The sequence below is a fragment of the Phaseolus vulgaris genome, chromosome 6 (genome assembly GCF_051622355.1).
Source record: "Phaseolus vulgaris cultivar YP4 chromosome 6, ASM5162235v1, whole genome shotgun sequence".
NCBI classification, from domain to species: Eukaryota; Viridiplantae; Streptophyta; class Magnoliopsida; order Fabales; family Fabaceae; genus Phaseolus; species Phaseolus vulgaris.
This window is the reverse complement of record NC_143503.1, coordinates 5,675,996-5,820,174: the sequence shown is the minus strand read 5'-3', so window position 1 is coordinate 5,820,174 and position 144,179 is coordinate 5,675,996. Positions and strand designations below refer to the sequence as shown.

General features: G+C 39.5%; 2 protein-coding genes across 2 annotated transcripts; one reads left to right on the top strand and one right to left on the bottom strand.

Annotated features, from left to right (window-relative positions):
• The first annotated feature begins 74,260 nt into the window (after window positions 1–74,260).
• Window positions 74,261–75,139, top strand: LOC137833005 (acylamino-acid-releasing enzyme-like). The gene is made up of 4 exons (XM_090303794.1): window positions 74,261–74,288; window positions 74,360–74,435; window positions 74,519–74,743; window positions 74,865–75,139. Exons 1-4 carry the CDS (start codon window positions 74,261–74,263, stop codon window positions 74,935–74,937), a joined length of 402 nt encoding a protein of 133 aa, XP_090159920.1. The 3' UTR covers window positions 74,938–75,139.
• A 3,787-nt stretch (window positions 75,140–78,926) lies between these two features.
• LOC150026284 (protein ALTERED SEED GERMINATION 2-like) lies at window positions 78,927–136,656 on the bottom strand. Its single transcript, XM_090303793.1, has 7 exons — window positions 136,591–136,656; window positions 136,406–136,474; window positions 135,936–136,067; window positions 80,257–80,334; window positions 79,974–80,102; window positions 79,169–79,284; window positions 78,927–79,086 (listed from the first exon to the last, which is right to left on the bottom strand). The coding sequence occupies exons 1-7, from the start codon at window positions 136,654–136,656 to the stop codon at window positions 78,927–78,929; spliced, it is 750 nt and encodes a 249-aa protein (XP_090159919.1).
• Between the last annotated feature and the right edge of the window lie 7,523 nt (window positions 136,657–144,179).

Genomic DNA, 144,179 nt, shown 5'->3' with positions numbered 1-144,179 from the left:
TGTGGTAACAAAGCTCTTTTCGTAAGGGATTTTTTCTATCGATTGCTTGAATGATGGATGCACATAGAAAAGTGACTTCTATGAATTGAGAAAATTGATGTTTGTTGAAAAAACATGAAGAACTTGTTATTTATGAATAATAAGATATACTTATCTTTGGTTCGTAAAATTTGGATTCCATGTATGATGAAAAATTAAATTGTAAACATCGATGAATGTGTGGTTTTATTAGGCATTTTATTTTATGAATGACAATATATACAATCTTATTGTTCACAAGACAGATGCTTGAACCTTGTGGGAGAAGCTTACATCTCTATATGCATTTAAATCAGAGAGAGAAAAAATGTACTTATTAAATATTTATGTAGAGTTGAAGTACAAGAGGGAACTCCCCTTACATATTAATTGGGTACTTTTCAAGGCATGTCATGCCTATATCTCAAAGACCAACTTCTCTAGTTGACATCCTGCAATTCATGATTCAAAATGCTATTTGAGAAGAGAGACAAACTATAACAAAACAATTAAGAGCTATGGAAGAACTCCAAGCTCAATGAATTCAGTAGGTAATCTCTATGTTTGCTACCCAAATTCAGATTTCCTTTACAAATTTGCTTCTTCAACTAAACATACCATCAACCCCTCCTTCCAGTGATAATCAACCACCACCTCCATAACAATGATGATCTTATTTTATGAATCCTTTTTGTTGATGTAAAAAAAGGGGAGAATATATGTTTTCAAAGATTTTTTAAAGAGTCTTGCTTTAGTCCTTGTGTTTCAATTCTTCAAGTTTGTTCATTTGATTATCTATAAATCTATGTATTGTGCTTAACCTATACACAAAACACATATGCATTCAATAAATGTTTCGTTATGCATATCTTTGATACATGTTATTTGTTTATGTGCTTATAGTTTTTTTCATAACATAAAAAAAAGGAGATAGTTGAGACCCTAAACAGTCTAACCCTATAAACCTTACTAGACGACTTGGTACTTGTAGACCATCTATGTGTTTTGATGATAACAAACACTCTAAGTGTTTTATCTTTTTCTTAACTTTTCTTCCTCAACCCTTTTAGTCATGATCATTGCCAGTGGCGCAATATGAACTCCTTCATATGGTCCTTTATCATAAAGTAACCTAGTAAATAATCTTATATTTTAGCACTTAAAAGATTTTATATTCTTTTGAATACAACATATAATTGTGTGTGGAGCATTAGATTGAGATTAAATCTCAATTCCTTAGTGATCAAGTCCAAAAGAAGACTTTGGATTTACAGTTTGTATCCACAAATGATTAACTTGCTAATATTTTACAAAAGCCTTTAGTGAAGAAAGGTTTATTCTTTTAAGAATATTGTTAGGTATGGCTTTTATTGAAGAATGATTAATCAATTGTGTATAACATTAGGCACATGCATACCATGCATCCAATGCATGTATTTTTACATACCATGCATTAGACAATTGCATTCTTTCATGCCTTGCATCAAATGGTCTAAGACATGTCATTGTGCATTAAAATATTTTAAAAAGAATTTAAAGAAAAATGATTTATTGAGTTGCATTTTACCCCAAATGTATCTTTCCATCTTAACAACAAAAAAGTTACCATTTTTACCTCTTCATATATACCCATATATAGTAAAAAAAAACATAAAGCCCTGTACTGGACCAGAACTCGTAACACTCAGAGCTTGCCGCTAGGACCTCGGCATTTCTCTCAGGCAGGTCAGCTCGGCATATAGGCCCCACTTGTATGTCATGACTGGGCTCCAGGTATGCGTATATATTAACTCTCATTCATGTATATAGTATAATCCTTCACGTATAGAATTTATTACTAAAGTAAAGAAACATGATAGGCTCAGGGGTGCTCTTAAGCGAGTCAAGGTCTATGATAAGTAAAGTGTTAACTGTAAGGCCCGAGCCCAGTGGCGCTAAGGCAACCCAAGTTAAGTTACATGCATGGCACGTAATAGCGTATGAATGGGTATGTGTTAGTGTAAACGCATGAATGCATGATTATTGTACTGAGCGAGTCTTTGTGTCAAGGCCGCAATACTAACCCAATCCGTTTAATGGGCCTGAAACGCACAATAAAATTGTTATGTGCTAATAACCAGTGGCATGCACTTAAAGATAAAGATATATATGGTTGCTCATGTGATTGTTATAACTACATATAGATATGTTTGTTAATATCACGTTACATATTTTCTGTTGCTTGGTTGTTATGCGTACATGTCTGTTTCACATGAAATACATGTTGATAATTGTTGTTAACCCTAAAAAAGTCAAGGATGTGCACGTATAACATAAAGATAAGCCTGCAGTTTCGCACATGAGGATCATTGGTTTCTGTGGCAGGTGATTTTCTGTTAGAGGTATAAGATTATGTGTTTATCTTCAGTTAATATTTGTTTGTCTCAAGTGCAATGGGTACAAGGTACGCTATAAAAGGGGCTTAAGGTCCTAGGTGAAGGTACGCAATTCTGAATACACTTTTTGAATACCGGAACTAGTTGTTTCTTATTCTTTGATAAGCCCTTACTGACTTGAGCGTCAGAGTGCAAACGGTCGTAAGGGCGTCCTTCGTCTCTATAGGTAAAACATCCAACAACCAAGGGAAGTGCGGATTCCAGAGGAGACAGGCAGAGCTTGAACCAAGTCATCAGAGTCAACCTTCGATCAAGTCAACCGACAAGAACAAGCCCAATGGGAAAAAAAGACGCATTTGAAGATAAAGAGTGTGTGTTAGCATTTGATGATAAGGAGTGTTTGAGGTAGATATGAGTTTGATGATGAAACTAAACTAGAGAATCTTGTGACATCTGAGTAGCTACGATTCATGGAAGAAGACAAACTTAAAGGATTGAACAAGTTGTTGTAATCTTTGCAAATTTGGAGCTCATTTGCTCAACCTCTATAATCTTTGGAAGTTGCCTTTGCTTCTCAAGAATTTGAAGCCTAACCAGTTACCCAAGCCACACCTCAATAAACACCTTCTTCATAGCCATGATGTGCCTTCTAACCTTTTTTGTGTTGTAAAAAAGGGGGAGTAAATATATTCTAAAAAACTTTAATGTTGTTCATTATCTTATTTTTACATTCAACATCATATATAGAATGAGATTTGTCTTGTTTAAAGTTGTGCATAATCACTTATATTAATATTTAGTGTTTTATATGTTCTTTATCGTTCGTGTTAAACTTTTGTCATCATAAGAAAAGAAAAGATTGTTGAGATCCTAGACGGTCTAACCTCGAGTAGCCTATTCAAGAGAGTTTTGATGATAACAAACACTAGATGAAGCTAGTCTTATATATGTTATATTGACATGAACTTTCTAATGAGTTCATCATATCATTTGTACATCAGATTGTTTGAAGAATATCATATCGTTTAAAGGACATCATATGAAGTACATTAGATCGTTTGAAGTCTAATAATAGTTATGGTTAAATCGTATCACGTAATCAAAGTCGTAACCACAAATGTTTTGAAAGATGAAATGAAAAACATCTTCAGTAACAAAGAAATTATATATTAGGATTTATTGTTATAAGTTTTATATAGAAAGTTTATATCTTACAACGTTCATATTAGATCATTAGAAAGGAAACAAAACAAACTCAATACATTATTAATATGCAGTCCAATTCTATCTTTTTATTTATTTATTTTAATTGTTTCTTTACAAAGAGAAGTCAAAAGCTCGAACTTAGCCAACATTTCCTTATCAAGTTTTTAGTCAGCACTCATCAAGGAATGTTGTACCGCCCTGGTAGTCGGAAGTGATGACGTGGCACCAAGCTACAGTGTAGGCGTGTTGACAAGGCGCCAGGTTGACAGAAGGGGAGGAAGTCGGGGGCTCGTGAAGTCGCCAGTTGTTAAGTTGGCGTGTTCCGATCTTCAGCATACCAGGCGATCGCCCAGTAGAAGGTGAAGTCGCCAGATGTGAACTCAGGCGACCAAGCGATTGGAGATCGCCAGAGCAAGCACATCGCCAGGGATGAAAGTGGTGCAGATTATGAAGGCGGCCGACGAGACCACAGGGAAGGTGTACGAGGGCACCCTAACTCACCAGTTCCAGTAGAGATCGCGCTCCCAAGTTAGCTATGCACTGGGCAGTGCCATGCATAAATAACTTAGCCAAAAAGAGAGTCAGAAGCAGCGCCCAAGTCAAGGAGGCTCCAGATGATGGCACGTGTACGACTGGATGCGAGCCACATGTTCAGGTCTGTAACTGCCAGGAGAGAGAAAGTGACCAGGTATATAAGAGTTCTCAACGAACTTTCTGAGGTACGCACGTTCAGATTACACTCTTTACGCTTGCGAGTTCTAGAGCTTACTGTGAGAGAGAACATTGCACGGTTCCTTGAGTTTTCTTGAGTGTTCTTGCTCTTAGTATTTGGTGGTTCGGTCACTGACTTGGGCGTTGGAGTGCGATCGGCCGCAGCGGCGCCGCTCTGTTCTTTTGCAGGTTCTTGAGGTGGATCTCGAAGAAGGACGGAGGTTCGAAGCGGTGCACGAGTCGATCCTTTGACGAGGCAGGTTCCAACGTTCTGGTCAACAGGCAGGATCATCAGGCGCCCACCGTGGGGCTGTGTAAAACCTGTTCCCATCCACAGCGTGAGTTCTTGGAGGTTTTCGTGATTTTCTGTGTGGTTGTGTGCTGGTGCAACCGTAGTTTGCTGTTCGCTTGAGATTTGTTCGGTGTTTTCGCATTTTCCACCGTTCGTTTGGATTTTTGTTCGGTGAAGTGAAGCTTTCTGCTGTCTACGTGCGATCTGTTCGGTGGAGTTTGAGTTCTTTCGCTCGTTTGGTTATCTGTGGGAGAAGCGGTGGTTTCTGGTGGAGTTGCAGGTTTCTTTGAAGGTTCGCGGTGTTCTCGAGTTTTTGCAGAGTGACGCGCAGTTTTCCCGATTGATCGCTGAATCGATCGTAGCTGAAGTAGGTGTTGTTCGCTGCATTCTGTGAGTCGCTAAGTTTCATGAGAAAAATGAGAAGTAATCGTTCAAGTCTGGTTGCGCCCGTCGCTGCTGAAGGCGCCGCCGCCATGACCATGGCGCAGATGGCGGAGATGATGCGTTCGTTGCAGGCAACTGTGGAAGCCTCGCGCATAGAACAGGCGAGAATGCATGAGGACCTTGTTGCCTCTCGCGCCAGGAATGAGGAGCTTAGCAAGGTGACTGAGGAGCTGCGTCAAGCTCTTCAGGAGCAGCAAGGGCGTTCTTCTGCTGAAGAGGTTGCTCCGTCGTCGCCACCTCGTGTTTTTCCTATGCCTTTTGTTCAGGCGATTACTGACACGCCTATTCCTGCGAGTGTGGTTCCTGTTAAGGCTGTTTTCACCGGCGTGGAGGATCCTGAGGCTCATCTCACCACGTTCCATACGCAGATGATGCTGTCAGGGGGATCAGACGCCGTGTATTGCAAGATGTTCGTGAGCACGCTCCAGGGAACGGCGCTGGAATGGTTTGTGAGCCTGCCTAACGGTCACATAACCAGTTTTCAACAGTTCTCGAAGATTTTCGTCGAGCAGTACATTGTGAATAAGGCACCGCCCAGGGTGTCTTATGATTTGTTTGATATAAGGCAATATCAGGGAGAGTCCCTCAGAGACTACCTGAATCGCTTTGGGGCGCAGATGGTCAGATCGCCGGCCAAAGATGAAGAAATGCTGGTCTATGCATTCAAGAAGGGCGTGTTGCCGGGACCATTCTGCGAGGCGTTGATCAGGGCGCACCCCGCCACGTTTGCTGAGGTTAGGCGACTTGCGGTGGCCCACATCGCCAACGAGAGCGAAGTCGCCGAGAAGAGAGGAAGCGTGGCTCCCGCTAGGCCACGCGCCCAGACGAGGATCCAGCCACAGAGGGTGCTGGAGACAGCGGCGGCCAGGAGGGATCAGAGGACTCGCCATCCTTATGATCCAAGAAAGAACAAGGGTAGGGGCCAAGGACGCCAGCAACCAGCACGCCGGGAATACAATCGCCCGCCTAAGCACAAGTTTGTCATGGGATTGGCGGATCTGATCGCCATTCCCAACATATCCGCTAGGTTGAAGGCGCCATAAAAGGTGGGCGACAAGGTGCTGGGACCAAAGCCAGACGCTTGGTGTGAGTTTCATCAGGGTTTTGGCCATACGGTGGACTCGTGTTTAGCATTAGGATACCAGCTCGACGATCTGGTAAAGAGCGGGTTCCTAAATGATTATTTGCTGGACAGAAGGACGGGGGGCGCGACGAGCTCCCAACCAGCAGGTGCTGAAGCTCAGCAGCACGAGATGCCCACGCACGAAGAAATCCACACCATCGCAGGGGGTTTCTCAGGCGGTGGATGCACCGCATCACAGAGGAAGAAGTACGCAAGGTCTGTGATGACGGTGGATATGTTTGAAGACCACTCGCCAGAAGTGGATATTACATTCACTAAGCAAGATCTCCGGGATGTTGTGCCTCATGACAACGATCCCATAGTAATTTCGTTGATAACAGCAGGAAGAAAGGTCCACAGGGTGCTGGTGGACCAGGGAAGCTCGACAGATGTGATGTTCTGGCCGACTTTCACGCAGTTGGAGCTGCCCCTTGACCAGCTAAGGCCCTATGGAGGGTGTTTGTATGGGTTCGCTGGTGACCAAGTGGAGGTCAGGGGGTACATAGAGTTAAGGACAACGTTTACAGACGTGGCGGGTTCAAGAACGGAAAAAATCAAGTATCTGGTTGTAAACGCTCCTTCAGCGTACAACATCCTGTTGGGAAGACCCACACTCAACAGGATAGGTGCCATACCATCAACCCGGCACATGAAGGTGAAGTTGCCGTCCATGGAGGGGGTGGTCATCACCATCAAATCCGATCAGAAGGAAGCAAAGAAGTGCTATGAGAATAGCCTGAAAAACAAGAGATCGGTGAGTTACGTAACAACCACCCCGCCTCCTGATGTGAAGCCCAGATTGACAGTAACAGAAGAGATCGCCGGAAGGGACGGGGAGATGGTGGACGCGGAGCTGGGGGAGGGGAATGCTGGTTTGGAGGAGGAAGAGGCAAGGAATCGCCCTGAGGAAGCGAGAGAACTTGGTAAGACCTGTTTGCATGGTCCGCTTCGGACATGCCCGGGATCGATCCCGACTTCCTGTGCCATCATCTGGCGATGGACAACTTGGTAAGACCAGTGCGGCAAAGAAGAAGAAAGTTCAATGAAGAGAGGAGGCAGGCGATCAGGGATGAAACACAGAAACTCCTCGCTGCAGGCCACATCAGGGAAGTTCAGTATCCTGAATGGTTGGCAAATGTCGTGCTGGTGAAGAAGAGTAACGGGAAATGGCGCATGTGCGTCGATTTCACTGACCTGAACAAGGCTTGCCCAAAGGATTCGTATCCTTTACCAAGCATAGACGCCCTGGTGGATAGTGCTGCAGGGTGTAAGCTGTTGAGCTTCCTGGATGCCTTCTCGGGGTATAATCAGATTAAGATGCATCCCATGGATGAAGAGAAGACAACCTTCATGACGGAGAGATCGTGCTACTGCTACAAGGTGATGCCGTTTGGGCTGAAGAACGCGGGGGCCACGTACCAGAGGCTGATGGATCGAGTACTTGCACCGATGCTGGGAAGGAACGTGCAAGCGTACGTCGATGACATGGTCGTGACCTCGCCGGAAAAAAGCAAGCACGTTGCAGACTTGGAAGAATTGTTCACGACGATCGCCAAGTTCAGATTAAAGCTTAATCCAGAGAAATGCATTTTCGGCGTGGAGGCTGGAAAGTTTTTGGGTTTCCTCTTGACTGAAAGAGGCATAGAGGCCAACCCTGATAAGTGTGCCGCCATCTTGGCGATGAGGAGCCCAGCTACGGTGAAGGAGGTTCAACAGCTAACAGGTCGGATGGCAGCCCTGTCTCGCTTTGTGTCAGCTAGCGGAGAAAAGGGCCATCCCTATTTTCAGTGCCTGAGGCGCAATAACAAGTTTGCGTGGACGAAGGAGTGCGAGGAAGCCTTCGTCAAGCTGACGGAATATCTGGCGAGCCCGCCGGTCTTATGCAAACCGCTGGTGGGAACCCCTCTCAGGTTGTATTTTGCTGTAACTGAGAGGGCGGTGAGTGCGGTGCTCGCCCAGGATCAAGATCAGGCTCAAAAGCCTGTTTATTTTGTGAGCAAGGTGTTGCAGGGCCCCGAAACGAGATATCAGGCCCTGGAAAAGGCTGCGCTGGCTGTGGTATTTTCGGCGAGGAGGTAGCGCCACTATTTCCATAGCTTCACCATTCTGGTGATGACTGACCTGCCCATCCAGAAGGTCTTGAAGAAGCCTGACGTTGCAGGAAGGATGGTGAAATGGGCAGTAGAATTGTCAGAGTTTGATATTAAATATGAGCCTTGAGGCCCGATCAAGGGGCAAATCTTTGCAGATTTCGTGGTTGAGCTCTAATCTGAGGCGACGCGAGTTGAAGGGGACGACTTCCGTTGGGTACTCTCGGTGGATGGATCGTCGAACCAGCAGGGCAGCGGTGCTGGAGTCATTTTGGAAGGACCCAACGGCGTGCTGATTGAACAATCTTTGAGATTTGCCTTCAAAGCCAGTAACAATCAAGCAGAATATGAGGCGCTGATCGCCGGGATTTTGCTGGCCAAGGAGATGGGAGCCAGGGTGTTAATGGCTAAGAGTGACTCGCTGCTAGTCACAGGGCAAGTAACAGGCGAGTTCCAGGCTAAAGATCCACAAATGGCGGCCTATTTGGAGTATGTGCAGGAATTGAAGAGTTCCTTTGCCTCCTTTGAAGTAGTACATGTGCCCAGGGAGCAGAATGCCCGAGCTGACTTGCTAGCTAAGCTCGCCAGCTCAGGCAAGGGGGGTAGGCAGAGGACGGTGATTCAAGAAACTCTGAAGACGCCGAGAGCATTTATGGCAGATCACCTGGTTCTTCAGATAAGCAAGTCGACGGAGAAAGCAGCGAGAAGTCATAAGTCCCTGACGCAAGAGACTTTGAGATCGCCGAGAATTAGAGCATGTCGAGGAGAGAAGGTGAACATGATGCAGGTCTGCGCGATCCATGAGCCAGACACCTGGATAACACAGTACAAGCGATGCCTGGCAGATGGCCTTCTCCCACTGGATCCGACAGAGGCTAGGAAGGTAAAGAAAAATTCTAGCAAGTACACATTGATTGATGGCGATCTGTACAGGTTTGGGTTCACTCACCCACTCCTGGAATGCGTACATGGCGAGAAGTGCACGAGAATCATGGCAGAGCTCCACGAAGGTATATGCGGAAGCCACGTCGGGGGTCGAGCTCTGGCCGCAAGAACTCTCCGTGCAGGGTATTACTGGCCATCGATGAGAGAAGACTGCAAGAAGTATGCCCAATGTTGCAAACAATGCCAACAGCACGCCGATTGGCACAAGGCGCCTCCCGAAGAGTTGAAGTCGATCTACAGCCCTTGGCCGTTTCATACTTGGGGAATCGACATCTTGGGACCTTTCCTGCTGGCGATCAGGCAGATGAAGTACTTGGTGGTGGCGATTGAGTATTTCACCAAGTGGATCGAAGCAGAGCCAGTGGCCCAGATCACCGCACACAAGATCGAAGGTTTCGTGTGGAAGAATATTGTGTGCCAGTTTGGAGTGCCCAAGCGCCTGGTGTCAGACAATGGGACTCAGTTTGCAAGCCACTTGTTGAAGAAGCTGTGCGAAGGGGTGGGAATTCAACAAGTGTTTGCATCCGTCGAGCACCCTCAGACGAATGGCCAGGTGGAGTCAGCTAATCGGGTGTTGCTGAGAGGTTTGAAGAGAAGGCTAGAGAAAGCCAAAGGAAGCTGGGCTGAGGAGGTACCCCGTATAGTCTGGGCGTACCACACCACCGAGCAGTCAGGAACCCATGAGACCCCATTCAGCTTGGTCTATGGGTGTGATGCAATGATTCCAGTAGAGATCCAGGAGAGCTCGCCGAGATTCCAGAACTTTGTAGAGGAAGACTCGAATGAAGAGAGAAGGCTGAACCTGGATCTACTGGATGAGGTCAGGGAAGAGGCGAGATTGAAGGCTGAAGCAGTGAAGAGAAGGGTCGAACGAAGATACAACTCGAAGGTGATGCCAAGACAGTTTAGAGAAGGCGACCTGGTGATGAGGAAAGCCCACCAGTACGAGATGGAGAATAAACTGTCGCCCAAGTGGACAGGGCCGTTCAGAATAACCGAGGCGCTCGGGAACGGCGCCTACCGCTTAGAGACATTGGAAGGAGGGGCGATTCCTCGCACTTGGAACGCCACGCACCTGAAGTTGTATTACAGTTAAGAAGCCTTGTAAGTAAAGACAAACGCGAAGTTATATTACAATGTCTCTGTTAAAACAGTTTGAAGGGGGCACTCTTTTTTCCCTAAGGAGGGTTTTTAATGAGGCCACCCAATAAAGAGAAGTTTTCGAAGTACAAGTTGTTTTAGATTGCGTGCCTGTTGTTTTCAAAAAGTTTTGAAGAAAGACCTTGTCACTTGTATGTGGCTTAAGGCAAGTTAAAGATATGTTGCATGCTTTCTAAAAAGTTTTAAGTCCTCATCGTCTTTCGGCGATCGGAGGCACCAGTTAAAAGTTTTAAGCCCTCATCGTCTTTCGGCGATCGGAGGCACCAGTTAAAAGTTTTAAGTCCTCATCGTCTTTCGGTGATCGGAGGCACCAGTTGAAAGTTTTAAGTCCTCATCGTCTTTCGGCGATCGGAGGCACCAGTTGAAAGTTTTAAGTCCTCATCGTCTTTCGGCGATCGGAGGCACCAGTTGAAAGTTTTAAGTCCTCATCGTCTTTCGGCGATTGGAGGCACAAGTTAAAAGTCCTCATCGTCTTTCGGCGATCGGAGGCACCAGCTAAAAGACCTCAACGCCCTCGCGCGTCCTGAGGCGAGTTAAAGACCTCCTCGCAGTCGAGCGAGTGCAGGCGAGGAAGAGCAAAAAGTCCTCAGTGTTTCTGGGGGCGAGGAGATGTAACCCCTGGGGCAATGTAGAGGCACCAGTGAAAAGTCCTCAGTGTTTTTGGGGGCGAGAAGATGTAACCCCCGGGGCAATGTAGAGGCAAGTAAAAGACCTTCTCGCCTATGAGCGAGTTCAACCAAGATAAAATCCTTCTCGTCTCGAACGAGTTCAGGTACGGTGTTAAGGGTGGACGAAGTTTGGAAGGTGGCTAAGGTAGGTTCGAAGAGAACGCCTAGCCACCCGGTCTTTTATTCTGAAGTTCAGGAGGGTAGAGAAGGATCCGAAAGGCGCCTCTACCCCCAGATAAAAGAACAATGGCCAAGGCATGAAGCCAGAAAGAAGCTGATATCTCCAAGAGTCTTTGGCGACCAGGGAAAGTTCAAGCAGCGGCGAGAAAGTTAAAGACCCGTGCTAATGGAGCAGATCGAGTGAAGAAATGTTTTAAGCCAGTGGTTGAGTTGAAGTTCGTTGCTTGAAGAGGGATTTTACGTTAAGGTTGATTGCCTTAAGATTACGAGCTGTGAAAGTGATTATTATTGCTTGAAGTTGAAATGGTTCGAAACAGTTAAGTGCAAGATCGGGCCTACAAAATTACTAAGTTATTTTTTCTGAAGTAAAATTGCGCAAGGAAAGTTGAAGCAGGCAAAGAAATTGCAGAAAGGAATACAAAGGCAATTTCATTAAAGTAAATAACAGTTCAAAGCACATGTACAGAAAAAGAAGAAAGTTCATTACAACTGCATACAAAGAAAAAAGCATAAAGGTGATGGATGAGGGGAAATTGATCAGTCTTCGACGGGAACCACCTTCCCATCCACCACCTCGTTGTTTAAAGACACCATGCTGAGATCCAGATCGGGGAACAAGCATGCAAACTGTTCCCGTGCAGCAGCGAATCCAGCAGCCAGAATCTGGGCAGAACTCATTTTAAGATCTTCAATCTGCTTCTGGAGTCCTTCAGTTTGTTCCTTCAGCCCCTTATTCTGCTGCTCCAGCTCTTCGATTTGTTTCTTGAGTTTTTCGTTGATCTCTTGAGCTTGGAGAAGGTCTTCAGCAACCTTCTTGGATTCCGCTTGCACTTGGCCCAGTTCAGCAGTGATTTTCCCTTTCTCTTTGTTGGCCTCGGCAAGCTCAGCAATGGCGTCGTCCCTCGCCTTCTCCACCTTACCCAGGAAGATCTCCCGATCAGCAGACCTCTGCTCCAGTTTTTTTACCTTGGCGGCGTCAGTTTTTATCGAAGCTTCCAAGTCAGCCACCTTAACGCGATAAGGCACAATTTTGCTCTCTAGTTCGATCTTTTCTTGAGCCAGTTGTTGTACCTTATGGCGGAGTTCAGTGGCCTCCTTGCGCGCCAATCGGAGCTCGGTGCTCATCGCATCTTCTACTCGGGAGTGTTCAATCTCCGCGAGCGTCAGATTGAAGGACAACTTCTCCACCTCAACCTTCATGGTGCTGTTCTCAGTTTTAAGGTTGAAGAGGTCGTCCTGGAGCTTCCTGGTGGAGCTCTGCACCGCTCTAGTTATGATGGCGGGGATGTCTTCTGCTATCGTCTTCAGCTTAGCAGATAAAGGCTCCCACATCCTCGTGACCTCAAGAGGGAGGTTTGCAGCTTGGAGAGGCGCTGGGTGGGCCTGTTGTTGGTTTTCGTCGCCACCTTCTTTAGTTGGTTCTTCAGTAGGTGCTTCTGCTCGTGGTGGCGACGTCGGGGACTCGGTGATCAGAATCGGAGAGGTGTGGGCAACCTCATCCCCGATTGGAGCAACATCTGCGGCTGAGGCGTTGGAAGGAGGTCCCCCTCCAGCTGATACATATGGCGTGGAGGCGCTTGGGGGGTCCTCCAAGAAATTGTCTTCAGCGGCCTCAACCGCGGGTGGTCCAGTTGCCAATGGAATGGCTTAGACTGGGGAAGCGGGAGCTGGTGGAGATGGCATTGTTGGAGGTGGAGCAGGCGTGGATGGCGGTGTTGAGGTTGGAAGAGGGGGTGGGGCAGGTGGTGAAGAAGGTGCCACCCTCTTTCTCTTTGTAACGAGGCCATCTTCGGTGACCTCGTCATCTTCTTCCTCCTCCTCGTGGACTACCTGGGGAGCTTTCCTCTTGGGCCTTTTAAGGACAAGTTTCTTTCGTTGAGTGGCGGGTTGGACGTCGGAGGGAGCTGGGCCCTTAGGTGGCGATCGGCCCTGTGTGGCGGCGATCTCCACCACGGAATTTGGCACTGTTTGAGAGCCCGTTGCCAACCCATGGAGTCGGGCGAGCGTCCTCAATTCAGCAAGCTTGTCCTGACCCAACATGTTATCTGCATAAGAGCAAAAATGCATGGGTTAGTTCAGAGAGAAGATAAATGCATAAGGCAGTATGCAACAGCAAAGCAGACAAATAGTGCAGAAATATAAAACCAAAGTCTTGCGCACAACGCACAAGACGCCCAGAAACAGTTAACAGAAGCAAGTATTAAAACAAGAAGCTCGAATGTTCTAACCTATTCGAATTTCGAGTTGGTCCTCAAAGAATTCGAAGCAGATCAGGGTGGTGGTGAGGAAGGTGATGTTGGCATCCGCCACACTCTTCCAAAAGAAGCAGAGATCCCTGTCCAGTGCACCCATGCTATCAGGACTTCTGGGTCTCCTGAAGCAGCTCTTGGACTCTTTGCTCCCCTTGTTTACCCAGTACAAGGGGAAGCCGTCGAGTAGGGAAGTGTCCTTGTCGTTGGGGCGCACTTGGACGAACTTTCCCTTCCAGTCTTTATAGGACTGCTGGAAGATGGAGAGGATCGACCTCCTAGCAATCCCATTTAAGCTAACCCACAGGCGGTCTCCTAGGTGCTTGGCTTCAAAAAGGAACAAGAATACGTCTACGGATGCTGGCAACCCCAGATGGTCGCACATCACTTGGAATGCTCGCACAAACGCCCAGCTGTTGGGGTGGAGCTGGGCGGCGGCAATGTTGAGCTCGATGAGGAGCTCCCTCTCGAAACGTGTAAAGGGAAACCTTAGTTTCACCTTCTTGAATAGCGTTGTGTAGACGAAGCAGAAGGGCCCGTCATTGCTCGCCTTATCGTCGGCACCAACGGGCAGATCGGGGGGGCAAGGTAGCACTGTCATCTTCTCATCGTGCTCCTTGTGGAATGATTGATGAAGTTCATCCCCCTTCTTCAACTGCAAAACTGCCCCCGCAGTGTTCACAGAAGATGTTTCCCTCAGCAGGGTCGAGTTGGCCCAGGGATACAATTTTTTGAAGTCTGGTGTGGGGACGGAGGCTCCTCCGGTGACTGGCGGAGTAGCCTGGACCAGGTTGGGGCAGGAAGGTGCAGGCCTCTCAGCCTGGGAAGATGAAGCACTGCGTGCTCGCGGTGGGTTGAGTGCTTGAGAAGAAGGGTTTCGCGATGAAGGAGGAGGATTCGGGGTGATCTTGGTGCGAGTCATGATGGAAGCTGCAAAGGAAGAAGAAAAGGAAAAAATGATCAGGGGTCACAGAGGCTGACTCGATCATGGAAGAAAGGTGAAAAACGAACGAACGTAGGTTCGTTGCAACGATTGACGAAGCCCTAAGTTACGTAGAAGGAGAAATGGCAAAAGCAACCCACAACGTATGCACCAGGCAGTTACAGGATGATGCGAATCGGTTAAAATGCAGGGAAAACCAGCAGAAGAAGAAAAGGAAGTACCTTTTTATGATCAGAAAGGCGATGAAGAATGTTGGTGATTCAGAGAGTTGAAGAACGTCGAGAGCTTTTTCGCAGAAGAAGGTTAGAGCGTTTGTGAATACGAAGAAAAGTGATGGAACAGTGTGGAGTGAAAATGAGTTTAAGGGTTTTTCGAAATGGGTTTGGGAAGCGCAAACGGTAACTGAAGGTAACCGTTGATGAAGCCACGTGTCGAGCGATGGGTGAGGGGTTTGGTGGAGCGTCAGAGGAGCAGAAAGTACAACCGCTTGGAATTCTGCGTCAGTGCCACGTAGGTCGGTGTTGACGTGACTCTTTCAGTCTTTTCGCTGGACAAGTCTTCGCTTAAGACTGGGGGGCTTGTGTAGCGCCCTGGTAGTCGGAAGTGATGACGTGGCACCAAGCTAGAGTGTAGGCGTGTTGACAAGGCGCCAGGTTGACAGAAGGGGAGGAAGTCGGGTGCTCGTGAAGTCGCCAGTTGTTAAGTTGGGGTGTTCCGATCTTCAGCATACCAGGCGATCGCCCAGTAGAAGGTGAAGACGCCAGATGTGAACTCAGGCGACCAAGCGATTGGAGATCGCCAGAGCAAGCACATCGCCAGGGATGAAAATGGTGTAGATTATGAAGGCGGCCGGCGAGACCACAGGGAAGGTGTACGAGGGCACCCTAACTCGCCAGTTCCAGTAGAGATCGCGCTCCCAAGTTAGCTATGCACTGGGCAGTGCCATGCATAAATAACTTAGCAAAAAAGAGAGTCAGAAGCAGCGCCCAAGTCAAGGAGGCTCCAGATGATGGCACGTGTACGACTGGATGCGAGCCACGTGTCCAGGTCTGTAACTGCCAGGAGAGAGAAAGTGACCAGGTATATAAGAGTTCTCAACGAACTTTCTGAGGTACGCACGTTCAGATTACACTCTTTACGCTTGCGAGTTCTAGAGCTTACTGTGAGAGAGAACATTGCACGGTTCCTTGAGTTTTCTTGAGTGTTCTTGCTCTTAGTATTTGGTGGTTCGGTCACTAACTTGGGCGTTGGAGTGCGATCGGCCGCAGCGGCGCCGCTCTGTTCTTTTGCAGGTTCTTGAGGTGGATCTCGAAGAAGGACGGAGGTTCGAAGCGGTGCACGAGTCGATCCTTTGACGAGGCAGGTTCCAACGTTCTGGTCAACAGGCAGGATCAAATGTAGTTGACAATGTTGATTAAAGAAGATCATATCATTGTTGATCAAGAGTGATCAAGTGCTTTGAAGAATTCATTTTATGCTTTGAAGAATCCAAATCCTCTATGTTTGATGCAAGGCTGAGTTGTTGCTGTGTTTTGGGAGGGATCTAGGTAGTTTTATTTGTAATCCACTCCTTTGTTGAGTCTAAAGCTAATGTGTTTTAAATCCTTTTTGAAATAAAGTGTTTTTCAAACTAAGTTGTTCTTGCTGGTTGACTCCCTTCGCCGGTTGACTCTAACAGCTGCTTCGGCCCTTCGATCTTTCTTGAGAATCGTGCCTTCTTGATCAAGAAACCTCTCACTTGCAAAGACAAAGAAGCGCCCTAGTGGCCGTTTGCACTCTAACGCTCAAGTCAGAATTAGGGCAAAGAAACACCAAGTGTGTATGTTAGCTTCAATCTTAGAAACTGCGTACCTTACTAGGGTTTTGGCACCCTTTATATAGGCTGAAACTAGGGTTTACGTTTGCATCGTTTCCCTTGACTAGGGTTCCTTGGAGAATGTCCTTGCACCGCTATTCATAGAATCTTAGCCTATCTGGCACATGAACTTCCCTTAATTGGAGTGCAACGAATGACAGAGTGGTTGCTTGGGTACCAACTTGTGCACCTAATCTCTAGCGCCATCTGCTTCGTGGGTGCCTTAAGTATTCACGTGCCATGCATGCAACTTTCCCTGGAAACCCTAACCCCAATGGGCCTTAACGCCTCTTAGGATTATCCACACGTGTTGCGCCTCCATGCGTCATACACACCACGTGCATGGATCCCTCGTGACTTAGGCTTCCAACATATCTCTTGTCTTTAATTGTTATCTTAACAAAACTCTAGGGCCCCCCTTACGTGACCCTCTATAACGTCCTGACGACCGATTCCGATCTTCTTCCCCTACTGGTGGGGTTCAATATCGATCTCCAACATTGGGGCTTAGGATATAAATATCAAAGACTAACCAATTCCATTACCAAGCATCGGTGTGTGATATCTGAGGTCAACCTCTGAGTCGAGGGTCGAGGACTGGTCGGGACATAAGTGAAAAACAATCTATTGTTTTGTCGAATCAACCAGTTGTTTTACTCTTAGGAGTTTTTGAAAAGGTTGAAAACTTTTTAAGTTTGGTTGACTTAACTGCCAAACCAAACAATCGGTTGTTTCATGATTTCAACCGATTGTTTCTTTGAAAATCCTAACAGAATTATGTTTTGATGGTTGAATGTGCTTTAAATGATTTCCAACTGAATACGCTCCTTCATTAAATGCTTTGACCAATCTTTGGAAAATATAAATAGTTTGTTTATGTTTTCAAACAAGGAAGAGAGACAGATTTGAGTTTTTTTAGTTGTGTAAGAGTTGATTCAAGATTTGAACATTCACATCAAATCTTTGGGTTCTCTAAGAGAGTGGAATAGGATTGCATTTGTATTGATTTCAGATTGTTCTGTAAACAAGTGTAATCTCTTCTCAACCTTCTGTATTTCTGGTGTTGTGTTGCCAAAGAGTGTTGTGTGCTCTTGAGGTGGTCAATATCAATACTCTTGGTGTGTGTATTGCCAAAGTGAATGTGTTTCTTGAAGGGTTCAAGGTCACTACTTTGGTGGATTGTGTGTTGTAACCCAATGGTTTTCTGGGGACTGGATGTAGCTCTTGGTTTAAGAGTGAACCAGTATAAGCTGTGGGTGTATCTTTCTTTTACCCTTAAACATATTTAAATTATGTTTTTACTTTTACTGGTATAAACAACCGATTGTTTCGCAGAAACAACCGATTGTTTTTCTGCTGCTTTGCTGTTTTATTGTTCTAGTTCTTGGCTAACCTGGTTTCTTTTCGGGATTCATATAAAGATTTTTGTTAATTTTTTAAAAGTTTTCAAAAACCTCTCTTAAACAATTCACCCCCGTCTCGTTTAAGGACATACATTCTAACAATTGGCATCAAGAGCTTGGTACTTGAAAAATATTCAAGTTTGATCCTAAATTTTTTTTTCTATGGCTGGAAAACTACCTTTTGAGGAGGGTGCTTCAATTAACAAACCACCCTTGTTTTGTGGTTTGAATTATAAGTATTGGGAAGCTAGAAAGAAAATCTTTGTTGAATCCATTGATCAAGGAATTTGGGATGCAATTGAAAATGGCCCTTTCATTCCTAAGATTAAAAAGGGTGGATCTTTTATTAAAAAACCTTGGTCCCAATGGACTAATGAAAAAAGTGAAAAGGCCAAGTTTGATTGCATTGCCAAGAATATCATAACCTCTGCTTTGGATTCTAAAGATTTTTTCAGGATCTCAGAATGTGAATCTGCTAAGGAAATGTGGGATACACTTAAAGCAACTCATGAGAGTATCACTGAAATAAAGAAAGCAAAGACAAAAAGTCAAGCAAGAAGAAAAAGGAGACAAAATAAAAAAGGTATGAATCTGTGTTTTATGGCCAAAAAGGAGGATGATTCAAGCAGTGAAAGAGTGTAAGTTCTCCTGCTTCTTTAAATGTTGAAAACTATAGTCAATTACATTAAGCCTTTAAAGAAACTCGTGAAGAAGCTAACCGATTGGCTCTCTTGAATAACAGGTTGAAGAGAATGAACAACTGGCTTGAAAACAGAGTTAAATTATTGGAAGAAGAGTTGGAAAATTAAAAAACAAATTTTGAAAATCTTTAAATTCTTTACAAAAACTCTTCTTGCAAGTGTGACTCTCTTGTTTGTGAAAATTGTGAAAATCTTGAAAATAAAGTTCATTATCTTGTAAGAACTGTGGATAAACTTTCAAAGGGTAAATCCAACTTTGAGAATGTCTTGGCATCTCAAAATTGTGTTTTTGGAAAAGCAGGATTAGGTTTTAATCCACAGAACAAACAAGATAAGTTTTCAAAGTCATTTTCAAAACTGCCAGAAAAACAACCGATTGTTAAATCGAAAGAACCGGTTGTTACATGCTTCTACTACATGAAAAGTGACCATTCAGTCAGATTCTGTAAAATTAGGTAATATTTTGTTCCTAAAGGCATTATGAGATGGATTCCTAAAGATTACGGAGTTCCCAGTGATGAATGTAAATCAAAAGGACCCACTTTTATAAGGGGACCAAATCTTTGTACTTGAAATTGTCTTTTGTAGGAAAAATTGATGGAAAGCATGCAACAGTGGTATCTGGACAGTGGCTGCTCAAAACACATGACAGGAGATAAATCTAAGTTTGTGAGCATCATCTTCAAACAAGAAAGCCATGTAACATATGGAGACAACAGCAAAGGAAGAATTCTTGGAAGAGGCTCTATAGGAGACAAGAGTATCTTACTTATTCATGATGTCTTGTATGTGAAGGGACTAAAACACAACTTGCTTAGCATTAGCCAATTGTGTGACAAAGGCTATCAAGTCATCTTCAAGACAAACTCTTGTGAAATCTGCCTTCCCAACTCAAAAGAGGTTATGTTGATTGGTAAGAGAATCAACAATGTCTATCTCTTGGATATTTCTTCTCCTTGTTCTATTGGTTGTCTTCTTTCTAAGCATGATGAATCTTGGTTATGGCATAGAAGAATTGCTCACATTCACATAAATCACTTAAACAAATTAATCTCAAAAGATCTTGTGATTGGGTTGCCCAAGCTTAAGTTTGAGAAGGACCACATATGTGAAGCATGTCAAAAGGGGAAACAAGTTAAAAGTTCCTTCAAACTTAAAAATGTTGTTTCATCTTCAAAACCCCTTGAGCTGCTCCACATGGATTTGTTTGGCCCTTCAAGAACTATGAGTCTTAGTGGTAACTATTATGCTCTTGTTATTGTGGATGATTTTTCTAGGTACACATGGACACTCTTCTTGGAATCAAAGAGTGATGCTTTCTCAGCTTTCTCGACTTTCAAGAGCCTTACAAAACACAAGAAACTGCAATATTGGTTCAATAAGAAGTGATCATGGAGGGGAATTCCAAAATGAGAAATTCAGCAAATTTTGTGAGAAAACTGGGATCTTGCACATTTTTTCTGCACCAAGAACCCCTCAACAGAATGAGGTAGTGGAAAGAAAGAACAAATCTCTAGAGGAATTAACAAGAACCATGCTAAATGAGTCCTCCCTACCCAAGTACTTTTGGGCTGATGCTGTTAGCACCTCTTGTTATGTGATGAATAGAGTGCTAATAAGGCCAATTTTAAAGAAAACATCCTACGAACTCTTCAATGGAAGGAACCTAAGAGTGTTTGGATGTAGCTGTTTTGTTCTGATAATGGGAAAGAAAATCTGGGAAAGTTTGATGAAAAAGCGGACAAAGGCATTTTCATTGGTTATCCATCAAACAATCATGTTTATAAAGTCTACAACAAGAGGCTCATGATTGTAGAAGAATCTGTTCTTGTGGTATTTGATGAAGTTGATCATAAAGTCTTGATTCCCTCACAGATCAGCACTGAAGAGGATGAACAGAACATCATTATGCAAAAACTGGATTGTTGTCCAGAAAAACAACTGATTGATTCATTGAAACAACCGGTTGAAATTCTGCAGCAGGATGAGTTTCCTAAGGAATGGAGAATACCAAGGGATCTTTCAGTGGAGAACATCATTGGGCAGATAAAAGAGGGTGTTTCCACATGTAGCTCTATCTCAAACTTCTGCAGGCACACTGATTTTGTCTCTCAAGTTGAACCAAAGTCTATTGAAGAAGCTCTTAAAGATGAAAAATGGGTGGATGCAATGCATGAAGAGCTGAATCAGTTTGCTAGAAATGATGTATGGTTTCTTGTCCCCAAGTCAGATGAGATGAACATCATTGGATCTAAATGAGTATTCAAAAACAAGCTAGATGAAGTTGGAGTTACTACTAGAAACAAGGCAAGGCTAGTTGCCAAAGGCTACAATCAAGAGGAAGGAATTGACTATGGTGAAACCTTTGCCCCTGTTGCAAGGTTGGAAGCTGTGAGGTTGCTGTTGGCCTTTGCTTGTATGAGTGGATTCAAACTCTTTCAAATGGATGTGAAGAATGCTTTTCTCAATGGTGTTATCAATGAAGAAGTGTATGTTGAGCAACCACCGGGTTTTGAGGATCATCAACATCCCAATCATGTTTTTAAGTTGAAAAAGGCTTTGTATGGGCTGAAACAAGCTCCAAGGAAGTGGTATGAGAGGCTTAGCAACTTCCTTTTATCTCATGGTTATGAAAGAGAAATGATAGAAAAAACTCTTTTCATCAAGAAAGCAAATTCTGAAATTATTTTGGTCCAAATCTATGTTGATGACATCACTTTTGGTGCTACCAAAGATAGTTTGAGTGAGGAGTTTGTTGCTACAATGCAAGGTGAGTTTGAAATGTCCATGATGGGAGAGCTTTCCTTCTTTCTTGGGTTGCAGGTTAAACAATCAAAGGATGGAATCTTCTTATGTCAATCAAAGTATTGCAAAGATATCCTCAAGAAATTTGAGATAGAGAGTTGCAAGGAAGCTAGCACACCTATGTCTTCAAGCTGTTATATAGATGCAAATGCTGCTGAAAAAGGGGTAGATCAAACAAAATACAGAGGCTTAATTGGTTCTTTGATCTATCTCACATCAAATAGACCGGATATCATGTTTGTTGTATGTCTTTGTGCAAGATATCAAGCAAATCCAAAGGAATCTCACTTCAAGGCTGCCAAAAGGATTCTCAAATATCTCAAAGGAACTACCTGGTCTATGGTATCCTTCTTACTCACCTATACATTTAATTGGATATTCAGATTATGACTTTGCAGGGTGTAAGCTGGACCGAAAAAAGCACAAGTGGCACTTGTTATCTTCTTGGATCAAGTATCATTTCTTGGCATAGTAAGAAACAAGCTTGTGTAGCTCTTTCCACTACAAAAGCTAAATACATTGTTGTTGGGAGCAGCTGTGCACAAATTCTTTGGCTTAAACAGCAGCTTGCAGATTTTGGATTGAAGATTAACAAGGTTCCTTTGCTTTGTGACAACACAAGTGCTATAAATCTCACCAAAAATCAGATTCAGCACTCAAGAACAAAGCATATTGAGATTCGTCATCACTTCATAAGAGATCATGTGAACAATGGAGATTGTGAGATGAAGTTCATTGAAACAAAACTACAGCTTGTTGATATATTCACAAAACATTTGCCAAAAGATAGGTTTTTCTTCTTAAGAAATGAGTTAGGCATTCTTGACTCTTAAAATCTCTCTTAAAATGCTTTCTATGCATATAGTCTATTTGTGAAGACAAATAGGGGGAGAATAATTGGTTGTGTTGCTCTACAAACTGTTTCAAACTGTTAAAACTCTTTAATTTATGTTTTTAAGGTTGATTTTTGCTTTTGCTGATAGAAACAACCGATTAAATCAAGGAAACAACTGGTTGTTTGTTTGATATAGTATTGGTTTTTGGCTGGTTTGTCTGCTCTAAGGTTTATGCAGAAAACTAGTTAATGTGTTATTCTAACCTGCTGTTAAAGATGCTCTGGTTTGCATAAGTTTTGCTCTGCAGGTGCTGCTTCAGATTCAAACAATGACCAACACAAGCAACCAGGGATTTGTCTTCATCAAATAGGGGGAGATTGTTGATCAAGAGTGATCAAGTGCTTTGAAGAATTCATTTTATGCTTTGAAGAATCCAAATCCTCTGTGTTTGATGCAAGCTGAGTTGCTGCTGTGTTTTGGGAGGGATCTAGATAGTTTTATTTGTAACCCACTCCTTTGTTGAATCTAAAGCTAATGTGTTTTAAATCCTTTTTGAAATAAAGTGTTTTTCAAACTAAGTGAAAAACAATCTATTGTTTTGTCAAATCAACTGGTTGTTTTACTCTTAGGATTTTTTGAAAAGGTTGAAAACTGTTTAAGTTTGGTTGACTTAACTGCCAAACCAAACAATCGGTTGTTTCGTGATTTAAATCGATTGTTTCTTTGAAAATCCTAACAGAATTTTGTTTTGATGGTTGAATGTGCTTTAAATGATTTCCAACTGAATACGCTCCTTCATTAAATGCTTTGACCAATCTTTGGAAAATATAAATAGTTTATTTATGTTTTCAAACAAGGAAGAGAAACAGATTTGAGTTTTTCAGTTGTGTAAGAGTTGATTCAAGATTTGAACATTCACATCAAAGCTTTGGGTTTTCTAAGAGAGTGGAATAGGATTGCATTTGTATTGATTTCAAATTGTTATCTAAACAAGTGTAATTGACAAGGAGTGTTGTGTGCTCTTGAGGTGGTAAAGATCAATACTCTTGGTGTGTGCATTGCAAAAGTGAGTGTGTTTCTTGAAGGGTTCAAGGTCACTACTTTGGTGGATTGTGTGTTGTAATCTGGTTTGATTACTTAGTGGATTACCTAGTGGTTTTCTGGGGACTGGATGTAGCTCTTGGTTTAAGAGTGAACCAGTATAAACTGTTGGTGTATCTTTCTCTTACCCTTAAACTCATTTAAATTTTGTTTTTACTTTTACTGGTATAAACAACCGATTGTTTCGTAGAAACAACCGATTGTTTTTCTACTGCTTTTGTTGTTTTATTGTTCTAGTTCTTGGCTAACGTAATTTATGTTCTGGATTCATATAAAGATTTTTGTTAATTTTTGAAAAGTTTTCAAAAACCTCTTTTAAACAATTCACCCCCGCTCTCGTTTAATACCATACATTATAACAATCATAACAAATGTGATGAAGAAACAATCATCTTTAAATTCGTATATAAAGGAATCAAGTTGAAGAAGAATAACACAATAAAAATATACACAAGTGCCACACAACAACTCAATGAGCTTAAATTTTCCTCTCTCTAAGAGTTTCTTGTTACTTATTTTAAGGTCTTAGTGATGGAGTTCTCTTTCTCCTTCTTTAAGTTCTTCGGTTGTAGATGATTGACATTGATGGAGAAGACTTAGCAGCGAAAGATTTCATTAAAAATGGGTAAGAATATGAATGGGTTTGGGTTTGGAGAATGGTACTAGGAAGGAGGTTAGGCCAACCTTCTAGCTTTTTCTAAGGCTTCTACACTTAGAGAGTGAGAGAAAAAGAAAAGTGAGACTTGAGATAAATTCTAAAAACCATTTAGGTAGAAATTCATTACTCAATTCAAGTGTTATTTTTACAATAGAAAAGCTCTTTATTTATAGAGCCAAAAGTGACTAATAAAACTTAAAAACTCTCCAAGAGTGATATGTGACACCTAAATACTCTCAATTCAAAAGTTGACATGTGGCAATTCATGCACCTCAAAGCTCTCCATTTAGGATGTGACAAGTTGCATCAGGAAGAGGAGAAGGCAAGTAGGAGGCGTCTCTTTGCTCCATGTGGAAAAGGACTAGTCAATTTGGGAAAAGGAAGAAAAAGGCTCCATGTGGCGCCTATGTGGTTCCAATTAGACTTCCTTTCAAGCTCTTCTATTCTAAACTAAAAATTGGCTTAAATACAAGGCCCAAAAAGTTTAATACAAAATTTTAAATACTGAATTAGAAAATTCCTAATTACTCTATACAAATTTACAAGACTTCAGAAAGGGAATCTTTTAGAAAAGAATCTTTTATTCAACACTTCTCCTCTTCTGAGTCTAATGATTTAGGTGGCTGGGATGGTCTTCCATCACTTAGTCTTAAAGGAGACTAAGTAGTGATAAATAGTAGTGGTTTGGGTACTCATTGTAACTAGCAATGATTTGGGTACTCGTTTGTAATCAGTGGTGGAGAATTATAGGAGCGGGGGTTCCCCAAATTTTTAGAATTTTGTGTGTGTATCTATCTATCTATCTATCTATATATATATATAATGCATATGTAAGTTGATTTTAATAAATATTAAAACATAAAAGTAAATATAATAAATAATAAAAGATTTGATGAAATGCATAGGAGAAGAAAATTAAGATATGTTTTTTTATATTCTCCCCCTCACTTTTTTAGTTCATTCCTTTTTAAATAGTGGAACACAAACTCATTGTTTCTACTCATTTTCACCTATTTTGTTCCATTTATGAAGAGAGAAAAAGAAGTCAAACATAAACTTGTTGTTTATACTCATTCCTCATCTGTTTTGTTCCATTTTTGAAGAAAAAAAGGATAACTCTCTATTGCCCCACTTCACAGTGAAATTTTAGTTTCATAATATATTAATATTTCTAATACATGAACTTTTACTATTTCTCTTACAATTTTTTTTGCATCTACAGGGAATGTTTGAAATATAAGAATTTGAATAGCTATATCTTGTCTTCTATTTCAAGTTCTTACACTCTAACCAATTTAAGTTTAGGGTTTATGGAAGATGAATTTATTGCCAACAATATGATTATTTACATTAAAAAATATTACGAAATAGAACAAAGATGAATAAAAGAGAACAAAGATGAACAAAAGAGAAAAAGGAAGGTAAAGGATATGAGAATGAATATCTCTTTTTTCTTGTTGTTCAAATCAAAACAAATGGTCTGAATATATACAAGTAGTACACTCATTATAGGTTTAACTAAAGAGAGAAAGAATCAATAATTAAATACTAGAATCATAACACACAAAGAAAAAATAAAGGTTATTCACCTCTATAAAGAGAAACAACTGATAATTAGAAAAGATACCCAATTATTCTCCTCTATAAAGAGAAACAACTGATAATTAGAAAAGACACCCAATTAATATTAGGATCCTTCTATAACTCTGGTATTTGTATCCTTTAATACCCCGCCACAAGCTGGGGAACAAATATTGATGAGACCCAGCTTGGAACAAATATTCTTAAAAGATTGAGGACTTAAAGCTTTGGTATAAATTGTTGAAGATGGTTGCTGCCCCTTCAAGATTGTGTTTGATGAAGACTTGTATGTAGTGTTTGATGAAGACATTTATGTACTTTCCATGTATTTGTGCTTTGCTTTAAGTATGTCTTAGTTAGTGCTTAGAGGTTGTCTAAGAGTAGCTTTTTGCTGAGTAACTCACCTCATAACCACTGGCCATGTGATAAGAACAAGCATAAGTTTTCTAAAACTGTTTTCACATGTTTTACACAAAAACACGTTTACTGCATAAAAATAAATCTGTTCTTTTCTAAATAAACAGATTCATTTTCTTCACTGATGCCTTGGCTAAAGTCTTGTAAAAATTAGATTTTGTGCATCAGGTATTTTGACTAAGTCCTCTTCTTTTCAAAACGACTGAGTTTCAAATAGTTAAACTTTCTCTGTTTTCGTTTTGAAAAATAAATCTGTTCATCTGTAAATGAATAGATTCTTTTTGCCTCTGGTGCCATGTCATGCTTAAACGTTTTTCAATTTTATCTCAGCACCAGAATGGTTGACTAAGTCTCCTCACTTAACAGATTCTCTAACTGCTTTTGAAAATAAATCAGTTTATTTTATTTTCAATCTGTTCATTTTATAACAGCTTTAACTGTTTTTCAAAATTCTGTTATAAGCTGGCTTTCTATAAAATGCAAACTTGTTTTCTGAGTTTTATAACGATTCAAACAGTTCATACATTTGCAAAAAACAAGTTTTGACAGCAGAGAGTTAAGTGTTTTCAAGGATTAGCATTTGTTCTTCAAAGATTTCAAAAATCACAAAGTGCTTGTTCTTGGTTTGGTTCCAAAAGCTTGGTGTGAGGTGCAGCTACTGTTCTAGCAATCTTGCCTACTGGTTTAAGGCTGATCTTTGTTACCTCAATCAGGTGTAGTCGTTTCACTTCTTATTACTTGTAATAGTTTGGTTGATCCCTCTTCTTGATAGGTGTTCTTGGAGAGTGGATGTGTGTGTGTGAGTGCTGAAATAGGTTTTTTCAGTAAGAGTACCTAAGTTCTTGTAGGTTTCAAGAACAGTGGGAAGTGTACTTGATTGTACAGTGTGTTAGTGAATTCCACCTGTTGTTGGTGAAGACTGGATGTAGCTCAGGTTGAGTGAACCAGTATAATTGCTTGTGTTCATTCTCTCTCTCTCTCTGCAATTTCGTTTCTGCATAATTGATAAAACAACAAAGAAATAAATCTGTTCAATTGAAAATAAATCTGTTCTTTCTGGGCACTGTGCATACTGTTCTTGATTTCTGAAAAAGGTGTTTGAATCTGATAAGAACATATATAATTTGCTAAAAACCACTGGAACAGATTGACTGTGACAGGCTGCTCAAGAAACTGTAAATGCTATTAATTGAACCTAAACAAATTACTTAAAGTTGAAGCTTGCTGTTCTGTGATTCATTGTTCTTAATTTCTGGAAAATTGCTTGACATCAAGAAGAACACTCATAGTCTGTTAAAAGCCACTGGAACAGCTTGTTTGCAAAGGTCACTCAATTAATTAGCATGCTATCAATTGAACCTTAATCACGTGCTTGAAATTGAGGCTTGCTGTTTTGTGTTCCACTGTTTTTCAAATCTGATATTTGTGTGTGTGCTGCTGTAAATTCTCACTGCATAGTCTTGTGATTAACCTTGCTGTATTAAAAGCATTTCAAACAGAAAAACAGTGCTGAAATAAATCTGTTCATTTTCACATAAATCGATTTATTTTCTGTAAAACTGGGTTAAACACTGTTTCTGCGAAGAAGTTTTAAAAGGTCAATTCACCCCCCCTCTTGAACTTTGGCACTATTAAACCCAACATAAATATCATCCAGTTGCTCTGTAGTGGAAATGGGAAGCAAATGGATGAGACCCTTCTTTAATTTTTCCCGGACCACGTGACAATCTATATCTTTATGTTTTGTACAATCGTGAAATACTGGTTTTGTTGCAATGTATCTTGCTGAGTCATTGTCACAGTTTAAAAGAGATGGTTGCTCAAAAGGAACTTTGAAATCTTGAAGAAGATAAGTTAGCCATTGAATTTCACATGTAACAGTGGTCATTGCCCTGTATTCAACTTCACAAGAACTCTTTGATATTGTTCCTTGCTTCTTTGATTTCCAAGATATGAGAGAATTCCCAAGATACACACTAAAATCAGTCACTGATTGTCTTGAATCACTACAAGTGCCCCAATCACTATCACAAAATGATTTGAGATGAACAGAGGTAGTGGAAGAGAAAAATAGACCAAGACTTGGAGCCCCTTTGATATATCTGAGAATTCTAATCTCTGCATTATAGTGAGAAATTGTAGGTTTAGCAAGAAACTCATAAAGTTGTTGCACAGAAAACGTTATGTCAGGTCGGGTATTAGTGAGATACATAAGTCTTCCAATCAATCTTCTGTAGGCTTGAATATCTGTGAAAGGAACACTTCTAGTAGAAGAGAATTTCTCATGATTATCAATAGGAGTGGGTGCAGGTTTGCAGGCTAAAAGACCTGCATCTGTTAATAATTCCAATGCATATATACCAATAATGTTGTAAAATATCCTTTAGAAGAATTAATGAACAAGGAATGATCATTCATAGATTGAGTATATCCCATAGAAAGCAAAAATGATGACAATTTGGCAAACCATTATCTGTTGGCTTGCTTAAGGCCATATAAAGCCCTTTTTAGTTTACAAACTTTTCCTGGTGGAATAGAAGTCGATCCAGGAGGAGCAACCATGTATACATCTTCTTTCAAATCTCCATGTAAAAAAGCATTGTTTATGTCTAATTTTTTCTATTCCCAATTATAAATAGAAGCTAAAGAAAGAAGCAACCTTATGGTGGTCATCTTTGCTACTGGAGAGAAAGTATCAAGGTAGTCAATGCCTTCTATTTATGTATATCCCTTTGCCACTAACTTTGCTTTATACCTTTCAATTGTCCCATCAGCCTTATATTTTATTTTGAATACCCATTTGCAACCTATGGCAACTTTGTTCTTAGGCAGAATAGCAGTCTCCCAAGTTTGATTTGACTCTAAAGCAGATATCTCACATTGTATAGCTTTTCTCCAACAGTCATGTTTCATACCTTCAGAATAAGTGTTTGGCTCAACATGTGAAGAAAAAGACATAACAAAAGATTTGTAAGAAGGCGATAAATTGCTATAAGACAAAACAAAATTCAAAGGATATTTAACTCTTGAAGATGTACTGGAAACATTAAGATTACAATGATAATCCTTTAAATACTCAGGTGGTCTTTTTATTCTTGTGCTCATTCGGACAGATGGATCTGATTCAGAACTTTGTTCTATATCATGATTTTCATTGAGGTTTTGGTCTATATGGGAACCATCTACTTTTGAAATCTCAATTTGTGACTCACAATTATTATCACTGCTATTTTCAACATTATCACAAGGTGCAAGAATGACTTGTGATGGCTGACTTAAGACATATTGATCTTCAGCAAACAAAATTTGATCATCAATGTCAGGACTGTTAGTTTCATTGCTAGTATCTTGAACCCTTTGGTATGGAAAAAGATGTTCATAAAAGACAACATCCCTAGACACAAAAATTTCTCTTGATTGAATATTCAACAAAATATATCCTTTTGTCACCCTTGGAAAACCAATAAAATCTGCATCAGTTTTGAAAAGCATTTCATGAGGAGAAGAATAGTTTAAAACAGGTGTAGGAAGCATGTTTATAATATGCGCAGCATGTATCACAGAATTTGACCAATAAATTTTGGGTAAATAAGATTGTATCATAAGAACTCTTGCTACATCTATTAAATGACCATGTTTCATTTCAACTATACTATTTTGTTGTGGAGTATTGACACATGATGTTTGATGTATTATTCCTTTACTGACAAAAAAATTAGTCATGAAAAATTCAGTTCCATTATCACTTCTTATTATTTTTATTGTTGTCTCAAACTGTGTTTGAACAAAATTAACAAAATTTTCCAAAACCTTAACAACTTCATATTTTTGTTTCAAAAGAAAAATCCTTGTGTACCTCGAATAGTGAGCAAAATCATGAAGGTTCTGATTTTTAAATTTGAAATGACTGCAAATTTTTGAAGTATATCCTCTTCCATAGCTTCCTCTTCTATTTCCACCACCCATGCCATTGTTTTTATAACCTCCTTTGCTAGTAACAATGATTGCCTTGGATTGATCACCAAAAACTTGCCTTTCTTGTTGTGTAATGAGAGAGTAAACTCTATTCAAGGATGAATTATTTGATGAACTAACATGGTAAGGTGAACAAAGATCTTGTGAGGGATCAACAACTTCACCCATAGATAAATGTAGCAACCATAGCTCTAATCAGAGCTCTGATACCATATTACGAAATAGAAAAAGATGAATAAAAGAGAACAAAGATGAACAAAATAGTAAAAGGAAGGTAAAGGATATGAGAATGAATATCTCTTTTTTTTCTTGTTATTCAAATCAAAACAAATGGTTTGAATATATACAAGTAGTACACTCATTATAGGTTTAACTAAAGAGGGAAAGAATCAATAATTAAATACTAGAATCATAACACACAAAGACAAAATAAAGATTATTCACCTCTATAAAGAGAAACAACTGATAATTAGAAAAGATACCCAATTATTATCCTCTATAAAGAGAAACAACTGATAATTAGAAAAGACACCCAATTAATATTAGGATCATTCTATAACTCTGGTATCCATATCCTTTAATAAAAAAGAAGTACCTGGAAATTTTAGTTATGATTCAATTATTGATGAGTTCAAGAATTTAAAGGAACAAAGGACAATCCTTTAAATGTATGAATTTTGTAATGGTTGTAATTTTGTTGTATTAGTGACAACGATAATATATATAAATTTTGAGTATATTATTTATGTCCAACAAAATTATTTGTCAAGATCTGCCATTGTTTGTAATAATTGATTTAATTATTGGAACATCTTAAGAAGTTATCTTAAGGGAGAACAAGATGCAACCCGTATATATGGGTGAACCAATATAAATTTATTGTGTGTTGTTGGTTGTGTTCATGTACTAGATGATCTAGTCTAGTTGCTTGTGAAAAAGAGTTTAGAGTTCCACTGAGCTCCTTTTTAGAGTTAGATGTTCCAACAAGGCAATCATCTCACTTAGACTAAGAGGTATGGAGAAGGGTAAGTCCTATGAAGCAACCAAATGAAATTCTAAAATATCAACATCATCTAGGAAAACCTCGATTTGTCGGAGACTACAACAAGATCATGTTCAATGTAGGAGTAGATGAAGTTGAGTTTGGTGGAAAGATGGAGAACCTTGGAGTTTGATCAGGATAGACATCCAAAGCATGTGGAAAAGATGTGGAGGAATCATATATATAGGCAACGAAAATCCCATTAACTTTGTTGCAAGCCAACTCTACAAAATTCACATAAGCTTAAAATTGTTTATAGCCTTTGTACCTTGTTCAATGATTGGATAAATTTTTTCATTCATCAATTTAAATTTTTTTATAAGATTTATACTCACTCAACCTCTTGTCTTGAACTAAGCATCTTAATTCTAACAAAACATAGTAGGTGGTGAAGACGAACATGCATTGTTATATATTTATTTATTTATGTGGTTGGTGTGGTGAAGTGCATGTATGGTATGCTTATTATAGTGATGATGAGATTCATCTATTGGTATGACATACATTGTGTGACATACTATATATGACATGTTGCTCTTTGTAAGTGTGGCTTTTTAAGTGTGTGTTTCACTTTATGAGTGTGTGGTTTAGGATATCTGATATGGTATAGACCCTAAAGGATTATAGTATTAAGAACATAACTCATTAAGGAAAGGACATATTATATGTTTCACTGATTATCTAATTATATATATAAGATATTAAGTAGTGAGAATCTAAATGAGGTTCATGTATCATTGCTTTTGATAACATATGAAAATAGTAACTCTAACGTAATAAATTGAGATTGATTTCTACCACCAATGTGTCAGGTGTTAATTTCTAGTAAGACATACTTAATACGAGTCTTTCGAAAGACTTTGAATGTGACAAATTACTTTATCTCATTTAGAGGTGACGATTAATTTATATTTATTGGTTAAATTAATCTAGCTTTTAAATTAATGATATCTTTTTAAATTAATCTATTATATATATAATATGTTATAATTGTATTGAATAATAGATGATATTTATTGCAAATAGTAATGAATAAGCTAGATGTTTTTATTTCCTCTTTTCTATAAATATTCTTTTAAATACGTAATTTTTTATTGCATGTATGTTTTATATTACAGTATATAGTATAAGTTAGAATATGTTAAGAATTTTTATACATAAATACGTGTGTGTATGAGTACCCTATCTTAAAAATATAGATTCTTAATTTTCCTAATAAGTAAAACAAGTTAATAATGTAAAGTAAATAAGTTAATAATAACGTCGGCTTTAATCAAAATTAATTTTCTTTATGAAAAAAACATAAATATTATTTCGGAAACAAAGTAATTAATTAACTATATCTTTCTTAGTTAAATTAGAACTCGCAAATAATCCATGAATAACTTAGAATAATTAATTGTTTGATAGAAAAATTCGAGACTCGTATAATTTTTCATGAAATAAATAATTGAATTGATTTTAGAAACTACTCGGATGTTATAAATAACATAATCAATTGTCTATTGAGTTATGAAAACAAAGCTTTGAAAAAGAACTAATAGATTAAACGTTTTAGAATATCATCACTAATTAAAACAAAAGCTTTCCAAAAAAAAATAATAGATAGATAAAAAATTATTTACTGTATAAGTAACGTTTTTATGAGTTAGTATAAACAAAAAATTTCGTACTACTATTTACTCTCATGTCATTGGTCATTTGACTTGTTTACACCTTTATCATATAAATAGACGCGTCTATTTTTTTTTCTAACAGGTCTCTGCTTTCACACGGGCAAAGATTTTTTTAGCCTCTCACCATAAATATAACCATTTAATCATGAAATTTGTTTTTATTATATAATGGATAAACTATTACATATTAACAGTAAGCAATGATTGAGAATTAATCCAATTCAAAAAGATTGGAGAGGATCCACGGGTGACGTACAATGGATATTGATTGCAGTTGTTGAATGGTAGGCCTATCAAATAGCAAGAATTGAAGAAAAGAAAGGTTAATATATATTGAGATAAATTTGACTTTTGAACTATGTCTATTGTTTTCTCATTTCATTAATGATTCATAATATATCTTCTTTTTCGTAATTTAGTGAAATAATATTTATGCTATAGAGTGAAATGTCATTTCAAAAAACATAGGGTATTTTCACCCATTAAATAACACTTTCTCTACTTTTATTTTTTATTTGGTGTATTTTAATTTTTTTTTGTACATTTAAATTTGCAAGATGTTTTTAAATGTAATTCAAATGTAAACCGCCTCACAATTTTAAATAGTTTAGAAATAATTATTGTGTTACATTTTACAATAAAAAAATAATTTTATATATTCATTTATATCTAATTTTATAAAAGGTACTATTTTTGTCAAGATGGAACAAGGTGGTTTACGAAGTGGTGATTGAATGACTTTCTGGTGTACAACGATTCATAGTGTTGATAGGTTATAAGAAGAGGATAGAGTTTCACGTGCATAAGATTCTTTGATGTTAAAGTCAACAAGAGTATAAAATATTGTTAAGTACAGATAATATAGTAAAATAGTGAGTATGAAAAAGATATTACTTACTCCCTAAGGTGAGATGGTCTATTTATAGGTCTTTGTTAATCTGGATTGTTAATGTCGTATTGAATAGCTTTTATGGGACATAAATATGTTTTATTATAATATCTCGTTATCAAGTCATATATTTATAAATTACGTTTAAATGATGGGTTATTGACATGAATGCATTTGACTTGTGGTTATGTGCAAATCAAGATAATTATAGAGAAAAAACTTTGCTTAGGACAATTAATGTGGATACTAGATATCTTGTATAGTTTATGGAGATTATGTTGGGAAGCAAATAGGGCCCTTTGAGAACTCGTCCACCAATCATTATATTCCATTATGGGCCACGCCCAAATGTCGATTTGGGTCAGGACAACTCACATCCTCCTAACCTTGAACTGAAGAGGCAAGAAGACTCATCGAAACGTGCTTAAGAAGTGGAGAGTTGCACAAATGCCAATTTGGACCAGAATGAGTCATAACCTCCAGCTTTGAACCGACTCACGTCTTCAAACTGACTAGGATTAGGACGATTCAAATACTAAAATTGGTAGATGATATCACAAGAGTGAATGAAAATCTACCTAAATTAATTCTCTAACATTTCAGGCAATTAGAAATCAAATAATAATACTAAGTAATATAAAGAGAAGTAATATAAAGAGTATATAATAGATTGATATACTTCTTTTAGTTGGAAGCCTGCACATTTGAATATTAGTGGCAAGTATATATGTTTGAATATTAGTGGAGTGAGTATATGCATAACTTCCCTAAGTTTGAAATTGATAATTTATATTTAAGTAGGCGAGCAATTTTATCTCCTTAATTTTTTATGATTTATACATTTTTTTATTTATGTTTAGATTTATGTAAAATCAAACTTTCATGATTGAATATTTTTTACAAAATTTATGTTAGACAAGTATTGAGAGTTTAAACCTAAAAAATAAAAATTAAATAAAGATAAGCAGACAAACAAAAGAACATTTTTTAATGCGTAGCTCCCATAAAGACAATAAAGATGAATGGTTGAATTCTAAAAATTCAATTAGATTAATCTTCCTTTGCATTCAAAGTGGTAATAAAATCTTATGATATTGATGCACCTTATTACCATTACGTTTTTTTTTTCTTGAGTTCACCTATTTTGGAGGTGATCTTGTGATCGAACTTTAACCATGCGTGAATGTATACTTTTCTGAAACAACAAACTCAGATCTTTATTTCGATGTGTTTAAATGTAACAACTTTTTGTTTCAAGTACCAAATTAATGAGTAATTATTTATGAATATGTATGAATGATGATTGAAGAACCATAAATCCTAAAATCACATAATTTAGGGGATTGTTTTTTATTTCTAAGACACACCTTAAAAATGTGACATTTGGAGAGGATGGATACATCAACAAATTAATACGTTTTCATTTATAGTTGTTTGGACTTCCTTTTTTAGCACTTTGTATCATCATATAACATATTTGGGAGTTGATGTCTTTGATTCTCCTTTCTTTCTTTCGGCAACTTGGTATGTCATATTTACCATCATGTCTTCTTCTAGTATTTTTTTTCTTACTACTCTCATGGTTGGAACCCCCTTATAGAGATAGAAATTGCTAACATTGGAAATGAATCTTCCTTTGAGAGTGGTTCTAATTCTTTCTCCATTGAGAGGGATTTTATGGAGGTTTTAGACCCTCATCCTACCTTTAGTAACATGTTATCGTAAAGGTACCTCTAATGGTGGAGTTTAACCCCTCGCTGACCTCATAACCCATATTTAAAGTGGGTGGAAGAGAAAAACTTATATACCAAAGGATACTATTCAAGAGAGGTTTAGTATGTTTTCTAAAAGGAAACAAAGAAAATATGTTCCACCATATCTTAAGGAATTCATTCGAAGATTTTTTAAAGGCTTTCAACATTTCCCATGACCAAAGAGCTTCTAATATCCATGAGTGTTTTGCTATAAGTAGGATATACAAGAAACATGTAGCCAAACGAAAAGATGTCACTTGTGGATATGATTAATTGTTTAAAGAGTTGAACATTTATTTTTCTTTATTTGCTTTTTGAAAGTAGGATGTTAACCACCACAAATGTAGCTCGAAGTCAACTTCACCCTAGCAACTAGCCTTTCTTATAAACTTTTTCAAACTTGCGTACTCGTCCCAACCATAAACAAATTCTTATAGATAAGGATACACCATACACACACCTCAAGTTTTAAATGCATATTATGTTGTCATACTTGATAAGTGCTAGATTTCAGTAATATTTCATATTAAAATATAGACACTTATGGATATTAATTGATAAAATAACTATAAAATAATCCCTAATTTATGAATTTAAACATTGCTACATATTGTGTGATTTTAATTTGAATAAGAACGATTTATTTTCAAATTTGTGTTAATTTTAGTTATAGATAAGAATGGAGATGAAATGGCAAAAGGAGAATCTACAAAGCTAAAAAGGGAAAGTTGAAATGTATTAACACTCACCCAAGCTCACCCAAACTAACACAAGCATGAAGCTCTCAAAGGATCTCTCCCAAGCGAGCTCAATCTCACCCAAACGAGCTCAATCTCACCCAAACGAGCTCAATCTCGCCAAGGCGAGATCACTCCAGTGATGTTGGGCCTTTTTTCGTGCAACTTGCCCTAGCGAAAAGTCACTTAGGAGAAGCCCAACTAGGTTAAATATGAGGCATGAGGCACAACTCTAGACATCCAGTTGGGATAATAAAAGGTGTTAGAAACCTTAAAGGAGATAATCATTAAAGAGAAACATCCTGGATCTTCTTTTCTTGCTCTCCATGCTTGTAATAGCCAACATGAGTGACTAATTCTACCCTTTGGGGATTGAGAGTAATATGTTCAAACTCTTATGTATTGAGGTGATATCTAAATATAATATTTTGTTCTTGATTGATGATTGGTATTGTCATTTTATTTGTAATGCTTGTTTCTATGATCTAGATCCTTAGATTTGATTGGAAAGTACTTATAAGTTTCTGACCCAAATGATAATGCTTAACATATTTGAATGCTAGGAATAAATTTGAAATGTTAGTTTCTATCAATGTCTAATCGTAATGATAAGAAGCTTTTATAAATATGTGAGGAATCAATATTTAGGAGTCTTTCTTAATAATTTTGTATGCGAGGAATCGTTATAAATGACTTACAGGCATCAACATCAATCAAAGGATAGAATATTACTATGCTTTTCAAAATACAAAAGAGTAAGAAGGATGAACCCCAATCCCAATTTTCTCAATTGAATAAACTAACTCTTTACTTTATTTTTATTTAAATTTCATGCAAATTATTGTCAATATCAAATCAAATCAAATTATTGTACATATTCTTATACTTTGTGAATGTTACTATTAAGATTTTAAACAACTGTTCGTTGTGGGTTCGATATCCATCCTTAGGGATAAATTATTACTTCCGACTCAGTACACTTGTCGTAAAAGAGTCATCAATACCTTGGCAAAGACTTTCTCTATATGTTGAGAATGGTTTTTTACAATAGCCAATTTGATAACAATGTCATTAACATAAACTTTCATTGTGCTACTAATGAGATCTTTGAAAACATTGTCCACTAAGCACTTACATGTTCCCTTTGCATTCTTAGGGCCAAGGGGCAATTGACTATATCTGTCATGAAAGTAGTCTTGTTTGTGTCTTCCAAGAACATTATCATTTGATTGTACCCAAAATAAGCATGTAAGAAACTTAGCACCTTATATTTTGAGGTGTTTTCGACTAAAAAGATCAATATTAGAAAAATGATATTTATGTTTTTCACACACCTTATTAAGGTCAATGGAGTTTTATTAAGGTCAATGGAGTTTGTGCATATTTTCTACTTGTCATTGGATTTTCTCACCATGAATGTGTTGGTGATCCATGTGGTATAGGTGACTTTTGTAATAAAATTTACTTGTTTTATTACAATCAAGTTGTGCCACTTGGGCTATTACTCTTTTTAGTATATATAGTTAAGCTCTGACTATCAATTATAATACCAAAGATCTAGCAACAAGAAGAGGGGCTCTTATGGGTTATGGATTAAAAGTGAAACAATTAAGAATCTAATTACCATTTAAACAAAGGGTGATTGTAATTACAAACATAACTTTTGATGAAACTAAAGGAGTTCAAGTAAGTCTAAAGTGGGAGCTCAGTGGGTGGAGATATAAAACCATATCATCTAGATTCTAAAGCAACCATATGATAAATTGTCCAATTAAATTGAAAAATATTCTCATGGACACGTCTACATTTACACCAGTTAGAGTCTGGACACGAGATTATCCAAACACATAAACTAATGATAATTTGAAGGTCTGTTAGAGTCAATGAACTTTTGTGAGACATGGGCTTGCTGATGTGGTTACTTTTTCTTTTGGCGTGGTGGAAGACCTTGAAACTTTTTCAAAACCATGCACATATCTTAAAGTCTAAAAAAGTGGATTGTGGTTATGCATGAGGAATTGCAGTCCCTTCTTAAGAATGAAAATTGGAATTTGGTGGAGCTAACTAAAGGCATAAGACTTGTAGGATGTAAGTGGGTCTACAAGAGGAAGATTGGACACTCTAGCTTTGAAGTATTTGATTTTGAAGTAAGAAGCTCTAAAGCCTTTGAGTTTAATGTTGAATGTGACTAAAGGATATACTCATAAAGAAGAAGTACTCTAAAGATATATTTTCAACTTTAGTCAAACACACGTCCATTAAAGTTTTGCTTCTACTCGTGGCATCCATAGATATGGAGTTAGAGTATCTTTATATGTTACACCTTATGTTCTAAAGACATTGAGGCATATATTGTAATACCTTAACCTGAAGGTTTCAAAAAACCAAGGTAGAAGAATTAGATCTACAAATTACGAAGATCTTTATATCATTTAAAGCAATTTTCAAGGCAGTGATATAAAAGATTCAATGAGTTAAGTGTCTTTCATATGTATAACAAAATTCTTTATGATGCTTAAGTGTAGCACAAGAAAGTGTAGCATGGTTCTCAAGTTTATGTCTTGTTGTAAGTAGAATAGATGCTTATAAGTGGAGATTCAGAAATTCAAGTCATTATTAGATAATGAATTTGAGAAGAAAAACCTAGGAACTACTATAAAATTTTCGGCATAGAGATCAAGTGGGATCTTACTCAGAAGATGTTTTTTCTAGGTCAATAAGAGTACATCTAGAAGGTCTTAAATTGTTCTGGCCTGAGTGATGCCAAGCCAATCACTACTTTTTTGTCATTGTTCATTCGTACATTTCTAACCAATACTAATATTTCAAAATCCTTAAAGGAATACATGGCTTGTGTTCCTCATGCTAGTGTGGTGAGGAGTATAATGTATATTATGTTATGCACTAGACTAAACATTTCCCAAGCAGCCAGTCTGATGAGTACGCACATGGTTAATCCTAATAAGGAGCATTAGCTGTTGATGAAACATGTTCTTGGATACCTTGAGGGTGTGTTTGATGCGTGCTTCATCTACAAGGGTAACACAATGTATTCTTATTTGATAATATTGTTGTCTATCATGAAAGTAATAAATGGTTATTTTTGTAAAGACAAGGAATTTGGATAAAAGTCTCACAACTAATATGAAATTTCAATAAATAATAAGACTATTATATTTTGTTATGGTCTCAATGCAATTTTTTAGTGTAAGATCAAGTTCATCAAGAATAAATCAAACACGTTAATGTTAGATATCACTTTCTTCACATAGAAAAATGCATTTAAGTGTAGAAAATTGAAAGAAAGGAGAATTCAACATATATGTTCACCAAGTCTTTTTGTAAAAGTAAATTGATGTATTGTTTGGATTCACTTAATGTTGATTGTTGTTGGTAATCATCTAATAACATTGTTCTAGAAGAAGACTTAATTCAAGGTGTAGATTTGTTGGTTTATGCCTTATTTATTTCTAGTCTATTACGATTTTTTTTTAATAATATATAGTCTCAAGTGTCTAATAATTGATGTGTCTTATGGACATGATATAATAAAGTTTGTACACTCATAGTTATTATTGGATGATTGTTCTATTATAATTAATTAGATTCTTTTCCTATATATAATTAAGCATTATCTAGTTTAGCCATAAGATAGAGTGCTAAGTGGTTATATAATTTATTCTTTCTTATTTAAATGTGTTTTTCAAAATTCAGTGTAATTAATGTATTTTGTTCTTATATATAAAAAATAATTTATTACAAATATCATTATTTCTTCATACATTATGCTATTATATATACTTTTATACAGTCAGTATTTTATTTACTAGATGATATAATATTCATCGTATATTTTATGTGAACCTTTTAATCTCATAACTCAATGAAGATCTTTTTCATGAATATTTAGTTTCTACTAAATAAAATCTATACTAATATGGATATATAATTAATGAAATATCATCCTCCCTTCTAAATTTTCCTAAGCGTAAATGTTTGTTAGGTTAAATACAATTTTTTGTTTCGTTTTATTTTAGTTTAAATAAACACGTAAAGTCTTCTATTTTTCGAAAATCCCGCAATTTTAGTTTAATCCTTAAATTTTATATATGTTTCTATTTTTATTTATTTTGGTTTAATATTCAATCTTAAATTTGACATATTCATTTAAGAAACTATTAATTTAATTAATTAAAATATAAAATACAGTACTTCGAATTATTTTTATTTTATTTATTTATTTAAATATAAAATACTTATTTTATTGATTATTTAAAACATATTAAAAAATTTATTTATTCAAATAAAATAAATTAAAATAAACTATAATTAGAATATTAATAGACAAATATTAAGCATAAATAAAATACCGAAACTACTATCACAGAAATAGAAATCTTAATATATTTTTTATTTAATTATAAAACCTAATATTTTGATACACTATTCAAATCTTATTTATTATCTATAAATCTTAGATTGTTGTAAGATAAAAGCAAATTCTGACAAGAAGTTCAAGAAATATCCTTTTAACTATTCTTTATTAATAATATAGATATTAGCTATTCTTTATTAATAATATAGATATTAACTATTTGTACTATAACGTCTATGAACCTATAAATACAATCTGAAGTAGTTTTTCACTTACTTAATATTTTTATTTAAATTATATTTATATTTTCTTAAATTTTAATTCACTTCCACGAAAGTCATCTTGAAGTAGATCTCTACAACTTTTATTGTTAAAGTTAGACAATTCTTCAAACAAAAGATTAACTCATTTCTTCAATCTAGATTCTCCATCTCAAACTCGTTAAGAATAATCCTTATAAGAGAATAATTGGAAAACCCAATTTTTTTTTATAAATAAAAGACTTTCACTTTCGGATGCTAAGAAGTAAGAGCACGTGATGTGGTGTGGACTTTTTGGCAACTCATATTGTTGTTTTGTTAGAACACTCTTTTGTCCTTGTCAAATTAGAAACACGATTTTGACGTCACTTTTGACTTCCAACTTGCCGTTTCATATTTTTCTTCTACAACTAATTCTTGTTTCTTATTTGTCTATAGCTTTCAATCACTTAATGCGTATGATAAATTGTCTAAGATACCCACACATTTTAACTATTTTGTTGTGGTAGAAAAGGTATTGTTTGAATAAGTTTAAGTATAAGTTGATTTGAGTAATGTTAACATAAAATGCTTGTAAATAAATACATTAAAGTAATTTAATTTAATTTATAATGCACTTAGTTTTGCCAAGTTGAATGGACATAGGCGTGGAGTAAGAATTGATTGGGTAACCACAAAGTCAAGCCCTCATTATCATAACCATTATTTGGGTTGAATAGTTTAACTGGTGTGAGTTGTTAAAATAAAAGATAAAGATGATCAATGATCCGGTGTTAGGTTTCAAAATATTTCGGAATTTTATAGAAGCAAATATAGTCTTTTATCTTAGATATATTTTTAAAATTATTAAAACTTAAATTTAAAATAAAAAATACATTAATATAAAACAGTTCATTAATAATGATTAATAATCAGTTATTTAAAAATTTGAGTGGCGTTATAAATAAGCTATTTATAATGACAGTTTCAGAACCGTCATTATAAAATTACTTTAACGACAGTTCTAAAATAGTTGTTGTTCTATCAAATAACAATTATTTTTTTTAGAAAAAAGTTTTTACTATTATATTTTTACTCTAATCTAATCCTGCATAAAATATCAAATTTCCAGAACAATAATTCATGTAATATCATACTTTAAATATATAAAAGTGTACAAAAAGTTCTTTGTATTTGCATTTCTTCCTTCACTCAACATGTTATATCCAGAAAGCACAGAAATAATAAGATTTCATATTAGAACACACATAAGATTATGTAATGTAATATATGAGTAATAAATAAATTTGTGAATGTAATGTAATCATAATGGTTTGATAAATCTCTAATTTATACTAGAAACATCATGTAAAATTTCGGAATTTTCTGATAAGTGTAAATATGATAACTAAAACCTCAAAAAACCTAAAAAATACCCAAATAATACTTAAAAATAATAGTAAATGATGGACTTTTTGAATTTTGGTGGGGTCAATCCCCTTCAGTGGGAACTAGATTCATTACCTTGTTTCGAACAACTTTCATTTTTTACGCGTCTACATCTGACTTCTCTATCAAAAGTTATAATCGTTTGAAGTTTTGTCATGCTAATTTTTTGTAACTCCAAATCTATCACTCTTCTCTTCAATCTGAGGACTCCTCCATCAAATATACACTAAATCAAGATCCCACAAAAAAATTAGGATCAAAAATCAATTTCTACCTATTTTTAATGAATTTTACAATATTGCCTTATCTTTGTTCCTCCATCTTGTATCTCAAGATACATTTTGTGTTTATTACATTACATTTATCAATGCAAATATTATCTAATTCAAAACCCTCTAAATCAATATTGTCGAAGATCGAACACCCCCGGACCCAAAACCAACCAACACGTTGTATTCACAAATTTATTAAAAACAGTAAAAAGTATTAAAACCCTAACTTGGTGGAAAAAAGTTGTGCGGATAAGCGGTGGTAAGACGGAACAAAACTGGCAGCAGCTTTCTCCTTCGGTGGTATGTAGGTATGTAGGAGGAAGGGAGGCAGGTGGCACAACCTTAGGGTTGGCCACGTAGTGCGTGTTAGAATATATGGCCTTAAACAAGAGGGGGGGGTGAATTGTTTTTAAAGGATTTTCGCAAGCTTTGAATGTATAATGAAATGAATTACAGAGAAAGAAATCAAGGAAACAAAGAACCAAAACTGTTTTAAGATGATATCAGAAAAACAATCGGTTGTTTCTTCGAAACAATCGGTTGTTTATACCAGTCAGAACATAAACAGCTTAAAAACAGAATTTAAATAGTTAAGGGTAAGAGATAAGCACACAAGCAATTTATACTGGTTCACTCTTACACCAAGAGCTGCATCCAGTCCCCAAAAACCACTGGGTATTCCACTATGCAATCAAAACTAGATTACAAACACCACACACCAAAGTAGTAACCTTAAACCCCTCAAGAAACACACTACCTTTGGCAAACCACACCAAGAGTGTTGATCTTGAACCCCTCAAGAACACACAACACTCCTTGGCAACACAAATACAGAAATACAGTAATCAAGGAAGAAGGGAATAGAATACATTTGGGTATTACAAAGCTTAAAGTTCATAATACAACCCAATCCTATTCCACACACTTAAGAATGATCCAAAGCTCTTTGAAATCTTAGAAAAACTGTTTTGATAAACTCTTTCTCTTTTTTCAAGATTAGGAGCGTAAAACCACCTTTATATAGACCCACCAAGTGATCAAAAACATTTAATAAAGGAGCCAAGTGAGTTAGGATCATTTAAAACATATTAAAACCACTTAATAGAATTTTGTTAAGGTTTTCAAGAAAACAATCGGTTGTTTTGTCGAAACAATTGATTGTTTTGGTTTGACAGCAAAGTCAACCAAGTTTTTCAAAACCTTTTAAAAAACTGCCAAGGTAAAACAACCTGTTGAAATTTTGACAGCTTTTTAGAAAAACACATCTTTTCAAAAGGTTAAAGATTCAAATGAACTTCGATAAACTTAAGGAGTGAATTAACAAGTTTCAAACAACTAGACAACACACACACCTAGCAGCAAGGTCTTCAAGCTTTCCTTTTGGATTTGGAGACATCAAAGCATCTTGTTCAAAAATCTCCCCCTATTTGATGAAGACAAATCCCTGGTTTGTTTGTGTTGTTGTTTTCAAACTTGAAAGGTCCTGCAAAACAGAATTTGTACATATACAAAGCAAGTATACCAGCAGGATACCAAGGCACACAAAACCAATTTTCTGCATAAGCCTTTAAGCAGAAAAACCAGTCAAATAACCATAGAAACCAGTACCAAAATTAGACTTGTGTGCAGCAAAACTATGGTGAATAAGAGCATGACAGCAACAGAATTTAAACCATGATAAAACAAGATAACACCATAGTGTAGCAGCAGCAATACAACACATAAAACCACACCATTCTCCCCCTATTTGTCTTCACAAATAGAATGAAAGAAGGGATACAAACAACAGAATTTTCAGCATTGAAAACCAGCATATAGCAGCAACATAATGAACTATAAAACACTAGCAGCACCATTGCAGCAACAAATCTTTGATACCATATCAGAATTGCAGCAAAATCTATGGTGTATCAGAGCTATGACAGCAGCAGAATCATAATACCATAGACCCCAGAAATTTCAGCAAGGAGACCACAGTTTCTCCCCCAATCTTTTCTTCATCCAGCAGCACCCAACAATGGAGTACTTCAAAATGTTCATCTTCAAGTTGGTCAAATGATTGCTCAAGAGTTGGATTTGGTATACACATTCTCTCTTCTGTTAAGAGCAAACCTTCCAGATAATCCAAAGATACATTCACAAATATTCATCAACCCCATGACCACCAATGTGGTTGCCATTCATAAAAAGCTTTGAATTTCAAGAAAACAAAGAATATATCTCTTTATGATCTAATTCAGAGGCACAAAGAATGCATATTTGACTCATAATGGGTTATGATAGAAAAGAAACAGGTGTAATCATGCATAAGAATTCATAACAGCTTTATTCAAATGTGCCAGAGGTAAAACAATCGGTTGTTTCGTGAAAACAATCAGTTGTTTCGTGAAAACAATCAGTTGTTTTTCTGAGACAGCAAGAAAATGTTATTTTTCAAAGCAAATCATCTTTTAAAGTGATGGGAAATGCATAATGAAATACATTCATACCTTTGCATTACCTCAACATGTTTAGAATTTCATTTGGTCTTATGAAGCCAAAAACATAGGATGAACATGTACAACTTACTTTACATATCTCATGAATTTTGACTTGTCAAGAATATGAGTAAGGTGTATGCTCCTGAGCTATAAGCATCACTTTGATTAGTCTTCAACATAGCACCTGTACTTGAAAGGTCTCTCTTTGAAGTTTCTCTTTAGATCAACACTATGCATGTGCCAAGGATGTCTCTTGACATTTAAAGAACCCTGCAAGACATATGCAAATGAAAAGTATAGGTACAAGAATTGACACTGCTCTTGATGTTCTTCCTTTTAGCAGACATTCTTCAAGCCCTTGTATTGATCCTCTTTGATGAAGGAGGTGTGGGATCCATGAAGGCAAAGAGAAAAACCAGAAAACAGAATGAGACTTTTGACCAACTGCATATGAGTTTATTTATTCACAGAAAACAGTTCCAATCCTTGACATTTAGTGGCTTTCAGTCTTCAAGAAAGAGAGTCTGGTCCAAGACTACATAGTGGCACGTCACTCAGTGGCAGATTTCACATGAAAGCACATGAAGACTTTGACTAGTCATAAAGGTTCTTAATTTTCCAAGAATTTGTGAAATATATTCCATTTATGATAAAAGTAACACCCTTCTGAACGAAATCAGACCCATGATAAATGCATTTTTACCCATAACTGCTAAGGGAAAGAATCTGCAACAGATAGAATGCAAAAACAAATGAATTCAATTTAATGCAGTGCTGTCAGAGGGAAACAATCGGTTGTTTCGTGAAAACAGTCGGTTGTTTTTTTGTCACAACAATTTAAGCATTTCACAGATTCAAAATTGACAGGTAAAGATAATTCAGAAGGATAGGTTTCATATTCACATTACATAGATGAAAGATAAAGACATTAATCAATATTTTTCATACTCCAGAATTAAAGAAAAATTCAAGAGAAGAAAATAAAAACAAGGAAAGTCTTATCCTTTTGACAATGTAGTTCTTTCACTAAGTCATTGTCCATGATCAAGAAATTTCACTTGGCTTCAAAGAGAACAAGGCTTTGCAAAAAACAGTAATTGGAAGTCCAGAAAGAATCTTTTCCCTTTAGTAGTCATTCTTCAAGTCCAAAAATGATTCTTGGTTGCCAAGGATACCTACAAGAAAAGATTAAGAAGCAAGATTTGGTCCCTTATAAATTTGGGTCCAATGATGTTAGTATGAACCTTTGGAACCTTAGAAACCTTAGGAACCCATATCAAAATACCTTTAGGAACAGAAAACCTTCTTACTCTGCAGAATCTAATAGTGTGGCCCCTTTTCATGCAGTAATGACAAATTTCAACCGGTTGTTTCGATAAAACAACAGGTTGTTTTTCAAAGAAACATGAAAAGGGCTTTGAAACAAATTTGTTCTTGCTGTTTGGATTAAACCCCAACCCAGCCTTGCCAAAAACACATTTTTGAGAAGCAAAAACAGTTTTAAGATTGGATTGGCCTTTGGAAAACTTGTCCATGGTTTTTAAAAGATAGTGAACCTTCTTTTGAAGAGATTCACAATTTTCACAAAAAGTTGAATTAACACACTCACAAGAAGAGTTTTGGTAAATCATTTCCAAATTTTCAAAATCAGTTTTTGAATTGTTCAACTCTTCTTCCAAGATCTTGACTCTATTTTCCAATGAGTTGTTCAAATCTTTCAACCGTTTATTTAAAAGGGCCAACCTATTAGCTTCCTCATGAGTTTCATTAAAGGCATCAAGAAGTTGACTATAATTCTCAAATTTAATAGAAGTGCTTGAACATACACTGCTTGTGTCACTTTCTTGTCTTGTCATTAGACATAAATTTGTTTCTTCTTCATCACTTGAAGAGGAGCTTGATGAGTCATCATTGTAGGCTCTTCTTGTTTTTCCTCTCTTTGTTGGGACATTCAGTTTTAATATGACCCTGTTCACCACATCCAAAGCATGTATATTTGTTAGTGTTAAACTCAGTAGGTTTCTTGCTATCATACTTGTTGGATGAGTCACTTTTGTTGTTTTTCTTCTTTAGGAACTTGCTGAATTTCTTAAACAGCAAGCTAAATGTTTCCTCTTCACTCTCAACACTTGAGTCTTGACAATTTTTGTTTCCAGCACCTTGACTTGATCTAGATTCTTCTTTTGTCATAAGACAAACCTCCTTTCTGGATTCTGAAGAGAAAGATTTAGCAGAAGATTCTTCTTTGTCCATCAAGGCACTCCTTGGATTCTTGTGATACTCTTCAAGGGTATTGCACATTTCTTTGGCAGAACTACATTCTGAAACCTTGAGCAATTCATTAGAATCAAGTGCAGATACAATGATAATCATAGCTACACAATCAAGATGTTCTCTTTCAGAAGAAACATCTTCAGATATAGGCATGAGATAGCTATTTGTAATAACATTCCAAATTTTTCTATCTATAGATTCAACAAAGAATTTGATTCTAATCTTCCATAATTGATAATTCAGTCCACAAAACAGATGTGGCCTGTTAATTGAGGCACCCTCCCCAAAACGTAGTTTTTCAGCCATAGAAAATAGATTTTTAAGATCAAACTTGAATATCTTTCAAGAACCAACCTCTTGATGCCAATTGTTAGAATATATGGCCTTAAACAAGAGGGAGGGTGAATTGGTTTTAAAGGATTTTCGCAAACTTTGAATGTATAATGAAATTCAATGCTGAATTATAGAGAAAGAAATCAAGGAAACAAAGAACCAAAGCTGTTTTAAGATGATATCAGAAAAACAATCGGTTGTTTATACTAGTTAGAACATAAACAACTTAAAAACAGAATTTAAATAGTTAAGGGTAAGAGATAAGCACACAAGCAATTTATATTGGTCCACTGTTACACCAAGAGCTACATCCAGTCCCCAGAAACCACTGGGTACTCCACTATGCAATAAAAACCAGATTACAAACACCACACACCAAAGTAGTGACCTTAAACCCCTCAAGAAACACACTACCTTTGGCAAATCACACCAAGAATGTTGATCTTGAACCCCTCAAGAACACGCAACACTCCTTGGCAACACAAATACAAAAATACAGTAATAAAGGAAGAAGGGAATAGAATACACCTAGGTATTACAAAGCTTAAAGTTCATAATACAACCCAATCCTATTCCACACACTTAAGAATGATCCAAAGCTCTTTGAAATCTTAGAAAAACTGTTTTGATAAACTCTTTCTCTTTTTTCAAGATTAGGAGCGTAAAACCACCTTTATATAGACCCACCAAGTGGTCAAAAGCATTTAATAAAGGAGACAAGTTAGTTAGGATAATTTAAAACATATTAAAACCACTTAACATAATTCTGTTAAGGTTTTCAAGAAAACAATCGGTTGTTTTGTCGAAACAATTGATTGTTTTGGTTTGACAGCAAAGTCAACCAAGTTTTTCAAAACCTTTTAAAAAACTGCCAAGGTAAAACAACCTGTTGAAATTTTGACAGCTTTTTAGAAAACACATCTTTTCAAAAGGTTAAAGATTCAAATGAACTTCGATCAACTTAAGGAGTGAATTAACTAGTTTCAAACAACTAGACAACACACACACCCAGCAACAAGGTCTTCAAACTTTCCTTTTGGATTTGGAGACATCAAAGCATCTTGTTCAACAGTGCGAGCGTAAGGGGGGTGACGGGTTTGAGGGCGGTTGGCAAAGCAGCGCCTAGTGCGGCGCAGGGGCGGTAGGTTTAAAGGCGGGTGGTAGGGTCGGACGTGCAATGAAGGTGATGTGAGAGTGAGGAAGGTGAAGGGAGTGAGACCCTAGTTGGCCTCATTATGGTGCACACTGTATAGAAATCCTTAAGATGCTTAAATGGGTCTTCACCTACAAGGCCTTGAAATTTAGGCAACAAGTGTATCAAACCAGATTTAAGCTCACATTGCATATCTACATCTGTTGAATAAACATAGTTTGGATGGAAACATCTAGAACAATTTTTGAGGGTTCATTTGTCCATAGTTTCAGAATTAAGATTTACAACAGTGATTGATGATGAACTAGAAGACTTTGTATCACTAGACATATCTTTAAACAAAAGTATGAATGTGATGAATTTGACTTAGTTATGAACCAATGAAATCCCTAATATGAATGGACACTAACAGATAAAAAACTATGCAGATAAAAAAGAACTAACGAATCACCAAATTTAAATTGAAGTCCCCAACAACATCACCAAATTTGATAGTTGTTATTTAGCAGTCAAATTAAAAAGATTACAGTGTAGTTCGTCTAACTCAATGATAAACTACCTAACGTTAGGGAGATAATAGTATAAAAGTGGTCATATTACCCCAAGTAATCTTCTAACGAATCCAATAGTAAGCCCGGTGAATAAAATTCAAAATCTATCTACATGCAATGAAAATTAGCAATAACAGTAAAGGAAAGGGGGTTGTGATTGTTAAGGATGTAAAAGAGATTAAATAAATAAATAAAAATCGGCTGATATCTAACTGTCTAATGCAATGATAGACTACCTAATGCCAATGAGATGATAGTATAGAAGTGGTCAAATGACCCCAAGTCATCTTCCAACGAATCCAATTGTGAGTCTAGTGAACATAATTCAAAATCTAACTCTAAGCAATGAAAATTAGCAATAATAGTAGAGGAAAGGGGGTTGTGATTGTTAAGTAGGAAAATATAAAAGAAGATTAAAACAACAAATAAAAAGTAGTTGATTCCAAGTTCTTCTATCATTGAATTCTTCACATGTTCTTTAAAAATTAGTCATTTCTCAATCCTCAAAACAGAGTTAAACTCGATTGAACATGCGTTAATCTGATTCAACTCAAGCTCACCAATAAAGCATGTGTCTATTGATTTAATCAGTACCCACTTTGTTCCATATGTATACTCCATGGGAATGCTTATATCCTCTTTCTTGAATCATGCGCCAAAAAAAAATTAGAACAATGCGAATTAACTAAGAAACCAAAGTTTAAGATAAGGAAGACTCTCAATCATGTGTTCAATTACAAGCTCTCACCAAAACCATTTTTCCGGGACATTAAAAGATTAAAACAAATATTATAGAGAATTGAAAAACAAAAAATTTATTGATTAGAACTTGAGAACTCAATGGAGAATTACAAAGGAATCAATCAAAAAGGTTTAGTCTTTCATGCGAAGGCAAAAATACAAAGATAAAAAAAGCAGAAAAATAAACAAAGGAAGTAGCTTTGCACGTAGAGATATTGGTCTCCTCCGTGTGTTTCCCTGACTCTCCTTAAATAGGCATTCCCCGTGCAACCTCCTCCACATTCCATGTTGGAGGCACCACTTTTAGTGGAGAAAGTAGTGGAGAAGATTTAGCTCCTACTTAAGTGGAGCTCATATTTTGGTGGAGAAAATATCTCCAACTTTGTATAAAATCCTCTAAAATATTTGCTTCTGTTTTGATTCAAAGAAACAACTTTGACTTTTGCATATTTGGTCATTTTTGCAATGGTAGACACTTTCTTCAGAGACTGTTTACTCTAAAAAACACAAAATTAACAAAAATAATAGTTAAAACTTAAAAAAAACCCAATTATATGAACCTTAATAAAAAACCACAGATTTATTTATTATTACAGTCCAATAATCTATGATTGAACCTATTAAATGTGATATTTAACCTATAGATATTTCATAAAATTTTCGATTTCTCAAAGATTACTCATTTGAGAATGACTTGATTGTTGTAAATTTGTTGAATTTGTTTAAAACAAAATGTTGTTTGATCTCTAATTATAGACCTGAGTCATTTTTTTCTTATTATTTGTTATAGATCAATATTTTTAATTTATTTTCTTTTTATTTTTCAATATTTTTTATTTTATTTTATTTTCAATCTTCGTTATTGTACTACAGTGATAGTTTTTTATTGATATTTTGTTATTTATGTTTTTTTTTATATTTACTTTTGATCTTCTAGTTTGATATATTTTTCTCTTTATTTTTTATCAACTAGGATTGAGTTTCACTCTTCCTTTTAATCTTTCTTTTTTCTCTTTGTTTTCACTATTTTTATGCTATTCAAATGTTATGTTATAAAACCTAAAATCCAACTCTATTAAAAGTGAAACCACTATTATAATGTTTTCTGGTTTATGCTTTTGGTTACATTTGTGTTTGTTACATGACTATACATTTCCTAATTTTATAGAAAGTACCACTAAAGTTGCTTTTGAACAAATGTTACATTACTCACTTGAATGAATACAACATCAACATGGCACAAGGAAATTCGATCAAATGTGGGGGATCATTTTGATAAAAATGATCATTTATCTTATAAGAGGGTTAAATGTGAGTATTTTGAAGATTTAATTAAATATAAAGTTGGGACAAGTGTCATGTGGAAGATGTGATGATAATCTTAACATCAAAGCAATGAAAAGGAAAAAAAGCTTGTCAAGGAAAAAAGGAATCAATGTTAATCATTCACAAACTATTTTTAATTTTGCCCAAAATGCATATGGAATGAAGTTGACTAAGATGCTTGTGAAGTTTGAGTCTTTTTTGGTTTGTAGAGAATGAGGATTTTTGCGAACTGTTATGGTCTTTAAAACCACAATTTGATGTCCCATCACACAATACATTGAGGTGTGAAATTTTGGAAACTATATGATGAAAAAAAAAGACCTTAAAAATAGTTTATCAAATCACCGTGGAAGGGTTAGTTTAACTACAAACACGTGTGTAAATCTTAGGAGGTTGGAAGGATCTTGATCAAGTTGAGAGGTGTCGAGGAAGAAAAAGCTTACAGAAGCATGTCTAATGGTGATTCAAATTCGTAACTCCTCAAAAATCCACGAAAAACAAGAATCTTATGTAAAAGAGTATAGGAAATGGAACACGCCACCTTTGAGATGAATCCCAAAGGATAATTTTGGGAAGATTCACCACTTGAGAAAACTTCTCAAGATAAGAATCGAGACAAGAGTAGATAACTTTTTAAGACTTTCAAAGTAAACTCATAAGGAGAATTTCATTCAATAATATTCAAAAATTGATTTTACAAGAGGGGTTGGCTATCTTTTATAAAAAATCATGTCACGGTCTTGAAGGGAAAATAAACCTCTAAATGTTTAGAAACATTAAAAAACCCAAATTTAAACATATGACTACTTGAGTTAAAGTTAACTTAATTAATCATATGTTTAACATTTAGTTAACTCCTAATTAATCATATGTTTAACATTTCATTAACTCCTAACTAATCCTAGAATATAGGTGGTTCCTTGAAAATAGGGAAAGGCATACAGTGGCTCCTAAATTAAAGAAAAGCTAGCATATATGACACATGGTAAGCTAAAATCCATACGAAGTAGTTATAACCATCGTTACACCAATGTAAGGGACATGTGTTGGTTAGTAACTATAATATTTATACTTTTAAATAACTATATTAATTATTTTATCTTTACCTTAAAATAAGAGTTTGCACATGTGATTTTATTCTAGATGTGATTTCATTCTCATTTTAAAAGTATCTTGTATTCTAGATGATGTTTAAATGTTAGAACACAAATAAAATAGTTTTTAAAAAACATTGTGACTAAATAAAATAAAAATGATAATAAAATAAATAATAATAATAATAATAAATAAAAACATTATCTGAAACATTATTCAAAACATTATCCAAAACATTACCCAATATACTACAAGAAAATTTGGTATTACATACAACACCAATCCGTATGTAAGACCCTAGATTCGTATGTAAAACATTTGTATATAAAATTGTCATAGGTAATTGTTACATACAGGTTCAGAATTTGTATGTAATTTTACGAATATATATGTATGTAATTATGTTTTAGATTTACATATGAATATTTGCGTATATAATTATGCTAGAAAGTTACATACGAAAATATCCATATGTAATTACTAATGTATTACATATGGATATATCTGTATGTAACTGTAATTTTTTTTATATCGGAAAGTATTGAAAACCAATTGTCCAGGCCTACATATACTGAAAGCATTCAGAGACATATACTCATCAACATTCAAACTCGTCCATAAATTGAAAAGCATGATAAAATACTATTTCAAAATATCCAAATGTATTTCATTCAAACCAAAGAAAACATCTAATAAAAAGAAATTCAAGTCATTACAAAGTTTTTAAGAAACTAATAATTATTATAATCTTGAGTAGGTGAATTGTGTTGCTCATCACGATTACTGTCATGTTGCACTTCATAATATCTTGCATATGATTTTGTTGAGTATTTGGCTGCGGAGTTTTTGACTGCTGAAAAATATGTTATGCAACCGCTACTACTTCAAACGGTAGATATTGAATTATAAGATTATGCAATGATTAAAATCGGGAATTCATGTGTCGAATATGCTCCTCACTTGTTGGTAGTCGCTATCTAAGCTCAACAATTTCTTTTGAATCAACTTTCTTACTAGAAGATGCTTGTGTTTGTTGTAGGTAACGATCAATACAGTCATCCTGACGATCGACATGTCCAACCCCGTACACTCCTCCCTTGTACCTTCCACCTACAACTTCTAACCAACAACTATTTCTTAATCTTTCTCCTCAGCATGATCTAATGGAGTAGATATCGAGGTACACACAGATGGTGACGTAGATAATGCTCGAGAATCTACTTTCAAAATCTTCCTATTAAAATGATAAATATTTGTTATAATAGTAATTAATGTACATGTACAAAAAAGTTGAAAAAACTAACATGTAACTGCCTCGATCTATCATCAATAAAATCCCCAATGCTCTTATGTATACGTGTTTGTTGAAACACTTCATCAACATTAATGTGAGTTGATTTTTAGGAGTTTTCATTTAGGTGACACTTTACTTTTAGGATTGAGATTTTAGGAATTTAAGAGTGAAAACCTTAGGAAAATTCCCATTGGACACTAACTTAACCAAGTGGTTAAGTAAAGTGTGAAGGTGCATTTCACAAAGGCAATATATGGTGACATTGGATGCAAAACTTAATTACACATGATAAAAGTTGTGAGCAAAAACCAAGGAAGAATAAAAAGGCAATGAACATAAATGGAAGGAAAAATGGAGAATGGAAGAAGGAAACTTATGGAAAAGGGAGTGATCATCACGCCACTTGATGGGTGGTAACCACCAAGATAAGTGGAAGACCGCCACTTGAGAGCTTCATTCTCATCAAGATAAGACCAAGGGAGAGGAGATAACACTCACTCAAGCTCACACAATATTTGTGCAAAGTAACTTTTCTATTCAATTCAACATGAGAAAATACAAAGGGTGAGACCTCCTATTTTTTAGTGAATGAGCCTTGGAGAACAATGGTGAGGGTAGAAAGGGAAGAGTTAAAGTGGTGTAGCCTAGGTCATTGACTATGGTCAATGTCGCACCATAAGCCTAATGTTCTAGAAGGTAGGGTAAGCTTCCTTCCCTACAAGGCTTCATGAGCTAAAAAGCTAGGCACCCCCCCCCCCCCCCCCCCATTTGTGCTAAAAGACACCTACTCTACTGAGATTACAAATAGTGAAACCAACTAATGCTCAGCATCCAAAGTCTGTACTCTGCTCATAGTGATCCTCTGAGGTATAGTAGGTGCTGAGGTCATGGCTGGAGAATCTTGCTCTGGCCCTAGGTCTTGGGTCATGCTCCTAGTCTTCTTCCTCAGAGGTTGGGCCTGATTAGTAGGCGTCCTCTCTCCTAGGTCTTCATCAAACATGGACCAAACGGCCAAGCTCCTCTATCTATAAATAAAATATTTTATAAATTAAGGAGGTAATAATTAATCATATCAAACGAATCGTGTGTTCATGCACAATAATGGATCCTCCGATGTGGAAACATCAACCTCTTTTGGATAAACGATTCTTTTTAGCTGTATCACATTTTGATCGATACACAGGCATGTTCTACTTTTCTAGGAGGTTATTCCAAAATACTATTTCCAATCCATCATAGTCGTTTACCTTCTTGGCGAGTCACTTTAAACATTTGCGAAAGGGTGTGAGAAGCCTTTGAATGAAAATTTTTCTTAACTTTTTCCTCATCTTTAACTCTCCATGTGACCTTCCTTTGTAAAACAATAATATCCTCAGTCCAAATTGTAAAATATAAGAATTTTTAAAGGGAATAAAAAAATTACCTTAAAACGTTTAAAAATAGATCTCGATCACCCTTAGGGATTGCCCCATGTTAGCCATGGCTCACCAAATTGTTGCTTAATGGTGGCAGTGATGGCGCTTGATGCAATTTTTGTTGGATAAATGATACAAACCACCTCGACAAGCACATGACTAAGGACACAATAGACACTTCATAATTAGGTCAGTCATCTCAGCATAAAAGACCAGGCCCCACCTATTGGGTCTATTAATGTCTAAGTTCAAGAGGGGAGGGGTAAATTGAACATACAAAATTTTCGCAAGTACACACTGTTTTCAGTGTAAAAGAACAGATTGATTTTAGAATGAACAGATTGATTCTTACAAAACAGTCTAACATAAACAGAAGTGCACCAGATTGAGATTAAGATCAGATAGTGAAAAATAGCTAAATCAGATTGGTTTACTTTTAACAGTTTTGAAGAACACACACTATGCCAAAAGAACAATCAAATTTATTCAACACAAAGCTTTAAAGACAATGAATCTTTTACATGATTTTTATGAAGAATCCTGTTGGTTCTTAATTCAATTACAAACTTATATTCAACATCTTTGTTTATGATTAGAAAACTTTTCCAGATTCAGAAGAACAGTTTTTATTAAGCCCAGAATTAACAGATTCGATTTCAAATGAACAGATTTCGTTCTTGACAGAATTAAGCAAAACCAGAAACAAGTGCAGGGATGAGAAGAGAAACACAAGAGAGTTTTTATACTGGTTCACTCATCAAGAGCTACGTCCAGTTCACCTTACTCCAAGGTGGAATCCACTAAAACAGATACAATCAATTACAACATACACAGCAGTTCTTGAACCCTACAAGAACTTCAACAAACAAGGCTGAAAAACACTATTTCAGCACACCTTGCACTCCAAGAAACCCTATCAAGAGTGACTAACACTTACACCTATTACAAGAACGAATAAGGGAAAGATCACACCTGAAAATGTGATGCAAGAACATAAACCAGTTGTTCTATTTGCTCCAAGACAGTACCAACACCTTCATCCAGCACAAGGTTCTTCAAGAACAAGCCCACATGTATTTTTCTTTTGAAAAACCTTTGCAAAACCTTTTTAATCCCCTTCCTCACACATGAAATTTTTATCTCTGTTGAATCTGTGATTGCTCAGCCTCCCTTCACGTGAGAAGAGCATTTTATTTTATAGAGAGCAGTTTCTAACTGCTTTTCAAAAAACAGTTTCAGAGTCGTTTAAGAAACAACAGGTTAAATGTTTAACAAAACTGCCAGCTCAGCTTAACTGAAATAACAGACTGAGCTTTACCTTTGGTGCCCTAACAGAATTTCGAAAAGCCTTTTAACAGAGCAGAAATAAACCGATTGTTTATCAATAAAACAGATTTATTTTTGTACTAAATCAAACCTTTTAAGAAAACTTTAAAAAGCTTTTCCAAAACCATTTAACCTCATTATGTGCTTGATCTTACTACCTTGATTTGGCATCTAGGATGGGTCATGCAGCAAAAGGCAACCTTGAATATACACAAACCTAAAATACAGAATCATCTAAGACACATTACAACCTTCAAAGCAAACTAGCTAAAGACTACATCAAACACACCAATGCAAGGTAGAGATGAGCTTCATCCATCTCCAACACCACCAAACCTCAAGAAAAGAAGAATCAGACATAAACCAGAATATCATAGGTTTTTCCTTCTAGTATTTTTACAAGACAAGTTTATATAAATAAATTGGGCTCACTTTGGGGATCCAATTAGAAGAATAAGCTAGAATAGGGTGTACTTAGTATAATATTGGGCTTGAGCCAAAACCACCAAAAACCTAGTTTCTAGAAACCCTTTCCAAAACCGCCTCTTAACCTAGTTTCTAGAAGATGTAAGCTAGCTTGGGAGGCACTCCACTTTGACCTACCTTCTAAAAAGTTTCTCACAAATGATGCCCCTACCTCTCTCACTCTTTCTCCTTGATGACTTTTTTTACTGTAAGTGCACCATGTTGTCAGAAGTAATAATTTGTCCCTAAGGACGAATATCAAACCCACAAGGAACTGTTGAATAATCAAGTAAAAGATTCACTACATAGAAAATAAAATAATAAAGTTTGTTGGCGTTTGTTATGATTGCAATGATTAATAAGAAAACAAGTCAAAGAGTTTGTTGTTTCAATTGGGAAAATAGGGATTGAGGTTCATCCTTTTCTGTCTTTCGTATTGAGTAGCATGACAATATTTGTATCCTTTAATTGATATTGATGCCCGTATAAAACTCATTTATATCGATTTCTTGCATATAAAATTATTAAGATGTCTCCTAAATATTGATTCCTCACATATTTATAAAAACTTCTTATCATTAAGATCAGACGTTGATAACAATTAACATTTCAAATTTATTCCTAACATTCAAATATGTTAAGCATTATCATTTGGGTCATAAATTTAGAAGTACTTTCCAGTCAAATCTAAGCTTCGAGATCATGGTAAACCAAACATTAGAAGCAAAATGACAATACCAATCAACAATCAAGAACAAAATATTATGTTTAGATATCACTTCAATACATAAGAGTTTGAACAAATTACTCCCAATCCCAAAGGGTTGAATTAGCCACACATGCTGGCTGTTACAAATAGGGAGAGCAAGAAAATAAGATTTTGGATGTTTCTCTTTGACGGCTGCCTCCTCTAGGGTTTCTAACACCTTCTATTCTCCCAATTGGATTACAATTCACTTAATGGTTTTTTCCTCTCAATCTTGCGTCTAGGGTTGTGTCTCAAGCCTCCTAATTAACCTAATTGGATTAGGATAAGTGACTTATCGCTTGGGTGTTATTGGTCTCGCCTAGGCGAGTTGCATGAAAAAGGCCCAATGTCACTGAAGTAATCTCGCTTGGGCGAGATCCTCTGGGGACGTCTGGCTTAAGTGAGTTTGGGTGAGCTTTGGTGAGTACTAGTGCATTCCAACTTCCCCTTTTTAGCTTTTTATATTCTCCTTTTGCCCAATCATCTCCGTTCTTCCCTAAAATCTTGGAATTAACACAAATTTGGGAATAAATAATTCTTATTCAAATTAAAGTCACAAAATATGTAAAAAGGTATAAATTCATAAATTATGGGTTATTTTATCAATTAATATTCATAAGTGTTTGTATTTTAATATGAAATATTACTGAAATTTGGCACTTATCACTCCCCAAGTCATTCTCTCCTATATAAAGGGTGCCTTACCTCATGTATTTGGACACTTGAATTTGAATTAAGAAGAGAAACTCTGCTTGAGTGATTAGTGAGCTTTGTCTCCTAAATTTTTCTTGGTTCTTATCTTGAGAGTAGTGCACCTCAAGTAGCGACTCCTCACCACTAATCTTGAAATTCCCTCACCCTCCAAGTGGCGTGATTCATTGCTCCATTTTCCACAAGCTTTCTTCATTTGTTCACCTTTTCCTTTCATTCTTTGTGCCACTCTTCTTCCATTATTCTATGTTCATTGATGTTCTTTTTCTCTTCCTTTATTTCGGTTTCATCTTGCTTCATTATATCTTCTATGTTCTTTAATTCCGTCATCATCATCATATTCACCTTATATTGTGTTTTCTCTTTTGATCTCTAGAAGACAACATTCACACTTACTTAACCACTTGGTTAAGTTCGTGTCCAATGACAATCTTCTTTGAGCTTATCACCATAATTGCTAATCCAAAAGTCATAAACAAAATGTGCAACCTAAAATCAACTCACATCAATAAAACCTAAATACCAAAACAAAGTTAGTCAAAATTATAAGAAAATAATAGAAAATTATATAAATTGAAAATGATTATATTCTTACTCCCCCAGTATGCTGAATTAGAGGGTGGTCACCAACTAAGAGGACCTCATCCTTTAAGTTATTGGCCACAGAAGCTGATTGCGTCCCTACGACATTTGTATATGGGGATAGTGCAATATATGGGTTTGAGGTTGATGCATTAAAACCAACATGTCGAAAAAGGTGTTGAAGATAGCTGCAGACTCTACTCAACTTGCATAATGAAGTGTTTGATGAAGACATCTCATTTGAAGGTTTATGAAGAATGTAGTTCATGAGTCTTGTTAGATTAGAAGTGTTTTAATAGCCTTTTGCACTGTGGATCTACCTTATATAGCCATAGTAATGAGCTCAATCACAAGGGTTTCTTCAAAGTGTTTTAAAAAATTCAAGTTTTTTCAAAACTGATTTACTGCACAAAATTTTAATCTGTTGTTTGACAAAACAATTGATTCTTTAGTACTGGTACAAAACTGTTAAACTTTTTCAAAATTTCGTTTTGACTCCAAATTTAGTTTTGTTCACAGTTACCGTTATCAACTAATTTGAAAGTGGTTATGTTACCACCAAGAGTATTTTCAAAAACCAATCTCTTCTTTTGAACTTTAATCTGTTATTTTTATAACAGTTCTTAATTGCTTTTGGAAATCTGTTTTGATCTTAAACCTATAAAAATAGAGGTTGATCTCAGGTCAAAACACACCTTGCAATCACGATTTGCATTCATTTTTCAAGTGCTTTCATTGAGATTTTGAACTGAGTTTTAGTTTTTGAAAGTTTTTCTTAAAAACTTGAAGTGCTCCTGTTGATGGAAGAGGGCCAAGCACAACCTCATAAAAAGACAAGAGCCAAGACGTGAGCATCCAAAGCCAAACCAAGAGCGTCTAGGCCAAAGGAAGGAGTGTCTAAGCCAAAGTGAAGAGCGTCTAGCACAAGGTGGAGAGCGTCTAGAAGGAAGGGTAGACCGTCTAGGACCTATTACTAGGTCCATGACCAAGCTACGGATGTGAGACTTGGGCCAAGCTATGGATGGGAGAAGAAGCAACTTGTATATGCTACATGAAGGCCCATTAAGGATAGCTTAGTATTAGTTGTGGTGTAAATAGCATAAACTTGATTCCATGAGACTTGACCTAGATTTGCTAAATATTTGGTCAATTTCTAGAAGGATTCTCCACATGGCCATGTGCTCCATGTGATGTAAATTTGCATTTCATTTTTATTAGCATTAAGGTTGTATTATGGTCCTCCTTAGCCTATAAAAGGAGGAGCCTACACCTTGTATTTTAAAGATTGAATAGAGTATTGTTATACTGCCAATTTAGTGCCATACATTACTCCTTGCCTAGCTTCTAGGTTTTAATCTTCATTTCACCACTTTCAAAGGGGTTGGACGAACCTCCCCATTTCCACACTCTTCATGCACCTTCAATGATGGAGATCAAGCTCAAGAGGACATGGAGGCCAATCAAAAAGATCAAGAAGAGGTGGAGGCACAAATGGAGGACGCCCATGGAGGTCAAAGTCCACCTCAAAGGATTACAAGAAGCATGTTCAAAGCTTTGGGAGCGAGAGGACATTTATTTTCTCTTTTTGTAATTTCTTTAGTTGAAGGTGCTTAGAGGGAAACATTAGAAACCTCTTTTGTTTTAGCATCTTTTAGGCTTTAGTTAGGAGCTTTAGGAGGGGGGGTGTATTAGTAGATAGGTGTAGGAGTAGAATAGGAGGTGCCAAAGTGAAGGAAAGAGTCACACCTTCCTCATGCATGGTTTAGGCGCCGGTTTTAGCTAGTTTTAGGAGGGAATTTTTGAAATGTTTAGCTTGCATTTTCAGCACCTTAGGCTATAAATAGAGGTGCTCTCTTTGTAAAATTCAGATTGGAATTAATCTAAGAAAACTCTACTCAAATTTTGAGTGATCATTGGAGAGCTTTTGAGCCGTCTTCTCTAGTCTTATCTTGATGGATCCATGGAGTCCTCAAGTGGCAGCAACACTCTCATCTAGGAGCATTCCACACTTCTAGTGGCGAGATCATCCATCATCCTTCCATCTTCATGAGCATTTCTTCTCTCCTTCCTTTCTTCTTTGTTAATTCTTTGTTCTAGCTTGTTGTCTTGTTGTTTGGTTCGGCTATTCTAGTTTTCCAGCACCTATGTTCTGTTCTTTGCCTTTTAATTTCACTTTGTTCGGTTCAAATGTGTTCTTATGCAATTCTGTTCGGTACTTCTTAGTTTTACCTCTTTTTGTTGGTTCAATTTGACAATATGTGGAACATCCAAATGAGTTTGGGATTTGGTACTAGTTTTTGGTGAGTTCTTGTCTTAGAACAATGATCCAACTCTAAGAAAAGTGCCTCTATATTGTCCAACTCAAGGTGATTCCTAAGAATGTCAAGAATCATTCTCTATATGGCTAGTGGAATCACATCATTCAAGGTCTCCACACCTCTTAGGAGGACCTTGTCCATCTCCTCCATTAAGCTTCCGCACCATCTTCCACAAAAATCCAAGAAGAGCTCATAGGAAATCTATCATTTGGTATCATGAGCTATGGTTCTTCAAAGATGAGTATCTCTTTGTCATTTTCTTTTTGAGTTCTTCTTAAATCCGTGTTGTTCTTCATCTTCCATATTGTCTTGCTGTTTTTTAATTTTTCGTTTTTGAATTGGTGTGCTGTTTGGAATTTCCAATCGGTGCATCTTGTTCAATTGTTCTTGAGCAATCTTTGTGCAATTTTTGGTAGGATTCCATATAGTTTGTGTTGCTGTTTTTATTTTAGGTATTTGAGTCCTTATTGCAATTTTAATTGGTTCATATTGTGTTCATTTGAGTCTTTTAATTTCTGAATCTATATGTGTTTTGTCTAGTCATGTTTCTTCCAAAAATGTCATCAAATCCTAGTTGTACTTTTTTTGGGTTATTTGTTTCTTGTTTTTGGTATAAATGCTTGATCTGAATTTGCTGTGTTTTTTATCCTTTGGTGCATTTTATTTTTTAGTTTGAGTTCATATTTCTGTGTTAGATCCACACAAATTCCTTTCACTAATTCCATTGTGATTCCTTTGGTATATCATTCTGTTTTTATTTCCAGATTTACAGAATCCTCTGTTTTACACCATTCTGTTTTGGCTGATTTTGCTTATGAAAATTAAAATACACATAAGAAATTTCTGAGCCTCTGGATTTTGCAAGATTGAGGTGTTAGCAAGAGGACAAAAAAAGAATCAGTTCAAAAAAACAAATAGAAAAAAATGATAAATATTACAAAAACAGTGTGCAATCCTGACGCTACAACTGGCGAATCTGAGCACTGATTTTAGAAAATTTATTAAAAAAAATGGTGCATGCGTTTGGAGTGAAACCAACGCCAAAAATTTGTTGAGATCTTGATCTGTTTGAATATCAATTTTCAGAAGCAAATATTAAAAGGCCAGCTCAGCATAAATCTGTGAAAATCACGCTTTCTGGACCACAACAACTTGTTTCAGTGGTGCTGTTTTTTATTTTGAAATCAAATCTAGTGCTATTCCATAGGTTCCATTTTGTGTGTCATCCTTTCTTTGAGTACCTTTTATTTGCTTGTCTAATATTTCATTGAAACTCTTTCTAGTTGTCACATTTAATTCCATTTGTGTGGTACTGTTTTTTCAAATTAATTTGTTTCTTGCTTTAATTCTTTGACCTCTAAGCTTGGTGGTGGATTAATTATCAATTGGTACTTGATTGAGTGGGAATTGACTTGAGGAGAGTCTACTTTGCTTAATAGGTGCTGGATTGAAGAATTAATTACCTAATTCCAAGAGGAACAAAGGCAAGGGGCAGAAACAAACACCTTCTAAATACACCACATACATTGGAGGGCCCAACAAAGAGGAGACAACAAAGGGAGTGCTAATAGAAAATCAACAAAGGGAGTTCCATCTAGTTTCTTTGCAACTTAACTCTTGTTAATTAGTTGTTTAATTACGCAATTAGACGGTGAGTGTGTCTTCAAGGGCTCCAAGTGTCCAAGAAGCCTCACCTAGGGCCGACTAGTTTAGAACTATCTAGCTTAGCAATTGTTAATTGTTTTAATTGCATCTTTTTACCTTTAATTAGCTACGCTTATCAAACTGTTTTGTCTTGTTTAAGCTTTGTTAATTTTGCTTGGTTGATTAGATAGTTTGCATTGTTTCTTGCATTAAAAATTTGATTTCTTCAACTTAATTGTGTTTTAAGTGGTTTACCAAGAGAAAGATTTGTGTGAAGACATTGAGTGATAGTTTTTGGCTAAGGCAAGACTTGGTATTTAAGTAGTCCATTGTGACTCACCTCTCTTACCTGGAAAACTACTTTCTTTAACTTCCCCCATTTTTCTCAAAGTAAAACATTTCTAGACACAAAGCTCTAGTCATGTCTTCTCATTCTTCAAAGTCTATGGAAAGTGATAAGAAATCCATCAAATCCCTTTTGAAACAACTTTCCAAAGATATTCAATCAATTTCATCTAAACAATTGGAGAATGAGGCCAAAACTAATAAATTGACTAAACCAAAGGATGAGAAGTCTCAAATTTCAAAACAATTACATTCTCATGCATATAGCTCTCAAGTTTATGATTCTTTTGGGGAAGAAAGTTTTGGGATAAATGAACCACCCCCTAGGAGAGCTAGAAAAGAGAGACAAGAAAACCTAAAGGAGGTTAAGGTAGAGCTACCTCATTCCTATGGAAAAGAAGATGTAGAAACATATCTATATTGGGAGATGAGGGTAGAGCAATTGTTTGCTTACAACCATGTGAGTGAAGAAAAGAAAGTACCCTTAGCTACCTTAAGTTTTCAATGTGATGCTATGTATTGGTGGAATGCCCTAAAAAGAGAGAGACATCTCCACAAGGACCCTCCCATTACATCTTGGAATGACCTTAGGGGAGCCTTGAGATGTCGCCATATTCCCTCACATTACAATAGGAAGTTGATGGACAAGCTCCAAAGACTTCAACAAAAAGATATGAGTGTAGAAGAATATTGGCAAAAGATGATATCATATATTGAGAGGGCAAGGATTAACGAGGACAACCATACCACCATAGCTAGGTTTCTAAGTGGTCTCAAACTTGAGATAAGAAACAAAGTTGAAATTTTACCTTATAGAGATTTAAATGACTTGATTCAACTTAGCATTAAAGTTGAAAAACAAATTTTGAGAAAACAATCAAGTCAAAAACAAAGTTCATACTATGTATCTTATGACAAGGATGAGTTCCATATGGGGGAAGAACATATACAAGAACCATCTCTAGAACTTTCCCAAAACCTAACCAAGCATATCCTTCACACTCAAGCTAGAGAAATTCCATGTTTAGAATACCTTGGCAATGATCAATTAGCATCTCAATGTTCCAATGAAAGATCTATGATCTTAAGGGACAAAGATGAGAGTAGTAGCCAAGAAAAAAAAGCTAGTGAGAGTGATGAAAATGTAAAAATAGAAAAGAAAGAGAACCTTGTGAAACAAAAGGCGTGGGAGAAGAGTGTTCCTTCCCACAAGGTCATTCAACAAGGCAAGCACATTGAAAATACCCTTGAAAACATACTTCTTGTTGAACAACCTAGCCTTAGCTCTTGTAAAGGAACACTTGCAAGCATGAGCAAAAAAGAAGAGTCTTTAAAAGAAGCTTGCATAGATAAAGATAAAGTAGATTATTTCTCATATGTGCTAGGATATCACCAAGTGAATGTCAAGTTATCTATAAGCATCTACAAAAACAAATTTTTATGTGAAGTAGTGCCTAAAGAAACTTGTCATGTCTTATTGAGACAACCATTGCAAAGTGTACAAATTCTCATAAACAATGGTTGTAACAACGAGACTATCTTTACACATAAGAGAAAAAGTCTTCATGAAGGAGAACTCATGGGCCAAATTAGAGTTGATAAAACTCTAGAGCTTTTAAAAGGAAAACTTTTGTCACCCATGAGAAAAGAGGTTCAAAGACATTACCTTAGGTACAATTCTTGTTTTCAAACTACACCTAAGGCAATGTCTCAAGAACTCTATACTCCTTCACCTTTTGTAAATGATCCTTGGGAAGACACAAACTTCATATTAGAGCTTCCTAGGACAACAAAAGGTTTTGATTCGATTTTCATGGATAAACTCTTCTCTAGAGAAGTGCTACATCTTCATGGTTTATCCTCAAGCATAGTGTTGGCTACATCTAGAGAAGTAACCACAAATGAACATTTCAAAATGCATAAGATGATTAGAGAACACGTACAACAATCAAAAGAGAAACATTGTCCAAAGTTGCCAAAACCAAAAGAAAAACAAAAATGGCAACATAGTAAAATTGATTTTCAAAATAACACCTATGCTTTATTTGATGATTTCTATAGGTGGACGTTTGATCCAGGAGGACAAGCTTTGGCGAAACAAGAGGCTGCTATTCGAGATCAAGTATGTAGATCTGAGGATAGATCTTCTCAAGAAGGAGGAGATGATGGACACCATCCAGCCACATCCATCCCCCTAGTTGAAGAAAAAGTGTTGGATTTGAGGACAAATCCTTTTCAAGAGGGAGGGGATGATGGAAGAAGGCCAAACACAACCTCATATAAAAAGACAAGAGCCAAGACGTGAGCATCCAAAGCCAAACCAAGAGCGTCTAGGCCAAAGGAAGGAGTGTCTAGGCCAAAGTGAAGAGCGTCTAGCACAAGGTGGAGAGCGTCTAAAGGGAGAGCGTCTAGAGACCGTCTAGGACCTATTACTAGGTCCATGACCAAGCTACGGATGTGAGACTTGGGCCAAGCTATGGATGGGAGAAGAAGCAACTTGTATATGCTACATGAAGGCCCATTAAGGATAGCTTAGTATTAGTTATGGTGTAAATAGCATAAACTTGATTCCATGAGACTTGACCTAGATTTGCTAAATATTTGGTCACTTTCTAGAAGGATTCTCCACATGGCCATGTGCTCCATGTGATGTAAATTTGCATTTCATTTTGATTAGCATTAGGGTTGCATTATGGTCCTCCTTATCCTATAAAAGGAGGAGCCTACACCTTGTATTTTAAAGATTGAATAGAGTATTGTTATGCTGCCAATTTAGTGCCATACATTACTCCTTGCCTAGCTTCTAGGTTTTAATCTTCATTTCACCACCTTCAAAGGGGCTGGCCGAACCTCCCCATTTCCACACTTTACATGCACCTTCAAGGTCACCACACCTCTTAGGAGGACCTTGCTCATCTCTTCCATTAAGCTTCTGCATCATCTTCAACCAACATCCAAGAAGAGCTCATAGGAAATCCATCACCTGTGCTAGTGCCTTTGGCTTGAAATTCAAGGTTTTTTCAAGTGTTGCAGCTGAGGGTCCTATTTTTGAACTCTTGTATCTGCAATCCAGGTTTTTCCTTCCTTTACTTTTATTTTGTAAAGGTGTTTGTATTTGTACTTTTTGATAGGGTTTCTAGAAGTTAGTGTTGCTGAAATATGGGGTTTTAGGTTGTGACTTGGTTCTTGGAGGGTTCAAGAACTAAGAGTTTTGGTAAATATTGTTTTGCTTTAGTGAAATCCATCTTGGTATAAGGTGGGACTGGATGTAGCTCTTGTTGAGTGAACCAGTATAAAACTGTGTGTGCCTTTCTCCTTGTTGATTTTTCTCGGCAAGTGTACCGAATCAACTGTAAACCTATTCTGTAAATTTCTATTCCTCTCAAACTCTCTATAACTGTTTGATAATTTTGTTGCTGCTATAAACAACCGATTAAAATGCAGTTTTAACCGGTTAAAATTCTTATATCTATTTCTTTTGGATTGTTTGATTGCTTTCCTTAAGTGCTTATCTAGATTGTTTGTTAAAGATTTATTCTAAACCAAGTATTTGCGGAAATCTTTTACTAAACAATTCACCCCCCCCCCCCCCCCCCCCCCGCCCCTCTTGCTTAAGTCATCAATTCTTACAATTGGCATCAAGAGCTAGGTTCTTGAAAATTACTCAAGTTCATGTTTCTGTTTTTTCTGGAAAATCTTTTTAATGGCTGACAAAATGCCTTTTGGGGAAGGTGCTTCCATAAACAAGCCACCACTGTTTTGTGGAGTTAATTACCAGTTTTGGAAGGTGATAATGAAAATCTTTATGCACTCAACTGATAAGGGTATTTGGGAATCAATTGAAAATGATACCTTTTTACCTCAAGTCAAAAGAGATGAGGTTTTAATTGATAAACCTTCATCTGAATGGACTGAGACTGAAAGTAAAAGAGCCAAGTTTGATTGGATTGCCAAGAATATAATAACCTCTGCTTTAAGCTGTGATGAATTTTTCAGGGTTTCACAGTGTAGCTCTGCTAAGGAAATGTGGGACATCTTAGAAGTCACACATGAAGGTACAAACGATGTCAAGCGAGCTAGAAAGCATGCTCTGATTCAAGAGTATGAACTCTTCAAAATGCAGAATGGAGAATCCATTTGTGATGTGCAAAAAAGGTTTTCTCACATAATGAATCACTTGATGAGTCTTGGTAAGACTTCTGATAAAGAGAAGCTGAACATCAAGATACTGAAATGTCTTGATAGAACATGGCAGCCAAAGGTCACTGCCATCTCAGAATCAAAGGATCTCACTTCAATGTCTGTTGCATCTCTGTTTGGTAAGCTTAGAGAACATGAGATTGAAATAAATAGGCTTGTTGTCCAAGAAAGTGAGGACAAGCACAACAAGAGCATAACACTCAAAGCCTGCAATCACAAGCAGCAACCAGACTCAAGTGAAAGTGATGAAGAAAACATAAGTTTGTTATCAAGAAAATTCAGCAAGTTCTTGAAGAAAAGACAAGCTTCAAAGAGGTATGGTTCCAAAAAAACCTAGTGAATTTAATACTAATAAATATACTTGCTATGGCTGTGGAGAACATGGTCATATCAAGGCTGAATGTCCCAATAATGAATTCAAAGAAAAGGCAGACTTCAAGAAGGAGAAAAAGGGAAAAGCAAAAAAGGTTTATGTAGCATGGGATGACAATGAAGTCTCATCTTCAAGCTCTTTAGATGATGAAGAAGAAAATTTGTGCCTTAAAGCTTCAGTATCTAGCAGCATGAGTTCTACATCCTCAAGTAAAGGTAACATTTACTATCAGTTGCTTTATGCTTTCAATGAAACTCATGAAGAAGCCAACCGATTGCCACTTTCTCTCAACCGGTTGAAAGGTCTGACTAACTGGTTGGAAAAAAAAGTTAAAACTTTAGAGGAAGAGCTGAGAAAAACAAAAGAAGATTTTGAAAACCTTAATTTAGTTTACAAAAACTCTTCTTACAGTTGTGAGTCAAAAGTTTGTGAAAAGTGTGAACTTCTTGAAAGAAAGATTCACTATCTTTTGAAAACCTTGGACAAACTTACAACTGGAAAGTCCAATTTTGAAGATGTTCTTGCATCTCAAAAATGTGTTTTTGGAAAAGTTGGTTTAGGCTTCTATCCTCAAAGCAAAATAAATAGGATTTCAAAACCTTTTTCATCTGCTCCACAAAAATAATCGGTTAAAAGATCGATTCAACAGATTGTTACATGCTTCTATTGCATGAAGAAAGGCCATTCTGTTAGGTACTGCAGATTTCGTAAATCTCTTGTGCCTAAGGGCATCTTTAAATGGATTCCTAGACGTATTGATGGTTCTAAAGACAGGTCTAACACAAAAGGTCGCAATTTTTTTAAGGGATCAAATTTTGTGATTGGACAAAGTTTTGTTTTGCAGAATTCTGACTTTGCTTGAAGTTTCAGAAAGGACAAGACCTCAAGAGGATCTCTGTACATGTCAAAGTCTTGTTCTGATTCCATGAACTATCTACATTTGTGTAAACTGAAATCTAAGAATGAAGTTCTTATTTCTCTCTTTGTTAAAAACATTGTTTCTTAAATCTAATTCATTGATTATACTCTATGTCTGGACTGTAATTACTTTGTATTCTATCTATTCCTTATACAATTGATATCTTGTGAACATGGTAAGCAATAATGATTGTATACAGCATGTGAAATTGAAAATTTGTTTGTTTGCATCAGTACAGAAATTCAACCGATTGTTTCTTCGAAACAACCGATTGTTTTCTCTCTGACAAACACTAGGCAAATCTGTTTTTAAAATTTAAATTCTGATTTGAGATTTTGTTCAACCAAGTAATAACTATGGTCAATATTTGATGAGAATCAAAAATACTTGAAGATGACCAAGGATGCTATATTTGAAGGGTCATCTCAACAAACATTTAAAGATGTCATCAATAGGAGGAATGGTCAAGGACCACAACACTTGAAGTTCTTCCTATTAGTGTTCTTAATATAGGAGTAGCCTTAGGAAAATTCCAAAAGAGGAAAACCAAAAGATACCTCTCATTGTAAGGCATTATAGGCGTATTTTTTAGGAAAAGTAGGAAGAAGTGACTCTTCCTACTCCTTTCTCTCTTAGGCGCTACAAAGAGCTAGAAGAGTGACTCTTCATCTTCTTCTTCCATACACATTCTATATCAAAAACTCTAAAACATGTCTTTGTTGTTTTCTTGATTTTCAATCGTTCAAATGTTGCTATTGAATGTTTCTAATCAATAGTTTGTCATTTGTTCTTGTTTTAGTCAGTTGGAATTACTTGTTGATGTATCAATCGGTTCATGTTCTTGAAATGGGTTTCCCATGGGTTTCTTGATTTGTGTTCTTGAAATGGGTTTCCCATGGGTTTCTTGGTTTGTGTTCTTGAATTGCTTGTAGAATCTTGATCCTAATTCTTGAAAGTGTCTATTAATGCTTCATCTTCTAATCAACTCACATCAATATTGTTTTAATTGATTGTTTGAACACAATTCAACTCTGCTACATTTTCTATTAATGAATCAGATTCCTCCAATCTTGAAAATCAAAATTGCCTTTAATGTTTGGTCAAATCAACATGTGAATCTGTACTTTTCTGTTTGACTGACAAAAACAACTTTATGGTTCAAATTTGATTCGTTTTTTTGTTTGAAAACAACCCTCTCTATGCTATCTTTGACCATGAATTTTTGGCTATATAAAACAATGCAATTAGATGTTATCTCTCACACATACAATCTGTTTTTTCTTCTTCTCTTTGTTCTAAGGTTTTTTCTGCAGTGTGCCCAAGCTTGTTTCTGAGTTTAGCAATGGCTGGAACTCCTCCTTCAGCTAAGAGAATGAAATCTAGGGGTGTTAAGAGCGGTGGAAAATTTGAAGGGTGGTTTTCAGGTGATGTTGATCTTATCAACTAGTATCTACTTGAAACAAGTAGAAAGAGTGTGAACACACCCAAGGTGGTCTTATTCACTTGGATGAAACAACAAAAGTTGGACTCTGTGAGAAGCATCCTCAAATAGCAAAAACTGAAGAGATTCCTAGAGCTCACTGGAAACATATATCCAGATTTGGTGAAGTGAATATAGAAGGGGAGCTAGTTGAAGTAATCAAGCCCTCCAGTGAGATCAATAGTGGATCCCTAAGTAAAATGGGATTTACTAAAATTGGTGGAAGATGGGTAAGCAAGGATGGTGACCAAGCTGGCCCAAGTGGAATGAATGAAGGTGATGAACCTGAGGAGGCAGCAATGCAAGATGAACCAACTGTTGAGACTCAAGAGGATGATCACAATGATACTAACATGGGAGAAAGGATGACTACAATGTCACCCTTTGAAAGATTGATGATCAACTGTATGGACACCTTTGTTAAGAATCAAAGGAACCTCTATGTTATGTCTGAATCAAGATTTAGCAACATGGATACACATTTTTCAACACTGAATGAGCAGATTGAAAAAGTCCAAAGACAAATTTTGGAACTATAATTCGAGAGGGAGGACAATCCTTCTTTTTAGTTTACTTCTGTTTAAAATTTCTGGTTTAAATTTGTTTTTGTTTTTGTTGTTTTTCTACCTTTTGTCTATTTGATGAGACAAATAGGGGGAGAAAAGTTGGTTTGTTGGTTCTGTAATGTTCTTAATAATTGCTTTCGTTACTGCTTTTTGAACATTGCTGCTATGAACTGCTTTAACTATTTTAAAATTGAATTTTGTTTTAAATTGTTAAACTCTGATTTACAAAATTTCAACCGGTTATTTCTGCGAAATAACTTATTGTTTATCTGTTTTGCACCTGTGTATGTGTGCTAGTTTCTCAACTGATTTGGCTGATGTTCCTGTTTTGGAAATACCAAGAGAGAACTGGTTTTTGGTGCTCTTCTGTTTTGGATTAGATTACCCTGTGTTTCTGTGTTTGCTCAATGAATGCAGGTTGACCAGATTCTAAACAAGAACATTCCTAAAAGCATCCCAAGGATTTGTCTCGATCAAATAGGGAAAGATTGTTGAACATGGGAACTTTGATGTTTCAAATCCACATGAAGCCTGAAGTTGTGCTACTTTTTGGGTTTGGGTTTAGATTAGGCTGTTTAGAATCTTTGTTAAAATTAGTCTTTAACCCTGCACAAAGCTTGATCAAAACTGTTTTAAGAAACTAAGTGTTTTTCCAAGCAAAGGGAAAACAACCGGTTGGTTTGTTGAAATAATCGGTTGTTGTCACTTAGCTGGCTTGAAGTTCTGAAACTGCTTTTTGAATTAGTTATGCAACTGCTTGACTCATTCAACTTGTTAAATCGTGATTTCAACCAGTTAAATATGTGTTTTCATAACAGATTTTTGAAAACTTGTTTTAACTTATTCAGTTGATCAAAACTGCCTAAAACGGCTACTTTTCAAATGCTATAAATAAAGCTTTCTTTCAAATCAAAATACACAACAAATACAACAAGTATTGATTCAGATTTGAGAAAGAGATTTTGGTTTTTTAAAAGATTTTTTCAAAAGAGCAAGAGTGTTATTCAAGCTTTGTTGTGGTGACAAGATCTTATCATAGGATCTATGGTTCTGTAAATCCAGGTGTTTTCTATCCTTGCTTAGTTTCTTGTAATTATACTTCGTTTACATATTGTGTGTGCTTGAAATCCTGTAAAGACAGAGGTTGTTCTGTCTTGAGGTGTGAAGTTTTGCAAAGGGGTGAGTAGGCTTTGTGGGATTCAAAGTCACCTCTTTGTGGTGTGTGTTGTAATCTGTGTTGATTACTAGTGGAACTCAGAGGGTTGTCTGAGAACTGGATGTAGCTCAGGGATTGAGTAAACCAGTATAAACCTATTGTGTAAATTTCTATTTCTCTCAAACTCTCTAACTATTTGATAATTCTACTGTTGGCATAAACAATCAATTAAAACGCAGTTTTAACCGGTTAAAATTCTGATATCTGTTTCTTTTGGATTGTTTGATTGCTTTCCTTAAGTGCTTATCTAGATTGTTTGTTAAAGATTCATTCTAAACCAAGTCTTTGCGAAAATCTTTTACTAAAAAATTCACCCCCCCCCCCTCTTGTTTAAGCCATCAATTCTTACAGTATCATTAGGAACAAAATTTTTGCTTGTAATTAACTTAAGTATCTTGTTGACCTCTTTCTCCATACTCGTGATTAATACTTCTTGCTCCTCAGATTTGTGCATCAGTTCAACAACTTTCACCTTCATTGCACAAACTTCATCCTTTGTTGGTTTGTTCTTCCTAATTCCAACGTTAATTTGGTGAAAACCTTCTTGAACAAACTCACTGCAAAGTTCTTCATTGGAAGCACATAACTCAACAACAACTTGTTCGTTGACATATATAATTCAAAAGTTAATTATCTACATTCAAAACAACATTAATGTGATAGAAATTCCAATAAAAATGGCGTACCTTATTCTTATGCAGACCACGCCGAAGTTCATGGTCACCAACTCTAACATCCATCCAATGAATGATACGAGGGTATTTATTTTCACTCCTAGGTACTTGTTACTTATGAAAAAGTGTAGATGAAGTTTCTTTTTCAACTTCATTTTTTCAATGCCATAAATTTAGTGATATTGACCCTTTTGAGTTAAACTACAAACAAAGAAACGCAGTTACACTACACTGAACGCCCTACTCTGAACGCTAGACAATGAAAATCAAACCAAAAGCAAAACAATCAAACAAATAAGCCCTAAACCAAACGAACCAAAATACATACCTGATTCGAGCTTGCACTCTTCAACCAAAACCCTAATGCCAACGCACCGCTATGAAGCTTGCTTCTCCCTTCAATAACCGTCGCACACTTGTTTCGCACCCAATCCAAAACCCCACCAATCGAAAACACACACAAATTCGAACTTGTTGTTTCGCAATGAAGAGCCTCAAACGCAACATTGTCCCTTCGCAATCCACAACCCTACCTTTCAAACGCACAAATCAATGAAAGAAGAAACCCTTTTTTTGGACGCACTCCCTCTCCCTTTCAAAAATCAAAAACGCACCTTCCAAATGCTATAATTTGGGTTTTTTTCCAATTCAGCAAGTGGGACCCACATACTTTTTTTTTAATATTAAAAATGTCATGTCAGCTGAGTGTATTATGGAGCAAACTCAATAAAAGTGTCAAAATATCAGTACCTTTTTTATATTCAATTATCTTATCAACTTCCTATTCCTAGAATTATTTTGGAACAAAGAACAAATAATCATTAACTATAACTTCAAATCCTTCTTATCAATATTTATTTTATAAATAATAAAATAAAATTTAATATAAAATAATTATTTCTTATTATTTAGGAAAAAATGCTAATCTTATAAATTAATATAAATAATTTTATTTAATCAATAATACTAATTTTATTTCATTATTTATTTATTATAATTTTGTAATTTATAAATATATTTCAACATAATTGTAGGGAGATGAGATGCGAAATTGTTAAATAAAATATTTCTGCATGCAAAACCAAAGAAAATAAATTATTAAAATCAACTTTAGCGATGATTTTTAGTAACACTTTTAAGAAAAGTATCATACAAGACAAATATACAAGGCTGTACTAAGAAAAAATTATTTAGTAGATTACAAATAAAAAAGTATTTTTTGAATAAAATAGTCTCCACCTTCAGAAAAATAAATATATTATCACTGTTCTTAATTTTACTTCTTCATGCAACCCAGAATATCTCTTCATTCAGAGTCAATCAAAGGTAAACATTACATACTTTCTCCTCATTACCCACTTCAATACTGAATCCTGATGCATTCATTACAACTTCCTTTTAGCATCAAAAAATCTGATTTTTATTTCTTTTATTTCCTTTTCTGTATAAAGAAACAAACTTTTACCCTCCCCCCCTGTTGCCACCCTTTTATACTTCACTAACTCATGCCACTGCAGTATTCATTCTCCTTCTTCACTATATTATTTCTCATCTTTTTTTGTACCAAGCTGTTGATTACCATGTAGGCTAATCTGCATACATTTCACAATTTGTCATTAAAGAAAGAAAATTGCAATGATCTTTTGTGCTTTTGTTTCAGGCTTGGAAATGCATAAGGAAGCTGAGGATGACTATGCTTACCTTTCTAACTTACTTCAAGAGTTCACCAGTATTCCCAACATTGACAAGGCCTGGCTTTTTGGTTGTGAGTCTCCTTTGTTGCCCTCTTTGGAAAATAATAAACTTTTCAATTAGCACTAAAAGAAGAAAACTAGAAATAACCTACATAAGTTAAAATTAGATGAAGAAACTAAATCAGAGAGCTTTTTGTGAATTACTTCATGCATTAGCTAATTTTAGCCCTCAGGAGAATAACTTATTTCATTTTACAAATGTCAAGGGGACTGGGAGGAGGACTTGGGAGAAACATATGCTGGAAAGAGACAGCCTGCACTATTTGTCATCAACAACAACAGGTTTCTCATCATTCATTTCAATGATGGATAATTTTTTGTTATGTTTCTTAGATACGAGTCTTGCTTTGGTTTGTATTTTACAGCGGAGAGGTGCAAGAAGTCAAAGGAATTGACAAATCTTTGAGTATTGGCCAAGTTGTGTGGGCTCCATTTACTGAAGGCTCAGAACAATACCTTGTATTTGTTGGGTGGTCATCCAAGCCTAGAAAGCTTGGCATGAAGTACTTCTCTAACAGACCTAGCGCATTATATGCTGTTAGAGTAAGAGCACTGCATCATGAGTCAAAATCTAATGAACCAGTACTCCAGTAAGTCACATTAGTTAGATCTTATCAACTCTTATTGTTTTGACGCCTATTTGAATGTATTTACGTATTGCAAAGTTGGTTATTTCTGAACTGAATTATGAAAGCAATGTTTTACATGTAGGTCAACTGAAGAATTTCATGCGCTGAACCTTACTCAAACTATAAGCAGTGCATTCTTTCCACGGTTCAGGTAGGCTGGTACTGGTGGAATCGGATACATTTTTGAAGACCTTTTGTCCAATAGTTATTAGGTTTTGGTTGTGCACGTATTGATTGATCTCCATTTGTTTCGAGGGTGGCAAACATTTTTCATAAAGTTTTTGGTGTGTTTACCTGTGATTTTGTTGACAAGAAAATGGAAACATTTCGAAAGATGGACATGACTAGCGGAAGGATTAAGGTTATTATTATATTGAATCATGTCAAGTCAATAAATCGTGGCAATAAGCCTTGAAATTCTTGGATCTGGTGTTTTATTTTGTGTTTTTAATTTTTAAGTTTTTGAGATGTCATGGCGTATTTTTCAGAGCATTGGAAGATATGAAAAAGGTTACTTGGAAGTTACTTGTCTTTATGGTTGAAACAAAGGGTATTACTGTTTTGTCAGCAAGGGATGTATAAAGGTTCTTCTGCAGAAAACCATTTATTCTTATTTGTTTTATCTAAGTCAGGAAAACAATTTAATCAAATATTGGCTCATGAAACTATATTAGTTGTTTTGAAATATTGGTACTTGAGTTGTACCCTTAAAATTCTTACCGTTATTTTATCACGATTCAACATCGGCATGGCCTACTTGGATCAACATCGGCCAAAGTCCGCTCAACTCCATATCGAACCCGAAAGACTCAACTCGATATGGGCATGGACTGACTCGAGTAGACATTGGCCTGGGCCAACTTGACATTAAATAATTTAGAATATGAATTTAAGAATTTTATCTAAGGATGATATTAAATAATTTAGAATATGAATTTATTTAAAATTTTGATTAATTTATAAATTTTATTGATTTTTTATTTTTATCTAAGAAAAACATTACAAATTTTTGAATTTTTATTTATTTAAAATTTTGGTCCTTCATGAATGTACGTTTCTTTTAACGCGAAACAGGATCATAATGTTTAATACATCTCATTATGGTAACACATGCATAATAATAACGACTAAATGAAAAATAAAGTATAAATACAATAAAGTCATAACAACACATTCAAAACAATATATTGCTAATATGCTTAAATTAAATAAACTTGAAAAAATAAATTAAATAGAAAATTTTATTTAGAAATTTTATTTTTTTTTAAATTATTATTTAAATAGAAAATAAAATAATTTAGGATTGGCATTTGTTTAGAATTTTAAAAAATTTAGAAATCTTATTAATTTAAGATTTTTATCCAAGAGAAATTAAATAATTTAGAATATGGATATATTTAGAATTTTTAAATTTAATTCATTTAGATTTTTCTTTAAAAATGACATTAAATAATTTAAATTTTTTCTTAATTTTCAATTTTTATTTAAGAATGACATTAAATTTTTGGGACTTATGTTTTTTTAGAATTTTAAAAACTTGTAAATTTTATTTAGCTTAGATTTTTATTTAAGTAGGAAATAAAATAATTTAAGATTTTATATTTATTTCATATTTTTAACTTTAATTACCATTAATATTTTATTTTATTGATTAATTTGTCAATATTATAATATATGATGGGTTCATAAAATCAGATGGAAAGAAAATCAAAGACATTATCTTTGCTATGATTTGAGAGTCTTTACTCTATTCCATGATATCTGTTTATATATTCATATAAAATCAAATTAACTTCACGTGTTATGGTTTGAAAATCTTGATTTATGATTTAAATTTAAATGATGGTTTAAGTGAATATTTGTTTTGCTGTATTAACAAAAACATATTATCGAATAGTACTAGAAATTGTATGAAGAAAACCAACACTGTATATATGATAAAAATCAATATAATTCACTAAAAATTCACTATAATTCAGTACAAATTATGTGGAGCTGGACACAACAAATTAGGCCAACTACAATTTAAAATTTAAAATAAAAAAAATATAATTATATTACATATTACATTGAAATTACATCAAATTTATCTTCTAAACATATCAATTATACATGAATGAATAAATAAATCAAAAAATTCTTGAAAAATGAACTTAATCCTATTCCTACATCAATATCAGCTTACCTCTTACCTGCAAATTGAAATATGTGTATCTATACGGAAATAGATTATGGAATTAGGTAGTAACTACTGAATTAAAATAATAAAATATAAATACATAAAAAAATAATAAATTATTGAATGTTGAATACATGATTTTCACATAAAATTATGTCAAATACTCCATTAAATCACACTATAAACACTATAATGGTGGTTGAGAGCTCAACAAAAATAATATAATACATATTACTATTGAAATTAGAACCTGAACTCAACAAAAATAATATAATACTAATTACAATTCAAATTGGATTGAACTCAATAGAAAAATATAATAATTCAAATTCTGAACAGAAAAATGTATACAAATATAAATGCAATAAATATCTTGTTAAAAATTACTCTAGTGGCAAAAAATATATATAAATGCATAAAAAAAAATATAAATGAAAACAAATATCACAAAAACGAACAAAAATATCTGCTGTAAAAATATACGTAGGCATTCCCCGTCCCCCCAAAAAATAAAAACTGCATACCTTTGCATCAATGTTCTTTTTACTAGTAATTTCATTTGGAGACTGCAATTCTGTCCCATTAATTGTTGGAAGTAAGTCATCATTTCTTGATACGTCTCCTGAAGCATATTGCATCTCATTCACTCCAGCTGCATAATGAAAAAAAAAAAAAAGTACTGTCTCAACTTTAAAATCTACATAAACATAGAAACCAACATAACAGAATGGAAGTTACTTCAGTAACACAGTTATAGATAGTTGAGTTGAGAGCATCCAAATCCACACCATAATAAAAAATTAGAAAATAACTTACACAACGAAAACCTGCCGGCAAATGAAATAAATACTGCCTTCAAAAGGATTATTTAATAAATTGGAACTTCTCTTAGGTCTTCAAAAGATGCATGGCGAGTTCCAGTTGAAAAAGCTAAACAAAGAATCCAAAATATGCAGGATTAGCATGTAGATCACATCATAGAAGACATCAAAGTGAAACACAGTATCAATTAGCCTCTTAAAAACACAAGAAAAAATAAAAATAAAAGATATTTTATTCTATTATTTAGAGTTTCAATATTTTCTAACCAAGAGTTCATATAACAACACATTAGACTTATAACAACACATTAGACTTATGTATCTAATAATGTGACTTAAAGGTTACAACTAAAACAAGCATAGCATAACCAAATAAAATGACACTGCAAGAAAAACAACGTATCCCCTTTCCAGCCATTCATAAAGCAAACTGTCAGGAAGTTAAAGAATTTCTATAATTTACCCATATCTCAAGTTGAGCAAACAAACAAAAACATGTTATGTTAATACTACTTCTGAAAAACAAATAAATAGGAAGTGAAGAATCAAGGTTCAAAGCGATACACTTTACCATGATTTACATTCATCAGGTAAGCATGCTCTCCACTATAGCTGAGGAGAACCTCATGTCCATCCGGACGGAATGTAACATGAGTTAAGTGTATGCTTGAATGTCTCTGTAAAAAAATACCATTTGAGAACAAAAGCATTTGGCTTGAAGTGTTATAACTACTTACATGTCCATAACACAACATATACCAAGGAGGAAATGGGAAAGCAAATTCTATAAACCTAGAGCATGTAGTGCATTAGGTATGAAGAATGAAAAATTAACATTACAAACTGCTTTATTTTGGTTTAGGCATTTTGCATAATAGAGATAGGAAATACTAATGATATTTGTAAAGCAATTTTTTTTTTTTAATATGTGTAGACTCCTGTGTATCTTAAATTCATTTTCAAAGAACACCTGTTTAAAATTAATAATATAACCAATATCCAAAGAAAAAACTGCCACCACCACCATCCCTATTTTATGCTTTGTATGATATGCATATATATGTTCATCATTTGTGCTTCCACACACTAGAGGATTCTATCACATGAATATGTCATTCCTCTCTAGAACAATAATATAAACACTTCAAGAATTGATAATCACATATAAGTCAAGCAAATGACTCACACGATCAGAAAGATGCATTGGACAAAAGTAATTAACGCAAGGAGGAGGAGACATTGTTTTTCGACATGAGCTAAGAGATGACAGCATCCTTCTATCATATAAGCGTGCAAAGGAATCACTACAAGATATAGAAAGCCTAACATCACTTTTGAAATACAAGGATGAATTAATTAACATAATTAATCACCAGAAATATTTACCTTCCACCAACAAGGAGCAAATGAGGCCTAGTTGAACTAATATCAAAAGACTTTAAAGAAAGGACTTGTTTAGGAGGATCAGCAAGTGATCTTTTAGATCCACCTCGTAAGTCAAGCTGACATTAAACATGAAAATTAGTTAAATTAGTTAATTAAAAAAAAACAAGGATTCCAACTTTAGAAAACAGTGATCATAGTTAATCAGCTTCTTGACTAACTTACAGTACAAAACTACAAAAACTACACTTTAGAAATATTGTTATCACACACTGACTATTACTAGAACCATTTAATTTCCAAAATGTTTAAGAAAAGGCAATAATGATAGCATCGTGAGATCAAAGATGCAACCAAGATCTCAAGCATAGAATTAACAATTCTCTTGACATGCCTTAGTCATATAGGTTTCCCATGTGCACTTATAGTTAGCAATCTACATGAAAAATCAAATTAAAAGTTTGATCCCTCCTCTCCATCCAATAGCAACTTCCCATTAGTGTAAAATGCATAATATATAATGGGATGTTTTCATTTTAATGAAAAAGAATCAGCTCATTGATGAGACAAACGTAAATGCTACATGATGTTCTAATAGTGTAGATGAATTATTCTCAGCAAACAAATTGGTAATTTGGTAAAATCAAATATTACAGAAATGAAGGATAATCAGTTTTCCCAGATCACATATATGCATGGAAGAGCTGTAAATTTTAAATTTACAATTCAACTCGGATGTTCATAACAGACAAGGTTCAATTGCATTCAAAACAATTAAGTATGAATACAACTGAGTTGAACCACTTACAACAATATTTCGACACTCTTGGTGTGAAGACCCAGCTGGAGGACAAGAGCTACCTTCCCGAAAATCATGTTGTCTCAGGGTCCCATCTTCACTAGCACTCCATACTACAGTAGGGGTGCCATGTTCAACCTGCAAAAAGAGAATAAGAAAGACATGAAAACCAACAAGATGTTGATTAAATTAGGCATTCCTGCATAGGTTTTGTTTTATTTCCTATAAGCTTATTGATGTAATGCTATTCAAACTATGCTAAATTGGTAAACTCTTAGACCACATAACTTACAGCCAATTTCTTGACTCTTTGAGAGTGGCATTGAAAAAGTGCATATGGAGTGTTGCTAGAGCGAGACAAGTTAAACAACTGGACTTTGCAAAATGAAAATAAATGAAATGAGAGAATTAAAGCCGTATTACTCATTAAAAATATTAAAGAATCACAATACTACTTGTACCGATCAGGTAATCGGGAGTGATGACGTGGCAGCAAGTGATAATATGGGCGTGTTGAACGGGACACCTGGTTGACAGAAGGGAAATACATCGGGAAGTCTGTGTAGTCGTCGATCGTTGACTTGGCGTTCTCCAATCTCTAGTGTGTGTAACCAGCGGTCACCAGAGTTGCGTCGTAGTCGCCATATGTGAGTACTAGGAGATCAGGTGGTTAGAGACCGCTGAAAGGGGGACATCGTCGGAAGATCAGGAAAGCTTGCTTAAGGTTTCCAAGGGGTACAAGTACGGGGACTAGCGATATGCTTGTCACGCAGCAGGGGAGGATGAGGTTATCAGATGATCATTCCCTAGCCAGAGGTCGGGGCAAGGGAACAGTTTCCCAGAACATGCATGGTATGCAAGTGAAGCAGATCGTGATAGCGGCAGGCGAGACCACAGAGAAGGTGTGCAAGGTGACACCCCGTACTCGCCACTTAAGGGATCGCGCTCCAAGGTAAGTTGTGCACCAAGTTACTCCTTGTATGGGTAACTTAGTCGAATGGCTTGAAGAGTAGAGGTGACGCTCAAGTGGAGGGAGCTCCAGATGGTGACACGTGTACAGCTGGATGCGAGCCACGTGTCCAGAGGTGTAACCGTCAGGAGAGAGAAAGTGCTCAGGTATATAAGGAACACTTAAAAGACTTTTGCGCTTTCAGAATACTTTCTAGTACACTAAGATTCACTGCGCACGGTTCCTTGAGTTGAGATATTCTCTCTGAGTTTTTGGTGATTCCGTCACTGACTTGAGCGTCGGAGCGCGATCGGCCACAGCGGCGCCACTTTGTTTTCTTCAGGTTCTTGCGAGGAATTAGGGCGTGAGGAGAAAAGGCTAACGTGGTGCGAAGCTGATCAAGAGGAGAGACCTTTGACGTGGCAAGACTCTTGCACTCAGGTCAACTGGCAGGATCATCAGGCGCCCACCGTGGGGCCGTGTAAAACGTGTTTCCCGTCTACAGCGTGAGTTTCTTGAGGTTTATGCAGTTCTTGTGTGGTTGTGTGCTGGTGCAACCATTTTCGAAGCTTTTCACCGTTTGTTTGAGTTTTCGATCGGTGAATTGAGGTTTATTACTGTTTGTGCGAGTTTCAATCGGTAAACCGAAGTTTTTACCGTTCGTTTGAATCTTCGATCGGTGAATCGGGAATTTTAGTAGAAAAGTAGGAGTTACGTGTTGAGATTGCGAGTTTCTGTGGAGGTTTTGACCGATTGATTGCTGGATCGATCGTTTCGCTGGAGAAGGTTCTGGTCGTTGGAGTTTGATCTGCTGGTATTTCATGAGAAAGATGAGAAGTACGCGTCCAAGTCCCGTTGTGCCGACTGCTGAAGAAGGCGCCATGACCATGGCGCAAATGATGGAGATCATGCGCGCGTTGCAAGAGAATGTGGAGGCGTCGCGCGTCCAGCAGGCGAAGATGCACGAAGACCTGGTCACCTCTCAGGCCAGGAACGAGGAACTCAGCAAGGTCACTAAGGAGCTGCGTCAAGCTCTTCACGAGCAGAGAGGACGCGCAACTGATGAAGAAATTACACCGTCATCGCCGCCACGCGTCTTTCCGATGCCGTTTGCTCAGGCGATCACGGACACGGCGATCCCTGCGAGCGTGGTAGCCGTGAAAGCTTCTTTAACCGGCGTGGAAGATCCTGAAGCACATCTCACTGCGTTCCACATGCAGATGATGCTGTCAGGAGGCTCAGACGCAGTTTATTGCAAGATGTTTATGAGCACACTCCAGGGAACAGCGCTGGAATGGTTCGTTAGCCTGCCTACAGGTCACATAACCAGCTTCGAGCAGTTCTCAAAGCTTTTCGTCGACCAGTACATCGTGAACAAGGCGCCACCTAGGGTGTCTTACGACTTGTTCGACGTAAGGCAGTATCAGGGAGAGTCCCTCAAGGACTATCTGAATCGTTTCGGAGCACAGATGGTCCGCTCGCTTGCCAAGGACGAGGAGATGTTGGTATACGCCTTCAAAAAGGGCGTGCTGCCTGGACCTTTCAGCGAGGCGTTGATTAGGGGCCACCCCGCCATGTTTGCTGAAGTTCGGCGACTCGCTGTGGCCCACATCGCTGACGAGAGCGAGGTTGCAAAAAAGAGAGGGAACGTGGCTCCTGCTAGGCCACGGGCCCAAACTAGAATCCAGCCGCAGAGGATGCTGGAGACGGCGGCGGCCAAAAAGGATCAAAGGACTCACCATCCTTACGATCCAAAGAAAAACAAGGGGAGGGGTCTAGGGCGCCCTAGGGAGTTCAGTCGCCCCCCGAGGTACAAGTTCGTCATGGGATTGGCGGACCTGATCGCCATTCCCAACATAGCTGCTAGGCTCAAGGCGCCTGAGAAAGTCTCAGACAAGGTGTTAGGACCAAAACCGAACGCATGGTGTGAATTCCACCAAAGTTTTGGTCACTCCCTTGATTCGTGTTTGGCCCTGGGTTACCAACTCGACGATTTGGTCAAGAGCGGCTTCTTGAATGACTACCTGCTGGACAAGAGAACGGGGCAAGCGTCGAGCTCTCAGCCGGCGAGCAGTGAGGGCCAACAGCATGAGATGCCCACTCACGGCGAGATCCACACCATCGCTGGAGGTTTCTCAGGTGGTGGATGTACTGCATCACAGAGGAAGAAATATGCAAGGTCTGTGATGGCAGTAGATGTGTTCGAAGATCACTCGCCAGATGTAGACATTACGTTCACAAAGGAGGATCTCAGGGACGTTGTGCCTCATGACAACGATCCCATAGTTGTCTCATTAGTCACGGCGGGAAGGAAGGTCCACCGGGTACTGGCGGATCAAGGAAGCTCGGCAGATGTCATGTTCTGGTTGACTTTCACCAAGCTACAATTACCCCTTGACCAGTTAAGGCCCTACGGAGGATGCTTGTATGGGTTCGCTGGTGACCAGGTGGAGGTCAGGGGGTATATTGAGTTGAGAACCACGTTCACAGACGAGGCGGCCTCGAGGACGGAGAAGATCAAGTACCTCATTGTGAATGCCCCCTCGGCGTATAACATTCTGTTGGGAAGACCGACCCTCAACATAATAGGAGTTGTGCCCTCAACCAGGCACATGAAGGTTAAATTGCCGTCAATGGAAGGGGTGGTGATCACCATAAGGTCTGACCAGAAGGAGGCAAAGAAGTGTTACGAAAACAGCCTCAAGAGCAAGAGGTCGGTGAGCTACGTCACCACGACACCACCTCCCGGTGTAGAGCCTGGGACAGCAGAGAGGCGAGTTGTCGACGCGGCGATGGAAGTGACCGCCGGAGGCGATGTCGTCATGGTGGACGCTGAAGCAGGGGGAGAAAATTCCGGTCGGGAGGAAGAAGCAAGAAACCACCCAGAAGAGGCTAGGGAGTCGGGAATCGCCAGGGCGGTGATCGCCAGTGAAACAAGGCCCAAACCCGTCGAGGAGTGGCTTGAGAGGGAGATCGGGGGCAAGGTCTTCAAGTTGGGAAGATCTTTGGAAGGTGAGATGCAAGACCAGATTGCCAAGGTGATAGAAAGGCATCTGGGGATGCTTTTGCATGGTCTGCTTCAGACATGCCGGGAATCGACCCCGATTTCTTGTGTCACCACCTAGCAATGGACACACAGGTCAGACCAGTGCGACAGAGAAGAAGAAAGTTTAATGAGGAGAGAAGACAGGCGATTAGGGACGAAACGCAGAAGCTCCTCGCCGCGGGTCATATCAGGGAAGTCCAGTACCCTGAATGGTTGGCCAATGTCGTGCTGGTGAGGAAGAGTAACGGGAAGTGACGCATGTGCGTCGACTTCACGGATCTAAACAAGGCCTGCCCAAAGGATTCATACCCTTTGCCAAGTATAGATGCCCTGGTCGACAGTGCAGCAGGGTGCAAGTTGTTGAGCTTCCTCGATGCCTTCTCTGGGTACAACCAGATCAAGATGCATCCTATGGATGAAGAGAAGACCGCCTTCATGACTGAGAGATCGTGCTACTGCTACAAAGTGATGCCCTTCGGGCTGAAAAATGCAGGGGCTACGTACCAAAGGTTGATGGACAAAGTACTTGCACCGATGCTGGGAAGGAATGTGCAGGCGTACGTAGATGATATGGTCGTAACCTCGCTAGAAAAAGGCAAGCACATCTCAGATCTGGAGGAGCTGTTTACCACGATCGCCAAGTACAAATTAAAGCTAAACCCCGAGAAGTGCATTTTTGGCGTAGAGGCAGGGAAGTTCTTGGGTTTCCTCTTGACTGAAAGGGGAATTGAAGCAAATCCTGATAAGTGTGCTGCCATCTTGGCGATGAGAAGTCCGGCTGCAGCTTACAGGTCAGATGGCCGCCCTATCTCGTTTCGTGTCAGCTAGTGGAGTGAAAGGCCATCCGTATTTCCAATGCTTAAGGCGAAACAATAGGTTTGCCTGGTCGAAGGAATGCGAAGAAGCTTTCGTAAAGCTTAAAGAGTACCTGGCGAGTCCGCCGGTTTTGTGCAAGCCTTTGGTAGGAACCCCTCTCAGGTTGTATTTTGCTGTAACTGAGAGGGCGGTGAGTGCGGTGCTCGCCCAAGATCAGGATCAGACTCAGAAACCTATCTACTTCGTTAGCAAGGTGTTACAAGGCCCAGAAGTAAGGTATCAAGCCTTGGAGAAAGCTGCCCTGGCAGTTGTATTCTCGGCGAGGAGGTTGCACCACTATTTTCAAAGCTTTACGGTGCTGGTGATGACCGACTTGCCTATCCAGAAAGTCTTAAAAAAGCCTGATGTAGCTGGGAGGATGGTGAAGTGGGCGGTGGAGCTGTCGGAGTTCGACATCAAATACGAACCCCGAGGACCGATCAAGGGGCAGATTTTCGCTGATTTTGTGGTCGAGCTCTCGTCAGAAGTAGCACGAGTTGAGGGGGACGATTTTCGTTGGGTACTTTCGGTGGACGGATCGTCTAACCAGCAGGGCAGCGGTGCTGGAGTCATTCTAGAAGGGCCCAACGGCGTGCTGATAGAACAGTCCCTGAGGTTTGCCTTTAAAGCTAGCAACAATCAAGCAGAATATGAGGCGTTGATTGCAGGTATCTTGTTGGCTAAGGAGATGGGAGCTAAGGTGTTGGTGGCCAAGAGTGACTCGTTGTTGGTCACGGGACAAGTAACAGGCGAGTTCCAGGCCAAGGATCCACAAATGGCGGCTTACCTGGAGTACGTGCAGGAGTTGAAGGGTTCCTTTGCCTCGTTCGATGTGGTGCATGTACCCAGGGAGCAAAATGCTCGAGCTGACCTGCTAGCCAAGCTCGCCAGCTCGGGCAAGGGGGGTAGGCAGAGGACTGTTATTCAAGAAACTCTGAAGACGCCTAGGGCGTTTGTAGCAGATCACCAGGTTCTTCAGATAAGTAAGTCGACGGGGAGAGGGGCGAGAAGTCACAGGTCCTTAACCCAGGAGACCTTGAGAACGCCAAGAATAAGAGCATGTCAAGGGGAGAGGGTGAACGTGGCGCAGGTCTGCGCTACGCATAGGCCAGACACATGGATAATGCAATACCAGCACTGCTTGGCAGATGGCGTTCTCCCGCTGGATCCGAGAATTATGGCCGAGCTCCATGAAGGTATATGTGGGAGTCACATCGGGGGTCAAGCTCTGGCTGCAAGAGCTCTCCGTGCAGGTTATTACTGGCCAACGATGAGGGAGGACTGCAAGAAGTATGCTCAATGTTGCAAGCAATGTCAGCAGCACGCCGATTGGCACAAGGCACCCCCAGAAGAGCTGAAGTCAATTTATAGCCCCTGGCCGTTTCACACTTGGGGAATTGACATTCTGGGACCCTTCCCATTGGCGGTCAGGCAGATGAAGTACTTGGTAGTGGCGATTGAATACTTCACCAAGTGGATCGAAGCGGAGCCAGTAGCCCAGATCACCGCACATAAGATCGAAGGCTTTGTATGGAAGAACCTCGTGTGCCGGTTTGGTGTGCCTAAACGCCTGGTGTTGGACAATGGGACTCAGTTTACAAGTCACCTGTTGAAGAAGCTGTGCGAAGAGGTGGGAATACAACAGGTGTTTGCATCCGTTGAGCACCCACAGACGAATGGCCAAGTGGAGTCTGCCAATCGAGTGTTGCTGAGAGGTTTAAAGAGAAGACTAGAGAAAGCTAAGGGATCGTGGGCTGAAGAGGTACCCCGCATAGTTTGGGCGTACCATACCACTGAACAGTCAGGAACCCACGAGACCCCGTTTAGCCTGGTTTATGGGTGTGATGCGATGATTCCAGTCGAAATCCAGGAAAGCTCGTCGAGATTCCAGAACTTTGTGGCGGAAGACTCGAACGAAGAAAGAAGAATGAATCTGGATTTACTGGATGAGGTCAGGGAGGAGGCGAGAGTGAAGGCTGAAGCAGTGAAGAGGAGGATTGAGCGAAGGTATAACTCTAAGGTAATGCCGAGGCGGTTCAGAGAGGGCGACCTGGTGATGAGGAAGGCCCATCAATACGAGATGGAGAATAAGTTATCACCTAAGTGGACGAGACCGTTCAGAATAACCGAGGTGCTCGGGAACGGCGCCTACCGCTTAGAGACGTTAGAAGGAGGGGCAATTCCTCGCACTTGGAACGCCACACATCTCAAATTATATTACAGTTAAAGCCTTGTAAGTAAAGACGAACATGAAGAGATTTACATGCTTTCTGTTAAAACAGTTCAAGGGGGCACTCTTTTTTTCCTAAGGAGGGTTTTTAATGAGGTCACCCAATAAAGAAGAGTTTTCAAGTTTAAAGTTTCTAAGATTGCATGCTTTCTAGTTAAAAGTTTTAAAGTCCCCGTCGTTTTTCGGCGATTGGCGGCATCAGTTAAAGGTTTTAAAGTCCCCATCGCTTTTCGGCGATTGGCGGTATCTAGTTAAAAGTTTTAAAGTCCCCATCGTTTTTCGGCGATTGGCGGCATCTGTTAAAAGTTTTAAAGTCCCCATCGTTTTTTGGCGATTGGCGGCATCAGTTAAAAGTTTTAAAGCTCCCGGTGGCAATAGTTAAACAGTTTAAAAGACCTCATCGTCTTTCGGCGATCGGAGGCACCAGTGATGATTAAAGACCTCAACGCTCTCGTGCGTCTTGAGGCAACAGAGGAAGTCCTCCTCGCCTTTGAGCGAGTGCAGGCAAGAACAGAGGAAGTCCTCCTCGCCTTTGAGCGAGTGCAGGCAAGAACAGAGGAAGTCCTCCTCGCCATTGAGCGAGTGCAGGCGAGAACAGAAGAAGTCCTCCTCGCCTTTGAGTGAGTGCAGGCGAGAACAGGTTAAAGGTCCTCAGTGCATCCAGGGGGGAGGAGGTGTATACCCTGGGCAAGCTGAGGCACCAGAGAAAGTCCTTCTCACCCCAGAGTGAGTTCAGGCAAGATAAACTGAAAGATCAGAGGTGTTCGTGACCTTAAACGGCGGGAAGGGAAGGTTGATGAAAACGCCTTTCCCCCTTTAAGCGAAACATCAATATTGACCCAGTAAGACCAGATAAAGCTTCCACGCTTGCAGGCGGTGCGAAGAAAGAAAATCCCTCTCGTCTTAAACGAGTTCAGATTATTGTTCTAAAACTCAGGGAGGTAGAGAAGGATCCGAAAGGCGCCTCTACCCAGAGATGAGGGAACCATGATCAAGTTATGAAAGAAAGAAAGATCGCATCGCCAGAACCCTGGTGGGGTTCGATGCTGGAGGCACTGGTGGGGTTTAATGTTGACTTTCACCACCACCCTCTTGAGTTTGTAAAGTGAGGGGGGCTTTTAGGCGTGGTGGTGAGGTCGGAGATTCTGTTATCAGTATTGACGAAATCTGAGCGCCCTCATCTTCTCCTAGTGCGGCCCCCGTGATGGATGTGGTGGAAGGAGGACCCTCTCTGACAGATACAAACGGTGTTGAGGCGCTTGGAGGGTTTTCCACGTAGTTAGGGCCGCTGCTTTCAACTACTGGGGGCGCGGCTGATGTGATTCCACTAGCCACATAGAGAAAGGTTCTTGACCTTCTTAGGAATCACCTTGAGTTGGACAATATAGAGGCACTAGACTGAAAGAGTCACGTCAACACCACTCATATAAACCAAAGTTGGTCTTCAAAGCCGTCTTCCATTCATCACCCGGTTTGATACGGATTTGATTGTAGCCGCTTTTAAGATCAATCTTTGAAAAGATTTTAGAACCATGTAATTCATCCAACAAATCATCTAGTCTAGGTATGGGATGCCTATACTTAATGGTTATGTTATTTATGGCCCTACAATCCGAACACATTCGCCATGTGCCATCCTTTTTTGGCACTAAGATGATAGGCATAGCACAAGGACTCATGCTATCTTGCACCCACCCTTTCTCAATCAAAGCCTCAACTTGTTGGCGAATTTCCTTGGTTTCACTTGGATTGGTCCTATATGCTGGACGATTTGGTAAAGAAGAGCCCGGTATCAAATCAATTTGGTGCTCAATCCCTCTCAAAGGTGGAAGTCCATTTGGAGGATCTTGAAACACATCTTGGAACTCTTCTACCAAATTTTCCAAGCAATGAGAACTATCAACAAGTGATTCTACTCTAAGAGTTCTAGGGATGGCTAAAAAAAGAGGATGATGAGCCACTATTTCCCTTTCAATTTCACGCCTAGACACAAGGAGTGTAGGCTTAGAACTCTTATCTTTTTTATCTTTTTCACTCTCCCTCTTTTTCTTCATGATAACTTGGTCCTCATGGACTTCTCTTGGAGAGAGAGATTTTAAAGTAACCTTGTGACCATGGAATTCAAAAGATAGTTTGTTGGTAAAGCCATCATGTAAAACTTTTCTATCAAATTGCCAAGGCCTTCCCAAAAGAACATGAGTGGCTTCCATGGGCACAACATCACATAATACCTCATCTTTGTATTTTCTAATGGAGAAATGGATGAGGACTTGTTTATTAACAATTATTTCTCCTACTTCACTAAGCCATTGTAATTTGTAGGGCTTTGTATGAGAGATAGTAGGCAATCCAAGCTTATATACTACTCTTGTACTAGCCACATTTGCACAACTACCCCCATCCACTATCAAGGAACAAATGTTGTTTTGAATAAGACATCTTGTATGGAAAATATTTTCCCTTTGACTTTCATCAAAAGGTTGTGAAACTTGTCCAAGAAGTCTTCTCACAACTAACAAGTCCCCTTCAAGTGGATATTCACTCTCTTCCTCACTAGATGCATGAGAATGCAATGAATGCTTAGGAGAATCCGAATCATGCTCACTAACTACAATTCCCTCATGCATGTACATACTTCGTTTGGAAGGACAATTTGCAGCAATATGACCATAACCCATACATTTAAAGCATTTAGTATTAGATGTTCTAGTGGGAGACTTAGGTCTAGAAGTTGATGGCTTAGATTCCTTGGGTTTGAAAGAAGAATCTTTGGAAGGATGTTTAGAAAAAGAAGTTTTGTTTCTCCAAGACTTGGAGTAGTATCCATCATTGGAAGCATTTTTAAAAGAGTTTTTCTTAGCAAGTTGGGCTTCCACCTTCATTGCAAGATGAACTAAAGAGCCCAATGATGAATACTCTTGTAACTCAACAACGTCTTGAATATCCTTCCTAAGACCACTCACAAACCTAGCAACCATGGCTTCTTCCCTTTCTTCTAATTCAATTTTAAGCACAAGCGTCTCAAGCTCCTTATAATATTCATCCACATTTAGCGTGCCTTGTTGAAACCGTTGGAGTCTCAACATAAGGTCTTTCCTAAAATGTGGGGGCACAAACCTAGCGCGCATATGATCCTTTAAAGAGTTCCAAGAGTCCACGGGAGGACCCTTATGATAGATAATGTCCTTTACAATTCCATGCCACCATTTCATGGCATAATCACTAAACTCTAGGGTGGCTAGCTTGAGCTTATGCTCATCTTGGATCTCATAGATCTCAAAAATTTGTTCACACTTAGCCTCCCAATCTAAATATACATTTGGATCACTAGAACCATTAAAACAAGGTAACTTGACCGAAGGAAGCTTGGACTTTGCATCATGATAGAAGCCATTGCCGTAGTGAATTCTTTCCCCTTGGTGATGATGTCTTTGTCCATGGACTTGGGGTGGAGGTCTCCTTCTCCTATGCTCATCTTCACGGCCAACATCATTTGAAGAAGCTCTTGAAGATGGTCTATGAGAATGATGTCCATCATGGATAGAAGGAGATGGTCTAGCTTGTTGGACCTCCATCTTTTGCATTTTCTCCTCCAACCGTCTAATTGTTCTTTGAGCTTCATGTAATTCACCAAGAATTGAAGCTTTGGAAGGAGAATTCTGCTTGTAGGATGCATCACTTGAAAATCCAGCCATTTGTAATTAAAAACAGCAAACACACAAAACAACAAACAAGTTAAAAAATTAGCAAAAACAGTGAGCTTGGCAATGAAACTGCCGAAGTGAAATGAGGCTGAAAAAAGAGATCACTCTCAAAGAAAAAATGTTCTTGCACCAATCTGATCTTGAGGCCTTGGAATCCTCAAATGAAATATGTCAAAGCAAGCACACCAATCTCAAGAGCAACCACCACAAAACCAATGAAACAATAAAGACAAACAAGAAAAGGTATAAGCAAGGAAAGGTAATTGCAAAAGGAATACTATATGTAAGACAAACTCAAAGAGTAAGAATGAAAGACAATCAAGAAAATAAAGAACTCAATGAGAAAAGTAGGCACACAAAAGAATACTTAAGGAAAAGCACTAGAGTAGATGAAGAAAACAAAAATTTAACTACTGGAAATTTTTTTTTTAATGCAAACTGTGCTTGATATTCACTGATTTAACTGGAATGATGTAGAGCGAACTGGATTATGAAATTTAAACCACAGAAACTTCAAGATGTTAACTCAATAATGGCACTGGAATCAATTAAAAACAGTAAGCCAATTGAGAGAAATAAATTTTTCAAAATCGCTGCCAGATTACCGTATTTTTTTCGGCAGAAATGTACACTTTTTTTATTTTATTTATCATTTTTTGTGTACTTCGTATTTTTGAATGATTCTTTTTTCTATTCTTTTATAACACTTTTAATATCTCAAATCCAGAATTTCAGATTTTTGCAGTAAGTAAATCAATTGCAATAAGGAAAAACAGTAAGCACTTTTTTTTTTCAGAAACAGAGGAATCCTAATAGGAACAAAAAACAGAATTATGAACTAGCAAAGACATAATGGAAAATGATGTATTGGAACTTGTATAGGTCTAGAATACAAGTATGAACTCAATTCTAAAAAGAAAATGCACAAAGGATCAACATCAATTCAGAAAATTATATGACACCAAAGCAAGAAATAATCAAAGCAATAAAAGTACTACTAGAAGTAATGACAAATATGGAATAACATGACTAAGACAAAACTTGACATGATTACAAAATTAAAAGACACATCACAAATTTTAACAACAAGTGAAAGGAAGCTTAAGGTAAACTCTAGGAAGGATAATGCCATTCCAAAAGAGCAACCATACTCATAAGAAGAATGAGTGCCATAAACCTTTTCACAAGCACTTGGTGTAAAAGAAAAACAGCAAGAAAACTCAAGTAAAAATCTAAAACAGAAACTTAAATTGCAAGAAAATTAAAGAGCTCTTGAAATTAAAGTGCACACAACTCAACAATTAAACAAGAAGAACCTAAGACTCATGATACCACATGATGTGATTCCACTAGCCACATAGAGAAAGGTTCTTGACCTTCTTAGGAATCACCTTGAGTTGGACAATATAGAGGCACTTTTCTTAGAGTTGGATCATTGTTCTAAGACAAGAACTCACCAAAAACTAGTACCAAATCCCAAACTCATTAGGATGCTCCAATTATAGTCAAATTGAACCGAACAAAAAGGCACAAAAACTAAGCAAACTGAATTTGAAAGCTGGAAAGTAAATTGAACCGAACAAAAGCTGGAAAAAGAAGAGAATAAGATGTAGAACAGCAAAGAACATAAAGAACCGAAGCTACACAAATAAAATCTGAAAATGCCGAACCAAAAACAACAAGGAACAAGCTAAGACATGGAATTAACAAAGAAGGAAGGAAGGAGAAGAGAATTGCTAATGAAGATGGAAGGATGATGGATGATCTCGCCACTAGAAGTGTGGAATGCTCCTAGATGAGAGTGATGCCGCCACTTGAGGACTCCATTGATCCATCAAGATAAGACTAGAGAAGAAGGCTCCAAAAGCTCTCCAAAGTTCACTCAAAATTTGAGTAGAGTTTTCTTAGATTAATTCCAATCTGAATTTTACAAAGAGAGCACCTCTATTTATAGCCTAAGGTGCTGAAAAGTAAGCTACACAAATTCAAAAACTCCCTCCTAAAAAGCTTCTAGAATTTGCGCCTAAAACAAAGCATGAGGAAGGTGTGATCCCTTCTCTCACTTTGGCACCTCCTTATTTACTCCTACACCTATCTACTAATACACCCCCCCTCCTAAAGCTCCTAACTAAAGCCTAAAAGATGCTAAAACAAAAGAGGTTTATAATGTTTCCCTCTAAGCACCTTCAACTAAAGAAATTACAAAAAGAGAAAATAAATGTCCTCTAGCTCCCAAAGCTTTGAACATGCTTCTTGTAATCCTTTGAGGTGGACTTTGACCTCCATGGGCGTCCTCCATTTGTGCCTCCACCTCTTCTTGATCTTGTTGATTGGCCTCCATGTCCTCTTGAGCTTGATCTCCATCAGTGGCGGCCAGGGGTGTTGCTTGGACTGGTACTAGCAGAGCTGGAGGTGAGGGCGGTGTTGGTGTTGGGAGTGTAGGTGGTGTAGAGGTGACCACCCTTGTCCTCTTAGTAATAAGACCATCCTCAGTATCTTCATCGTCATGTTCTTCCTCTTGCACCACCTGAGGAGTCTTCCTTTTGGGTTTCCTCAAAACTAGTTTTTTCCTTTCTGGGGCGGGTAGTACCCCAGAAGAAGTTGGACCTCGGGGAGGAGTCTTGCCTTGGGCAGCGGCGATCTCCACCACCGAGTTGGGCACAGTTTGGGAGCCCGTCGTAAGCTTGTGAGATCGGGCGATCGCCCTCAATTCCGCCAGTTTTCCTTTTCCCAACATGTTATCTGCACAAGGTAAAGGCTAGATGAGCAACCAAGGCAGAAGCAGAAACATGCAAGTATATTCATACATGATCCTGCCGGCAACTTGAACGTGGGTGAATCGCTTCGTGACACTTTCTGCCCTGTCTTCGCGACTGCGTCTCCTGAAGAATCACCTTCTGAACTCTCTCTCTCTCTCAGAAACTTCAAAGTGTGACCTGCAAAATACACAGACGGCGCCTCTAGCGGCCGTTTGCACTCCGACGATCAAGTTAGTTCAACAGAACCACCAGAAACTGGAAACTTAGTAAAAATGTGTGTGTAAAACTTGCGCTCTGTTTTTTCTTGTCTATCTCCCTCACTCCCACTCTGATTCTCTCTTTTATCTCTCTTTCCCTGCTTCTGGGCATAACAGAATTCTGTTATGCTTTTCTGGCATGTGTCAGAACCCTGTTATGCTTTTCAGAGAAAGCGTACCTTCAGAATCAGCAATGGGGAGCGTGAGAGTCTGCGCATGTCTGCGCTTGGCTGCGCCTGTCTGTACCTTTAGTGGTACGGAGTGCTCTTTTGTCTGGACCGCACCCCTCTCAGATGATGACACGTGGAGGCCTGCAACTCACATCTAACCACACACGTGTCACTTACTGGAAGGGCTCTAGCGCCTCTCGTTGTCTGCCTAAGTTACGCCCTTGCGGAGTAACTTAGGATGCTTCTCTTATCTGGGTAAATTGCATACTCTTAGGAGAACGTCGGGTGTGGCTGGTCTAGGCACACTCACCAAACGTTACTCTCTACGTAGGCAACTTACCCTTCACGATGCCACGCACGTAACGGGTTGAGGGAATCACCAATCACCGACTGGCTTACTAGTTCCCTCAGGCCACTCTCGTGCATGATTCCTTGAGGTGTGCTCATGCGAGGTCCGTGCGTAACGCTCTCGCTGGGAACCTTAGTCCCAGTTTAACTGCGTGTAACACGGGACCCCGATGACAATACACCCGATGACTGATCAGTGTTTATTCGCTACTCGCGCTCTGCCTCCAGGCGCGAGTCTGGGAACTGGTCTGCTGGTGGTCACTTGGCTACCGACAACCGATCACCATTCTGGGTGATCTATCCCCCGACCTCTCTGCCGCCTGATCTGTCGGTGGTAACTTGGTTACTGACCACCGATCACCTCTCTTGGCGATCGTCTCCCTACCTCTCTGCCACCTGGTCCACGTGTCACCCTGCGAGCGGTCCACGTGGTTCTCTGATGCTGACGTCATCGACTACCGATGACCGATCGGATCACAAGCCCCCCAGTCTCGAGTCGAGAACTCGTTCTCAGCGAAGAGACTAAGTGGTCGTGCCCTCAGTCCACGTGGCAAGTGGGGCCGCCTCACGTGCCACCTCACGTGCTGCTTCTTTAACGTTTGGACTTCCTTTCTTAATCTCGCGACACGTGGCCCCATCAACAGCCAGCGCTGTGCGTCGCTAGCGCTTCTTTCATTCAAATTGGCGCGCCCTTCCACTGTTCCTTCATCTTCTTCATTTGACTCCCAGACTCTCTGCGAATCTCTCTTCTGCGCACCCATCTTTCTTCAAATTCTCTGTGATCCTAAACTCTTACGATCATCCAAAGGTATGGTTTTTCTTTTCCCTGGCCCCTTTTTGGTCATCTTTACCGATTGCATTTATCATTCTAGTTATCATGCATCCACCTTCCCTGTTTTTCTTCTTCTCAACCCGCGCTAGGGTTTTTCTCATGTTTCCGCTTTGACTTCTGCCTCCTCTTCTTTCTCCTTTACCTGGGCATTTCTCCCTCATTCCCTCTCTCTGTTTTTCACCGAACCATCCATCACTCTCTCCCTTTCTATTTCTGACCCCTCGTTTTCCTCCATTGCAGCTATCTCTCGATGGCTCGCTTGAAGCAGACCGCTCGCGTCCTTGCCTCTTCTTCTGGTGCACAGCCCCCCGCGAGTGCACCAGCTTCGCCACCGCCTGTTGTCACCTCATTCCATGACAACGCCAAAGTTTATGACTGGGCCCCTCTGGCGTTGCTATCTGAAACGTCTACCTTGCTACCTGAGGACCATCTTAACTCACTTCTGAGCCACGACCCGGACGAACCCTCGTGTTCCATAGACAGGGAAAACGACTTTCACATCCGAGTCCGCATCCCTCCCCGAGGGATGCCCATTTGCGCTGACGACAGGGCCACCAATGGGGTGCCCTTCGTTTTTGTTTACTCCGCGATCTTCAAAAGGTTGAGGCTGCGACTCCCCTTCACCTTCTTCGAGAAAGAGCTGATGATGGAGTTGAACGTCGCGCCCTGCCAACTCCACCCCAACGCCTGGGCCTTCATCCGGGCGTTTCAGATCCTGTGCAACCATTTTGGGCACAACGCCTCGGTGGAGGTGTTCCTTTACTTCTTTGAGGCGAAAAAACCAGGGGATAGGTTTTGGGTCAGCCTGAACGGGGTTGCTGGACGGGTGCTTCTGGGCCTGTACCAGCAGTCCTTCAAAGACTGGAAGGGCAGATTTTATATGATATCCGCCACCCCACAAAGCCCTCATCTGCTCGAGGGGTACCCCCTCTACTGGGTTCCCCAGGTTCAATTTAAAAAACCCAAGGATCTCGAGACCATGGCCCCCTACGAGCGCGAGCTGTGTGGGCTGCTCCTGGGGGCTAAGTATGACTCCGCTCGCCTCATCAAGGATGAGTTTGATGTGGTTTCCCTGAAGAAATATATAGGTAGTTCTTTCTCTGCCGCCCCTTAGGACATTTATACTTCCTCATGCATGCTCTTATACTTTTCACCTTGCTTGCGTCTCTTAGCTGTCTAATTTCCCTCTTTCTTGCCTATGCAGATTCAATGTCAGGGAAAGATAGGAGGTTGGCGGTGTTGGAGCTCGCTAAACGCCGAGCGGCCAAAGGGACTGGCTCTTCCTCTTCCACCACTGAGCCAATCGAAGCCCCTCCGCTCTCGGTCGCGCCAGCCAAAGGCCTCGAGCCAAGGAAGAAAAGGAAAAGACTGGTGAAGGCTTCTTCGCTGGTACCTGCTGCTGCTGCTGCCTCAGTGGAAGAGGAAAGCTCAGGCTCCCCCCTCATTCACCGCCAGAGGAAGAAAACAGTGGTTGAGGGGGTCTCGTCTCTCCAGCCTGGAGGGATCGAGGTGGTAGAGGTAGAGGAAGGTTCACCACCTCCCTCTCCCTCCACTCGACTTGCCCCAGAGCCCGCATGCCCACCTTCTCCTAGCCAAAAATCGCCCCCAATCTCTCAACCGCCAACTTCCCCCCCAGCAGGCCAATCACCTGGTCCATCCGCTCACCCTGCTGGGGGTGTTTCGGCTCGAAACGAGTGTGCCCCGCCTCCAATAACAATCTCCACCGCCAATGCTGAACCTGGTGGGTCTGGCTCGCGCCCAAGCAACACTGGAGCCAACCATGAGAACTTCAGCAGAGTTATCTCCATGGTGCGACAGCACATCAGCAATGGGGAGCTCGTCGACTGGAGTGGGGAGGAGATAGACGCACACCTTGCCAAGCAGGTGGTGCTCTCGCTGGAGTTCTCCACCCAGCATCGCAAGCAGAAAGCCCTGGAAAAAAGGGTGAGGGAACTTGAGCACGACAATGAGTCGCTGCACAGTGACCTTGAAGCCGCTCAGGGGTCTGTCGAGCTGATGCGAGGCATGGTGGAGAAGGCCAGGAGGGAGTACTTGCTGCAGGTCCAGGAGACCATCAAGATGGAGATCTTGATGGGGCAGACTGTTGGTCCCCTGGACTTGAAGGTGGCAGAGTTACAGGCTGAGAATTCCTCTTTGCTCGAACGGAGTCAGATGGTGGAGGAGTTACAGGCTGAGAACTCCTCCCTACGCCAACAGGATTCTCAGCGGGTGGAGATGCTCAAGGCCGCCAAGGAGTTAACTGCTGCTGCCGAAAAGAAGCTTGAGGAGGCAGTGGGCCAGCTGTCTGAGGCTGCCTCCTCCCTTGCTACCCTTACCACGCAGAGGGATGCTGCAGAGGCTTCGAGGCGAAGTCTGGAGGCGGAGAAAGAGGACTTGATGAACGTGGGCGCCGATTCCCTCATTGATGGATTCGAGTTGGCGCTCGAGCAAGTCCGCTGCGTCCTCCCAGACCTAGACCTTGCGCAATTCAGCATTCATCACTCGGTGGTAGATGGAAAACTTAGGCCTCCTACTCCCTGAATCTCCTCCCCTTTGTAATTTTGACTTCTTCTGTACAAAGTTTCATTCTGTCACCTTATGTTTCTGCACCATTCAACTCTTTGTAACTGACAATTGTATGAACATCTTTGGTGATATATCTCGGATTCAATTGCTCGATTTCTCTTTGTATTTTCTTTGGACTCCACTGATCTTTATGTGCGCGACTAACTGTTAGCTAGTTTAGGTTCAGCGCGATCTGGGGCTTTACCTTTCCTTTCGCACACGACTAAGTGTTAACCAGCTTAGGCTTAGCGCGATCTGCTTCTCTTACTCTTTGCGCGTGACTAAGTGTTAACCAACTCAGGCTTAGCGCGATCTGCTTCTCTTACTCTTTGCGCGCGACTAAGTGTTAACCAACTCAGGCTTAGCGCGATCTGCTTCTCTTATTCTTTGCGCACGACTAAGTGTTAACCAACTCAGGCTTAGCGCGATCTGCTTGATCACGACTGGCTATTCCCTCAGCTTGGTGTTTAACAGTCCTCGTGCGCTGCTTTGCACTACTAGCCAATTACCAACAACTCATCAGTGATCACTCTTTAGCCCTTACTTAGCTTTCTCTGTCGCTCTAGCGCTAAGCGCATAAAGGACCTTGACATCGATCGTTCAAAGTGAGGCCTCGTCTTGGGAAAAGGAAGTGTTTCTCGCTAACCCCTTTCCCTTTCCCGAGGTCATCACCCTTTGACGGGTTGAGTCGCTCACTCCCTGTCTCACTCCTGGGGTGAGAAAGGTTTTCTGACTGAGAGTCTTACTGGGCCAATATTGGTGCATGCTAAGTGGGTAAGGACGTTTTGTCAAAACCTTTCCTTTCCCTCTGTTGGTCTTACTAGCACCCCTGGCTTTTCAAACCTTTCTGCTTGCGCTCACACCTGGGGTGAGGAAGACTTAGATCGGTGCCAGTACTTGCGCCTAGGGCAAGTAGGGCCTAACCAATCACCTGCACTTGCACCTGGGGCAAGGAGGATTTTAACTTTAATACTTGGGCACACTTTATATGCTGGAAATTTTCCTTTAATTGGGTGGCCTCGTTAAAAACCCTCTTTAGGGAAAAGAGTGCCCCCTTGTCTGTTCAACTGTTTCCACCACACACAAAGCATGTGTCTTTTAGCATGAGAACGCCATTACTGTACAATTTTAACTGAAATAAAATTTTAAATGGGTGGCGTTCCACGTTCTGGGGATTGCTCCTCCTTCCAAAGTCTCTAGGCGATAGGCTCCGTTCTCTAACGTCTCCACCATTCTGTACGGGCCTGTCCACTTCGGGGATAACTTATTCTGCATGTCATTCTGATGCGCCTTTCTCATCACCAGATCACCTTCCTGGAAGCGCCTGAGCCTCACTTTAGAGTTGTGCCTCCGCTCTACTCTTCTCTTCACGGCTTCAGCACTGACTCTGGCCTCCTCTCGCACTTCGTCTAGTAGATCCAGATTCACCTTACGCTCTTCATTGGACTCTTCAGCAACGAAGTTCAAGAATCTGGGGGAGCTCTCCTGTATCTCTACAGGAATCATGGCGTCTGTCCCATAGACAAGGCTGAAGGGTGTCTCATGGGTGCTGGACTGTGGGGTGGTGTGATAAGACCACACAATTCTGGGGATCTCCTCTGCCCAGCCTCCTTTGGCCTTGTCTAGCCTTCGCTTCAGCCCCCTGAGCAGCACCCGATTTGCTGACTCCACCTGCCCATTTGTTTGTGGGTGCTCCACTGAGGCGAAAACCTGTTGTATCTTTAGCTCTTCACACATCTTCCTCAACTGATGACTGGTGAACTGGGTGCCATTGTCGGAAACCAGCCTCTTGGGTATTCCGAAGCGGCAGACAATGTTCTTCCAGACGAAGTGTTCGACTTTCTGTGCGGTGATGTGGGCAACTGGCTCTGCCTCCACCCACTTAGTGAAATATTCAATGGCCACAATGAGGAACTTCATCTGCCTTGTCGCCAGGGGAAAAGGTCCTAGGATGTCAATCCCCCATGTATGGAATGGCCACGGGCTATGGATGGACCTCAACTCCTCAAGGGTGCCTTATGCCAATCTGCATGCAGCTGACATTGTTTGCATCGCTGAGCAAACCTTATGCAATCTTCCTTCAGCTTTGGCCAGTAGTACCCCGCGCGGAGTACTCTACTTGCCAAAGCGCGACCACCTACATGGCTTCCGCACACCCCCTCGTGCAGCTCAGACATGAGTCTGGTGCATTGTTCGCCGTGTACACAGATCTGCACAGGGTGAGAAAATCCAAATCTAAATAGGCTTCCATCTATGAGAGTAAACTTACTTGAACTCCTCTTTATTCTTTTTGCCTCTGCCAGATCGAGCGGGAGTACACCATCTTCTAAGTATAGCCGGTATGGCGTCATCCAGGTGTGGGGTTCCTTCTCCGCGTGGACCTCCATCGACTCACCGATCTTTGAGGGTCGCGATCTCACCCTCGGCGCTCTCAGCGTCTCTTGAGTCAACGACCGATGACCGATCGTTAAACGCTCCATTGACTTGTATACATGAAGCACCTGGTTGTCTGACACAAACGCGCGCGGCACCTTCAGGGTTTCCTGAATGACAGTCCTCTGCTTCCCCCCTTTGCCTGAGCTGGCCAGCTTGGCAAGCAGGTCTGCTCGGGCGTTCTGCTCTCTTGGTACATGCACTAACTCAAACTCGGCGAAAGACGTCTTCAGGAGCTGCACATACTCCAGGTAGGCTGCCATCTGGGGGTCCTTTGCTTGGAACTCCCCGGTGACCTGCCCGGTGACCAGTAACGAATCGCTCTTGGCCAGCAGGTTTCTTGCTCCCATTTCCCTTACTAGCAACATTCCCGCGATCAGGGCCTCGTATTCCGCCTGATTGTTGCTAGCTTTGAAGGCGAAACGGAGGGACTGCTCGATCAGTACTCCGTTTGGCCCTTCCAGGATGACCCCAGCGCCGCTTCCCTGCTGATTAGAGGAGCCATCCACCGATAACACCCATCGGAAATCTAGCCCTTCTGCAGGTGTCGCGATGGATGATAGCTCGACTACGAAGTCCGCGAACACCTGCCCCTTGATCGGTCCTCGGGGCTCGTACTGAATATCGAATTCCGACAATTCTACTGCCCACTTGACCATCCTTCCTGCCACATCAGGTTTCTTCAATACCTTCTGGATAGGCAGATCAGTCATCACGACCACTGTGAAGCTGTGGAAATAATGCCTGAGTCTTCTGGCTGAGAATACCATCGCTAGAGCAGCCTTCTCGAGGGCCTGGTACCTGGTTTCAGGGCCTTGCAGCACCTTACTTACGAAGTAAACAGGCCTCTGGGCCCGGTCCTGCTCTTGCACCAGGACTGAACTGACTGCCTTCTCCGTAACAGCAAAGTATAGACGGAGAGGAATGCCTACCTGGGGCTTTCGCAGGACTGGTGGGCTTGCCAGATATCCCTTCAACTTAATGAAGGCCTCCTCGCACTCCTGCGTCCAGAGAAATCTGCTGTTGCGCTTGAGACACTGGAAGTATGGATGACCTTTCTCCCCACCAGCAGACATAAATCGGGACAGTGCTGCCAAGCGACCGGTGAGCTGCTGCACCTCCTTCACCGTCGTTGGGCTCCTCATCGCCACGATCGCCGCACACTTCTCCGGGTTAGCTTCGATTCCTCGCTCTGTCAAGAGGAAACCCAAGAACTTCCCAGCCTCCACACCGAATATGCATTTCTCAGGGTTGAGCTTCAGCCTATACTTGGCAATGGTGGTGAATAGCTCTTCCAGATCAGCTGCATGATGCTTCTTCTCTTGGGACGTAACCACCATGTCATCTACATAGGCGTGTACGTTCCTTCCCAGCATGGGCGAGAGCACCCTATCCATGAGCCGCTGGTAGGTAGCCCCCGCATTCTTCAACCCAAATGGCATGACCTTGTAGCAGTAGCAAGACCGTTCCGTCATGAACGCGGTCTTGCATTCGTCCATTGGGTGCATCCTGATCTGATTATACCCTGAGAAAGCGTCCAAGAAGCTGAGTAGCTTTCCCCCGGAGGCGCTATCGACTAGAGCATCTATACTGGGTAAGGGGTAAGAATCCTTGGGGCACGCCTTATTGAGGTCAGTGAAGTCCACGCACATTCTCCACTTGCCGCTTGCCTTTCGCACCAGTACCACATTCGCTAGCCACTTGGGGTACTGGATTTCTCTGATATGCCCTGCGTCAAGGAGCTTCTGCGCTTCGTCGTGGATCACCTTCCTCTTCTCCTCGTTGAATTTCCTTCTTCTCTGCCGTACCGGTCGAACCATGGGGTCCATTGATAGACGATGGCAGAGGAAATCGGGGTCGATTCCTGGCATGTCGGATGATGACCATGCAAAGGCATTCATGTGCTTCTCAATCACACCCATGATCAGCCTTCGCTCTTCTTCAATGAGGGATCCCCCCAGCTTGAATTTTCTTCCCCCGATGTCCACCTCGACCCATCCTTCAGCTGGGTGGGGCCTCCTCTCACTGGCAATGACCGCTCTCGCGATCCCTGACTCGCGAGGAGTGATCGTGCCTTCCTCCTCTTCCTCAACTTGGGCCACCTAGGAGCCCCCCACCGCAGCGTTCTCCATCCTCTGAGCGCCTTGTGTCTCCCTGACCGCCAATCGCTCTCCGCGCACGCCTGGTGGTGGTTTTGTGGTGACATGGCACACACTTCTTTTTTGCTTCAAACTGTTCTCATAACAGCGTCTTGCCTCAGCCTGATCCGATTTGATGGTTATCACGGCCCCTTCCATCGACGGCAGCTTCAACTTCATATGCCTTGTCGATGGTATTGCGCCCAGTCTATTGAGCGTCGGCCTCCCCAACAGGACATTGTACGCAGAAGGGGCGTTCACCACCAGGTACTTTATCCTTTCCGTGCGGGCTGTCGTTCCGTCGGTGAACGTTGTCCTCAGCTCGATATATCCCCGCACTTCTACCTGGTCCCCTGCAAAACCGTAGAGACAACCAGTATACGGTCTCAACTGATCAGGGGACAACTGTAGCTTGTTGAATGTTGGCCAGAACATGACATCCGCCGAGCTTCCTTGATCTACGAGTACTCTATGCACTCGTCTTCCTGCTGTGATGAGAGAAATGACCACAGGGTCGTTGTCGTGCGGGACAACGTCTCGTAGGTCAGCCTTCCTGAAGACAATGTCCACCTCAGGGTAATGACTCTCATTCGCTGCATCTACCGCCATCACAGATCGAGTGTATCTCCTTCTTTGTGAAGCTGTGCATCCCCCACCAGAGAAGCCTCCAGCGATCGTCTGCACTTCCCCATGCACTGGGACTTCATGCTGTTGCTCTCCAGTTTGGGATCCTGACGCTCGATCACCCTGTGGCTCACGCAGGTAATCTGCTAGAAAACCAGACTTCACCAACTCTGCCAGTTGGTGTCCCAGCGCCAAACAGGAATGAAGTGTATGTCCAAAGGCCTGATGAAACTCACACCATTCATTCTTCTTCCTTCCGAGTACCTTATCTGTCTTCTCTGGTACTCGTAGTCTTGCTGCTACGGCAGGAAGGGCGATGAGATCCGCCAACCCCACCATGAAGTTGTATCTTGGGGGCGCGTTATTCTCCCTTGCACGCCCCTTACTCTGGTCTTTGCCTGGTGCATAGGGACGAGGTTTTTCCCGCACCTTCTTCCCCTCTTTGGCCCAAGGATGTTGGCAGTGGGAAAGGTGATGTTGAAAGGATTATTGAGGCAGTGGGGAAGGTGATGTTGGCAGCAGCCACACTCTTCCAGAAGAGACAAAGATCTTTGTCTAGCTCCCCCATGTTGTCGGGACTTCTTGGTCTCCTGAAGTTGTCCTTGGAGTCTTTGTTCCCCTTGTTTACCCAATACAGGGGAAAGCCGTCAAGTAGTGAGGGGTCTTGATCGTTCTGGCACACCTTGACGAACTTCCCCTTCCAGTCTTTATAAGATTGCTGGAAGATTGAGAGGATCGACCTCCCAGCAATCCCATTCAAGCTGACCCAGGGGCGATAGCCGGGATTCTTTGCCTCAAATAGGAAGAGGAAGACATCGACCGAAGTCGGCAGCCCCAAGTGCGCACAGAGAATTTGGAACGCCCTTACGAACGCCCAGCTGTTGGGATGAAGCTGGGCAGGGGCGATGTTGAGCTCGGTCAGTAGCTCTCTCTCGAAGCGAGTAAAAGGAAACCTAAGTTTCACTTTCTTGAACAGTGTGGCATAGATAAAGCAGAACAACTCGCCGTTGTTCCCCTTATCATCCGCACAGATCGATTCTCCCGGGAGGCAAGGCAGCACGGTCACTTTGTTATCATGCTCCTTGTGAAATGAAAGGTCGGGTTGATCTCCTTTCTTCAGTCGAAGCACGCCCAACTCAGTATTTATTGACGAGGTCTCTTTCAGCAGAGCTGGGGTGGCCCAAGGATAGAGCTCCTTGTAGTCTTGCGGAGGAAGGGGGGCTCCCCCGGCGAGTGGTGGAGTTGCCTGGGTAGGGTTGGCGTGAGAAGAGGTAGGCCTCTCGGCCTGTGTGGAGGGAGCACCAGAGGCTCGTGAGGGGTTGCGTGTTGGTGGAGGATTTGTCCCAGGGACAACCCTACGAGTTTTGGGTGGAGGGTTTCGCGATGAAGAAGGAGGATTAGCGGTGGACTTCGTGTGAGCCATAGCAGGAACTGCAAAGGAAAGAAAAGGGATGAAATGAGGACAGCAGAGAATGACTCGATTGAGGACGAAGAGGATAGAACGAACGAATAAGGGTTCGCTGGGATGGACGTTATCAAGGACGAAACTTTAGGTTACGAGAAAAAGAGAAACAACCCACAACTTATGCTTCAGACAGTTCATGGATGATGCAAACCGATTAAAATGCAGTAAATGTCAATAGGCGGGGTAAAAGGGTTACCTTTTTATGATCGGATGAACGCTGAAGAAAGTTGAAGATTGAGAGAGACGAGAAGTTTCGTGGTTCGTAGAGAAAGCGTTTGGAATGCTTGAGGATGAAGAAAGTGTTGGGTCTATTAGTGTCTAAGTTCAAGAGGGGAGGGGTAAATTGAGCTTATAAAATTTTCGTAGGAACACACAATTTTCAGTATACCAGAGGCAAAAAGAACAGATTGTTTTTACATGAAACAGATTGATTCTTCAGAGCAGTCTAGCACAATTTGAATTTGTTCAATGTAAAATTGTGATTAACAGAGAATTACAACAGAGTCAGATCAGCTGAATATTATGAGGATGAAGGATACAATTATGCTTAGAAATCAAACAAATTTACTCAACACAAGGTTCTAAGGAGAATGGTTCTTTCTCAGATTTTAATGAATAGACTGTTTGTTCACAAATCACTTAAACCATCATATACAACTGCCTTGTTTGTGATTAGAAAGCTTTAACAAATCAGGAAGAACAATTTTTACTTAAACCCATAATTAACAGATTCAATTTCAAAAGAACAGATTTAGTTCTTGACAGAATTAAGCAAAACCAGAAATGAGTGTAGGGATGAGAAGAAAGGCACACAAGTTTTTATACTGGTTCACTCATACAGAGCTACGTCCAGTCTCACCTTACCCCAAGGTGGAATCCACTAAAAATAGTACCAATTACTTACAAACTCAGCAGTTCTTGAACACTACAAGAACAACATCAACAATGCTGAAAAACCCTATTTCAGCACGCCTTGCACTCCAAGAAACCCTATCAAGGAGTGACTAACATTTACACCTTTACAAAACAGAATAAAGGAAAGATTACACCTGAAAAGAAGATGCAAGAATTCAAAACCAGTAGTTCAATTTGTTGCAGAACTGCACCAGCACCTTCACCAAGATCAAAGGTTTCCTAGAACAAGAACACTTGAAAATCTCTTTGGAAAACCTTTCAAAAAAACTTTTGATCCTTCTTCTCACATGGAAAATGTTTGATCTCTGTCAAAAAACCGTAATTGCTCAACTACTCTTCATGTGAGAGAGACTTTTCTTTATATAGAAAACAGTTTCTAACTTCTTTTCAAAAAACAGTTGAAAAGCAGTTATGTAAACAACAGATTCATTTTTGAACTTAACAGACTTATTTTGTGAAAACTGCCAACTCAGCTAACTGAAATTTGGTGCCCTAACTAACTTGTGAAAAACCTTTCAGCTGACCAAAGAATAAACCTGTTCTTTCACAGTGAAACAGATTAAAATATAGCAAACAGGCCAGCTCAGCTTTAACTGAAATAACTAACTAAGCTTTACCTGTGGTGCCTTATTAGAATTTTAGAAAAGCTTTTTAACAGAGAAGAAATAAACCGATTCTTTCTCCATAAAACAGATTTCTTTGTGTACTGATTTAAAACTTTTAAGAACACTTTAAAAAGCTTTTCAAAAACCATTTAACCACATCATGTGCTTGATCTAGGCTTGGTTAGGCATCTAGGATAGATCATGTAGCAAAAGGCAACCTTACACAACTACAAGCCTACATACAAGATCATCTAAACCTATTACAAACATTACAACAAACTAGCTATTTTTCTACATCAAACACACACTAACACTAGGTAGAGAAGAGGCTTCATCCATCTTCAACAATCTCCCCCTGTTTGATGGAGACAAATCCCCTTTGCACAGCATAGTTTGATGTTCACAATCTGTATTAGACTAGTTGCCAAAACCTGCACAGAATTTTTAGATATAAAACCATAATAGAGCAGTTGTGAGTTTTGTGTTACCTTCATGTACCATGTAGCTTTCTGTGGCTGTTCTTCTCCCCCTTTGGATTCATCAAACAGAATAAAGCATGGGATAAAAACATACAAGACATTCATCACAGTTCAAACTATAGATCCAGTATTAAGTTCTATTACAAACCTCAATGAAATCAACTAAAAACCAGTGCAGAATAAAGACAAACAGATTAATTCCAAAATGTTCAACATATAAAAGCTAAAGACTTAGATATAGGATCACTTGTCACTGTAGTAGAGCTCAGCTAGCTGCACTTGAACTCCTTCAAGTTGGTCATCCAAGTGTTGAAACCTGGCGTAGGTCATTTCATAGTGTGTCTTCTGCTCATATGTGAGTGTGTCCAGCCTGCTTAGCACTTGTCTTTCAAACATAGACAGAGGTTCACCTCTGTACTCAGGTTCCTCATATGCAACCATTGCATTTTGACTTGTAGCAGCAATATCTTCATGTCCAACAGAATGTACTGGTGATGCATCCATGTTCTGCACTCCATCAGCATTTTCTTCTTCATTTTCTGGATCAGCAGCTTCATTTTCAGCTCTGTTTGCAGCATTCCTTCTGAATATCCAGCTGTCATCTTCCTTTTGAAAGCCCATCTTCAAGAGAGTGGAGTTGTCTATTTCACTTGCTGCCTTAATGGTGTCATTTCTCTCATTTGTAGTGTCAACTTCAAAGTAATCAATTAGCTTTGACACAAAAATAGCATATGGAAAACGATAGTCTGGTAACCTTGTGGATTTGAGCATATGCTCAACCATTGTACTCACCCAATTTACCTTGAGTTGGTTCATGATACAGTATAGCAAAATCAAATCTTCTTCATGAAGAGTTGCATGATTACTTCCTCTTGGAGTAAGCTGCCAAGCAATGATGTAGGCAAGGAGTCTTGGAATGATTGTGAGATTTCCAGCATGGAATTTAGCCACTGGTTCAGCAGGGTTTCTCACACAACTTCTGTAAAAATGCATCTTGTTGAATCCCTGAATTCCAGCAGTGTTACCTTTGCTTACCTTCATTCCAGAATACTTGATTCCTCCCACATTACTCCATATTTCTCTTGTAATCTTCAGCTTCACACCTTTCACATAGGAGACCAGATTTTTGCCATCTTGAACCAAGTTGTTGTAGAAGACTTTCACCAAGTCTGGATAGACATTTCCAGTCATTTCTAGGAAGTTCTTCAGCTTTTGATGCTTGAGCAAGGTTTTTGCTTCAGTCAGATTTTCTTCTCTCAACCAAGAGAATTCCAGCACTTTGGGTGCATTGACTTGCTTTCTGCTTGTCTCATGGATGTACCTTGTCATTGCTTCAGAATCTCCAGCAAACCATTTCTCCAGAATACCTTGGTTGCTGCTGGATTGCTCCTTGGATTTCTTCCTTCTGTGTGATGAGGATGCCATGCTCAATCTGTTTTTCCCTGCACCAGTTTATTAATATACAATTCTAGAAAAAAAATGCAGTACAGATTATCACTTAGAACAGAAATGAAACCTGTGGTGAAGCAAGTGTGAACCTGGACAGCTTATAGCACAAATGAGAAGGTGTGAGAGAATAACTGATTTGTGCTAGGTTTATATAGAACATTAAACCAAATTTTGAAAATCACAGATTTTAAAGAAGAACGATTTGACCAGATTTTAGGAATTATGGGTTTTGAAGAAAAATCAAATCTATTAGATATGCTACAAATTTTATTCCAATGGTGCAGTAGGTTCAGGTGTGGATTCACGTAAGAATATCTTGGAACCTGATTTTGGCAAACCAAATCTGTTGCACCTCCACAATATCCAACCAGTTAGGATACCCACACACTAATTACCATATGCCTGCTGGTTAATAACCGAAAAAGCAGTCAAAGATAAAGTGAGAGAGAGAAAAGTAAATCTTTCTCTTTCCTAGTCACAGCTGTGATTTCTGAAACAGGGAACAAAACATGTTAAATCATAAAACAACAGATGAAAATTTTCACTGCAGAGGACAATTTAAGCTAATAATACCCAATTCATTTAGAAGAAAATAAAACCTGTCTTTAGCAAGTGGTTTAGTGAATAGATCAGCTAGTTGAAATTCAGTACCAATGAATTGTATATCACAAGTTCCATTAGCTATATGTTCTCTTAGAAAGTGATGTCTAATTTCAATATGTTTAGTCCTTGAGTGCATGACAGGATTCTTAGACAGATTTATGGCACTAGTATTATCACAATTTATAGGTATCTTGTTTAACAAGATTCCAAAATCACTTAGCTGCTGGCTTAGCCATAAGGTTTGAGCACAACAACTTCCAACAGCTATGTATTCTGCCTCTGCTGTGGAGAGAGCAACACAAGCTTGTTTGCAATGCCAAGAGATTAGACTTGATCCAAGCATGTGACAAGTTCCACTTGTGCTTTTCCTATCCACTTTACAACCTGCAAAGTCAGAATCTGAAAAACCAGTTAAATTTAAGGATACCTTGTTAGGATACCATAATCCAACATCCTTAGATCCTTGCAAATATTTCAGAATTCTCTTTGCTGCATTGTAGTGTGATTCCTTTGGATCAGATTGATATCTAGCACATAAACACACAGCAAACATAATGTCAGGCCTGCTGGCAGTTAGGTATAATAAGGAACCAATTAAACCCCTGTACTTGGTTTGATCCACTGATTTTCCTGCAAAATCTTGATCCAGCTGGCAGCTTGTTGAAATAGGAGTGTTGATTGCTTTGCATTGATCCATATCAAACCTCTTAAGCAGTTCCTTGCAGTATTTTTCTTGGCTTATGAAAATTCCATCCTTTAGTTGCTTAACTTGTAGTCCAAGGAAGAAATTCATTTCTCCTAACATTGACATCTCAAACTCACTTTTCATGGTTTTCACAAAGTCTTCACACATCTCTTCATTTGTAGATCCAAAGATAATATCATCTACATAGGCTTGCACAAGTATGATATCTTCTCTCTTCTTCTTTATAAAGAGAGTTTTATCAGAATTGTCACGGCTATATCCTTGAGAGAGCAGAAATTCGCTTAGCCTTTCATACCATTGCCTAGGTGCTTGCTTCAATCCATATAAGGCCTTTTTAAGCATGTACACATGTTCTGAATTTTTGTGATCTTCAAACCCTGGAGGCTGAGATACAAACACCTCTTCATTGATGTAGCCATTTAGAAATGCACTCTTGACATCCATTTGAAACAGCTTGAAACCTTGTATGCTGGAAAATGCTAGAAGTAGTCTGACAGCTTCAAGACGTGCTACTGGTGCATAGGTTTCACCAAAATCAATACCTTCTTCTTGGTTATACCCTTTAGCAACCAACCTTGCTTTATTTCTAGTGATAGCTCCATGTTCATCCATCTTGTTCCTGTACACCCACTTGGTTCCTATGAAGTTCATCTCATGCTTTCTTGGAACCAAAGTCCACACTTCATTGTATTCAAACTGGTTCAGCTCTTCCTGTATTGCTGTTATCCAATTGTTGTCTTGCAGTGCTTCTTCCAAGCTTTTAGGCTCAATCTGTGACACAAAAGCCACTGTTCTGCAGAAATTGTTGAGTGAATTCCTTGTTGAGACTCCTTTCTCAATTTTACCAATTACATTGTCAAGAGTGAGATCCCTTGGAGTCTTCCATTCTTTAGGCAGTCCTGCATTCACAGTAGATTCTTTGATATAATTTGAATTAGTTGCATCAAGCTCACTAGATTGATTCTGTTGCATAATGGTTCTTAAATCATCCATACCAGGTTCATCCAGAACAGATTTGGGCACAGAAAAATCTATTTCATCAAATACAACATGTATAGATTCTTTAACTGCAAGCAATCTCTTGTTATACACTCTATAAGCATGACCATTTATAGCATATCCAATATGTATTCCTTCATCTGATTTAGGATCAAATTTCCCTAGATTATCTTTACCATTATTTAAAACAAAGCATTTGCAGCCAAACACCCTAAGATGACTAATGCTAGGCTTCCTACCTTTATACAATTCATAGGGAGTCTTCTTAAGAATTGGTCTAATCAATGTTCTGTTAAGCACATAAGAAGCAGTGTATATAGCATCAGCCCAAAAGTATTTAGGTAAACCAGATTCGTTTAGCATAGTCCTAGCTAACTCTTCTAGTGATCTATTCTTTCTTTCAACAACACCATTTTGTTGGGGTGTCCTAGGAGCAGAATAACTATGTATGATCCCATGTTTTTCACAGTATTTATCAAACTTTGCATTTTGAAATTCTCCCCCATGATCACTACGAATCTATTTTTATCCTATTTTCATTTTCATTATGCAGAACCTTAGCTAGTTTCTTAAAGGCTTTATATGCATCATTTTTAGAAGCAAGAAACAAAGTCCATGTATATCTTGAAAAGTCATCAACAATCACCAAAGCATAGTAGTTTCCAGCTAAGCTAGCAATCCTAGATGGTCCAAACAAGTCCATATGCAAAACATCCAAAGCTTTATTTGAAGAAACCATATCTTTTGATTTAAAGGTAGTTCTAATCTGTTTTCCCTTTACACAGGCATCACACAATCTGTTATTTTGAAACTTTATGTTTGGGAAACCAGAAACAAGTTCCTTAGACCTTAGCTTATTCAAGTGATTTGTGTGAATATGAGCTAGCCTCCTATGCCACAGCCATGACTCATCATTTTTAGACAACAAACACTCGTTTTCAGAACAACTCTTTATAATATCTAAGAGATAGATGTTATTTACCCTTTTTCCAGTGAACAGCATCTTACCAGAAATTTCATTTGAAATTGTACAAGTTTTGGCTTCGAAATTGACCTTGTATCCCTTATCACACAATTGGCTAATGCTTAGAAGACTATGTTTTAGCCCTTCAACATACAATACATTCTCAATAGTGGTTGAGTCTTTAGTACCAACATCTCCTCTTCCAAGAATTTTTCCTCTATTGTTATCTCCATATGTGACATGCCCTTCAGCTTTGAGTTTCAGATTTATGAACTGAGTCACATCACCAGTCATGTGCTTTGAGCAGCCACTGTCAAGGTACCACTGGTTTCTCCTGTTGTTTTTCTGCAACAAAACAGATTTAGCACATATGGTACCCCTTTAGTCTAGGGTCCAGCATGATTAATACCTTTCCTTAGGAAGCCATTTGGCCAATCCTTTAGGAACAAGGTACCTCCTAGCTTTACATGTTCTAGATACATGACCAGACTTCATACAATAAAAACATGTTGCAGTATGCATTGTTTTTGAATAACTAAGAGAGGAAAAACCTGTTTTGGAAGGAACAAAGAAACTAGACAGCTTTTTCACATTACTTTTCATTCCAGGATTATATCCTAGACCATTTTTATTGAAAACAGCATTCTGTGAACCTAATAAGGTTTCAAGATTTTCTCTTCCTTTAGTGAAATTTGAGAGAGTTTTTAACAAATATTCAACTTGTTTTTCCAGCTTCTTACAATTATCACAGGCTTTAATTGATGCATGCAAACATGTTAATTCAAGGCTAACCAATTCAGTTTTAGCTTTGTGCAATTCTTCTTCAAGAGTTTTGACCTTAGGTTCAAGTACCCTATTTATTCTATTCAATCTGTTGCACATTATAGCCAACCTATTTGCTTCATCATGTGTTTCCTTAAAAGCTATTAACAATTGATCATAGTTCTCAGAATCAGTGGAAAAATCACTTACTGAGTCAGAGTTGGATCCTTCATCACTCACCATGAAGCACAGATTTGCTTCTTCACTTTCAGTTGAGGAATTACTGGATGAGGATACATCATTTTCTTCCCGAGAGATGTATGCTCTTCTACCTTTGCCTTTGTCACTCTTCTTGCTTGCTGATTTTTCTTTGTGTTGATTGTTTGGACAATCAACTTTTATATGACCTAGTTTACCACATCCAAAGCACGTGTAATTGGAAGAATTTGAATCATTAGGTTGTTTAGAGTACCTCTTTCTTTGTTGAGTTCTGTCACGGTTTTTCTTTCTAAGAAACCTGCTGAATTTTCTGGTGAGCAGACTTACAGTCTCATCATGTTCAGGATCAACTTCTTCCTCACTTGTATCATGTTCCATGGTAGTTTTCAGAGCAATTCCTTTGGCCTTCTTCTCCACAGTTTCTTGTTCTTTCAATCTTTTCAGCTCTATTTCATGCTCTATCAGCTTTCCAAAAAGTGCAGCAGTGGACATCTTGGATAAATCTCTGGATTCTGAGATTGCTGTTACCTTAGGCTGCCAGCTCCTATCAAGGCATTTTAGTACCTTTATGTTATGCTCTTCCTTGTCAAAGACTTTACCAAGGCCAGTGAGGTGATTTACAATGTATGTAAATCGTTTCTGCACATCTGCAATACTTTCTTCAGATTGCATTCTGAACAGCTCGTACTCCTGAATTAGTGAGTGTTTCCTTGCCTGTTTCACATCATCAGTTCCTTCATGAGTCACCTCTAGTACATCTCACATCTCTTTAGCTGAGTTACATTGAGAGACTCTAAAGAACTCATCCATGTTCAGTGCAGAGGTGATGATATTCTTGGCTAAGGACTCATATTGGGCCTTCTTCTTCTCGGTTTCACTCCATTCAGACCAAGGTTTCTTTATTGTTTCATCTTTGACAACCTGCATAGGTATAAAAGGTCCACTGACCACTGCATCCCATATTCCCATGTCAATAGACTCCATAAAGATCTTCATCCTGATTTTCCAGAAAGCATAGTTAACACCACCAAACATAGGAGGTCTATTAATAGACGCACTGATGGCATTTTCATGTGTTCTTCTTGAATCAAAGTAGAAAATAAGGTGCGGAAGCAATGGGTGAGATGATCAAGACCCTCCTAGGAGTTGTGTTGGCCTTGTAGGTGCATGATGAGTATGGTGTTTGAGTGGTTCGGCCAGCTCAAGGGAGAAGGTGAAAGGATTGAAGTTTAGAGCCTAGATTTCTAGGAGAAGTAAAGCTTGTGCACAAAAATGGCAGCATAACCTTACTCAATTAAACTTGAAAATACAAGGTGTAGGCTCCTCCTTTTATAGGCTAAGGAGGACCATAATGCAACCCTAATGCTAGCCAAATGAAATGTAAATGTGAAGCACATGGGTGCACATGGCACATGGGTGCACAAATGAGCACATGGGGAGGGGTGTGTCTAGTTTTTATGTTCACCCCCTCCATGGGCTTTCTAGACCGGCCTTGGTAAATTTAGAGGTTTTTTTAGAAACTCTAAGTTTACCTAGGTTGGTGTTTTAGGTGCCAAAATTAATTCTAAGAAAATTACAAATAAAGTTCCTATGCTAATTTTGACAAGAAATTAAAGTCTACTCTACACTAGAGTTTATGGCATTTGAACATGTAAAAGAACGTCTTCTTGGATCCTCTTGGCCATAACTCTATGGTTGGCCCAAATCTACCCTTTGGTGGGCTTGCATGTGGGCTTGTGCTTGGGCCTCTTCCATCATCCCCTCCCTCTTGAAAAGGATTTGTCCTCAAATCCATTGCTTCTTCTTCTTCATGGCTAGGGGAATGGATGTGGCTGGATGGTGTCCATCATCTCCTCCTTCTTGAGAAGATCTATCCTCAGATCTACAGACTTGATCTCGGATAGCAACCTTTTGCTTCGCCAAAGCTTGTCCTCCTGGATCAAACGTCCACCTATAGAAATAATCAAATAAGGCATAGGTGTTAGTTTGCAAATTAATTTTACTAGGTTGCCATTTTTGTTTTTCTTTTGGTTTTGGCAACCTTGGACAAAGTTTCTCTTTTAATGGTTGTGTGTGGTCTCTAATCATCTTATGTATTTTAAAATGTTCATTTGTGGTTACTTTCTCTTTAGGCATAAATCCTATAGGAGATGGTAACAACTTAAAAGGAGAAAGATGATTTAGGCCACACATAACTTTAAAAGTAGAAAAATAAGTAGTTTTGTGAACTACTTTATGGTATGTTTGCTCACCTCTAGAGTTGTGTGTGCACTTCATGATTATTCTAGGCATAGTAGAAAGAGCTAGATTTTCAAATATATTTTGACCATGCGTTTGAGGATGATAAGAATTTAAAGTGTGCAATTTAGTTGCAAGTTTTCCAAAGGAAATCCTCAAATCATGGTTTGCGTAATTTGGAACTCTATTCAACACTATGCTTGAAGATAAACCATGAAGATGTATCACTTCTCTAGAGAAGAGTTTATCCATAACCATGAAGATTGAATCACAACCTTTTGTTGTCCTAGGGAGTTTTAATATGAAATTTATATCTTCCCAAGGATCATTTGCAAAAGGTGAAGGAGTATAGAGTTCATGAGACATTGCCTTGGGTGTAGTTTGAAAACAAGAATTGTACCTAAGGTAATGTCTTTGAACTTCTTTTCTCATGGGGGACAAAAGTTTTCCTTTTAAAAGCTCTAGAGTTTTATCAACTCTAATTTGTCCCATGAGTTCTCCTTCATGAAGACTCTTTCTCTTATGTGTAAGGATAGTCTCGTTGTGACAACCATTGTTTATAAGGATTTGTACACTTTGCAATGGTTGTCTCAATAAGACATGACAAGTTTCTTTAGGCACTACTTCACATAAAAAATTGTTTTTGTAGATGCTTATAAAAAACTTGACATTCACTTGGTGATATCCTAGCACATATGAGAAATAATCTATTTCATTTTTATCTATGTGATCCTGCCGGTTGACCGGAGCGCTGGAGAATGCCTCGTCAAAGGATCGTCGTGCGCGCCGCTTCTCACTTCCGTTCCTCCTCTGGATCTATCTCAAGAACCTGCAAAGAAACGACACGGCGCCGCTGCGACCGATCGCACTCCGACGCTCAAGTCAGTGACGGTATCACCAAATACTAAGAACGAGAACCGTGCAAATCCTCTCTCACTCGCAAGCGTAAAGTGTATGAACTGAACGTGCGTACCTCAGAAAGTCTGTTAAGAACTCTTATATACCTGGTGGTTTTCTCTCTCCTGGCAGTTACAGACTTGGACACGTGGCTCGCATCCAACTGTACACGTGCCATCATCTGGAGGCTCCCTGACTTGGCGCTGCTTCTACTCTCATTTTGGCTAAGTTACTTATGCATGGTACTGCCCAGTGCATAGCTAACTTAGGAGTGCGATCTCTACTGAAACTGGCGAGTTAGGGCCTTCATACACCTTCCCTGTGGTCTCGCCGGCCGCCTTCATAATCTGCTTCTCCTTCGTCTTCGGCGATGTGCTTATTCTGGCGATCTCCGACTGCTTGGTCGCCTGAGTCTACATCTGGCGACTTCATCTTCAACCTGGCGATCGCCTATTCTGGTAAACTGGAAATCGGAACACGCCAACTTAACAATCGGCGACCACACGTGCCTTCCGACTTCCTTCCTATCTGCCAACCTGGTGCCTTGTCAACACGCCTACACTGTAGCAGGATGCCACGTCATCACACCCGTCCATCAGGGCGGTACACAAGCCCCCCAGTCTTAAGCGAAGACTTGTCTAGCGAAAAGACTGAAAGAGCCCTCGTCAACACCGATCTACGTGGCACTGACGCAGAATTCCAAGCGATCGTACTTTCTGCTGCTCTGACGCTCCACCAAACCCTTCACCGATCGCTCGACACGTGGCTTCATCAACGGCTCTCTTCATCTGCCGTTAGCGCTTCCAAAACTTATTTCGAAAACCCTTAAACCCCTTACGCTCCTACTGTTCCATCACTTTCTTCACACCTGCATACGCTCTCACTTCCTTCTGCGAAAGCTCTCGACGTTCTTCGACGCTCTAGATCACCATCTCCCTTCAACGTTCTCCTGATCATCGAAAGGTAACTACTTTCCTTCATCTGCTGGGTTTTCTTGCATTTTCACCGATTTGCATCATCCTGTAACTGTCTGGTGCATACGCTGTGGGTTGTTTTTCCATTTCTCCTTCTGCGTAACTTAGGGCTTTGTCGATCGTCGCAACGAACTCACATTCGTTCGTCTTTCACCTTCCTTCTATGATCGAGTCAGCCTTTGTAACCCTCCTGATTATTATTTTTTTTCTCTTTCTTCTTCCTTTGCAGTTGCTACCATGACTCGCACCAAGATTACCCCGAACCCCCCTCCATCAGCGCGAAACCCTCCTTCACAAGCACACGACTCAACACAAGTTCGTGGTGCTTCCTCTTCGCAGGCTGTGAGGCCTGCATCTTCCCAAACTGCCCTGGCTCAGGCGACTCCATCTAACGCTGGAGGAGCCCCCATCCCTCTGCCAGACTTCAAGACTTTATACCCATGGGCTAACCCAACCCTCTTAAAGGAGACCTCGTCGGTGAACACTGCGGGAGCGGTTCTGCGGTTGACTAATGGGGACGAGGCCCACCAATCGTTTCACAAGGAGCACGACGAGAGAATGATGGTGCTGCCTTGCCCCGCCGCTCTGCCAGTGTGTGCCGATGACAAAGTGAGCGCCGATGGGCCCTTCTGCTTCGTCTACACCACTTTCTTCAAGAAGGTCAAGCTCAGGTTCCCTCTCACTCGATTTGAGAGGGAACTCTTGACCGAGCTCAACATCGCTGCCGCCCAGCTTCACCCCAACAGCTGGGCGTTTGTTCGAGCCTTTCAAATAACGTGCGACCACCTGGGGCTGCCTGCGTCAGTGGACGTGTTTTTGTTTCTTTTTGAGGCCAAACACCCAGGAGACCGCCTGTGGGTCAGCCTGAATGGCATTGCTGGGAGATCCATTTTTACCATCTTCCAGCAATCATACAAGGACTGGAAGGGGAAGTTCATCCAGGTTCGCACAAACGATAAAGACACTTCCCTTCTCGACGGTTTCCCCTTGTACTGGGTGGACAAGGGGAAAAAGGAGTCCAAGAGCTGCTTCAGGAGGCCCAGAAGTCCTGATAGCATGGGAGCTTTGGACCGAGACCTCTGCCTGTTCTGGAAGAGGGTGTCGGATGCCAACATAACATTCCTGACCCCCACCCTGATCTCCTTCGAGTTCTTTGAGGACCAGTTGGAATTCCAAATAGGTTAGGACGCTACACTCTTGTCTTGATATTGCTTCTGATACTGTTTCTGGGCGTCTTGTGCGACACGCACAAGACTTTGGTTTTATCTTTTCTGCATATGCCTGTTTTTGCTGTCTCATTGCCTTGTACACTTATCCCTTTCTCCTTTGAGCTAACTCATGCACTTTCGTTTCATGCAGATACCATGTTGGGTAAGAACATGCTCGCCAACTTAAAGGCGCTCGCCCGAAACCACGGGTTGGCGACCGGTTCCCAGACGGTGCCAAACTCGGCGGTCGAGAAGGCCATCATTCATGGGCGATCACCGCCCAAGGAGCCCACCCAACGCAAGAAGCTGGTCCTTAAGAGGCCTAAGCGGAAAGCCCCCCAAGTCGTCCAAGAGGAAGAAGAGGACGACGAGGTCACAGAGGATGGCCTTGTCACGAAAAGGAAGAGGGTGGCACCATCTTCTCCACCTGCTCAACCCCCTCTTCCAACCTCACCACCCCCATCAACGCCTGCTCCTCCTCCCTCATCGCCAACACCACAAGCCCCTTCACCACCAGTCCAAGCAGTTCCATTGGCCACTGCGCCACCTGCAACTGAGGCCCCAGAGCCAAATTTCTTGGAGGACCCCCCGAGCGCCTCTACACCACATATATCAGCAGGAGGGGGCCCCCCTTCAAACACTTCAGCTGCAGGAATTGTTCCAATCGGGGATGAGGTCGCTCACACCTCTCCAATCCTAATCACCGAGTCCCCGATTGCGTCGCCACGCCAGGAAGCAACCACTGAAAATATTGCTAAGGAAGGTGGCGACGAGAACCCTCAACAAGCCCCCCTGGCGCCTCTCCAAGCCGCAAACCTTTCCCTCGAGGTCACAAGGATGTGGGAACCTCTGACTGCTAAACTGAAAACCATCGCAGAGGACATCCCATCGATTATAACGAGGGCTGTGGAGAGCTCCACCAGGAGGCTTCAAGATGATCTCTTCAACCTCAGGACTGACAACAGCACCATGAGGCTCGAGGTGGAGAAATTGTCTGCCAATCTGACGCTCGCGGAGATGGAACACTCCCGAGTAGAAGACGCGATGAGCACCGAGCTCAGATTGGCGCGTCAAGAGGCCACTGACCTTCGCCGCAAAATTCATGATCTTGCCCAAGAGAAAGTTGAGCTAGAAAGCAAAATCGTGCCTCTGCGCACCAAGGCGAGCGACCTGGAGACTCATATTAAAGCTAGTGTTGATAAGGTACAAAAACTGGAGCAAAGGTCAATCGACCGCGAAAAACTACTTGGGCAAGTAGAAAAAGCAAGGGATGACGCCATGGCTGATCTCACCGAGGCGAACAAGGAAAAAGAAAAGATGGCTGCCGAGTTGACCCGAGCTCAAGCGGAATCCAAGAAGGTTGCTGACGACCTTCTTCATGCTCAAGAGACCAACGAACAACTCCGAAAACAGGTCGAAGAACTAGAGCAGCAGAACAAGGAGCTCAAGAAACAGGTTGAAGAATTTCAAAGGCAAACTGAAGAACTTAAGCTAAGCTCCGCTCAGATTCTGGTTGCTGGATTCGAAGCCGCTCGGGAACAATTCGCATGCCTATTCCCCGATCTCGACCTCAGCATGGTGTCGATAAACAACGAAGTAGTAGATGGAAAGGTCGTTCCCGCCGAAGACTCAACCAACTCCACCTCATCTGCTACTTTATAATTCTGCTTGTATATATCTTGTAACAAAACTCGTGCATATGTGTTTTGAACAGTTACTTATTTCAATCGCGAAACTTGGATATTCTTTCTTCTGACTCCTTTTGAGCGCTTTCACCTTCTTTGTATGTTTAACTTTGCCGAGTTTAACTTAGCGATTTTGCAAACACGACCTTTGGCGTAACTGCCTCGAGCCGATTCAAACTTAAGCAATAATCGCTTTAAACAACTTGTACCCTTGAGGCACTAACCTGATCATAAGAAAAGCTTCCAAGCAACGAACTGTAACTCAATCATTGGCTCAAACAACGTCCCACTCGACCTGCTTTATCGAACAAGTCTTTCAACCTTCTCGCCGTGTTTGAACTTTTCGCGATCACCAAGACCTCTTGGTAACACCAGCTTTTCCTAGCCTCATGCTTTGGCAATTATTTCTTTATCTGGGGCAGAAATCCCCTTTGGGATCTTCCTTTACCCCCCTGAACTTCAGAGCTAAAGACCGGCTAGCTAGGCGTTCTCTTCGAACCTACCTTAGCCACCTTTCAAGCTTCTTCCACCCTCTTCGCCATACCTGAACTCGTTCAAGACGAGAAGGATTTTATCTTGCCTATACTCGCGCATAAGCGAGAAGGTCTTTAACTCGCCTGAGCTCGCACAACGGCGAGAAGGACTTTATTTGATGCCTCAACTTGCCCAGGGTGTACATCTCCTCCCCCCTGGATGCACTGAGGACCTTTTCTTTCTCTCGCCTGCACTCGCTCAACGGCGAGGAGGTCTTTAATTGGCCTTGGCTCGCACAACGGCGACAAGGACTTTATCCGGTGCCTCAACTTGCCCAGGGTGTACATCTCCTCCCCCCTGGATGCACTGAGGACCTTTCTCGCCTGCACCCGCTCGACGGCGAGGAGGTCTTTAATTGGCCTTGGCTCGCACAACGACGACAAGGACTTTATCCGGTGCCTCAACTTGCCCAGGGTGTACATCTCCTCCCCCCTGGATGCACTGAGGACCTTTCTCGCCTGCACCCGCTCGACGGCGAGGAGGTCTTTAATTGGCCTTGGCTCGCACAACGGCGACAAGGACTTTATCCGGTGCCTCAACTTGCCCAGGGTGTACATCTCCTCCCCCCTGGATGCACTGAGGACCTTTCTCGCCTGCACCCGCTCGACGGCGAGGAGGTCTTTAACTTGCCTCTACGTTGCCCCGGGAGTTACATCTTCTCGCTCCCAGAAACACGGAGGACTTTTCCTCTTTCTCGCCTACACTCGCTCGACGGCGAGGAGGTCTTTTATCTGGTGCCTCCGATCGCCGAAAAACGATGAGGACTTAAAACTTAACTGGTGCCTCTAATCGCCGAAAAACGATGAGGACTTTAAAACTTAACTGGTGCCTCTAATCGCCGAAAAACGATGAGGACTTTAAAACTTAACTGGTGCCTCTAATCGCCGAAAAACGATGAGGACTTTAAAACTTTTAGAAAACACGCGACATATCTTTTCTTGCCTTAAATCATGTACAAATGACAAGGTCTTTCTTCAAAACTTTTGAAAATAGCACACATGCAATCTGAAAACACCTTATACTTCGAAAACTCTTCTTTTATTGGGTGGCCTCATTAAAAACCCTCCTTAGGGAAAAAAGAGCGCCCCCGTCAAACTGTTTTAACAGAGACATTGTAATATAACATTGTGTTTGTCTTTACTTACAAAGCTCTTAACTATAGTACAACTTCAGGTGTGTGGCGTTCCAGGTGCGAGGAATCGCCCCTCCTTCCAGTGTCTCTAAGCGGTAGGCTCCGTTCCCGAGCGCCTCGGTTATTCTGAACGGTCCAGTCCACTTGGGTGATAGTTTGTTCTCCATCTCGTACTGGTGGGCCTTCCTCATCACCAGATCGCCTTCTCTAAACTGCCTTGGCACCACCTTTGAGTTGTATCTTCGCTCGATCCTCCTCTTCACCGCCTCAGCCTTCAGCCTCGCTTCTTCCCTGACCTCATCCAGCAGATCCAGGTTCAGCCTTCTCTCTTCATTCGAGTCTTCCTCTACAAAGTTCTGGAATCTCGGCGAGCTCTCCTGGATCTCCACTGGAATCATGGCGTCACACCCGTAGACCAAGCTGAACGGGGTCTCGTGGGTTCCTGACTGCTCGGTGGTGTGGTACGCCCAAACTATACGGGGTACCTCCTCAGCCCAACCTCCCTTGGCTTTCTCAAGCCTTCTCTTCAAACCTCTCAACAACACCCGATTAGCTGATTCCACCTGGCCATTTGTTTGAGGGTGCTCGACGGATGCAAACACTTGTTGAATTCCCACCTCTTCGCAAAGCTTCTTCAACAGGTGGCTTGCAAACTGCGTCCCATTATCTGACACCAGGCGCTTAGGCACTCCAAACCGGCACACGATGTTCTTCCATACAAAACCTTCAATCTTGTGCGCGGTGATCTGGGCCACTGGTTCTGCTTCAATCCACTTGGTGAAGTACTCAATCGCCACCACCAAGTACTTCATTTGCCTGATCGCCAGCGGGAAAGGTCCCAGGATGTCGATTCCCCAAGTATGAAACGGCCAAGGGCTGTAGATCGACTTCAACTCCTCGGGAGGTGCCTTGTGCCAATCGGCGTGCTGCTGGCATTGTTTGCAGCACTGGGCATATTTCTTACAATCTTCTCTCATAGATGGCCAATAGTAGCCTGCACGGAGAGTCCTCGCGGCTAGAGCTCGACCCCCGACGTGGCTTCCACATATACCTTCGTGGAGCTCTGCCATAACTCTCGTGCACTTCTCGCCGTGTATACATTCCAGGAGTGGGTGAGTGAACCCAAACCTGTATAGATCGCCATCAATCAGTGTATACTTGCTGGAATTTTTCTTTACCTTCCTAGCTTCTGTTGGATCTAGCGGGAGGAGGCCATCTGCCAAGCACCGCTTGTACTGTGTTATCCAAGTGTCTGGCTCATGGGCGGCGCAGACCTGCATCACGTCCACCTTCTCTCCTCCACAAGCTCTAACTCTCGGCGATCTCAGAGTTTCTTGCGTCAAAGACTTATGGCTTCTCGCTGCTCTCTCCGTCGACCTGCTTATCTGAAGGACCAGGTGATCTGCTACAAATGCCCTCGGCGTCTTCAGAGTTTCTTGAATCACCGTCCTCTGCCTACCCCCCTTGCCTGAGCTGGCGAGCTTAGCCAGCAAGTCAGCTCGGGCATTCTGTTCTCGGGGCACATGCACTACTTCAAAAGAGGCAAAGGAACTCTTCAATTCCTGCACATACGCCAAGTAAGCCGCCATTTGTGGATCTTTAGCCTGGAACTCGCCTGTTACTTGCCCGGTGACTAGCAGCGAGTCACTCTTAGCCATCAGCACCCTAGCTCCCATTTCCTTGGCCAGCAAAATCCCGGCGATCAGCGCCTCATACTCTGCTTGATTGTTGCTGGCTTTAAAGGCAAACCTCAAGGATTGCTCAATCAGCACGCCGTTGGGCCCTTCCAATATGACTCCAGCACCGCTACCCTGCTGGTTCGACGATCCATCCACCGAGAGTACCCAACGGAAATCGTCACCTTCAACCCGCGTTGCCTCTGATGAGAGCTCGACCACAAAATCTGCGAAGATTTGCCCCTTGATCGGGCCTCGAGGCTCATATTTAATGTCAAATTCTGACAACTCGACTGCCCACTTCACCATTCTTCCTGCAACGTCAGGTTTCTTCAAGACCTTCTGGATGGGCAGGTCAGTCATCACCAGTATTGTGAAACTGTGGAAGTAGTGGCGCAACCTCCTCGCCGAAAACACCACAGCCAGCGCAGCCTTCTCCAGGGCCTGATATCTCGTTTCTGGGCCCTGCAACACTTTACTCACGAAATAAATAGGCTTCTGAGCCTGATCTTGATCCTGGACGAGCACCGCGCTCATTGCCCTCTCAGTCACAGCGAAATACAACCTGAGAGGGGTACCCGCCAGTGGTTTACACAGAACCGGCGGGCTTGCCAGATACTCCTTTAGCTTGACAAAAGCTTCCTCGCATTCTTTCGTCCAAGCGAACTTGTTATTGCGCCGCAGACATTGGAAATAGGGATGTCCCTTTTCTCCGCTCGCTGACACGAAGCGAGATAGGGCTGCCATCCGACCTGTCAGCTGCTGGACTTCTTTCACTGTAGCCGGGCTTCTCATCGCCAAGATGGCGGCACACTTGTCCGGGTTAGCTTCTATCCCCCTTTCAGTCAGAAGAAAACCCAAGAACTTTCCAGCCTCCACGCCGAAAATGCATTTCTCCGGGTTGAGCTTTAACTTGAACTTGGCGATCGTCGTGAACAATTCTTCCAAGTCTGCAACGTGCTTGCTTTTCTCCTGCGAGGTCACGACCATGTCATCGACGTAGGCTTGCACGTTCCTTCCCAGCATCGGTGCGAGTACTCGATCCATCAACCTCTGGTACGTGGCCCCCGCGTTCTTCAGCCCAAACGGCATCACCTTATAGCAGTAGCACGACCTCTCCGTCATGAAGGCTGTTTTTTCTTCATCCATGGGATGCATCTTGATCTGATTATAGCCCGAGAAGGCATCCAGGAAACTCAGCAGCTTGCACCCTGCAGCACTATCAACCAGGGCATCAATGCTTGGTAAAGGATACGAATCCTTCGGGCAAGCTTTGTTCAGATCGGTGAAATCGACGCACATGCGCCATTTCCCGTTACTCTTCTTCACCAGTACGACATTTGCCAACCATTCAGGGTACTGGACTTCCCTGATGTGGCCTGCAGCGAGGAGTTTCTGTGTTTCGTCCCTGATCGCCTGCCTCCTTTCTTTGTTGAATTTCCTTCTCCTTTGTCGTACCGGTCTCACCATGTTGTCCATCGCCAGATGATGGCACAAGAAGTCGGGATCGATCCCGGGCATGTCCGAAGCGGACCAAGCAAACGCGTCCAGATGCCGCTCAATCACCTTGGCGATCTGGTCCTGGAGATCGACCTCCAGAGATCTTCCGAGCTTGAAAACTTTCCCTCCGATCTCCTTCTCGAGCCACTGCTCGACAGGTTTGGGCCTGGATTCTCTGGCGATCACCGCCTTGGCGATTCCCAGTTCCCTCGCTTCCTCGGGGCGATTCCGCGCCTCTTCCTCCTCCAGGCCAGCCTCTCTCTCCCCCAGCTCAGCGTCTATCATCTCTACATCCCTTCCAGCGATATCCTCTGTTACCGGCGGTCTGGGCTTCACACCGGGAGGTGGGGTGGTTGTTACATAGCTCACGGACCTTTTGTTTTTCAGGCTATTCTCATAGCACCTTTTCGCTTCTTTCTGATCCGACTTGATCGTGATCACCACCCCTTCCATGGACGGCAGCTTCACCTTCATGTGCCGAGTCGATGGAATTGCGCCTATCCTGTTAAGAGTGGGCCTTCCCAACAGGATGTTATATGCTGAAGGGGCGTTTACGATGAGGTACTTGATTTTCTCCGTCCTCGACCCAGCCTCATCTGTAAACGTGGTTCTCAGCTCAATGTACCCCCTGACCTCCACCTGGTCACCAGCGAATCCATATAAGCACCCTCCATAGGGCCTTAGCTGGTCAAGGGGCAATTCCAGCTGCGTGAAAGTCGGCCAGAACATCACGTCTGCCGAGCTTCCTTGGTCCACCAGAACTCGGTGGACCTTCCTCCCTGCTGTTATCAACGAAATAACTATGGGATCGTTGTCATGAGGCACAACGTCCCGAAGATCCTGCTTTGTGAACGTAATGTCCACCTCCGGCGAGTGATCTTCAAACATGTCCACTGCCATCACCGATCGCGCATACTTTTTCCTCTGCGATGCGGTGCATCCACCACCTGAGAAACCCCCTGCAATGGTGTGGATCTCCCCGTGGATTGGCATTTCGTGTTGCTGGGCTTCTCCACCTGCTGGCTGGGAACTCGATGCTCCCCCCGTCCTCCTGTCCAGCAGATAGTCATTTAGGAACCCGCTCTTAACCAGGTCGTCGAGCTGGTATCCTAAAGACAAACACGAGTCCAGGTCGTGGCCAAAACACTAGTGGAACTCGCACCAGGCGTCCGGCTTTGACCCCAGCACCTTGTCGCCCACCTTCTCAGGCGCCTTCAACCTAGCAGATATGTTAGGGATAGCGATCAGGTCCGCTAGACCCATGAAAAATTTGTGCTTAGGCGGGCGATTATATTCCCGGCGTGCTGGTTGTTGGCGTGCTGGCTGTTGGCGCGCTTGGCTTCTTCCCTTATTTCTCCTATCGTAAGGATAGTGAGTCCTTTGGTCTTTCCTGGCTGCCGCCGCCGTTTCCAGCACCCTCTGTGGCTGGATCCTGGTCTGGGCGCGTGGTCTGGCGGGAGCCACGCTGCCTCTCTTCTCGGCGACTTCACTCTCGTCGGCGATGTGGGCCACCGCAAGTCGCCTGACTTCAGCAAACGTCGCAGGATGAGCCCTGATCAAGGCCTCGCAGAATGGCCCTGGCTGCAAGCCCTTCTTGAAGGCATAGACCAGCATTTCTTCATCCTTGGCCGGCGATCTGACCATCTGCGCGCCGAAGCGATTGAGGTAGTCTCTGAGGGACTCCCCATGGTACTGCCTTATATCAAACAGATCATAGGACACCCTCGGCGGTGCCTTATTCACAATGTACTGCTCGACAAAGATTTTCGAGAATTGTTGGAAATTGGTTATGTGGCCATTAGGCAGGCTCACAAACCACTCCATCGTCGTTCCCTGGAGCGTACTCACGAACATCTTGCAGTAGACGGCGTCTGACCCTCCCGACAGCATCATCTGCGTGTGGAACGTGGTCAGATGAGCCTCTGGATCCTCCACGCCGGTAAAAACAGCTTTAACCGGAACCACGCTCGTGGGAATAGGCGTGTCGGTAATCGCCTGAATAAAAGGCATTGGGAACACACGAGGTGGCGTCGACGGTGCCACCTCTTCAGCAGAAGAACGTCCCTGCTGCTCCTGAAGAGCTCGACGTAGCTCCTCAGTTACCTTGCTGAGCTCCTCGTTCCTGGCGCGAGAGGCGACCAGGTCCTCATGTATCCTTGCCTGCTCGACGCGCGAGGCTTCCACAGTTGCCTGCAACGAGCGCATCATCTCTGCCATCTGCGCCATGGTCATGGCGGCGTCGCCTTCAGCTGCGACGGGCGCCACGGGACTGGAACGATTACTTCTCATTTTTCTCATTAACTTCAGCGAACCACAGAAAAACAGCAAACAACACTTCAACCACGATCGAATCAGCGATCAACCGGAGAAAACTCAAGAAACTGCGCAAGAACTCAAGAACACCGCAAACCTTCGAAGAAAATCGCAGCTTCACCAAAAACCACCGTTTCCCCGCGAATCAACCAAGCAAACGAAAGAACTCGAATCCACCGATCGAAAAGCCAAACGAACGGTTCAAAACGCAAACTTCACCGAACGAAACTCAGAGAAACTACGAACGACGGTTGCACCAGCACACAACCACGCCGAAAACCTCGAAAACTTCCACGAACTCACGCTGTGGATGGGAGCAAGCTTTACACGGCCCCACGGTGGGCGCCTGATGATCCTGCCTGTTGACCGGAGCGCTGGAGAATGCCTCGTCAAAGGATCGTCGTGCGCGCCGCTTCTCACTTCCGTTCCTTTATGTTATGCTCTTCCTTGTCAAAGACTTTACCAAGGCCAGTGAGGTGATTTACAATGTATGTAAATCGTTTCTGCACATCTGCAATACTTTCTTCAGATTGCATTCTGAACAGCTCGTACTCCTGAATTAGTGAGTGTTTCCTTGCCTGTTTCACATCATCAGTTCCTTCATGAGTCACCTCTAGTACATCCCACATCTCTTTAGCTGAGTTACATTGAGAGACTCTAAAGAACTCATCCATGTTCAGTGCAGAGGTGATGATATTCTTGGCTAAGGACTCATATTGGGCCTTCTTCTTCTCGGTTTCACTCCATTCAGACCAAGGTTTCTTTATTGTTTCATCTTTGACAACCTGCATAGGTATAAAAGGTCCACTGACCACTGCATCCCATATTCCCATGTCAATAGACTCCATAAAGATCTTCATCCTGATTTTCCAGAAAGCATAGTTAACACCACCAAACATAGGAGGTCTATTAATAGACGCACTGATGGCATTTTCATGTGTTCTTCTTGAATCAAAGTAGAAAATAAGGTGCGGAAGCAATGGGTGAGATGATCAAGACCCTCCTAGGAGTTGTGTTGGCCTTGTAGGTGCATGATGAGTATGGTGTTTGAGTGGTTCGGCCAGCTCAAGGGAGAAGGTGAAAGGATTGAAGTTTAGAGCCTAGATTTCTAGGAGAAGTAAAGCTTGTGCACAAAAATGGCAGCATAACCTTACTCAATTAAACTTGAAAATACAAGGTGTAGGCTCCTCCTTTTATAGGCTAAGGAGGACCATAATGCAACCCTAATGCTAGCCAAATGAAATGTAAATGTGAAGCACATGGGTGCACATGGCACATGGGTGCACAAATGAGCACATGGGGAGGGGTGTGTCTAGTTTTTATGTTCACCCCCTCCATGGGCTTTCTAGACCGGCCTTGGTAAATTTAGAGGTTTTTTTAGAAACTCTAAGTTTACCTAGGTTGGTGTTTTAGGTGCCAAAATTAATTCTAAGAAAATTACAAATAAAGTTCCTATGCTAATTTTGACAAGAAATTAAAGTCTACTCTACACTAGAGTTTATGGCATTTGAACATGTAAAAGAACGTCTTCTTGGATCCTCTTGGCCATAACTCTATGGTTGGCCCAAATCTACCCTTTGGTGGGCTTGCATGTGGGCTTGTGCTTGGGCCTCTTCCATCATCCCCTCCCTCTTGAAAAGGATTTGTCCTCAAATCCATTGCTTCTTCTTCTTCATGGCTAGGGGAATGGATGTGGCTGGATGGTGTCCATCATCTCCTCCTTCTTGAGAAGATCTATCCTCAGATCTACAGACTTGATCTCGGATAGCAACCTTTTGCTTCGCCAAAGCTTGTCCTCCTGGATCAAACGTCCACCTATAGAAATAATCAAATAAGGCATAGGTGTTAGTTTGCAAATTAATTTTACTAGGTTGCCATTTTTGTTTTTCTTTTGGTTTTGGCAACCTTGGACAAAGTTTCTCTTTTAATGGTTGTGTGTGGTCTCTAATCATCTTATGTATTTTAAAATGTTCATTTGTGGTTACTTTCTCTTTAGGCATAAATCCTATAGGAGATGGTAACAACTTAAAAGGAGAAAGATGATTTAGGCCACACATAACTTTAAAAGTAGAAAAATAAGTAGTTTTGTGAACTACTTTATGGTATGTTTGCTCACCTCTAGAGTTGTGTGTGCACTTCATGATTATTCTAGGCATAGTAGAAAGAGCTAGATTTTCAAATATATTTTGACCATGCGTTTGAGGATGATAAGAATTTAAAGTGTGCAATTTAGTTGCAAGTTTTCCAAAGGAAATCCTCAAATCATGGTTTGCGTAATTTGGAACTCTATTCAACACTATGCTTGAAGATAAACCATGAAGATGTATCACTTCTCTAGAGAAGAGTTTATCCATAACCATGAAGATTGAATCACAACCTTTTGTTGTCCTAGGGAGTTTTAATATGAAATTTATATCTTCCCAAGGATCATTTGCAAAAGGTGAAGGAGTATAGAGTTCATGAGACATTGCCTTGGGTGTAGTTTGAAAACAAGAATTGTACCTAAGGTAATGTCTTTGAACTTCTTTTCTCATGGGGGACAAAAGTTTTCCTTTTAAAAGCTCTAGAGTTTTATCAACTCTAATTTGTCCCATGAGTTCTCCTTCATGAAGACTCTTTCTCTTATGTGTAAGGATAGTCTCGTTGTGACAACCATTGTTTATAAGGATTTGTACACTTTGCAATGGTTGTCTCAATAAGACATGACAAGTTTCTTTAGGCACTACTTCACATAAAAAATTGTTTTTGTAGATGCTTATAAAAAACTTGACATTCACTTGGTGATATCCTAGCACATATGAGAAATAATCTATTTCATTTTTATCTATGTGATCCTGCCGGTTGACCGGAGCGCTGGAGAATGCCTCGTCAAAGGATCGTCGTGCGCGCCGCTTCTCACTTCCGTTCCTCCTCTGGATCTATCTCAAGAACCTGCAAAGAAACGACACGGCGCCGCTGCGACCGATCGCACTCCGACGCTCAAGTCAGTGACGGTATCACCAAATACTAAGAACGAGAACCGTGCAAATCCTCTCTCACTCGCAAGCGTAAAGTGTATGAACTGAACGTGCGTACCTCAGAAAGTCTGTTAAGAACTCTTATATACCTGGTGGTTTTCTCTCTCCTGGCAGTTACAGACTTGGACACGTGGCTCGCATCCAACTGTACACGTGCCATCATCTGGAGGCTCCCTGACTTGGCGCTGCTTCTACTCTCATTTTGGCTAAGTTACTTATGCATGGTACTGCCCAGTGCATAGCTAACTTAGGAGTGCGATCTCTACTGAAACTGGCGAGTTAGGGCCTTCATACACCTTCCCTGTGGTCTCGCCGGCCGCCTTCATAATCTGTTTCTCCTTCGTCTTCGGCGATGTGCTTATTCTGGCGATCTCCGACTGCTTGGTCGCCTGAGTCTACATCTGGCGACTTCATCTTCAACCTGGCGATCGCCTATTCTGGTAAACTGGAAATCGGAACACGCCAACTTAACAATCGGCGACCACACGTGCCTTCCGACTTCCTTCCTATCTGCCAACCTGGTGCCTTGTCAACACGCCTACACTGTAGCAGGATGCCACGTCATCACACCCGTCCATCAGGGCGGTACACTATGCAAGCTTCTTTTAAAGACTCTTCTTTTTCACTTAGGCTTGCAAGTGTTCCTTTACAAAAGGTAAGGCTTTGAGGTTGTTCAACAAGACACATATTTTCAAAGGTATTTTTAAATCTTTGGTCTTGTTGAATGACCTTGTGGGAAGGAACACTCTTCTCCCACGCCTTTTGTTCTTCAAGGGTCTTCTCATGCTTTTCTTTTTCTTTTTCTTCTTTTTCTTTAGCTTCCCTTTCGACTTCCCCTCTCTTCTTTTGTGTTTTTCTTTCCTTTCTTTCTTTATGGGAAGCAAACAATTTTTCTACCCTCATTTCCCAATCTACGCATGCTTCTATATTTTCTTTTCCATGGAAATGGGGTTGGTCTACCCTAACCCCTCTTGGGTTTTCTTGTTCTTTTCTATCTCTTCTATGTCTTCTAGGGGGTGCTTGATAATAATCATTTACTCTAATGCTTCCCTCCCCAAAAGAATCATGATCTTTAGAGATATATGCATGAGAAGGTAATTTTTTTAGAATGTGAGACTTCTCATCCTTTGCTTTAGTCAAAACATTAAGTTTAGTCTCACTCTCCAATTGTCTATAAGCAATTGATTGCACAGTTTGTGAAACTTCTTTCAAAAGAGTTTTTAAAGATTTTAATTCACTTCCAATAGACTTTGTAGAATGAGAAGAAGAAGACATGGCTAAAGCTTTGTGTATACAAGTATTTTACCTTGAGAAAACTTAGGAAAGTCAAAGAAGGTAGTTTTCCAGGTAAGGGAGGTGAGTCACAAAGGACTACTTAAATACCAAGCCTTTACCTTAGCCAAAAACTATCCCTCAATGTCTTCACACAAAACTTTCTCTTAGTAAACCACTTAGAACACAATTAAGTTGAGAAATCAAATTTTCAATGAAAGAAAACAATGCAAGCTACTAATCAACAAAGCTAGTCGGTTTAACACAAACTTAACAAAATAACCATGCAAAGCGTCACTAACTAAGCAAAAGAAAAGGCAATTACAAACAAGTAACAATTACTAATCAAGAATGCTATACTATTCGGCCCTAGGTGAGGCTTCTTGGACACTTTGAGCCCTTGAAGACACACTCACCGTCTAAACGTAATTAACAAGGTAATTAACAATAAACCAAGTTGCAAGGAAATAAGAGAACTCCCTTTGTTGATCCTATTTTGATTAGTGCACTTCCTTGTTGTCTTTGATTGTTGATCTTCCAAGTGTTTGTAGTGTTTATTTCAAGAATGTTTGTTTCGGCTTTGACTTTGTCTCCTCCTTAGAATGTTGGCTTTAATTCTCCAATTTCCAGCACCTATTCACAAGGGCTAAACCTTAAACCAAGTCAAATTCCATGCACATAAGCACCAAGGGAGAAATTAAATTCCAGCACCCAAAAAGAGAGGTCAAGGAACAAAAGCAAGAAACAAATTTAATTGAAAGAAAACAGTACCACCAAAAGGATTTATAATATGACAACTTAGAAAGAGATTCAAGAAATTAAAGCAAACAATTAAAGGTACTCAATAAAAGGTTGGCACACAAAAGAATTCCTAAAGAAAAGCACTAGATTAGATGACCAAATAAAAAAACAGCACCACTGGAAAATGTTGTGGGCCAGAAAACGTGTTTGTTCCCCGATTTATGCTGAGCTGTAATTGTAAAATTTGTTTCTGAAATTTGGATGCAAGAAAATTCAGGATCTTATCTAAATTTTGGCTTTGGAATCACCTAAAACGCATGCACCATTTTATTTTAATAATTTTTGCAAATTTGGTGTGCAGTTAGGCCAGCTGGAGCGCTCAAGATTTGCACTCTGATTTTGTAAGATTTATCATTTTTTTTCTGTTGCTTCTTTTGACCTCATTCTTTTTTTGTCTTTTCTATAACACTTTAAACTTGCATTTTCCAGAAAATCAGAATTTTCCTATGGGTGGAAATATTTTTTTAAAACAAAACAGCCCAGAACAGAGAGATGATACAGGGGAAATCTGGAAAACTGGAAGAAAACAGCAAGATAACCAAAATGAACACAATGGAAATGTAAGAATGGAAATTGTGTAAGAACTAAGACACAATTATGAACTCAAACTAAAAATAAAAAAAAGGCACCAAAGGATCAAAGAACAGCAGATTCAAACAAATTAAAGAGACCCAAAAGCAAGAAACAATCAAGCCAATAATAGGACTACTAAGAATTGTTGACAAATATGGATTCACATGACTTGACACAACATTTATAGATTCAGAAAATAAAGACTCAAAGCATAAAATGAAGCAAAATTAAGAAAGCAATAAGGACTCAAGTTCCTAAAAGAAAAACAGCCACTCAATGGTGTAAGGAATCCTATCACAAGCTGCACAGAATTTGTTCAAGATCAATTGAACAATTGTGCTTCGGTTGGATCTTCCATAAGCACACCAAGAACAATTTAAAAAGTAAAAAAACAGCAAGACAAGTATGGAATGTAAATGACAATATGAAATAAAGAAGAACTAAAATTTAAAAGACAAGGAGCTACTCATCTTGAAGAACCAAAGCTCATGATACCAAATGATGGCATTTTCATGTGTTCTTCTTGAATCAAAGTAGAAAATAAGGTGCGGAAGCAATGGGTGAGATGATCAAGACCCTCCTAGGAGTTGTGTTGGCCTTGTAGGTGCATGATGAGTATGGTGTTTGAGTGGTTCGGCCAGCTCAAGGGAGAAGGTGAAAGGATTGAAGTTTAGAGCCTAGATTTCTAGGAGAAGTAAAGCTTGTGCACAAAAATGGCAGCATAACCTTACTCAATTAAACTTGAAAATACAAGGTGTAGGCTCCTCCTTTTATAGGCTAAGGAGGACCATAATGCAACCCTAATGCTAGCCAAATGAAATGTAAATGTGAAGCACATGGGTGCACATGGCACATGGGTGCACAAATGAGCACATGGGGAGGGGTGTGTCTAGTTTTTATGTTCACCCCCTCCATGGGCTTTCTAGACCGGCCTTGGTAAATTTAGAGGTTTTTTTAGAAACTCTAAGTTTACCTAGGTTGGTGTTTTAGGTGCCAAAATTAATTCTAAGAAAATTACAAATAAAGTTCCTATGCTAATTTTGACAAGAAATTAAAGTCTACTCTACACTAGAGTTTATGGCATTTGAACATGTAAAAGAACGTCTTCTTGGATCCTCTTGGCCATAACTCTATGGTTGGCCCAAATCTACCCTTTGGTGGGCTTGCATGTGGGCTTGTGCTTGGGCCTCTTCCATCACGCACCTTCAGCAAAAGGCATTTTAAACTCAGACATCATGCACACACTTGACCAAAATACAAGCCCTAGCTCTTGATACCAATTGTTGGGTCTACTAGTGTCTAAGTTCAAGAGGGGAGGGGTGAATTGAGCTTATAAAATTTTCGCAGGAACACACAATTTTCAGTATACCAGAGGCAAAAAGAACAGATTGTTTTTACATGAAACAGATTGATTCTTCAAAGCAGTCTAGCACAATTTGAATTTGTTCAATGTAAAATTGTGATTAACAGAGAATTACAACAGAGTCAGATCAGCTGAATATTATGAGGATGAAGGATACAATTATGCTTAGAAATCAAACAAATTTACTCAACACAAGGTTCTAAGGAGAATGGTTCTTTCTCAGATTTTAATGAATAGACTGTTTGTTCACAAATCACTTAAACCATCATATACAACTGCCTTATTTGTTATTAGAAAGCTTTAACAAATCAGGAAGAACAGTTTTTACTTAAACCCATAATTAACAGATTCAATTTCAAAAGAACAGATTTAGTTCTTGACAGAATTAAGCAAAACTAGAAATGAGTGTAGGGATGAGAAGAAAGGCACACAAGTTTTTATACTGGTTCACTCATACAGAGCTACGTCCAGTCTCACCTTACCCCAAGGTGGAATCCACTAAAAACAGTACCAATTACTTACATACTCAGCAGTTCTTGAACACTACAAGAACAACATCAACAATGCTGAAAAACCCTATTTCAGCACACCTTGCACTCCAAGAAACCCTATCAAGGAGTGACTAACATTTACACCTTTACAAAACAGAATAAAGGAAAGATTACACCTGAAAAGAAGATGCAAGAACTCAAAACCAGTAGTTCAATTTGCTGCAGAACTGCACCAGCACCTTCACCAAGATCAAAGGTTTCCTAGAACAAACACACTTGAAAATCTCTTTGGAAAACCTTTGAAAATAACTTTTGATCCTTCTTCTCACATGGAAAATGTTTGATCTCTGTCAAAAAACCGTAATTGCTCAACTGCTCTTCATGTGAGAGAGACTTTTCTTTATATAGAAAACAATTTCTAACTTCTTTTCAAAAAACAGTTGAAAAGCAGTTATGAAAACAACAGATTCATTTTTGAACTTAACAGATTTATTTTGTGAAAACCGCCAACTCAGCTAACTGAAATAATTGTCTGAGTTGTACCTTTGGTGCCCTAACTAACTTGTGAAAAACCTTTCAGCTGACCAAAGAATAAACCTGTTCTTTCACAGTGAAACAGATTAAAATATAGCAAATAGGCCAGCTCAGCTTTAACTGAAATAACTAACTAAGCTTTACCTGTGGTGCCTTATCAGAATTTTAGAAAAGCCTTTTAACAGAGAAGAAATAAACCGATTCTTTCTCCATAAAACAGATTTCTTTGTGTACTGATTTAAAACTTTTAAGAACACTTTAAAAAGCTTTTCAAAAACCATCTAACCACATCATGTGCTTGATCTAGGCTAGGTTAGGCATCTAGGATAGATCATGTAGCAAAAGGCAACCTTACACAACTACAAGCCTACATACAAGATCATCCAAACCTATTACAAACATTACAACAAACTAGCTATTTTTCTACATCAAACACACACTAACATTAGGTAGAGAAGAGGCTTCATCCATCTTCAACAGAAAGATGATGGAACAGTGACAAGCGCGAAGGGTTTAAGGGTTTCAAACGTTGTAGGAAGCGCAAACGACGGTTAAAAACGACCGTTGATGAAGCCACGTGTCGTTTGATTAAAGAGGGGGTTGGTGGAGCGTCAGAGAAGCAAAGGGTACGAACGTACGGAAATCTGTACAAACGCCACGTAGGTCGACGATGATTTGACTTCTTAGTCTTTTCGCTGGTCAAGTCTCAGCTTAAGACTGGGGGGCTTGTGTACCGATCAGGTAATCGGGAGTGATGACGTGGCAGCAAGTGATAATATGGGCGTGTTGAACGGGACACCTGGTTGACAGAAGGGAAATACATTGGGAAGTCTGTGTAGTCGTCGATCGTTGACTTGGTGTTCTCCAATCTCTAGTGTGTGTAACCAGCGGTCACTAGAGTTGCGTTGTAGTCGCCATATGTGAGTACTAGGAGATCAGGTGGTTAGAGACCGCCGAAAGGGGGACATCGCCGGAAGATCAGGAAAGCTTGCTTAAGGTTTCCAAGGGGTACAAGTACGGGGACTAGCGATATGCTTGTCACGCAGCAGGGGAGGATGAGGTTATTAGATGATCATTCCCTAGCCAGAGGTCGGGGCAAGGGAACAGTTTCCCAGAACATGCATGGTATGCAAGTGAAGCAGATCGTGATAGCGGCAGGCGAGACCACAGAGAAGGTGTGCAAGGTGACACTCCGTACTCTACTTAAGGGATCGCGCTCCAAGGTAAGTTGTGCACCAAGTTACTCCTTGTATGGGTAACTTAGTCGAATGGCTTGAAGAGTAGAGGTGACGCTCAAGTGGAGGGAGCTCCAGATGGTGACACGTGTACAGCTGGATGCGAGTCACGTGTCCAGAGGTGTAACCGTCAGGAGAGAGAAAGTGCTCAGGTATATAAGGAACACTTAACAGACTTTTGAGGTACGCTTTCAGAATACTTTCTAGTACACTGAGATTCACTGCGCACAGTTCCTTGAGTTGAGATATTCTCTCTGAGTTTTTGGTGATTCCGTCACTGACTTGAGCGTCGGAGCACGATCGGCCGCAGCGGCGCCACTTTGTTTTCTTCAGGTTCTTGCGAGGAATTAGGGCGTGAGGAGCAAAGGCTAACGTGGTGCGAAGCTGATCAAGAGGAGAGACCTTTGACGTGGCAAGACTCTTGCACTCAGGTCAACCGGCAGGATCACTACTTGAGCATCTCCAGCTGTAGAGGCTACAAGCTCGTCCGTTTCTGGTAAAAATTTGGTACAGAATATATTTGTACTACGCCCGGTATCAATTGACAGTAGAAGTTTTCTATCGGAATATCTCCAAATATTCAACTGCAAAATTTCAGAAACAATTAACCGCTGAAAAATACCATGGGAGTGTGTCTGATATCTTTTGACAGTTATGACTATAACATTCAAAATAAATTACTTACCCAAGTGTCATCGGACCCAGATACCAATAGTGAACCTCTCGAATTCCAAGCCAACGCATTGACACAGCCAACGTGGCCCTTAGATTATTTGTTTCGAGGGTACACAAAATAAGAAACATAAAGAATTATTCCCTAAATTCTTGGAGTGATCTTAACCAAGGTTGTCAAATTTAAACATGATCTTAACTTAATCTACTACATCAGTTAACTTAACATTTTTGAAGAGACGTTACCAACCTCTAACTCTCCATCTAGGGAAAGCTTCCGAACGAGGGAGGAACGAGTCTGCAAAGTGTGTTTAACCTCCTAAAGAAAACAAGAGGAACATGTGGTCAAGAATCATAAAATACGGCACAAGATTCTTAAATGCATAGTGTGGAGACGGTTTGAATTCGAGTAATAGGGAAAATGAAGAAGAATACCGAGTGGAGAGATTCTAACTCAAGAATCGCGTGTATGTGGCCATCAAGAAAGGGAACGGAGTCCATGGCACAGGCGGTCTTTGGCTGCGGCGACGAGAGAAAGTTATGGCAGAGCTCCGGCGAGAGAGAAAGTTAAAGCAATTTAAGCTAAACCCTGCTAAACCCACGTTTGGACTTCCCTTTCTTTTTAGGTTTGTTAATCCCTTCATTATGGTTGACTACCAACATCTGTCGTTTTATTATTATCAATTCTAAAACTAACTTAACAATTCATCATTATTCATTAATTTTTCTTACAATTTAAAATCATATTCATATTTTCTACTATTCTAGTTACAACAATAGTTGGATATAAATCGTTCTTACCTATATTTCAATCTCTTTTACAACTTATATATTTTTTTAATTATTTTTTATCTAATCTTAATATAACAATGATAAACCCAAACTTAACAAATACTCTTTAACATAATCATATATAATTTCTTCCAAGAATAAAAACAATTTAAAAAGGATATCCATTTTGCAATCAAAGTCTAAAACGCTTAATCCATTACAATTGTGTCAAAAACAATCCTTCCTTCACAATTGATAATTTGGGACCAATTTTTTTTTTTATAGAACACAAAACATTAACTGTTGGTATTTCAAAGCATGTAATATGAGATTATCGATAACTAATTTTGGAATATATGTTTTGTAACAATTTTCTTACACTTTCAAAGTAAGTGTTCCAGATTTACTAACTATATCTTCTCCATTGGGTGTTCTGAATTGCTACCCCAAATTATCTAATTACTAACTCTCAACCCATATGATTAGGGATTGTATTTTAACCAAAAATACAATGTTGCTTTCAGGCCATATAATCCGCAACGTTAACAAATACCACAATTATACATTCCAATGAACCTATTGGAATATTATATTCTCAAATAGCATGTCACCAAGGTGTGTTTGATTGAGGAGGGAAAATGAGAAAGTGAAAAAAAAAATAAAGGAAGCAGAAAAGAATAGAAAGTGTAGTTGTCTAGATTATAAAAAAAAAAATAGAAATTAAAAAAATAAATAAAGAAAAGTTTGTGAATAATTTTTTATATGGATATAAATTTTAAAAAGTTATAAAATAATATATTTATAAAATAATCAAATATATAAATTAATTTTGATTAATTATTAAATAATAATTATTATTATTATTAATGTTAATATTTGTACTTATCTTTTGTTCTTATTATTAGTATTTTATATATTTTATTAATATTGTACCGTTAGGGGCCTAACGATCCTAGGACACACCGATATCTAGTACCGACTGATCTGCAATAAGAAAAATGTGTTAAATTTAAAGTATATTAACGTAGGTTAAACTGTACGGAAAATTAAGTAATACAATCGTAACTATGGTACGTATATTAATCTCAGCCCAACAAAGGACTAATCAAGCCCATATAAATAGGCACCACAATCAAAGCAAAGGTATGTCATTATTACAACATTTAGTGCATCTGTATACTAAACACTTTCTTGAACATCGAATAACCTTTTGCAAGTGCACTACTGACCAAGATTTGAAGTTTGAGCACTGGGAGAGAAATCCGAAGGAAGAAAGGAAATCATGATTGAATGGATAACTTTTTTGACAAGTAGAAGATATATTCTCAACCCCTTATACAAGAAGAATTGGCACCCACTATGGACCGAGAGAGTAAGAAGTTATAGAGAGATATCACAAGTGAGAGGATGATTGAAGCTGGCCAGATGGCTTTGCTCTTATCTTTGCAAAGGGAGATGGTCGAGTTGAGGCAGAAAAATGAGGAGGAAATATGACTTCTCAAGAAGGAAATGAAGCAGCAACTAGCAAAGGGAAATTTGATTCTCAAACAACAACAGTTGGACGAGTCTAAGGGCACACAAGAGAGGGAGATACCCTCGACTCATCCAATTTATCCTTCAATAAAAACACACCCCTTGGAGACTTAGAGTCAGAATGTGGAGTCATGACTCAACTAGTCCACTCACACGTTTGTAACCATGGGAGATTCTAGAAGACACCCATTCACCTACGACACCATGGAGGCACAAGTACCCCTTACCTGGAAGGGATTGAATGTGGACCGCTACGATGGTATTACAGACCCAAACAAACACGTGGATGTCTACACCACCCAAATAAGCCTATACACGTCACACGACTCATTGTTGTGTCGAGTCTTTCCCACATCACTCAAAGGGGAACTCTCAGTTAGTTCACAAGACTTTCCCCAAGTTCCACAGACAGCTTTGAGACACTAATGTCCAAATTCGAAACACAATTTGCAACAAGTTGGCCACATCATCTAACCTCCATTGCACTTGTGAACATACGATAGGAGAAGGGAGAGCCACTCTGAGTGTTCATGGAGAGATTTAGCAAAATGTTCCTGAACATCCGGAATCTAAGTCCAGAAGTGGCATTGCAACACATGGTGATGCAATCCAGTTCTTAAGTTTTGAAGGAGATTCATGGAGGCAGCAGAAGTCTTAGAAGAGATTGAGTGAAGCACCGAAATGGGTTTGGGGAAAAGGAGAGGAAGGGGCAGTTTCTAGGTGCAAAGGCCAAGGAATAGGTTAGGAACATCTTTGAGTTTCTACTAGGCTATAAAGCATCTAGTAAAGAGAGACTTAGAGAGAAATGTTTTGAAAATTCAAAAACACAATTCAGTATTCATTCAAGTCTAAAAACTATAAGAGATGAGCCACTTATTTTTAGGCTTATAAAGTGTTCATAAACCAAGCCTCTTGGATTCCTTCACTTTAGTTAAGTGGAAATTAATTATGGTAAAGGTTGTGTAGCTCCCCTCGAGATGCTTCTAGAAACCTTTGCTTAAATGTTAAGTGAAGGTTTCTGAAAGGTCTTGGAATTTATTTTTAACCTATTCTAAAAGAATGGCTTAGAAATACAAACTCAAAAAAATACTATTCTACTATATACAAATTTATTGAAACTAAAAAAAAGATTTCTTCTATATATTTTTGTATTAGATCTTTTGCTTTTAGTTGGAAGTATGGTGGCTTGGAAGTGAAGATCATTCTTCATCAGGTCCTTCCCTTCAAAAGGATCTGTCCTCAGATCTGCTTCAAGTAAGCCACCAAAATTGCCAGCACAAACCACAAGGATCATGTATTCATCTGAAAAAAATAGCAAACTTAAGAAGAATACAAAAGATGAAGATTGAAATGGTATACAACCATGGTGGAGAAGAAAATTTGATTGTTTTTGTTTTTATTTTGAAAATAAAAGATGAAGCAAAAGTGAAGAAGAAATACCTCTTTCAAAAGTAGACTTTAACATGTAAAGAGGTTTTTGATGAAAATGACTCAAGTTGTTTATTTTTTTCCAAATTTTTCTTTTTCCCTATCTATTTTTTTTTATTTTAATTTGATTTCATCATCTCTCACCTGTTGAGGTGTTGGAGGATACAAAAAAAATAAAAATTATGGTTTTAAAAAAAAAAAGTGATTTTATTTGTATGATCCTCATGATAAGAATTATGATCAAACTATCAGGGTCTCCAAAGAATGATGTGACCTATCTCCATTGGAACTATATCGGACAAATTGTTCTCTTTATACTTTTCTATGGCTATAGGGGCATTCACTTGGTTTTCAACTACTACTCCTCCTTCTTAACTTATCCAATCGAGTTTATAAGGTTGGGGATGTGGTATTATTTTTAAGGCCAATTTATTCACTAACCTGGAACTACAACAATTACGACAAGATCCTTATCCACAATTGAAGAACAAATGTTATAAAAAAAATTTACATCTTATGTGGAATAAGTTCTCTCTTTGTGATTGTTCTAGTTCAACAAGACGACTTTGCAAAAGTCGTTGAACTACTTATAACTCACCTGTACATGGTTGGATTTCCTCCTCAAAAGTTTCAACTTCTTTTTTCTTTTCAAAAGAAGATAAAGTATCAATAATTTTAGTATCTTGCTCCTTTCAAACCAAATTTCTCTTTTAAGCACACTCAGAAGAATAGTGACCCTTTGCAAGACACTTAAAATATTGGACTTGTTTACTCTTAACTTCTTTGGAAGAAGAAACATAATTATTTTTATCTTTTTCTTTGAAAGGTTTCTTTTCCCTCTTTTTATCTTTTGGTCTTTGTTTTTCTGAAAACAAATGATTTTCCTTTTTAAAATCTTTGGGATAGTTAGAAGAAGAAGAGGATTTTCAAAAGGAAGATTTCTCTTTAATTGTTCCTCTATCCTAACACAAAGCTGAAAAAGATCATTAAAATCATTATAAGGAAAAAGGTCAAATTTATCCCTAATATCATAATTAAGACCTTTTTCTGGAACGAGTATGGTTAATCTAGATTCTTCTCTAATGCTCATCTATAGCATGAGCAACTCCATCTTTTGTCTGTATTGTTCAACAGTCATTTCTCTACGGGTAAGCCTATGGAGTTGGTGCATCAATTCTCTATCATAATAAGAAGGAACGTATATCTTCCTAAGGGCTAACCTAAGCTTATTCCAATACCTTATTTGGGAAAATTATGCAACCTAAGATCTCGTGTATAGGCTGAGTCTGGGCAGCTAAGGGTGGCTAAAGTAACCCTCCTCTCATTATCTATTTGGTGTGCCTCAAAGATTTGCTCAACCTTCGTCTCCCAAGTTAGATAATCATCTATGTTTGTTGACCCATAAAAGGAGAAAGGTCAATCTTAGGTTCCTTGGGCTCATAATAGTTTCTATGTTTATGTTGTTTAGGGTTTTGTTGGTAGTAGTCTTTTTTATGGCGACTACTATGATCATCTTGGCTTTGTGAAGGGCTTATATGATGAATGCTTTTGTTTGTGAGACCGTTCCCCATACCTACTCCTAGACCTATAGACTTTGTATTCCTGAAGTTGCAAAAGTCTATTTAATTTATCCTTCAACTCATAAATATATTTTGTTTATTTTGCTAGCGTTTCATGGACATCATTAGAATATTGAGGCTTAAGGTTACCATGAACACTGGATTTATGTGAGGGATCACCCATATTTGATTTAAAACATAAATTGCTTCCACAAAGATTTACAAATCAACTTGAATGATCAAAGATTTTTGAAAATGTTTATTTTTTTGAAGTAAATCAAGGAATCAAGTATAAGTATTCTCCAAGTTCACTTTCAGGAAAGTGAGGTGAGTCACAATGAACTATTTAAGTACCAAAAATTTCCTAATTAGAGCTTAACTTAGATAGTTTTCACAAAAGTTCACTTAAAGAACTTCAGTACAATTTTTTATGAATGTGAGTCTGTGTATGCAATAATATGACCCTAAGATCAAAGGAAGATAAACTAATAGCAAGAAATTAAAAATGCTATGTATCACAGAGACTTAAACACGAGCAAATAAAGGAAGGAAAATAAAAAATAAAGGCAAGAAAATAAAAGCCAGTAAAGTAAACTAGTGGAATCCTAAGGTGAAAATGCAGTTGACACGAAGAGCCCACTAACACACTTGCACCACTAATGCACGTGTAAACTATTGGAATGTCTAAGACCATCCTTGTTAAAGACACCATTCTTCTCAACTAAGAGAAAATGTTCAACTTGGAAGAATTCAGAAATAATATTTTCCTTAGTTTTTGTATAAAATGTAAATAATATAATATTATTTTCTGGCCTTGTAATTCTGAGCCAACTTTAGAATATGAATATCTTTCTCTCCAAACAAAACTACCTTGGGGCGCCTCTTTCTTTGTATGTTGACTCTTCAAGCTCCTTAAGAAGTTAGGCGCCTCCTTTCATAACTCTCCAAATCTCTAAAAGTCACATCTCAAGCTATGAATGGAGAGCTTTTTGTAAATAAGATTGCCACATGGCAAGCTAGGAATGGAGAGTCTCTTGTAAATAGAATTGCCACATGACAATATAGGAATGGAGAGTTTTCTATATATAGGATTGTCACATGGCATGTTAGGAGTGGAAAGTATTTTGAGAACTCATTAGTCATTTTTAGGAGTCTCTTTAGATTACAAAATAAGAGACTCCTCTCTTGTAATTTCTAGACTTGATAGATATATGAAATTGTGTTTTTGAAATTCTCAACACACTTTATCTATGTCTCTCTTTATGATGCTCATTGCATTCTTAGAAACTCAAGGAAGTTGGCCTAACATCTTCCTTGGCCCTTGCACCTTGTAAAACTCGTACCCAATCCAAGAACTTCCATGTCCATTCGGTGCTTCCTCCATAAACCTACAAGTATTTCGTTGTCCATCAATCTCCATTCAACACTCAAGAAGAATTGAAGTAAACTATTAGAATTTCTACTGGGATTGCCTTTGGAGCAAATTCCAAATAAACCAAAAGTAAAATTCCACAAAGGTTTTGTGATACAAAAATTCAAGAACAAAAATAGAACACAATTGTGAAGAACTCCTTTAGTGATTGAAGATTCTTGATGTGGAAGATGAATTAAAGTTGTCCTCTAAAATTTATTTTCTCCTTCTCTTCTTTTATAGAAACTTTCTCAACCAAGTATCACCCTCAAAGAAGAAGTCCAAAAGTTCTCTTCCTCAACACCAAAAGTTGAATCAACAAACCTGTTAGAATTATAGGCCTTAAACAAGAGGGGGTGAATTGTTTATGGAAGATTTTCGCAAATATTGAAGTTTGATTGAAAGACAATGAAGAATCAATCAATTAGAAATTTGTTAAGCCAAAAAGAAAACTGATTTTAACTTGATTCCAAAAAATCAACCGGTTGTTTTTGCGAAACAAATGGTTGTTTATATCAGCAATTTATAAAATCAAAGCTAAAGTAGTTTAAAGAGTATAAGGAAAGAGAGATTCATACTGAATGTTTATATTGGTTCACTCTTTACCAAGAACTACATCTAGTCCTCAAAAACCAATGAGAATTCACTAAGTAATCAAACCTTGATTACAAATAACACACTCAAGTGATGATCTTGAACCCTTCAAGAACACACACCACCTTTGGCAACACCACACAGTTTTTAGAACAACCTCTGAAACTACACAACACCAATTCACACAAAATTACAATAATTAAGAAAGAATAAATGGAGTACACCTGGATACAATCTTAGATTAAAGCACTATTGATACAACACAATCCTATTCCACTCTTAAGAATGATCCAAAGCTCTTTGCAATCTTGGAAAAACTGATTTGAATGATTTCTCTTAGTTGATTAACAACCAGGAGTGTAAAACAACTTATTTAAACAACTTAGAGATGCAGACTTGATTCATAAATAGTAAAGTTCTATTGTGAAACACTCAGCTTGATTGTACCTGCAAAAAAATAAAGCATAGAGAATATTTAAATACAATATCTATGAGGTAATAAAGAAAGTAATTTTATAAATTATATATTCATGTAGCTGTCTTATACATGTTAACCACATAAACACATTGTTCCAAAAACAGCAAGCCAAAACTTAAATGTATACTCTTACATGTATGCATAGTATTGTAAATCACTGTATTCTGTTTTCATTTTATTAAATAAATAACTTTGACATAGTAATTGTCACCTAAAGTGATGTGAATGTAACTACAAGAACACATGATTC

Excerpts from the sequence above, each read along its gene's own strand:
- LOC137833005 (XM_090303794.1), top strand. The coding sequence starts at position 74,261 with ATGAAGAAACTAAATCAGAGAGCTTTTT. Across the intron at positions 74,289-74,359 it reads ACTAAATCAGAGAGCTTTTT|GGGACTGGGAGGAGGACTTG; the intron begins GTGAATTACTTC and ends ACAAATGTCAAG. Across the intron at positions 74,436-74,518 it reads TTTGTCATCAACAACAACAG|CGGAGAGGTGCAAGAAGTCA; the intron begins GTTTCTCATCAT and ends TGTATTTTACAG.
- LOC150026284 (XM_090303793.1), bottom strand. The coding sequence starts at position 136,656 with ATGGACTCCGTTCCCTTTCTTGATGGCCACATACACGCGATTCTTGAG. Across the intron at positions 80,335-135,935 it reads CTACAGCTGGAGATGCTCAA|TTGTTTAACTTGTCTCGCTC; the intron begins GTAGTGATCCTG and ends TGCAAAGTCCAG. Across the intron at positions 79,285-79,973 it reads AAGAGTGTCGAAATATTGTT|CTTGACTTACGAGGTGGATC; the intron begins GTAAGTGGTTCA and ends GTTTAATGTCAG.